This window comes from Eucalyptus grandis, chromosome 6 (genome assembly GCF_016545825.1).
Source record: "Eucalyptus grandis isolate ANBG69807.140 chromosome 6, ASM1654582v1, whole genome shotgun sequence".
Lineage (NCBI taxonomy): Eukaryota > Viridiplantae > Streptophyta > Magnoliopsida > Myrtales > Myrtaceae > Eucalyptus > Eucalyptus grandis.
Window position 1 is genome coordinate 39558803 of NC_052617.1, and position 127442 is coordinate 39686244.

The 127442-nt window shown below is 39.6% G+C and overlaps 9 protein-coding genes, 1 non-coding gene and 1 pseudogene across 11 annotated transcripts; 6 read left to right on the forward strand and 5 right to left on the reverse strand.

The window, feature by feature from the left end:
* Positions 1-12808: 12808 nt before the first annotated feature.
* On the reverse strand, positions 12809-17549 carry LOC104449677 (2-hydroxyacyl-CoA lyase). Of its 2 annotated transcripts, XM_039315341.1 has the most exons (3): positions 16063-17549; positions 13374-13696; positions 12809-13296 (listed from the first exon to the last, which is right to left on the reverse strand). In XM_039315341.1, exons 1-2 carry the CDS (start codon positions 17473-17475, stop codon positions 13382-13384), a joined length of 1728 nt encoding a protein of 575 aa, XP_039171275.1. In that variant the 5' UTR covers positions 17476-17549; the 3' UTR covers positions 12809-13296; positions 13374-13381. The 2 variants fall into 2 exon arrangements, with proteins under 2 accessions (XP_039171275.1, XP_010062216.2); XM_010063914.3 differs by having other exon boundaries at positions 12809-13696.
* A 2325-nt stretch (positions 17550-19874) lies between these two features.
* On the forward strand, positions 19875-23342 carry LOC104449678. Its single transcript, XM_010063915.3, has 7 exons — positions 19875-20032; positions 20146-20338; positions 20506-20556; positions 21651-21898; positions 22899-23024; positions 23108-23161; positions 23248-23342. The coding sequence occupies exons 2-7, from the start codon at positions 20146-20148 to the stop codon at positions 23323-23325; spliced, it is 750 nt and encodes a 249-aa protein (XP_010062217.2). The 5' UTR covers positions 19875-20032; the 3' UTR covers positions 23326-23342.
* A 746-nt stretch (positions 23343-24088) lies between these two features.
* LOC104449679 (histone chaperone ASF1B) lies at positions 24089-26709 on the reverse strand. Its single transcript, XM_010063916.3, has 3 exons — positions 26370-26709; positions 24914-25029; positions 24089-24812 (listed from the first exon to the last, which is right to left on the reverse strand). The coding sequence occupies exons 1-3, from the start codon at positions 26476-26478 to the stop codon at positions 24453-24455; spliced, it is 585 nt and encodes a 194-aa protein (XP_010062218.1). The 5' UTR covers positions 26479-26709; the 3' UTR covers positions 24089-24452.
* A 2850-nt stretch (positions 26710-29559) lies between these two features.
* Positions 29560-41815, reverse strand: LOC104449680 (DNA ligase 6; the record flags this gene model as incomplete). Its single annotated transcript, XM_010063917.3, is given in 21 exon segments — positions 29560-30196; positions 30341-30678; positions 31487-31586; positions 32719-32807; positions 32901-33062; positions 33133-33194; positions 33316-33350; positions 33683-33732; positions 34301-34408; positions 34522-34681; positions 35477-35542; positions 35641-35738; positions 36472-36519; positions 37219-37332; positions 37817-37919; positions 38198-38294; positions 38426-38528; positions 39084-39165; positions 39284-39401; positions 39539-40025; positions 40028-41815. Coding segments are annotated over 20 exon segments (4179 nt in total), but the record flags the coding sequence as incomplete, so codon positions are not given.
* A 5366-nt stretch (positions 41816-47181) lies between these two features.
* Positions 47182-51993, forward strand: LOC104449682 (6,7-dimethyl-8-ribityllumazine synthase, chloroplastic). The gene is made up of 8 exons (XM_010063920.3): positions 47182-47423; positions 47522-47637; positions 48596-48691; positions 48800-48895; positions 49028-49106; positions 49885-49931; positions 50038-50097; positions 51558-51993. The coding sequence occupies exons 1-8, from the start codon at positions 47249-47251 to the stop codon at positions 51594-51596; spliced, it is 708 nt and encodes a 235-aa protein (XP_010062222.2). The 5' UTR covers positions 47182-47248; the 3' UTR covers positions 51597-51993.
* An 8530-nt stretch (positions 51994-60523) lies between these two features.
* Positions 60524-61529, reverse strand: LOC120294472 (fasciclin-like arabinogalactan protein 8). The gene is made up of 2 exons (XM_039314561.1): positions 61516-61529; positions 60524-61178 (listed from the first exon to the last, which is right to left on the reverse strand). Exons 1-2 carry the CDS (start codon positions 61527-61529, stop codon positions 60524-60526), a joined length of 669 nt encoding a protein of 222 aa, XP_039170495.1.
* A 14651-nt stretch (positions 61530-76180) lies between these two features.
* On the forward strand, positions 76181-79054 carry LOC104451983 (LEAF RUST 10 DISEASE-RESISTANCE LOCUS RECEPTOR-LIKE PROTEIN KINASE-like 2.1). The gene is made up of 3 exons (XM_018875605.2): positions 76181-77028; positions 77632-77670; positions 77754-79054. The coding sequence occupies exons 1-3, from the start codon at positions 76263-76265 to the stop codon at positions 78893-78895; spliced, it is 1947 nt and encodes a 648-aa protein (XP_018731150.2). The 5' UTR covers positions 76181-76262; the 3' UTR covers positions 78896-79054.
* Positions 79055-106372: 27318 nt separating this feature from the next.
* On the forward strand, positions 106373-107355 carry LOC120294473 (annotated as a pseudogene).
* Positions 107356-107681: 326 nt separating this feature from the next.
* On the forward strand, positions 107682-109661 carry LOC104451986 (LEAF RUST 10 DISEASE-RESISTANCE LOCUS RECEPTOR-LIKE PROTEIN KINASE-like 2.1). The gene is made up of 2 exons (XM_039314562.1): positions 107682-107721; positions 108874-109661. Exons 1-2 carry the CDS (start codon positions 107682-107684, stop codon positions 109659-109661), a joined length of 828 nt encoding a protein of 275 aa, XP_039170496.1.
* Positions 109662-121219: 11558 nt separating this feature from the next.
* On the reverse strand, positions 121220-122212 carry LOC104449684. The gene has a single exon (XR_005552054.1). It is a non-coding gene; the product is annotated as an uncharacterized LOC104449684 (transcript).
* A 4502-nt stretch (positions 122213-126714) lies between these two features.
* LOC120294474 (loganic acid O-methyltransferase-like) lies at positions 126715-127410 on the forward strand. Its single transcript, XM_039314563.1, has 2 exons — positions 126715-126800; positions 126910-127410. The coding sequence occupies exons 1-2, from the start codon at positions 126726-126728 to the stop codon at positions 127408-127410; spliced, it is 576 nt and encodes a 191-aa protein (XP_039170497.1). The 5' UTR covers positions 126715-126725.
* The last annotated feature ends 32 nt before the right edge of the window (positions 127411-127442 follow it).

Below are 127442 nucleotides of genomic sequence, written 5' to 3' on the forward strand. Positions count from 1 at the left end.
ATTTCACCGACTAATTATCCTCAATGCTCGGCTGCCATTTCTACTGCCGTCGTCGTGGCGGCAGATCCTCATCGATGTAACTGCTGAATCCCACGCTCCAGACTCTTCTTTAGTGTCGGCAAGACTAGAACCATTCTTGGGTTAAATCGGACGTCGTCAATCACGATCGTCGAATTTCCAGGGATCCGCATGATTTGAAGCGATGAAAGTCGATCACGAAAGGACACTCGGCAGGACTTTTGAACCACCGCCTCTTGTTTGCGCGCGCCCGAATGGTTAGAACGTCGTATTCTCCGCCGTGTGTATAGATCGTGCAGAGATTCGCCCTTTGGCTCGGGGCGCAAGCGGGGTCCAGCTAAGGTGCCGGTAAATCCTCTCTGCTCAATACAAGATTCGGTACTGTCAGATTCCACTCGAGGTTAGTGACGATTGATGCCACGCCGGGCTCGCTTTCGCATCCTCGGCCTCGTTCCGTCAATGGTGTTTGTTGGGACGACGGCGTCTACGGCTGCCTGTCCATACGCGTGCGCGGTTAGATCTTCGTAGCCGGACGTTTGTTTTGTCTTTCAAGCAAGCGGCTATGACATGTTTTTTAAATTTCCTTTCTTTTTCTTCACGCACGCTACGGAAGTATGTCTTAAGAAACAGTTGGGAGAGCCATTTCAATTTGGTTGACAGAGATGTTTGCCTCTGAAAGTGACGTCTTAAATTGTGATCGTTTCTTCAGTATAAACAGCTATCTGATTAGAGTTTCGGTGACTACGGGAAAATGCCTAATCTAGTAGAATAATGTGATATAGGAAATAGGTGGGTCTGTTTACTCCATGGACATCCGATTTGAATCCTATAAAAATATTGACATCAATTGATTTACTTATGAAGTGAATATTCATAAATATGTTCCACGGTGACAATCCACTATCATGTGCTCAGCCATGATCAGCCATGACCTCAATCCATGATCCATGGCTTTGGCTATCCACGAGTACATCTTCATAGGGTAGGGAAAATGCATACCATTTGATTCCTTCACTTTTGCTTCGCTTGAAATTCCTTTCTCAATGAATGGAAAAGCTCTTCCATGTGGATGGAAAAGCTCGATTGCCAAAGCTAACCATAATTTATTTTCTTCCTCAAAACAGATTTTGATGATTAAATTGACATATTTCATGTGAACTAAAAAGTGGATTGGTTATTGAGATGCACGCTGATGTCGCAATCACCTTGACATCCTCTATCTGTCTTTATTGAGAGATGGTTGAATATAGGTTTTTTTTTTTTTTTTTTTTTTGGGGGGGGTCCGGTTCGGTGTTGGGGGTAAAATTCTCAAAAAGGCAATCAAACAAACCCTAAGTTTAAAGGATATATATCCTTCTCCTAATTGTAAGACAAATTTTATGGATTACTTCATCTTCATCTTCAAAGCTGAAGTATTTGAGTTGACAATTTGTTCCATATTAACGTGACTTGACCTTTTTTTCCTTAGTAACAACAAACGGGAAGCTTCTTTAACCTGAACTAATATGGAGAGAGAGTAAAAGAAGTTATCCAATAGAAAAATTACCCCCAAAAAAAAGCCATACACACACATATTGTACTAATATGAATTTAGTCATAAACATTTTAATTTAGTCAATTTAATATTGCATCTTTTAATAATTTGTCAATATAGTCATTTTGTCCAACTTTGATAAAAAAAAATCGTTGACATAGACACGGTGACTACTAACATAAACAATTCTTTTAATAATTTTTTTTTTTGAATTTTTGTACATATTTATATATCTTTTCCCTTTTTTTTTTTACTATAACCAGCACCATTTGGGCGAAGGTTGCCTCGTCCAAAGCCTCGTCAATAGTGAGCAAGGCAGCACTTCCCCTTGCCCAATAGTCAAAGAGTCAGCAATAGTGAGAAAAAGAAGAAAAGAACAAAAAATATATATAATTCAAATTATTTTGAAAAATTATAAAAATATTTATGCCAATGCCAATCGATCATATCACGTAAAACAACTATTGTGTATGTTAGTGATTTTGAGTCAAAATTGACCGAAATAATTACATTAGTAAATTGTCGAAACGTTTAGAATTAAATTGACAAAACTAAAAGGTTTATAACTAAATTATCATCTTCTATACAATAGGTTTAAGAATTTTTTAAAAATAAACCATTGAAAGAAAAACTTTTGAACTCGAATTGACTATAATCGACCCGAGTCACCCCATAAATATTATGATCTATCTCAAATGGTTTTGCATTTCAATGGAATCAAGTAAGAAAAGAAATGCAAGGTCAGTTCATTTTGCGGAAACTTATTTTTAGGAAAACATTATTTTCCTTATTTTTTGACATTTGGTTCGTTTAGGAAAATGAGCCAATGGAACATTAATGTTTTCTTAGTCAATGAAGAAGGTTTTCCTATCAAAATGTAAAAATCATGAAAATAATTTTCTCTTTGAAAGAACTAACAAATATTTTTCAAAACATGACTTAGTATCAACACGTGGACCCTTGAAACTCTATGCTTGAGCACGAAAACCCCAATATTGATCCTCGAGTCCTGAAGTTCAAGACCAGGTCTTCGACGATTGGGTCGCTTCCATCAAGGCTATGCCGGGACACTAGTGCTCGACCGTGGGCCCCTAGCACCCATCCCTAAGTCGATCAAGTTCGAACCCAAACCCCTGGTGCTCGAACCTGATACTCTCGCATCCAAACTCAAGTCCATAAAGGGCGTGGTCAGGTCTCTGATGCTCAAACTCTAGTCCGGACCCTTAGGCTCAAGTCTATAAAGACCGTCCAAGGGTCCTCAACATACTCAAGTCTTTGATTAATGATATGTTTGTTCTTAAAAAATAATTAAAAAAATTCAAACTTTAGATTATTTTGTATTATTTTTAGATTTTTCTCTTCTTCTCTTCTTTCTCTTTCTTTTCTCCTTCTTCCTCCTTCTTCCTCCATCAACCACATACTTCAGCAATGGCCAATAGCCTAACGACTGGCCATGACGCAAGCCAATGACCTCGAGGGCTCGCCAAATTCAATCAAGCTCACAACTCAACCAATTTTGGTGAGCTCACGGCTCGCTCAATCTTGGTGAGCTTGAGCTCGGCTGAGGGCAGCAAGCTAGCGGCGCACCCGATCTCAGCAAGGCAGAGCTCACCTTGGTTGTCGCTAAGACTCGGCAAAAGAAAAAATAATTCAAAATTCCAATTTCGCGTCAAACAAAGTAATAGGATTAAAATGATTTTCTTAATGATATCCAATCACCAGAAAGAAAAAATTTCCGGTCACTTATCACCAAATAAAAGAAAAATTAATCATTTTTCTGAAAAATAATTCTTCCACAATATGTTCTTTTATTATGAAGTTTCTCCCAAAGTAGATACATCCGCAGTCCAATCATATTTTCGAGTGGATTGAGACAACTTTTTTTTTTTTCCCACGCGACGTCACTTTGTGGTGAAAGAGGGCTGAAAATATCTCATGTTATTAATCTCGACTTTATTCCTGCCCTCCTATATAATATCCGTATATGCCCAACTTTATTATATATTCAACGAGTCTTATTCAGAGGAAACCCCATTCGATATTCTCTTTTCATTGATGGAGAGAGAGAGAGACAGAGAGAGAGAGACAACTTCGTCAGTCTGGCGTGCCCCTAACGCTGTCCAACGCGTTTCACGTTGCTCATTGGTAGTGAAAAAAGGGGGTTCGGGAGGCTTTATTCTTCTCTCTCATGTCAGGAGCCACAATGCCACATTTTGGAAATATCGCGTCCTTTTCCTTCCTCTAATCTTCGACATTGCACCCAATTTTCTTTTCATACAAAAAAAAGAGGAAAAAATCGACGTGAAATCGACGGCGAGCCATCATAGGAATTGAGGAGGCAAACCCCATCGACGTCGATGAAAACTAACCCCACATCTGGCGACCGCTGAAAAAGATAGAAACCAATATAATAGCAAGAAGAAAAGAGAGAAATCGTGGGTCCGCTTCGATTTATACTAGGGTCGTTCGAATTCAAATTGGGTTTGCTCTCTGTTAGATGGAGCCAAATAATGGGATCTAAAAGCTAAAGTGACCTAGATGATCGATGTTAAATTTGAATCCTTCCTCTCTTAACTTTAATCAAAATGGGAATTTCGTCACGCATCTTTTTCTTTGATTGGAGAATGGAGCAATCGAAAGAAGGTGCGCCTCCCAATTTCTGGAAGTTGCCTCGAACGGAGCTGAACATAATGATTTTTTTTCTCTTCCTCCTCTCTTTTGGTCTGCAGAGGCGCCGAGGGACAATGGGAATCTGATGCTGGAGAGCAACTTAAAAAAAAAAAAAAAAGGAGGGTAAGAAAGTAGGACTTTAGCTTCATTTCTAGGGAAAGATTCCCGAGCGTTTGGAAGCTTTTGGTAAGAAAGAAAGGTGCGAGAGACAAGAGAGCAGCAGGTCCAGTCCAGTTGTCCCCACTCGTGACGCCCGCGAAGCGTCTTTATCACTTCACTCCTCTCTGCGATTCTTCCGCATGCATTCCCCCCTCGCAAAACTCCTAATTCATCCTTTGAGTCCCCCCTCCCCCTAACTTGAATCAGGTAACTCCGTTCCCGATTTCGGCACGCAATATCGAGCCTTAGAGACGAGTATTGCGAATCGAGGGTTAACCTTTGCGGGACTTCCCGGGAGTGTCGTATGTTCTCGATTCGGTAATGACGGAATGGTTATACCTAACACGAACAGGAGAGGACTTAAGTAAGACTCAAATTATGGATCTCACTTGATGGTTGAGTTAGAAATTTCGGGCGTTTTTTCCGTCATCCATGACTCAATACGTCGGTGGCATAGATTAAAAGGCATGCTGACAGCGACTCTCCTCGAGTGAAATGGATTAACAATCTGGGAGTATATGGGTAAATATAGAAATTAGGGAGGGCATATCCGGAAAAAAAATGATGCCCTGAGTGGGTAGGTGGGCGAGTGGAGCGGATTGCATCGGGTATGGGTTCTATAAAAGGGCAAGGACACTCTTGTTCTCGACATGGTTGTGGTTAAGAGTCACATACGAAGTGGCCATACGAGAGTGATTGAGTGTAAGAGAGAAACGAAGTGAACGCGTGAGATGAGGGAAAGGGAGATTCGAGCTACCGGAAGTCGTGGGAATGGGCGGTTTGGGATAAACCGGAGAAAAGACGTCGTCGAGATCTCGGCACCATGAGTTCTTTCGATTAAGTTTTTCCCAAGGCCGCCCATTCCGATGATTTCCGACAGCTCCTCCCTTTCCCTTCCGTCTCTATGTCTACCGTCACCGACCGTCCCGGAGACGCAACCGTGTGACTCGAGAGGGAAAAAGGTAGTGTTTGTTCAATCCCCGAATGCCAAGGGTATGTATCATTAGGTGCTTTCTTGATTAGTTCGTGAAAGATCTTGGACGATCTCCTTATGAAACTATGCTTTCCTTACTCCTGGTATATGCCGAAACACACGTTCGTCTGCTTGGCTTGTTGTTTTCTGACAGATCGCTTGCGGAGGACTAATCGAAAGAGGAACAGAATCGCGGCTATACGAACCGCCGTAGCTGAGTATTGAGATGCAGAATTGGATCAGAAGATCTGTTCTTGAAGTTGTCACAAGGCCGCTGATACTGAGAGGGACCAGCAGATCTTGAGTTGAGGGGAGAAAAGACAGTACTTTCAACAAAAATTACCGTCCTGTATAGAGGATTTTGTATCAAAATTTCCTCTTCTTTCGCCCCCATTTAGTCTATAATACTTTCCAATGCACCCGTTTTGATCATTTCTATCATTTTGCTCTGCAAATGAATGCTATATTCATCATCCAGCGAACATACAAATTGATACCAATGCGTAAATCGGGAGGCCTCGAACATGCCGCTACTGGTCAGATGTTTGTTCCAAGGACAAATGAATTTTGCCCTCAATGATCGCATCTGTAGGGCCGATCCATCGTCCCTTGTCCTTCGTCCATGGATCTCTGCCTTATCCAGCGACGAAATCCTCGGCCTAAACCGGACCATTAGTCGATGACGAACCAACCGAGAATTCTAAATTAAGGGGGGAGTGAAAAAAATAAAAATTAATGTATATTATTTTAAATATTCCTTACATAAGGAGGAATATCAAAGTACAGAGGGCATGAAATTTTTTTTACTACTAAGGTACTTTGAATATTCTCTACATTCTATTCAAAGGCATCCGGGCCCTCCCAATAATTAGTTTTGCGCACAACAGGTCGATCTTCATTCTTTTAATCGATATGCAAGTTAATTATGAATTACAGAAAAGAATGAGTCTAATCACATTTTAGTCATATCCAAAAGTTGCAAAAAAAAATTAAAAAAATTTCCCCGTTGATATAGAAGAAGCCTCGGACGTCCTATTGGTATATAAAGAACACAAAATTTTTTATTTTATTTTTATTTTTATATTTTTTTTTTGTGTTCTTTTCTATTGGTATATAAAAGAACACAAAAATTTCTCTCACAAATTACTGAAAAATATAGAAGAAATAAAACCATTCCATTAATATTAGAGAAAATTCCAAATAACTATTTGAAGTGCTCTAGTTTTTTCAAACAATGGCCACAACAAATAAAAGTATGAAGTGATCAAATCATTTCAAATAATGACTTAAAGGGGCCAAATCGTTTCGAATAAGGGCATTTCTGGCCATCGAAGAAAGGGTATTTTGGTAAAAAAATTGTAATTATATTTTTAAAATTCTTTGATTTCTTTCCCTTTTCCTTTTTTTTTTGGCTCTTCTCCTCTTCGCTCCCCCAACCATAATTGTCGATGGTTGGTGGAGGTCGCCCACCTCCTCACCCTCGTCGACATCAAGCAAGGGCGGCCTTCACTAGATTCGGTGATGGCAACCCTTGCCAACCCATGCAAGGGCAAGGGTTGCCCTTGCCAATCTTGGGGCAACCTATGCGAGGCGAACCACACCCGATGCCAATGAGGGTTGCCCTCACCAAGCGGCCTCGCCGAACACCAACAAGGGCAATCCTCCTCAAGTCGGGAGAGGGTAGCCCTTGTCCTCGCCCTTGCCCATTATTGTCAAGGGTTACCCTTGCTTGAGTATGACAATTTCCACCATGGCCAGCGGAGAGAAGGGGAAAAAGAAAAAAGAAAAGGAAATAAAAAGAAAATTTTAAATTAAAAGGTGAAAATACCTTTCGATTTGAGACGTTAGGCCATTTTTGGAATTGATATGATCATTTTGAATCCTTATTTAAAATAGGTTCAACTTTAAACTTTTATTTGAAATGATTTTTGACTATTTGGAGTCTTTATTTGAAATTTTCCTTTAATATTACATGGACGAGGTAGAGTTATCGATTAGGCCAGAACAACGTGCCATTCATTTACGAATGCATGGTTGTATCTTGAAATTTAGGGCTCTTCCATTTATTTATTTTTTTAAGATTTCAAAACAATAATCAATGCGTAGATGCATAGCTTGTTAAATAACTCATACTCACCTTTGATATATATCTTCAAAACAATAATAATAAAAGGTATGTTTATTTTAAAGAGCTTTCAAATTAACTCCCGGATATTTATTTTGGCTGAAGGGGCTTTGGGGGTTGAATGGGCTTTCTAAATGCCCATCCAAACGCACCCTAAGTACTTGGTTCGTCAAAGATTAAGTCATGTCTGAACATCCGAAATTACCCAAATCCATGATTGTCGACTCAAGTTGAATGAGATTGAGTAAGACATGGCAAGATTAAAACTGACCGAGTCTTTTATTAAAAAGTGCTAAAAAAGTTCTAAACATTTTGTATTTGTGCCAATTTAGTCCTAAATCTTTTTTAAGTATCAATTTAGTCATAAACATTTTTACTTAGTGCCGATTCAATCATTTCCGACAAATTTTGGCCAAATTTTGCTAAGCGAACGCCGGTTGACTAACGTGGCCTAATTTTAGTAATATTTTAATATTTTTGAATATTTTCTTTTTTCTTATTCTTTTTCTTTTTTCCTTCCCCTCCTACAGCCGCATTTGGACCTCGACGACCGGCTAGAGGTGACGACCACACGAGGTCAACCTCACCGGACTTCGCGGCCCAAAGTGACAATGACCGTAAGGGCGAGCCTGACCAACACCACCTAGGCCGTGTTTGGCAAAGTCAAGCCTCACCGGCATCACTCAGGCCGCAATTTGGCGAGGTCGAGCCTTGCCAGCCATGGGTGAGGCTTGCCCCCACCGAATTTGGTGAGGCTCGACCTCGCCGCCCAACGCTAGGTCGCCCTTGTTGCTTGGGCGGCGGCGAGGCTTGCCCTTGTGGCCACTATCGCGCTGGGTGGCAAGGGCGAGGTGGCCGGTGAGATCCGGCGACTAGCTAGAGGAGGGGAGGGAAAAAAGAAAAAAGAAAATAAAAAATAAAAAATATTAAAATATTATTAAAATTTGTCTACGCCAGCATCAATTAAGCCACTTCAGCCGACCGGCGTCTAGTTAGTAAAATCCTGCCAAAATTGGCCGGAAATAACTGAGTCGGCACTAAGTAAAAATGTTTAAAACTAAATTGGCACAAAAAAAGATTTAGGACTAGATTGACACAAATAAAAAACATTTAGGATCGAGTCTATTTAGTTGGTAACCTTGACAATCGACAAGGCGATGGGAAGTTGCTGACAGACAACATGAAAGCACCACGAGGTGTCAATAAATGAAATTTGGTTCAATTGATGGGGAGTAAAAGTTAAAGCAGAGACCGGCTGGACATGAGCAAGTCCTTAAACAACTCCACCCTGAATCAGGCATCCCAAGTGCCCAGTTAGCCCAAATAAGGGGTTTAACTGGGATAACGGGATAACGTCCCCATTGGGCTTCCCTGCCAACCCCTCCAAAGGGAGGGGAGCCCACCTTGGATCCCCGTGAAGCCCTTCTCCTAATATACTAGGCTGGGTTCAGGGAAATGAAAAGGCCCGGGTAGCCCCCCACGCGAGAGGGCTACCCGGGGTGGCGCGGCGGCGAATCAAGAGCTGAGTACATGGTCAATCGTGAGGCCAACCATTTCGGCCAACCACTTTTAGTAGCTATGTTTATTAGGATTGTCATTTGAGCAAGACCCCACCAATCAATCAATCAATACCGATTATCCTATTTTATCTTTCCGTTATCTTATATATCAGTACTCTTTGAAATGGTTGGCCACTATGATCGCCAGTCTCCGTATCTTTAAATTTCTAATCAATTTACGTTTCCTGTCCAAAACTCAACAAAAGAACCTTTCATATCCTTTGTCGGTATCTATATCGATCCATATTTCAAAAGGTGCTTTGTCAACACTTTTCAATAAAAACAAGTCTACAAGTCTTCTACCACCAAAGTAAGAAAATGGATTTCCAGATGTGCATAGAGAAGATCATTTTTCCCAAGCATAACAAGCCTCTTACCACAAAAGCTTGTGACATCTTCACCTTCTATCTTGAGATAAGGCTCTAGTCTTCATCATTTTTCAAGTTATACCAAACAAAAGGAGGCTAATCATTTTCATTAAAACTGATTTTCACAGAAAGTATTTTCCTTCATCACGAAATCTTCTGTGAAAAAAACACACCCTAAATACCAAATGATATGCTAATAACGAGGAACAGATTAGTATTTGGCGATTCATTCCACAAATTCCCAACTAGAATCCAACTTTCACTCCCCGTCTTTTCTCCTATACGTTGTCCCCTTTGCTTGGCCCTTTGCTTGGCCCTTCCTCAAAAGGGGTTGTGGCGTAATAGGTGCATAACGTCCACCGGAACATCCGTGTATTTTTAATACAGCTTTGATTTGACCATACAATGCGAAGATGAAGCGAAGATAAACTTGATTGCAATTTGATCAAGAGAATCCTATCCTACATCATGATTGTGGATGAGAATGTGATGCTCCTTCGAATATCTATCGAACACTTCCCGACCGACGGAATGAGAATGGGGGGCTCAAGGGGTGATGACAGGTGGAGGGTATCGATCTCATTTCGACCCCCTTTGGCCCGTCATCTCTTGCGCCACTCTCCCTTTCAGTCATGCACATATAATTGGAAAATGACTTATTGTTAGATATCAAAACTCGTCCGTTGAATTGTAACTGAGTAGCAACGTGATAGATTTTTATTTGGTCTGGATCCACCAAATTTAAATAGTTACGTTCAATACAAAGTGCTGAGTAAAACAACTTACGATATGAGAGCATTGTTCGACAGAGTCATAATATTTTGTTATGGCATCCGCTATTTGGTCTCGCGGAATGCTCTTGGCCCCTTAAGATATCAAACAATTCTGTGAATTATTGTTGGTCAGAGGCCTTATTTATGAGATTCGATTAAGGGAAAGATTGGAACCGCATTAAATGAGAAGACCCTAGAAATGCGTGGAGATGACTTCATGATAGGACGGATGATCATGCATTGCTTTTGTAGTAATTATTCTTCTATCCTCATCGTCCATGAACACAACAGCATCTCATCATAGATTTTGGGGACAGGAATACGAAAGAAAACCATTACATAATGGGGTCAGAGCGTTGAAATCATGAGGCGATGAGACGGGAAAAGGCGGGGCTGCTTGAATCTTGACTCTTGTTGAGCACGATTTCAATCGATCCCGACGGAATATATGCGCACCCAAGGGAGACGGAGGCCATCTTGGAATCAGTTCCTTTCTATAAATGGAGTGTTTCCCTCATTGCTTAAGACGTGCACAGAACAAACTAGTTCTCTACGGCTGGTCTTGGAGAAGACAAACCCCCTCCCTTTCCCTCTCTCTCTCTCTCTCTCTCTCTCTGTGTCTGTGTGGTTAGGCACTGGGGAGGCAATGATGGTGATGTTGTTGACAGAAGATAGAGAGCACAGATGGTGAAATTGCAATAACTTGGGAGATTCTCTGCAATTTTCGATCCTTTGTGCTCTCTCATCTTCCGTCATCACCTTCGGCCCCTCATCTTTTTTCCCAAAGCACGCATTAACTCGCTGTTTTGCATGAAACTTGACGTGTGGTCCATGTACGACCATATTCTTGCATCTACGTAGCGGTGTTTGAGGCACCTCGCAACCAAGCATGCATGTGGACTTGCTGTTCCTTTACTTCGTAAATGCAATACATTTCCCCTCCTATTTGCTCGTAGTGTTTTTTTGTTATTTCGCCAGGCTAATGCTTTTGTGCGCGCGATCAAGTTCACTCTGTCGCAATTGCCGTGCGAGGTCGATCACTGACCACTTGATAAGGGTCATCGGGCTACCACCCAAGGTCAGCTATCCTCGCCTCATCGAGATGAAAGAGGAAGAAATCACCATCCTTCCCGTTCTTACATGACGATACTGATGAAGTGTTCACAAGGAAACTTGATTATACACAAATTGATTTGGTTAGAGGTTTTGATTGAGTATATACCGAAAGAAACAAAGCGTAATGTGCATTTGCCCCTTTCATTTATCTGAAAGGATCGATATTTTCATAGAAAGTGTCCTTGAGAAAATCATAAAGAAATAATGTGAGGCATGAGAGAGACAGAAAGTCCATTTAATAGAAGGCTTATCCCATATTGACATAACCGTAAGTCAATAATAATTTACTAAGATATGTTTTATAATCGCAATTTGAGAATAATTTACTGAGATATGTTTTATTTCTTTTTATCAAATTGACTAGCCAAGCCAAATTATTTGATGAGGTTAGTGGTGAGACATACTTTGCCTTACTTTATGTTTGATAAATTTTACTTAGGCATAAAGCTCAAAGCTTTCAGGGAGATTAAGTTCGTGGACTTTTGAGGGACAGAGCAGATATGTATACAAAGGTTCAAGGCACGCCAAGAGGAAAATCTAGACGGTTTCACCTTCCATGGAACCTGGCTACAACGCCCCTTGTGCACACCCAAGTGATAAAAGGCTGCTTCCCTGCCAAGAGGCGTCTCAGACAGGCTCCACAGAGGCGATGTGTATTCTGACAATGTACCATTTGAGTTGAGAAGTTCATTTCCTAATGATAGACGTGCAACCAAATCAGTTCTACCTAGAAATCAGATTGAGTCACCTGAAAAACAGGTTTGGAAATCGATTCCCTTTAGAACCAGTTGTAATTGGTTCGGAAACAGATTTCGAGTGAAGAATTAGACCCGACCACCCTCTTATGAAACTAGTTTTGAAGCCAGTTTCATTAGCTAAAAAGCCAAAATCTTTGTTGTTTCACTTAAATTCTAATCTCAACACTCCTTTGTCCTTTGTCTTTCCTTGGAACTCCTCCCTAGTCTTTCCTCTTCCCCTAAATTTTTATGGATAAATAGGTAATGGAGATTTATAATTTATGTCTTATATGGCGTGTTCGAACTTTTTATCGTCTATAATTATATATGTACAATGTATTCATCTTATGAATTGTTGCTTTCATTAGATTAGGATTTTTGTAATTCATATTTTATTTTGAATCGTTTTGTTATTCGTAGCTTCATATGATATTGCTATAAAAAATAATCGAAAAAAGGAAAAAAAAAATAAAGCAAGTTTGGGGAGAGTTTTGAACTAGAATAATATGATAAGTTCTAGAACCAGTTCCAAGCAAACGGGGGGAATTTGGAACCTACCCATCCTAAAGATCACTCCCAATTATGATAAATAAACTAAGTAGTATCCTAATCAAAAGAAAAGAATTTCACCCCCTTCGTTGACCGAACCTGATTGACCGCCACACTTGAGAGGCTCAGTGCGGCCAAACTGGTCGGGCCAGTCAGATTCCCACCGGATAGATTAACAACCAACAGAGAATCAAAGCAATCAGGAACGGGGTGATTACTCACGAGAGTGGACAAGCAAAAGAAAGCGCATGATCAATCTATAGATCAATTGATACACAAGAAGTTTGGGTATACGATAGCCACGTTTTCAACCCTACACATCACTACAGAATTATTAGACTCCTCGCTTATTGTTCAGATGAATGTTTCCACACAGTGTGAGGCTCCTCCAATAAACACCAACTAACATATTACATTTCTTACTGCCCAGATAAAAGCAAAACTCGTCACATCTCTTTAGGAGGCTGCCGGGCAGTCATGGCTATACAGAAACCTTTGGAAGTAGGACAGCACCAGAAAACAGTAGGGAGCAAGGATAGCCGGCCATCACTTTGCAATTGCAATTGCCGGTAGAGGTGAGAGAATAATGAATCACTTGACGTGTGCAGGAAGAATTGATCGATGAAGTATGGCCTCCTTTTCATATTTCCACGACAGCTGCGCTTGTGATGATTATCCATGAAAGATCATCATATCACACGATGCATTCTGCGCTCTGAATACACCACGCAAGGAAACGGTTTTTTATAGATACTTTCTCCCAAGCACAGCTCTAAGTAAAGGAGGACATACCACACTGATCAGTTCTTATGTTGTAGCCTGCCACTCTCCGAACCAGCATAAGGATCGATAATCACATTTACCACGGTTGGCTTACGAGCAGAAAAGGATTCTGAGAGAGCGTGCTTGAGCTCAGCAGGTGTAGTAACGAGATAACCGGTGCCGCCGAAGGCTTCAATTAGAGTATGATATCCAGCAGTGGGGACGAATGAGGTAGGTGCAGGGTCGTCCTTGTAGGGCCCAGTGATTTCTTCAGAGGTCCTCCGGTCACCGCCATATACACCACCATTGTTGAAAACAATCACAACCACCGGTAACTGATATCGAACTAAAGTCTGCAAGGGATACAAGAAGTGAGCATACACATGAAATTCCTTCATAGAAGAATAGGAGACTGAGATTTCTTTTTGCATATTATTGGAGTGAAGATTAAGATAAGGATAGTAAGTGATGTACACCCAGCACAATAGAAGTTCGTGTTTAGATCCTCCTATGCAGATTCATATAAATAAATATCTGCCTGCAAAGCTTGCCAAGAAGGGAATGCTAACTGACTGTTGTTCCGTTTAATACTGTGCAGCCAGGAGTAGACTAGATGAACAAATATGCAACATCACTCGTGAAATCCATATGCAATGTGTAGTCTGGCTAAACCCAGATATGCATTTTGATCTGCGCATCTATTCTTTTTATATTGTCTGATTATTCCTCCAAGCACTTACCGACATGAAACTCAGGACATAAGAACTTAAGAGATGATGGAAAATCACTCTTAATTTTTCTATGTTTTGGCATAAAGCAATCTCTACTTGTTCATCCCCTGTTTCTCTATAAGAGGAAATCTTCATTTTTCGGTATTCCAAGGACTACAGAAACAATTAGATTGAACCTCACAATGGCACTGTAAATGCTAACACCCTCATTCTTGTTCCAGTGCAGAAGGAATGGAAAGCAAAACACTTTGGTAGGCATCCGGAGAAAGTCCATGTTATACCTCAGTCTTTGCATAATGTAGATAAGCAAGCATAGAATGCAGCCTTCACATGTGCGCAACCATGTGTGGCATATGGAACAAGCGCATGAAGCTAATGAAATTATTCCTTCTTATGTAAAATGAATTAGGTCAAGAGGTCAAACAAAAGCACCGTCAATGAAGGAGAGCAGGCAGGTCCACTCAGACTGGGAGAGGAAGAATAGAAAAAATAAAATGACATCCATAAGAGACTGAAGTTTAAAGAAGATTTATTTGGATAAACATAAGACTGGCACATTCCCCAGTTCCTTCGATGCTGCCATTATAGATCAAGCTTATCCTCCAGGTGACTTAATTACACCCCATCAAGATATTAAACTCATGGAAATTTACCCAATATTTATTTTTTATTTTAAAAAAAACCTTCGGAAGAAAGGCTCATTTTCTTTTGTTATATCATATACCAGAGTTTGCCATGATTCTACCGCATATCTCTACCCAGTTAGCAAAAGCCATACTACAGATGTTGTAGAGAAAAGGCAAAAGATACATCTAAACACAAAACCTATTGACATATTCAAAATCTTTCTCTGCGTAAATTACAGCAGCCATATATGACTCAAACTAATGCAATGCGAGCACTATGGAATATAATTGAATACCCAACCCATCAAAAGTTCAGAATTCATATATACAGAATAAAACAGCATCCTGGATGCAGTCCTACTGTCCTAGTTGTATTAATCTGGTAGAAATTCCTGCTGTCTGATTTGCAAAATGTAACTTTAGTTCCCTATGGTGGTTCATTAAAATGTGTTCTTCAAGGGTATTTGTTTCTATTGTTGCTGCAAGCCTGCCACTACTTTAAGGGTATTGACTGCGGGCAGAAAATGGAAGATCTGCCCATCCAAAGTTCGCCACTGCCAGCAAAAGTGCTTTCTTTTGTAGGTAAAAAGATAAACTATACTGCACCAAGGGGGTGCATACCCATCCATATAAAGAGCTCACAAAGCTAGGAAGAGCTCACAAAAGCAGGCATCTGTAAGATCAACCTACGCATTACATGCAAATGTAAGTTTCCACTAATACTTAAATTGTAAACTTTAAGCCAGCAAAAGTTCTTTGCCACTAAGAATAGTCTAATTGCTGGGGCTTAGTCTCGCATGGTTTAACGTCCTGGTAGCTATGTGCTGTCACCAAAGTAGCTATGCTGCCTGAGTCAATTTTTATCAACACCAGTTTTAAGTTAAAGCAACTAGACCCTTTGTGTGGCTGGATGTCAATCTATGATCAACCCCTACTTGTGGATCTCCAAGGAAGGGTCCAAACATGACTACTGCTGCACTGTAGGTGCTCCTACAGCCAAATCTGAGAGGATTGCCATTAGTTGGTTGGCACTCCAACTATTTTTCGACACAAGACAATTATGCATGTCAAATTCCTCATGGAGCTAATGTGGCGATAGCATGCACAGTAAGCAGTCAGTGAGAAAAAAATGCTGATCATCAATCATCTACATTTGAACAAAACAGAACAATCTTACAGAATAGACAATATGAATGTTCCTATTAATTTCCTATTAATGGTGGTCTGCACAGGCACCTTAAACATGCATCTACCATCATTCGAGACAAGCAACTCATACGCTTCAAATCACAGAAATATCGATTGACAATAACAACATGAGGTAAATTGAGCACCATTCACCGGCCTATGAAGAAAGCATACCTCAACTTCCATCGCACTGAACCCAAACCCAGAATCACCTTCAACCGCGACCACAAGCCTATCAGGGGAAGCCACAGCAGCTGCAACGCAATAACCCAACCCGACTCCCATGGTGCCCCACGTCCCAGCATCCAATCGAGTCCTCGGCTCGGTCTGAACCAACACAGCCCTCCCAATGTCCATCGTATTCGCCCCTTCGGAAACCAATATCGGCGCGGGACTTCCCATTCCCAGAATCGCATCCCTTATGATCTTCATCGGTGTCAAGAAATTAAAGGGCACGACTTCCTTCGCCAACTGAGCCTCCATCCTCGACACATTCTCCTTCGACTTCTTCGAAATCGCCTCGACCCACGGATGAGACCTCCCCAAGCAAAACGGGTCGTCCTTGATCTCCTTGTTGATCAATTCCAACACCCTCTTAGCATCACCCACCAAACCCAAGAACGGCTTCCTCAACTCAATCTCCTCTTTGCTCACATCAACCAAAATGAACTTCACATCGCGAGACCACTTGGGCGGCTCCCCGAAATGCAACAGCCAATTGAGCCGCGCGCCGACGACGAGCGCAACGTCGCACTTCCCGATCGCGAGCGACCTCGCCGCGGTCGCCGCCAGCTCGTGCGTGTCGGGCAGAAGGCCCTTCCCCATCGGGGTCGGCAAGAACGGGATCCCGCTCACCTCCACCAGCTTCCTCAACTCGTCCTCCGCCCTCGCAAAGGCCGCGCCTTTCCCGAACACGATCAGCGGCCTCGCGGCGCCCCTCAGCAAAGCGACGGCCTCCTCAATTTGGGAACTCAACACGTTCGACATCTCCTCCTTCAACCGGCACTTCTCGGCCTCGTCCAGGAGGCTCTCGGCCTCCGACTCCGTCACCGTCTGGTGCAACACGTCCGTCGGGAGATCCAAGTAACACCCCCCGGGCCGACCCGAGACGGCGTGGTCGAGGACCCGGGCCACGCAGCCGGGGACTTCCCTAATGTCCCTGGCTTTCGCCGAGAACTTGGAGAAGGGCTTCACGGCTTCCACCTGATCGAGCTCCTGGAAGTCCCCCCGCCCGAAATCCTGCTGGTCGCACGAGCCGGAGATCATCACCATCGGCCAGGCGTTGGCCATGGCGTTGGACATCCCGGCGAGGCCGTGGACGCAGCCCGGGCCGGAGACGGTGAGGAGGACGCCGGGGCGGCCGGTGAGGTAGCCGTAGGAGGAGGCGGCGTAGCCGGCGGACTGCTCGTTGTGGAAGGCGATGAACCGGACGCCCAGGGCGACGGCCCGGTTGGCGAGGGAGGTGACGGGGATGCCCACGACGCCGAACATCCGGTCCACCCCGAACCGGGCCAGGGACTTGGCGGCGAGGACGTTGCCGTCGATGCGGGCCGGAGCTCCGGTCGGGTTCGGGTTGGGATCCGCCATGGGTGCGTAAGGTAGTCGAGGTGGGTGGGGTTGTGGCGATGTCAAGTGAAATAGACAGTGATGCGGAAGGAGTTCGACTGGAGCGTTTATATATAACTTAGATGACTTGTCGATTAGGCAGCCACGCTGTTACCAAATCCATGATTATCGGGGGAGGTGTTTTCTCCATAACTGCTTGAATTTACGTCTGTACCCTTCAAGGCTTTTTTTTTTTTTTTTTTTTTTTAAATGAACAAAATAGGGGATCCACGCCTCCTCCCTCACATCGACCCGTGTATTCTGAATTTTATTCCCGAATTGCTCCAGACGATTTTTAACTTTTTTCACCCGCGTCTACGTGGAAACGAACGAACTCTTTTTACCATTTGAGCCAGCGCGTTGTCGGTAGTGATGAGGTATTTTTAAATAGTTGGACAAAAAAAAAAAAATACATACCTTATGATGTTTTTGTGTCAAGAACCCAAAAAAAAAAAAAAAAAAAAACAGAGAGAGAAGTGCTTTGGGTTTTTTTTTTTTTTTTTTGATTTTCTATAGGAAACTTACTTTGAAAAGTGCTTAATTTATTAAAATTGGTCTTTTTTTTTTTTTTTTGTGCGGTATCTTATTACACTATTTCTTTTTTAACCCACTCGAAACTTACGCGTCCCTACCCCGATTTAAGGCGATGAACCCCTCACCTCCCCCTGACATCATTTAATAACCCAATTATGTAAAAATAGATTTTGTAAGTCGAGCATTGCACTATTTTACTTGTATTATGCAATCACCAAAGATTTCTCATTTATTTAGGAATATTGAGTAGCGATTTTTTTCCTTGTTTGCCCCAAAACAATCATATCAACAAATCAAACGTGATGGTAAATTTTGGTAGTTTCATTAATTTGGAGTAATCCCTACCTTGTAGGGATCTTGAATCCTCTTTTTGATTATTTATGAAGATTACAGTTCCAATAATTTAGCAAGTAAATGATAAGCTAACGTACAAGTCAATATATTTTGGAAAAGGACAATTAGATAGAAATTCAAATATCTTCTGCAACCACTCGATCTACAAGTGATGCATGTCCTACTGATATTATATGCTTAAGATTGCAAAAGATAAACCCAAAAATCTTATCAGTAATAGTCCATATTTCAATTTTGTCTTTCATTAACCTTATAATACGGGATGAGTTACTTTGAAGGCAGGGGCAGAATGGGGAAAGCAGTCCCAGAGATTTCGTTTTGACCCGGATTGCTGGGGCAGGAAGAAGCGAAGTCGCAAATTGATTTCGAGCAATAATGTCTACCTTGGCCTTTTGGCATCATCGGTGGGTCGTGCGCACAGCGAGAGAATTACATTCCAAGTTGATTTTTTTTCGTCTGCCTTGGCCTTTTGGCACCATCGTTGGGTCGTGCGCACAGCGAGAGAATTACGCTCCATAGTTGTTGTTTTTTTTTTTTTGGGTCTGCCTTGGCCTTCTGGTACCGTCGGTGGGTCGCGCGACACATCAAGAGAATTACATTCCAAGTTTGCTTGTCTGGCGACCACCTGTCCGAGGAAAATCCGGCCTTGGTTAATGCGGTGGCGGGACGCAAAGCACTACTACTTGATTCCTGACCCCAAGCAATCGTTATTTCGCTGTATGCATGCATGGATTTCAACTTTTAATAACATTTCGTTCGGCGGATCTGAACATCGTGCATTCGCTTAGATTTCGAATATCAATCCACCAATAATCAAATAGAGAAGAGCGTGATCGTGACTATGCAAAGGCTATATAACGGGAGATTTCGCCTATAGATCTAAGGGGTCATTCCTTTGCTCTTGATTTGCATTAATGGTAGTTAGCAAATGTGTTTGCTGCAAGAGTCTTGGTAAAAGAATATAACTAGCCATTAGTATTTGATGCTACTTGATGGAATTTATGAATCTGATCTTAAAATATGTTATAATGATATTCAATCCGCCTAATTAGTAGAAAATAGATTATCTGTTAGATTGGACCCTATCTTTCTAGTTGGGTCAAACTCAATTCCGACAAGCCTCTAAAGGCAACTTGGCCCTAGCTTCAATATGTAAATTGGGTTATCCAACTCAACAATGCGGATATAATAGAGGATCAAATTAGATAATGTCTTAAGAAATCAACGATGTAATCTTCGAGTTCTACCCATTTTCTTATCAAGAAAAAAAGAAGTAAAAATATAGTTTCCCCATCAAAGATGTGGTGAGACTATAGAAAACAATCACAACCTCAGATAAGCAGAAGAGCAGCACCGAGCAGAAATTAGAAAGACCTAATCTCGGATCAACGACGTTAAAACCGGTTTATCGGCCCAAATGAAGTCTCGGGTTGGACCCAAGGCCCATAATCATCCTCGAAGACGAGCAAACTCTCCTTCTCGCTCTCCAAACCCAAAACCCAAAACCCTCTCTCTCTCTCTCTCTCTCTCTCTCTCGGTGCGTGTAACTGGCCGTCATCCTCGCTCGTCCCCGTCGACCTCCACCGCGATTCGGAGCCGTCCGTTCCGCCGCCATCCGCCATTCGGCGACCGCTGAAGAACAGCGAGCGAGGTAATCCGTCGTCGGGTCGTGGATTTCGAGGATAACGTTTTTGTCATGTCAGGTGTATCATCGAACGTGAGATTCATGGTGGGCGTGAGCGAATGCCGGTTCCCTTTTTGCAGATGATCAAGCGCCGCTTCTTCAAGGTCGACCACGACGACAACGACGGCGGCTCCGACTCTTCCTCGTCGGATTCGGAGCCGGAGCTCCAGCCGGAAGTCGCGGGAGAATCGGACGGCGACGACGGCGACGATGAGGAGGATGTGGGAGAAGCGGAAGCGAAGGTCGATCCTGAATCTCCCTCCTCCTCATCCGGTTCGTTCCTTTTTTTCCTTTTTTAGCCTACATTGATTCCTTCATCGATTAGGTCGTTGTCGTGCTCAGTTTGCGCGAGAAGTGTGGTATGAGAACTGCTCTTAAGAATTCTTGCGAATCATCTCCTCTGGAGATGCTGAATTGAGCTTTTTCATCAAGTTTTGCAGGATATGAGAGCGAGGATAGCTCTGTCAATGAGGTCGGTGCCGACTCGTCAGGTATGGTCGTCCTGTCTAATTTATAATTGTTGGTTTCACTTGCTCTTGCACCCGGTGAATTCTGCGCTGTCCTGTTTCCATTTTCTCGGAGTTTGGACAGACTCCTAGATATGTTTTAGTCTGAACGGTGCTTTCTGGAGGGTATTGTTTATGGAAAGAAATGTGGCCTTTTTGCCTTTGTTGTTGGAGTTTCTTTCTTCTCTTTCTCATTCTTTGATGGAATTGGGTGCCACTTTTGATCTTGTTTGGTGAATGGCACGCTCAATATGCTCTCTCAGAGGTTCGAATGAAGTTGCTATTTTCTTATAGTGGGTTGTTTGAGCTCATATTTGCAAAAAAGAGAAGTTTGGTCTCCTTTTGTGATCCCTTGAAGCTCATTTGCTTGAATCGGTCGCCAAAGTTACCAAAAGAGCTGACAGTTTTCATTTGGAAGAATGAAATTCCTGGGAGAAGAAAATGTGTAGCTAGTTAGCCATTTCTGCTTTCATGAATGTGAAGTTCAAGAAAGGCATTCATATGGAATGTTTTGTGTAGTAGACAGTGCAAGTGCAACCTGCCTAATTCATTCTTTCGATTCAGGAACGTTATTGGAGAAGTTATTTGTTCATAATTAAAGACCATCATTTGTGGGAAGAGATTAGAGTCTGTAAACGTATTTGAGGAAGAACTTTTTTATGGAAGGTTTTGGCAGCTTTTATATTGAATTAAAAGTGGAGGTGGTGTTACTTACTGAAGCCAGGCACTGTCAGAGGTCTTTAATTCCTAGCTTCTTATGAGTAAAAGAATAACCTAAGTAAAAGAGAATTAGTTCTGTGTGAGTAAGACTGCAATCAGGAAGCGGATGGGAGAGTTATGTAAGTGGCAATGTCTTGTGTCTTTATGAATTTTTTGAAGCACTTGTCAACTAGATTGTTCTCTCTCCTTTTCAGGACATACATGTGTTGTTACACTGTATTCCTGCCCTGTTATTTTCTTTTGTGATCATCAATCCATATAGAATTCTTCATGAATTGAAAACATTGTCGGCTGCAATTTGAAAATATTGGTCTAGCCAGGAAAATGCATTTGTATCTGACATTGAGATGAAATTTCAGGGTTGTCAGTAAATGAAGAAGATGACGAAAGTGGAACTCATTTGCCACTAATCAATGACACTCAGCTGTCTTCTAGAGGACGTGAGGATAGTACAGATCCAAAGGGAGAGACCCTGGATGAAAAGGATCCAATACCTGCTGATGCTCTAGAATATATCTTGTGTTCCAAGTCTGTTTACAAGTGCAGGATATGCCCAAGAGTTGTCTGTCTGAAGGAAGAAACTTTGAAAACCCATCTTAAATCCCAGGTACGAGCTTTGCGATCGAATGTTCCATCCTCTCTAAATGTGGGATAAAACAGGATTTTGTTTAAATGTGATACATTCCTTTGTAATTGCTCTTCACATCCCACCTTCCCCCCTACCTGAATAAGGGACAGAATAAACCAAAACTGCCAGCAAAAGAAGGATGGGTTAAAAGAACTCCTCTCTTGTCTTCTTTTGTTTTTACATTTGCTTAAATGTTTTCTGGAATTAGGGCTTTATTATATTATGTGTAGAGAACATTTTTCACTCATTATTGCCTTTCATTAGATACTGCTTCCCTTTTATGTTTTCTGTATCATATAAAACTGGTTTGGGAGCCGGTTCTGTTGGTGTGGTCCCTTGGGCTTTGACTAATAACAAATTGATAGGCTGTCAGAGCTGAAATTATCACTAAGAGTTCATACTATCACTCAGTTCTGTGCATTTTGTTGCTTCCACATTTGAGGTCATGCTCATGCTTATATGCCTCCTGAACTCATTAAGTTTCTAGATTATCGGTGTGTTATTTGGTGAGGGACACTGGATGGCTATTAAAAGCTGCCAGATAAGAACCTTTCTTTACCAGTCAACATGATTTCCATCTAGTTGTCTCCCAGATTGAATGAATCTGATTGGCGGCTTTTACTGGATCCATTTTAGATTAATCCCCTTTCCTAACAGTCTTTTGTAATTTGTATATAGAGGTTAAAAATTCAAGTCTTCTGTCTTTCTGTTTCTGATTAAGATGCAACTGGGAAATTTTAAAAATTTGAAATCACATGTGTGCAAATATACATAAAACTTTTGATATCTCATTTCCAGCCTATAAAAAGTGTATATGACACCCCACACATCCCCCTCCCCCCAAAAAAAGGAGAAAAAAAAATTTCCTTATATAGCTCTATTTTTTTTTTTTTTTGGGAGTGAGGTAATCCTAAGTAAATATGTGCGGTCAGCTTGTGAGTGGATTTTGATTTCTGATTTTTGCCTTCAATGGATTCAGAAGCATGCTCGATCTGAAAAATTGCTTAAAGAAGGTCGGCTAAAAGCAATGCTCAACAGTGATGGGGAAATTGAGCATCAGGAGACAGCTGCAGAGATGCATGCCCGGGTTGTAGCTATGGCACAGGTTCATCTTAATTTCCTGACCCAAAATGAAGTGACGTGATAATTTTGCTACGAATTGCTGAAAGAATGTCATGTATGTTTCAGAATCTCGGCAAAAGGAAAAACAAAGGGCGCCAGAGGCAGAGATCGAGGAAAAAGGTAAGCTATTTTCTCCTGCTAATAGATGCTTGTTCCTTTAGCATGAAGATAAACTGATGGCTATCTGCTCCCCCATATCTGTACAGAAAATGGCGGATGACTCCAACCTTGGAAATGCAAGGGAGCCAACCAAATCTCCTGCCAAGAAACAGCGAAAGAAATGAGGAAATTGAGTATAGATGTTGCCGAGAAATTTTGTGCTTTTTTTGCCGGAAACGCTACAAATTATTTCGCCGGGCAGTATAGATGTTGCCGAGAAATTATTTGGGTGCTTTTTGTTTGTTTTCCGGTTTTCTTCGTCAGAGTATTCTTGCCTTTTGTTTGGATGTTACTGAGAAAATGAAGCCTTCCTGGATGACCAATCCATCGCTACAAATTATTTCGCCGGGCATGTCTCTGTTTTTATCTAGGAGACGTAATAAAACCCGCTGGTTAAATCGGCTACTGAAGAAGCTCAGGTGAATTCTATTTAATTGACCTCGCAGTTATTAATTCGATGGGATTTTTAAATTTGTAGTATTTCTTGCTTAACGAAGGTGAAGGTTCGAATCATTATACTTGCCTTCGTGGTCATCCTTACGAGCAGGGGCTAGCGTACACTAGTAATTATTCTGAATGAGTCTGAATAGAAAATATGATTACGGGGATCAAGTCCAGGGTAAAATGGATGGGGGAAATTGAGAAGGCCGATGAAGGAGATGATAAGAACAGATACGAGAGGGATAAATATTTGGTCCGTCTTTCTCGCTGCATTTTCTTCGCACTGGTGCTCCCTTTGAGAGGATCAAAAGCAAAATTGATCATGCGAATCCATCCCAAGGGGTTTTTTCAGCAAGAAACCGTTTTAAGTCTCAAGTGGCGATGATCACTGAACGTAAGAGCAATAACGCAATCATCCACATCTACACAAGCCAAAGGAGAATCAACTTGAATTGGTAACAAATGTAAAATTGCCACAAACATATCATTTCAAATTGTCAGAACACCACGAGCACAGGGCACGTTAGAGAAATCAAAATTTCTCCTACTAATCAACATCTGTAACAGGGGAGAAAAAAAAAATCAACTCATTAAAACGGGCTAAGAGAAGAGCTAGTGGTCGAGCAACCAACAGACTTTTAAGAATGAAACTTTGTCCGAACCACTACCCTCAAAACATCTTCACAAGCTGAAAAGCCTGGCATGATCGAAATTCTAGCGACGATCATCTCCTAACTTGGCACCATGGCGGGTCTTGAAATTAGAATACTCAAAAATCAAAGGTTAGGAATAGACTGTGTATTGTCGTCGCTTAAGATTCCTGCTCATCTGACGGATTTGTTGGCAAATCAGATGGTTGCTCCCCATCAACATCAGTTTCAGCAGGCTGCTGATCAAGTGAAGGGGATTGTTCTCCGCTTCCACCGTTCTCTGGGTGAAAGTTGATGGGAAATTTGGTGACCCGAGGTTTATCGGAGAGAATGTTTCTCTGGACCTTGTCAATTAGTACCTTTGGGGGTGGTTCCTCTCTCAACTGCTCGTCATCGTAATCATTATTCACATAATAGCCCACACGGACAAATTCTTGACCCAGATAAGAGCAAGTCAGTAGAAGTACAGTCACTCCAATAATATCTTCTTCCCGAATCTTTGATGGATCTGGTGGATCTGCCTGCAAAACATCTGTCATTTCTTAGATTTGTAACCGGTAACACAAGGATATATTACTAAAAGGGGACAAAAGGAATTGTACAAGAAGTTAATCAAGATTGCCTGTAACACAAAACGATAATTCCCAACGTTGACTGGTCCAACAAGTACACTCTCTAGCAATTGATCATACGTCTCATCCTCTGCAGATCCTACATATATAAGCTTCCATTCCAAATCTGCATAGTTATGGAAAAATCAGTATATAGCCAGCTTAACAAATGGGGAAGACAGGAGCTAGATAAACAAAGAGGACATGTACAAATTTAAATGCCAATTCACCAGGGCAAATTCATCCCATCCTCGACATTGTTTAACCGTGTGCTGGGAGTCAACATGGAGCAAACCATATGTTGCAACAAGAGAGCATGGGAATGAACAATAGCTCTAATCAAAAAGTGTGAACTAAGCCCAAATTGTTTGGCTTTAGGATCAAAAAGTCAATTTCCAAACACGACAAATGAACTTATCTCCCAATTTCCTCGATAACGTCAAGCATTAAGGCATCCAGATAATCCCAGATAGCACAAGCAGCACAGGCATTCCCTTTTATCTAACTGTCCATGTCAATCCTTAATTTGAGCTTATTACAAGCATAGGTAATTGAAAAGAACTTAAACTGACAAGGCATTCAGCATGTGAAAAATGTCCATAATACACATGCCGTGATGCAAATATATAAGAGACGATGATTCCATGGTGTGGTTCAACTTTCCAGTCCTAGATTGTCATCTATTTTTGCTTCTACAACATATCGTGATGCATGAACAAAGAGGAAGCTTGACAAGAAGTTTTATTATAATGACTACTATAAAAATTGAAGTCATTGATAAGATAATCTGGGAAAAAAAAAAGACATGTTTTGACTCGCATCTCGCGAAAATATTTCAGCATGCAGATACCTTTCCGTTATCTACACATCGACCATATGAACTGATGCAAGGATTGAATTAGTCAACTAAGAGAATAAAGAAGCAACCAAAAAAGCTTGCCGCGGGAATAAGGCTACAATACCCTCCTCTTTCACCTCTTTTCTCATATTCCTAGCCATCCAATCCAAACATCTTCTGCCATCATCTTCTTGTACCCTCAATGGCACCCAAAAGAAAGAGAATAAAAAACCTCTTCTCAGGATGCACATAATAACCCGATACCAAGTCACGCAAAGTCGCCCATTCGAGCTAAACCCAATCCTACGAACTTCAACCATAAATCCACAAGAGAAAGCAACTATCTAGTAACACACCCTGAAATTCCTTTTGGCCATTTTCGGCGTCCTACGCAGCCATCCTAATTCCCTATACCTCGAGAAGAAGAGGCAAATAGCACAGCGAGCCTAGCGCCAAGCCAATCCAATCATCCCAAGCAACAGGACCGGTAATCCTCCCCCTAATGAAATCGCAAAACCTAAAAACACAGCCGAGAAACGCAAACTGCGAAGCGCGGAGACCGCGCTGAACGAGGGAGGACGCGACAATTCCGAGGATTTCGAAACGGGAGCGGGGGGGAGGGGAAGTACCGTCTTTGAGAGGGGTGACGCACTCGTAGGAGATCTCGAACTGGAAGGGAGTGAGGAAGGAGGCGGGGTTGTCCAGCACCGTGACGTTGGTGATGTTCACAGCGCTCATCGCTCTTCGGAAATCTGGAAGCGGCGCCGCCCCCCCTCCGCGCGCATGAAACGGGGCCGACGACGACGGCGGCGACGGCGACGGCGACGGAGACGGAGACGGATCGGGGAGCGAAACCCTAGAAGCGGAGCCCCTTCATGGAGCTTGAAACAGCGCGCGAATACAGAGAGAGAGAGAGAGAGAGAGAGAGAGAGAGAGAAGCGAAAAATGTTACAGGAATCGAAAAGAGAAAACCTGGTGATTTTACGAGGGACAACGAACGACGAAATTTGATGTTTTTCTATTTATTTTTATTTTTATTACTTTTTATTATTTTTGATTTTGGGCGAATGGGATTTTGGGTGAAGGGAGGGGCTGGAGGGAAAGCGCGAGGGGCGACCGGCGATGGCCGGTTGAAAATATTTGGCGGGAGATTGGTGGAGGGCTTTTTTGGGGAAAAAAATAACTGGAGGAGACCGAGAAAAGGAGGCAAGCAAAGACAATAAAGGGGAACTGATAATAAAAGATGGAAAAGAAAACTATGTAACAAAAAAGGAAAAAAAAGAATTGTTGGGATTTTCCAAGGCCAAAATGGCTGCAGACTCATTTAATTTAGGCTAATACCACAAAAAAAAAACCTTCCCACACTAATATATTCATGCTGTACTCATCTAAAGTTGATTTTTGTATCACAAAAACTATCGAACTAATACACCCGTGCTGCATTTATCTCTAATTAATTTTTGTGTCACAAAAAATCACAACTAACACACTCGTGTTGCATTTTCTCTAAGCTAATATATTTCATATCAAATAGATCGCAAACTAATATACATGTGCTACATTTAGATTATTGGAGGTAAATGCAGTACGGTTGAACTAATTTGGGTAAGTGTGGCATGGGTGCACCAATTTGAAATTTTTTGTAATATAAAAATTAGTTTGGATAACCACGGGCTTTCTCCTCCACCGAGGAATGAGGGGTTCGAAACCTCGCATCCCCATTGCGCGACTCACCTACAGCTGGGTCTTTGGTGGCGACCCGGTTTGCCCCGAGTTTAACCCCACCGGCTATTGGGCGTGACGGGGAATTCCGGATCAAAAAAAAATAATTTGGATACATGTGACACATATGCAGTAGTTTGTGATAAACATAGTATACATGTATATCGATTTTAGAGTTTTTGTGACATAAAAATTAATTTGGGTTAAATATGATATGAATGTACCGGTTTAGGATTTTTTGTGGTATCAACCTTTTAATTTAAAAGTTGAAAGTAACCAAATTTGATTACTAACTTTTTATAGAAAAGTAAAGTACTATAAATAATCATAAAGCAACCTTTGGATTTCTATTCAGTAAGTCTCATACTGAAAAAATAAGATTTTACTCATTTCCAAGTTTCAATGAACAATTATCACAAATTACCAACTCTTTATGTGACTACCAACTTTATATACGAAAAGATAAGTCAGAACATACTTATTGACTTTGGTTAGGAACTCTTTATATAAAAGAGTAAGTTTCCGCGTGTCAATAATCACAATTCTTAGATGAATGCGTTGATCAGTCAAATATCCCTTCGAAATGAAAGCAAGAAAATAAATAATATGGAAGATAAATAAGAGTAACGATCTTGAAAAAACAAAAACTCAGGACCACCAACCGCATGACTGTTCGTCCTCCATTGCTGGTCATCGCAGACTCTTCGCATTTAAACTTCAAAGAACAAAGTAGAGAGTGTGGGGAAGGAATTCTCACATATCCTAGTGAGTGATTATCCCTCGTTTTCCTCTCTAAATCCTTACTTCTCTCGTCGTTGACTGTCGCCCATGCAGGATCGCTTCTCAAACATTACCTATTCAGTCACGCAAAGAAGACGCTCTATTTGCTCCTATATTCCGACCAGCATCTTCGAGGTACCCAAAGTTCATTCGATCCTCCCTCCTTCGCTGGCTCCGATCATCAGCATTGCCGCTTCCACGGCCTCTTCTCCAAAAGTTTTGCGTCGTGGTTGTTTATTATCATCGTCGGTGTTCTTGTCAATCCCTTTACCTTTTTCATCCAAACTAGCATTAGCCTTATCACTAACAAGATCCCTTTATCTAGTTGAGGAACCAAGAGAGTTCCTTTTCCATAGCTTCCAAATGTCTGCGTGGTGAAGAAAGTTTATTAGAGCCGTTCAAACCATATAAAACAGACTATAAATTTGCCCCAATTCTTAAATTTAGGGTTAAGGGGGTAATAAAGATTTCAAAAATAGCCCGATTTATTAATTTGAGGCAAACAAATGGCCAAAATGACATCATTCCTTTCTTTTTTTTGCCGACTTCATCTCGCCGGTGAGTCATGTTGGGCTATCTATATTAAAATATTGGCACGCAACATTTTCCAACATTGAAAACTTGTCACTTAAATGAGCACCGTATGAAAATTTTAATACTTCTCACATCCATGTCCCTATAAAATCAAAGTAAACTCTTTTTTAAAATTCAGTCAACACGCTTCTTGAATTGAAAAGATACATTTACTAGATAAGATATATGTACTGTGACCAGTATTTAATTCCAATCATTCTGCAACAATTCTTCTCAAAACGGCGAGGACCAATATTTTAGCACTTTCTCACAAGAAGCTGCTACAAATCACGCCACAAAATTACTAAGGGTGTAGTACTTTTGGAGGGAAAACAAAACATGATGTCCTTTACAAAAAAAAAATATTTGGATCAAGAAAGCCGAGGGAGATCACACCCATATAAAAATAAAAAAATAAAAAATAAAAACAGAGAGAGAGAGAGAGAGAGAGAGAGAGAGGAACACTGCTACCTATAAGAGCGTGTGAGAAGAAAAATGCACTTCAGATAAGTGAGTCGAATTTGCAACGAAAAGATCTATTGAAGTGACACGTCCATGGAGAATCAAACACACTATAGAAAGCATGAAAGAGAAAGCTATGGCCTAGAAGCAAGGGGAAAGTACAAATTTTCCATGACAAAAGAGGTCAAATTAAGATTCATCTTTAGTCCTCATGTCTCACATTGACGATGGACGAACACGCAATGAATGTTCTATATGAACGAAACCCATAGCACACCAAAGTCAAGTCAAAGCAAAGCTGATTTTAAGGGAAATCTTGGGATCTTTATCGTTAAGTTGGCCAATCCACAACTTGGGAAGTAAGAAATGTCATCAGTTATGAAGTAAGAGAGAGCAGGTCCAGAGGAGAATTTAGACAGAGATCTCGCCATTAGACACGAGCAAAATGGATAAAGTAGAGGAATGCATCTTGTATACCCAGTTGTACGCCTATACATCCATGGTTACAACCTCTCCAGGACACCAATCTGTACCAATTTTCTGCCATTACGACCTATCCATTTACCTAACTACTGCTTATATGTAAAAAGAAAGAGCCAAATGTAACACACTCGGCATTACAAAGAGCCAAATGTAACACACTTGGCATTACACTAACAAGCTGTATCCCGCACAACAGAGGCTGGGATGCTGCTAAAGGCTTGGCCGAAGTACTAATGGAGCACCCAGAAGTTACAAAGATTCCCTGTGACTCGTGAGCATCATATTTGAATTAGACACTCTGCTCACCTCTCTTTATCTTGAAGGGATGAGGTACTTCAGTATAATCTTCCTAAATTTCTTTTTTACAGAAACTATTTACACCATCTGCAAGTGAAATATCAACACGCTGCCGCTCAGCTACGACTTTCCGTACTTCCTATCCATGAACAAATGCCACAATAATCAGAAGCCACAAGATAGATGAAACCTATGGTAGCATGAAATAGGCAGCCTATTCCGAAAATAGCCATTAAAAGATGACGAAATGGATGAGGACACAAACACATGTATAATTCCTTACCCTCGAAACTGCAAAATGGTATTTCAGCTTCAAACTGTAGAGCTCATGTCCATCTTCCTACTCTGTGACTGAAACATCTCAGCTATATCAGCTGCTGTGCTGCAATCTTCTGGATTTCTATCTGACACACACCTAATAAATCTGGGAAATCGCATAGAGATGCCGCGAGAAGGATGAACTAAACCTACAGCGGCCTGGTGGACAGGTGACAGAGTTAAGTCTGCACCTCTAATTTCCCAGACTACTTCTGGAGAGAACCACATATCAGGCACCTCCGCTGTTTTGTAATAAGGTGGCTTCTTGGACAAGATCTTGTCCCCCGAAAAGAACTCTTTCATCTACAATAAGAATAATCAGCATTATAAAAACGGCTAGCCTGTCATCCGTCAGCAAGAAACTGGCTATAAACAGACAGGAAAAAGAAACCTATCTCACCAAACATTCCTATTCTTCCTTGACCAATTTATAATTATTTCATTGAAAAAAGTGCAAAATAAATATATCTCAGTGCAACACTTTCCAATTAGGAGTTATTGGACAAACACATTTTTCAAATATATTAACATAATGGCATTCGTACACAACAGTGGCCAGCCAGCCCTTCACTAGTGATTCAGTCATTCAAAATTCTCCCTCCATTGATAGTTGTCCGCTACTAATTCAAATTCGATGCATGAATAAAATTTGGATCTTATGAAGCCTATTACATGAAGCACTCAACTATAAGCAGCAAACAAGACTGAGGAAGAACTTGAGAATTATCCTCATTATGGAGTCTCTGTGGCCAAATCCACCCTACTTGCAACTGAACTTGGCAGGAAGATGGGCATCACAGTTAGCTTGTATCGTACCAATGTGGTTTTTCTCTAAAACTATTGTGCCTGCATTTTGCAGGATAGCCTTTGTGCAGGTTTTTGGGAAAACATAGTGCTAGATTCCTAAGCATGTGCAGTAACCAAGCAAAAGCAAAGTTGAGTTCATTTTTCCTTTTGTCCTCAATAACAATGGTGTAAAAAGATAACCATAAAAAGATCAAAGCAAATACACTTCTAATTTACCTCAATGTAAAATGAATCAGAAAATCCAGAGATTACATGACATACAAAATACCATAAAAAGATCAAAGTGAATACACTTCTCATTTACCTCAACGTAAAATGAATCAGAAAACCCAGACATTACACGACATACACTTTGAAACTCCTCTGTGTCAGGATTGTAACATGACATCAGGAATGGACTGTACCTGATAACACAACGTCAAATGTCAGCAAAGGAGATGCAATGCCACTTGGAAGTCAAATGCTAGTGATTAACAAACAAATCAGAAACCAAGGCTTGTCCGAAAGCTACTTTTTGTTTGCTGATACTGGGCATTCCAATCTAAATAGCTAATCATTAAATGAAGATCTCTCTGACATTCATAGGACACTAAGACTTCAGATCATCCATGATGAAGTACAAAATGTAAAAAGATTCAGTCAAAACAGTTAGTCTGATGAAGAGTAACTATATTTCAAATCTTAAGCTGACCACCACCAACCTAGACCAAGTGCTTTGATTACAATATTTGTGATGTAGCACAATGAGTCCCACAACAAAGAATAAATGTTTAGGCTCACACTGAAAGCTTCCTAAGCAACACATCTATGGTTTCTTAAGCATCACACCTAACAGAAGAATTTAAACACACAATTCCAAAAGCAAAGAACTGCAAAATTCAACTAATTCGGCCCAAAAAAAAGAAACTCAAACGAAAAGAAAGAATAACAACCACCTAAACAGACTCTCCAAAAGTTCTACTGCCAGTCGCAATAGAAAACTCTAAGCAAGAAACATGATAGAAGAAGGAAACTTAATATAATCATAACAAGATCAAATCCTAAAAGATGTGTTGCTACTACTTTTCCATGGAAAAATATCTTAATCCTCTAGCATGCTTATTTGTAGTGATTTGGTGCAATGAAATCTTCGCCACATATAGGTAGAAATGTTAACATTGGAAACAATATCATCTTGCATGATTTTGTCAGCTGCACCAATTTGTTGAGTGATCATCAACTTAAGAGACGATACTCTTATATTCATCCAGAAAATAATGAGACCAATGGTAACTCTGAGATGGGCATTAGTGCAAGTTTGCAAATTAAGAAGTCCATCTATTGGGATAGATATTACCTCTCCTTTCTCCCTTTCAAAAAAATTGAAATGATTGAAGTTTTTCTATTTGGAATTGTCTTAGGTCTAATTCCTATTACTTTAGCTGGATTATTTGTAACTGACAGTGATATAAGATTTACTACTATGTGCCATACGGCATCAGGAAAAGGATTAATAATTGTGAGAAGTAACAATAGGGAGCAAGAAATGATAATTACCATCCTGCTTTCCTCCCATTACCATGCCAAGCCCCAATTGGGACTAAATCTAGAGAGTCACCCAATCCGTCTACATAGTCCCGTTTTACCTATAAAGAGAATAGTACTATCAGTGAGAACAGTCTTTTCTCAGTTTCTTTAAATGAAATAAATGAGTTCATAGAAAGGGCATCTCATAAGACCTTCAACCATGTTTCAGCACGTTTTGATGGAGAATATCCAGCATCAATGTCCAATGATTTTACCATAATCCCTTCACATGAAGAACGGAGAGCATCCTCAAGAAACAAGTTCATCCTAGTCAATGTATCTTTTCTTTCCAAATGAGAATCCTCGGCATCCACCTACATTGGGATATCATGTTCAACTGATCTATGTAAATGCCTGGAAAATTCAATCAAACATGAAACTTACAGTCATTTCCTTAACATATTCAAAAAAGCCCTTCTTCTCATCATTGAAAAGCTCCCGCAAGACTGTTAAATGTTATGCAGATTTGCAGTACGTCAGAAACAAATGAATTCAGAGCATCTAAATCAGGATAACATTTCATGACTTAAGTTTCATGGCATGCTTAGAAGATTGGAAAGGGCAGACCTTTACGTCTTTCACGTAGGGGGAAACCCAGTACCCTGCAAAAGAGGATGAGTTCTGTTCAAAATTGAAGGACCTAATTCATATTTGCTTCACTTTGCCATTTGAAATTGGTTATAGTTCAAATGCACCTTCAGTTTGCAGCAAATTAACAGACTGAAAGTTAGCACTACGTCCCGAATTTGCGTCAAATTAACAGACTTAAAATTAGCTTGCATCATGCCATTAATATCCATTGCACTTGCACATTCCTGGGTTAACTAAGATGGACATGAGATGGTTCATCCTAACTTCCTAGAACTGAAAATGAAATCTTGGTAGAACTTAAAAGTATAGAGGTATGGGAGTGCATAAATTTGCTGATACTTACTGCTCTCCATTTGCAAACATAACGTCAAAGACAAATATGCAGATATCAACCTGCACGAGGAGAAAAAAACATGAGCATCATGTAAAAACCAATACTCATAAGCTGAACTTTAATTAAAAGGGAGGGTCAATACATCAATATACAATGACAGAACTTTTGCCTGGCAAAGGAGGAACTTGATCCACCCTTTCTGAAATTACTTTAGTACAACCAACAAAGTCGCTTCTCCTCAGAAGAACATCTAAACATGGTTTTCAAACTCTTGTAAACATACATACATATCCTCTGACATTTCACATAAAATTTGATAAATTGCTCAAAACACTTTTTCCTATATACAATGATTTTTGAGTAATAAGTGGACAGGATACACAATATGGTCACTCGGAAAAAATGCTCTTCCAAAACTGCCAAAGAATAAAAGGTTATGGCTGTAAGCTTTGTAGTCAGGACATCATTAGAAAGCTAAGGCTAAATAGAAGGTACATCTAATTTCAGAAGCCAAAAAGAGAACTACATTCCTTATGTGTGAAGCTAATAATCACATCCATAACGTGACTAAGACAGGAACATTTAGCAACGCAACTAAGCGAATGTTGAATTTTCAGCTGTACATACCTTAATGCTATCCAATGAAACCAAAGAATCTCTACCTCCTCTCTCTCGTGAAGATAGTTCCTGAAAAGACATGAGCTTGCTTCCTCTCTTCCGGTCAACAGCAACTACCTATATGACACCGAATCAAAGATAAGGTAGCAGAGCCCAGTCATATGAGATAAGTGATTCTTCAACCATATAAGTAATGCAATAACATGATTGACACAACAGTATAATCTTACCTCAGCATCCAATATGAAAGTCACGGCAGAAGGCTTACACGATTCATTAACTATGGCAATCAGATCTGGAAATCTAGAAGTTGTCTCATCTCCATTTCTTGAAAAAATTCGGATAGATCCATCAGCTAGCTTGTGAATCTGAGCACGTTGACCATCATATCTGACATTCAATCAAGGAGACAAGTTCAAGCCATATCATATGAAAGCATGAAACTTCAGAATACTAAATAGACAGGCAACTGCTTAAGAAAAAGTTGTCAATGCATTTCTCACTGGAAAATGCCACCACACAAGTGTTTCTTCAAAAAAGAAAAAAAGAAAAAAAAAAAAAAACCCAAAAAAACGACATCAAAATTAGTGCAACCAGCAATGTAAATTATTACTCATCTGCAAACAAATATAGAACTCCTAAAAGAATAGAACAACCAATTTTTGCAGTATATTATCAAAGCAGAGCCTTAAGCACCACATAACATACTGATTCATCCATTCAGCTTTTTGAGTCTACCCCATTTACAATGCTACAGTCCTATTTCAGTTTTCTCTATTACTAATTGAAAGGTTTCTGTCAAGATTCAAGAGTGGATATTCATTATTAATGATGGTGCAGTTTCAGATCAGATAATTTCCAAGAGCAGCGATCATCATCCAAGGTCTGAGATTTATTAAAATGACAAGTACGTGTTCAGAATGTATAGTTCCTTTTTTATGGCTGTTCAGAATAAACTGTTTGGATGTTATTGTTTCTGGTTCCAGTTTTTCCATGCTTTAAACAAGAAAGAACCAAGGAACAATACTCACAATTTTATGACCATTACGATGATGCGAGCAGATTTAGTTAAACAAATAGCTAAAAAAGAACCTTTCTAATATCAATTAATGTAAGCATTGAAATACAACAAGATGAAACCAAATTAGAAGAAAAAAAGGAGAAAAGATACAGAGTGGTACTTACTTATATTCACACGTGAAGGCCCTACTTTCAAAGAGTTTCAATACTGATGGACATCCATCGGTAATTCTGTCACCAATTAGAAAAAGAAATGTAAATTAATTGAATCACAACAAATTTCAAAGTGATAAAAGGCCAAATGAGAAGCTCAAGAAATGAGTCTATACTTAGCAAGCATTGGCTTTATAGGCAATCCAGGGATCATTGACAAATGCGATGAAGAAAATTCAATTCCTTCCTTCATTAAAGAAGGTATAATCAAATCCTGCCCACAAAACTCACAGGCTCAAGTTAATCATTTGCCAAAACATAATCTTCCAAGAAATTACCCAAAAGATTGATGGAAAGAAGTTAATGCCTATTATAAACAAAAGGTAGTAATTTCTTTTCGTATGCTCATATCTTGGTCTCTAATTACTGCGTAAATTAACTTGATCAGGGATATCTAAACTGAAAACTTTGTGAATGCTCCAGAGAAACAGAGCTCAGCTCATTATGATACTTTTAGGGGACAATGCTAAATGGCCTCTCCGACTTCTGTCCATGTACCCCTTCGTATCCCCTACCTTAATATATCCAACTTTTCACCTTCAAATTTTGTTACTAGACTGCAAATTGGACCGAGTTGCCAATTTTCTACCAAGAAAAATGTCCTTACTGTTTTTAACTTCAACACTAAATTTTGTTCGTTACATGAATGTTACTTGGTCTTTTAGGATAATCTAAGATGAAACTGGTATTTCTAGAGCTAAAGGATGTGAAGTGGCATGAGTGGATGCAATGTAAAGCGAGAATTTAGAATGTCCTTATGTTTTTGTAAACAAGGAAAGAAAATGGTGTCTGATCAGATATGACTTAAAGATATTACTTATTAAAAAAAAAAATCTACAAGAATTGCATTTTCCCTGATAAACTTAAGTATACTATGCATAAATTGCCAGAAAGCAGTAGAATGACATCAGAACCAAAAATTACTGCCACTTGAATGAAAGACTTACCAAACTAGGAAGTACATTATATGCTTCAAGTATGGAGGCAGATAGGCTCTGCCAAGCAACAAAGAACATCAATTAAGAAAAACTGGGATAAGCAATCAACTGTTTGCGAGTGCATATTCCCATTGCAAGTCCATTGCTCTTCCCTTTAGAATTATTCTAACTAATAACTGGACAATCACAGTGAAACTTCTTACCAGGGTAAAAGACAACAGTGACTAATCAATATGCCCCAAAAAATAAAAATAAAAATAAAAAGTGTGTGCTTCGCATAGCTGTGACTTTTAACCAAGGTAAGACTTTTGACGTTTGGGATCAGATTTTTGTTTATAATTCCATGACTAATCTACTATTAATTAAAGAGTTCATAACAATCTTTTCATGAAACTTGTCCATATTAGTCCAAAACCTACGTTTTTTTTGCAACTGCAATGAAAGGTAGATAATCCTTTTCTGCTGAACATTGTCGTATTTTAAGCTGGTAATATTATCCCATAGTCCTAGTTGTTTCTCCTGCAATTACTTCCCACTACTTTCATTTTTCCTGTTTCCACAGTACACACGCTCTGCTCTACATCATTAAAACTACATAAATATTTGCACTTAAAGTATTTTTTAATAACTGTACTAAATTAATATTTTCTTAATTAAAGGACATAAACAATCAAATTGGGGCCAAAAACCCCCAAGCACCTATTAATCATCCCACTTAACGAAGATAAAGTTGAGAATTGCAGAATTCATTTTGACCTTAATTTTCTCCGACTTTTGCGATGTGTCTTCTAGAGATGAGTTCATTACAACAGCTTGAGCAAATGCAGGCAGAACAGTTCTCATCATGGCTCCAATCCTTAGATTCCTAACCTGTAATGCAAATGTGGCAAGTATAACTTAGAAATTTTTTCCAAAAAAAAAAAAAAAAAAAAAAAGCATAACTACTTCTGCCAATTATATATGACAGCAATACGTGGTATTGAAGGAAGTACTTCACAATCAATCAGGAGAGCTTGTAATTAGTGACATGCACATGCACTTCCTCATCCCAAAGTTTTCGACCCAATCAAAAGTCCCACCCTCCTGTACTTCAGAATCAAACAGAAAAGCTTGCAATTTGTGACATGCACGTGCACTTACTCATCCCAAAGCTTTTGACCCAGTCAAAATTCCCTCCCTCCCTCTTGTGGTTGAGTACCTCAATGCATGTATTGGTAGGACTTAACCAATTACCATGAAAAATGAAACTCTCTCTCTCTCTCTCTCTCTCAAAAGTGAGAGGGTGCTTGTATTATTAAAAGTAAAACAATTATTAATAAGGATCCATTACTCTTAGAGTACAATGATCTCTTACCAAGGTTCGTACAATAAATTTCATCTCCATCTCCCTACAGGATCGCATGAGACTCACAATAAGGCTCTTTTTGCGGGCATTGCTTCCACTCCCTGTTTGGAAACTGTTAAACTTCACTTAAGAAAGAAGAGAAAGAATCTACCAAGTGGCCAAACTGAAATATCACTCATCAGATATAATTTTAAAAAGAAAGAAAAAGGAGCTACAAAATTACCTCATTTATGAATTAATTAACGACATTAAAAATAATTATAGAGGAATATCAAAACTCTCCCATGAGGACAATTTTGTGAAGAATGAGAATCTCTCATAACTTAACCATGCTTTCTCTCTTAAGATTTAAGCTGCCAAATTAAGATAAGAAGATAGAATATCTCATACCTTATTTTTTTTAGCACAGAGAATACATCTTTAATCAGCAGCACCGGAGGAGGGGCAAGAAAAGTTTGTGTTTGTCGGCATTCTTGGGCAACATCACCTGAAACATTCTAAACTTATTTAATAGGTCACAAAAACACATACACAGAAATAGAGGGTGGAGAAAGGTTGCAACATGTCAAACCAAGAAATACATTCTGAAAATAAACAAACCATTGATTTTTGCCATACCAAGATCACCCAATCTGTTGTACATATCCCTTATTTTAGACCTTTTCACACCACAGACATCTTCAATGGCTGCTGCAACCAGGCTTCCACCAATATTTAGCTCCTGCAGGATCATCACAAAAAATGGGAAAAACATGCTTTCAGTTTGCTATTTCCGTACACACGACAAATAAGTTGCAAACAGGATTACGTTTCTTAATCTTACCTCCATAAAAATAATTTATTTCCGAGCTAAAGTTGAATAAAGTAACAAACAAAAAAGTACCATGTACTAGGTTCATTGATGCTAGAAGCTAAACAATCTGGATTTATTGACAATCTAACGGAAGCTATTAATTTCACACCATATATCTAACTCGTCTTTCCAGTGATATTAAGTGATTCTCGCAAGTAAGACAATAACTCTACCCTATCCATCCTAATTCCCAAAGCCTCAGGAGGGTTATCATCCATATTGGTCATTTGGTCAGACACATTGCACAATTTAACATTATTGGAATGTCAGTACTAAGAAAAAGCCTTTTACAGACTAGTTATCATCCATATTCACAATTTCCAAAACAAATTTGTGGAAGTATAGAGTTCACAAGGCTCAAAGACACATCAACATCCTCCACGACCAAAGAAGATGACACGTTAAATAAGATAGTAAACTAACCATATTTTCGTGGTCAGGAGCAATCTTGTTTGTGCAGAGATACGTGGCAGGTAAAACATCCTCAGGTGACAAAGCCAACAAACTGTGCGTCAAGAAAATAGAATAGATATTACACCTGCCTCTGATAGCTAGCAAGAGTAACTCCATAAAAAGAAAGGGGAAAAAATGAAGAATCTGGATTTTTAATAGTTTCAGCACACCTTCTGAACATGTTGCAAAGCATGGATGTAACTTTTATCTTGCCTTTTTCCCTTTCAACAAGGTCAAAAGTCTGCGCAAGATGTATATAAGGAGCGGGATCTCCAAGTCTCCAGGAAGCTGCAAAAGTTCGAATGTCATCATTTGTTTGGTTTCAGGATCCCATGAAAAGTGAAAAGGCCAAATAGGAGTGTGCAGTGAGTTCGTTAAAAAAAAAAAGAAAAAAGAAACACAATTCACAAAAATAAAATGCCAACCATGCTCAACAGGATTATACTTTTCAAGTGGAACTGACACGAAATCTGTGCATATTTCAGCTAATGGACGCTCCAATGAAATAGCTGCCACACTTCCTGATTTCTCTGACAGCGTGATGTGGCCAGTGGTGAATTTACCGTCACTAGCAGTGACAGATTGACCTGATGCCAGAGACACAAATGAAATGTCATTATTGTCTACAGGTCTACTCTCTGTATCGCTATAATATACATCCAGAGCCTTGTCGATGTCTCCTTTTGTTTTTTCCAAGATGCTGGCAGCATAGCTTCTTAAGGAATCGTCACCATTTACAATTTGAACAAATTGATCTATTTTATCGTTATATGGGCTTGAAAACTTATCATCTTTAAAGCATGGCTGGAAGTTGGCTTCAAGTCCACCATCTTGAGCACTGTTGGCCACACTTTTAGTGAAAAACCTTGTTATTCTAGATTGTCCTGACCCACTTGACTCCATTTTTTTGGTGCGCTCTTCTGCTTCTTTTTAGGGCTATTACTAACATTTCTCTTCTTTTTTCCAGGAGACTTGCTGGTCATGGTTAATTGCACGGTCGGCAACTTGTAGTCTTTGCTAAACATACTTCTCGTTCCAGAGGCACTGCCCTTTACAGAATCTGGTGCTGAAGGTGATGAATGGACATCACTTGAACTCATAAAGGATGCCTGCAAAGAAGAAGCAGAAGCAGAAGCAGAAGCAGAAGCAGAAACTTGTTGGTAGAATTCAGTCTCCTTTTCATAGAAATTGGAAACTGCATCAACCAAATTCCTCCCTGAGCTGTTAATTAGGCCTGTCATCTGATCTCGAGTAACCCATGCAGGAAGACAATCCTGGAGGGCCTGTAAGATTTCTTTCTCACGCTCTTCTGAAACCAAATCTAACTCTTCAAAACCTCCTTTTTTAAGATCAGTCGTTTCACCTAAAAAAAATTTTGGATCCAAAGTTTCACTGTGATCTTCCTTCGATAACTTCTCCTCTTTTTCTTGCATCAAAGCATCATTTGAAGCAGTAGCAACTACTCCTGCAACTATGTTCTCTTTTTCAGAGGACCTTGGGAGGAAATTCATCAAGAAATCTTTCTTATTGGCTGTCTCATCAAGCAATCCTGCGAAAAGCTTCTGCACTCTATGAAAATGCTTGCCGTCAAGCTTCTCAATGTCCGAGCCAACTGTAGGAATAACACGCTTTGGTTTTAAGAACTTGACAAACTCCCTTAGCTCATTGTAGTTCGAATGCTCACTATAAGGTACGAGATGAATCTCGAATGAATCTTTCTTCCTGATAGCAAACTTGTCTCGCTTCACTTCATAAGTCCACCCAGTGGGCACAAAGCCCACAACCTTATTATATCCTTTCTCTACAATAAGCTCCTTCATCTGAACAAAATTAGGTCGAAAATAAGGCCATGTCTCCCCCAACACATTCCACCCGACAACATGAACAGCAGTTTCACTTTCATCCTCTGTAAATGCACCACTCTCGCTGTACCCCAAAGCACGCAAAACCGCCATCTTCCTACCATCCACGTACACCTTACAGCCACACCGCCTCGCTACCTCAAGCAAAATCCGCTCTTTCCCGATGACATAAGTCGCCACGAGAAACAAAATGTTCTTCGCCGAATCCCTATTTTCAACTCCAACTCTCTCTATGACACTAGCTACGTAATCAATACTCTCTTCCTGAGACGGGAACACGAATTTAGGATTACAATACGTGGTATCCAAGAAAATCGCGTCGCAAGCCACGAACTCTCCCAACCCCGGCTCTGATCTCATCGAATCCCGAAACCGAAAATCGCCCGTGTGTACGTACCTCCGGAACTCGCCGCCGCCGCCTCCCGGGACTTTGAAGAGGAACATGACCGCGCCGGGGCAATGGTTGGCGTCCACGAGCCTGACCTCGCAGCCATCGATCGAGAGCGCCTCTCCGACGGGCAAGCTCACGACGAGCCGCGCGGGCACGCCGAGGACGTCGATCAGGAGGCGGGAGGTGGTGGGGGAGCAGAAGACGACGCCCCGGGACCAGGCCGGGGAGAGGCCGGTGTAGTGGTCGGAGTGGAAGTGGGAGAGGAAGTAGGAGATGGAGTGGTCGCCGGCGAAGCGGAAGGCGTCGACGAGGAAGCGGGTGCCGGGGATGAGCTTCGAGGCGGGGAGGTCGGAGGGGGCGGCGACGGCGGAGGGAGGGGGAGGGAGGGCGTGCCGGTGGCGGCGAGGAAGAGGCGAGCGGAGTCGAAGGAGGAGGACGGGGTGGCGGTTTCAGAGGAGGCCATGGAGGGAAGCGGAAGGTCGAGGAGAGAGAGAAGGCGAGAGCGAGAGCATTCCTACTGCGGAGGAGAGAGAAGAGACGGTTCGGGTCCACGTTCGGCGGTTACGCGGCGGCGTGGGGGCCGGAGAAAACGGGGGCAAAATGGAAAGAAGGCGCCGGTGTACGATCACTCCGAGCGGAATGGTCGCGGGGGAGGGCGAGGAATGGTTGTCGGGAATCCGAGGCCAAGAGCCAGACTACGGCAGAGCACAGAGGTGATGAATGAAGTCAATTTCAATAAACTCCAATGTTGAGAAAATTACCTATAAAGTTTTAAATTTATTATACTTTTATAAAACTTTTAACTGTATCAATTCATCATTGAATTTTTTTACATTTTACCAATTAAATATATCATATTGGCCGAATAATGTGAACGCCCTACTTGGCAAAACTAGCATTTACAAGTAAATTTTTAATAATATTTTAATATTTATTTTTATTTTTCATTATTTTTATTTTTTTTTTCTATTTGTCCATTTTATCTTATTTTTTTCGTTTTTCCTTTGCCAAACATCGATGAGAGGCGGCTTAATCTAGTCCTCAACCTAAAATGCTTGTTGCCTAAGGCTAACAAAGGTCATCAGCCATCATTAGGCCTTAGAGTTGGCTCAAGAAGGAAAAAGGAAAAAAAGTAAAGAAGGAAGATAGAAGAAAATAAGTAAGAAAAATATAAATAAAAATATTTAAATGTTATTGAAAATTATCTATGTTAATGTCAATTGTGCCATTTAGTTAGCTAGCATCCAAATTGATGATTTTATATAACCTCAATAGTTGTAAGTAAATCTATGTAAATAGCGATTAGTTATTTACTTTTAGAGATAGTAAAGCTCTATTTATTTTACGGAATACATAATATTTTTTTGGAAAGTTTTTCTTTGAAAAAAAAAATTTCAGATATATTTTTTTTTCAGTGTTTAGCTAAACTAAAAAATATTTATCATTTGACAAGGTGATTTTCCTAAATAGAAATACACTATACAAGTGTTAGTGATTTGCATAGTAGCCAAGAAACTCAGCCTCGGCACTAAGATTTCAAACTTGAATCCTCAACTCTTGAGTATGAGTATAGGGACCTAAGCATGGGCATGGAGTCCAGGGTTTAGCTTCAATGGACTCGAGGGCTTGGGCATGAGTGCCAAGCTAGGGACTAGGCCTTAATGTTATTGACATTGGTGTCCCAAGCCTAACCTCTTTAGACCCTTGTGCAGTGGTTGAGGCGTTGGACAAGGCCCAAATTAATCTGATTGCTGGGGGCATTCGTGGCTAGGGCTCAACCTTGTTGCTAAGGGTCGGGAATGAGTATTGGGGTTCTAGTACCAAAGGGCAAAGTTGTCAGTCTAAGCACCAAAATTCAATCATATTTTAGAAAATGATTTTCGATTTTTTAAAGAAAAATATTTTTTGAATTTAAGCTACAGTGGGAAAATATTTTTTGTTGACAAATAAGATATTTTCCATCTCCTTATTTTCCTAAGCAATTCAAGCACCAAAATTTAAGAAAATTATTTTTTACAAAATAAATGAAATTTAAATTATTTTAAATTCTTGTAAGCTTGAAGGTCTTAACGACAATAACTTCCCTTGGCAAGCAACACAAAATTATGGCAACTCTATCTTTCCTTTTTCTTAGTAAATTTATATAAATAAAACGTAACATTTTTTTTTTCAAGTTCGTAAATCAGCTAATCCGGATTATATATTTTCTAGATTGATTTGACAGACGGGATTTTTTTTTTTTTTTTTTTGCAGTAGCAAATCATTTCACTGCTCCATGAAATTAGGCATGAAAAGAAGGAATAGCTTCTCTGGCACGAAGTTTCGAATCAGCAGAACCTGATTTATCATCCATTTTCTTCCGATTGGATCAATCATCTCTTTCGGTAGAAAAGGATCGCCTTTCTAGTAAGAACTTCGCAAATTCGCAGCTACGCCCTAATTTCAGTCTACGACAAGCAACGGCACGTGGCAACCTCCACGCGTGTGGTATCCCGCACGTGTAGTTGTGCCGCACGTCATATCTTTTATGGGCATTCAAAGCGCACATGACAACCATTTGTTGAAATAGTTTCCGGAACGAGAAATAACATTTTTCATTTCTATTTTAGAAAATTTTATAAGCAAAAATAATCATTTGATAACGACACAAAATTTCTACTCTAAAAATAGAAATTCGTTTGATAACAACACAAAATTTCTTTCTTTCGGACTGACGATAGACCGGCGGATAGCGGTGACGCACGGCGACGGTTGTGGCGGAAGCGGCGGCGACGGCTGGCGATCGGCGGCTGGCGGCGACCGGCGGCGACGGCGGCAGGGGCCGGTAGGCGGGCGGCGACAAACAAACGGTGGTCGGTGGAAGCGGATGAAGGACCGGTTGACATTTCTCATTTCGTACCAGAAATAAAGAAGTAGAAAATTTATACTTCGATTTCTATTCCAAACCTATTTATGAATTAGAAATATATTCAAGAAATAAAAAAAGGGAATAAGTTTATCAAACGGATTTCTATTCCGAAACAGTGTCTAGAATAGAAAAATTGTTTTTGGAACAGAAATAGTCAGTTGTCATGCACCCCCAAGTGAGCCGAAGTTGCTCCAACACGTCAATTCATAGTGGACTTTATAGATTATTATAGCCTTTAGGTTAGAGCGAGGGTTTTATTATTATATATTGGAAAAATCTCAAATAATGGCCTGAAGTGGGTTCATTTTTTCAAAAAAGAACCCAAAGTGGACACTGTATCAAATAAGGACTCAAAATGGCTAATTTTGTCTTAAATAAGGACCCAAATTTCAATCTTATTTATAGTTTGGGGTAGTTTTGTTCAAGAACATTTTTTCTTTAATTTTTTTTCTTTCTTCATCTTCCTCACACCTCCTCCTTCGCTCTACATTGTCTCCTTCTTCAACAACATAATCAAGGCCCCCACCAGTGACCTCGTGAGCTTCATGTCATCACGTAGTTGGTCCTAGTGACAAGAAGTCGGATTGGAGTTATTTGCTACTGGTCACCTTCTCGGATGCTAAAATCCTCAGTTTCTCAAGATGCATCAAATCTCGGCTCACTTGTGCTTAGCGTAAAGCTCGGATTGACCTCCATCTGACAACGACGATGTTGGATTTTCTATCAGGGGCAGCAATCGATGAGGTCGAGAGCTCGAATAAGAATTGTCAATGGCAGTAATGGGGCAACGAAGTACAAGAATTTCTACAATTAATGATGTCATATACAACTAATGATCAATCTCAAGATGGGGTATCGATTGAGGAGAAGAGTTGTGTCGATGAGAATGGCAAGAGCGTGAGTGGGTGTCTCCAGACTAGGGATTATTGAAAGGAGCCATTGGCATTGCAAAGGGGAAGGAGGATCTTTGAAAGATTGAATTTACGCAAGAGAGGCAAACCCAAATTTGAAATTGATGAGGCAAACTCTTGTTGAGGTTGAAATAGTTGCCAGCTGCAACAAAATTGTTCTTTGGCGTGAAATTGTTGATCACCAAGTGTTAATTGAATAGTAGCTTAAGTTAGTTAAACAAGATGATCGGCAATGTTTGGATATCACTATTTTGTTGTTGGCAAGCAGGACCAAAAACAGCACAAAAAATTGTAGTTGTTGGGTTAGTGGAAGGTCCGGAATAAGTGGAGTTTGATGCACTCTCGAGGTGAGAGAAATACGTCGCCAAAGGGATTAGTTGCATAGCTTGGGAGTTGGACAAGAAGTTGAGTCTTAGCAAAAACAAATTCATATTATGGCTTTGAGATCAGAATTTGCAATAAATGTTGGAATAAAAAGAACTTATTTTTGAAAGCTCATTTCGGCTTCGTGGAATTGTCTACAAACTATTTTGAGGAGCGAAATTTAAAATTTTCAATGAGTTAGACTACATTGTAATGGCTCGTGTTAAAGAAAACCCAATCTTGGTCATACAACAAAATGACACAAAGAGCGATGGGGGGCTGATAATGGAGGTGATGTAGAGAGTGAGAAAGATGAAGAAAGAAAAAGAAGAAAGAGGGACAAAAAATAAACAACAATGTTCTTGGACAAAAGTACCTCTAGCTGTGAATAAAATTAGAAATTCAGGTCCTTAATTAAGAGTAAGTTAACTACTTTGAGTCTTTATTTGAGATAGTGTCCACTTTAGGTCATTTTTTTGATAAAATAGCTCAACTTCAGATCTTTATTTGAGATTTTCCCTTATATGTTTTCCAGATGCAAAACCTTTTGCTTCCCCAACCAACCCCACCCACCTCCCCCCAAAAAAAAAAAAACGAATAAATTATATGTAAATTCATGTCATTTATTTACTTATATATCTAAAAAATTTCGGATTTTTCATATCAAGAGAAAATTCTGTCGTGCAAGATTTAAATTAAGTACAAATAAAAATTAATATTCTAATCCTTTTAATTTATATTGAAATCAATATCCTCATAAGAGTATGCGAAAATTTCAAATAAGAATCGGAGTGTACTTGTTTTCTTAGATAAATGTTTGAAATAAATATTATTTCAAATAAAGATTATTAGTCTTAGAGAATTGCGTAAAAGTTGTTATGGTTATTTCAAATAAGGGCTTAGCCTCGCGGATCGGCAAAATATTCCGATCAATCAATGATATTTTTGTCAAAATGTAAGTTAAATTAAGATTTAATTAGATTAATTTTTTAAAAACAAAACTTTAAAAAAATGAAGCTGCTTTATCGTCGGCCATCGCTGTTGCGTGTTGTTGTTGTTTTTGTTGTCATAGTCGCCGTCGTGGTTGTCATTATCGTTGCCATGGTCATGGTTGCCGTCATTGTCATCGTCGTTTTTTGTTTTTGTCTTTTTTTTTTTTTTAATTTTTAATTCCTTTTGTCTTTAAGTAAAAAAAGAAAAGAAAGAAAGGAAAAATTTAAAATTTTTAAAGGCAAAATTGCCCTTCATATTTAGTGAGTTTAGGCTTTTATTTGAGACTGATATAGGTATTGCAAGTCCTTAAGGTTAACTTCAGGTCCTTGTTTGAGAAAATCATGATACTTTAGGTATTTTTTTGAAATAATATCCAAACATTTATTTGAGATAGAAATGGTAGTTAGAGCTTTTATTTGAAATTTTGTTAAAGTATATTTTTTTGAAATTGACCTGTGATTATTCAAGAATAAGACCACCTGATCGGTTAAGAATTTGGAGACAAATATAAAATTAATAAGCTCCGCGACATTTTTAATTTTCCAATAAAAAACCCAAATTCTTGTCCTAGAGAAGCCGAATTAAGAAAAACAGAAAAGAAAAGCCCAAACCCTGAATGTCAACTAATATAACCCACGCACGACCCCGCCGGCCGATCCACTTCGTCAATTTCTCCGAGCAACGCGCAGACAACAACCACCTCCGGAATGGCGGCATTCACCCTCTCCCTCGACCCTTGCTCAGTTCCTCGGCACTTCCCTCCGTCGTCCTCGTCCCCATCTCCATCTCCATCTCCATCTCCGCTCACTCGCCAGCCTCATTTTCGCTTCCCTTGCGAGCGTCCGAAACCAGCCGCCGTCTCCTTCTCCTCTTCCCTGCAAGGTCCGGTTTCGTCGCCGCTTTGCACCTTCAGGATCCTTTATTTACTCTTTCTCTTCTTTGGGTCGCTTGCTTCAATTGCTCTTGCTCCTTTCGTTTAGGGGCGCCTGCCTACTTTCCGGTACAGAAGGGGAGGTCTTCTTCGTCGCTGCGGACGGCTGCGGTTCGGCACGTGGAGGGATCTCTCACCAGAACTGAGGGCCTTCGCTTTGGCGTGGTCAGTTTTGCTAATTTTCTTTTTTACTTCTTCTTTCGATTTGTTTATATTCATTCGGCGTGTATTTTCGCCGTGTCGATTTGATCCGAGGGACTATTGAGATTCATCACTGAATGTTCTCATGAAAAAACCAATTTATCTGAAGGTCATTCGTGGAATGGATGAATTTGAACGAATTTGCATTGGAGGGTCGTATATTAGATGAAAAAAAATTGAAAGGACTGTTCTGTGCGCTCATCTAATGAATGTACCTTTGTTGTTGGTAGGTGGAAGATAAGTACATCATCTAGTCAGCGTCCTTTTCCCTTTGGTGTTTCATTGGCAATTTCAAAATATCCTGAAGGTTTTGACAAGTTTGGTCGATCACATAAGCTTGTTCACTGTTATGCCGAAACTTTGCTTGTTTACCGTTGTCATGTGGCTTGCTATGTAGATGCTCACGGGTTCTCTTTAAAGCACATATTCAGTGGTATTTGCCATATGAAATGTACGTGATGCAGACTAATGGAGCATGTGATATAAGTTGCTACCTGGTGCTTATTGTTGTATTAATTTGTCTGGTAGATTGCAATTGCTTGATGTTTACATTAGTGTAGCTATTTCAGGATATTTCCCTTAGTTGATATGATATAAATCACACGAGATTGGACTTTTAAATTTGTCTTTCAGTGTGGATTTTATCATTACTGAGAGGTATTACACCTGGGGTTTTGAATAGCCTTTGTAATGTCATGATAAGATTATTCAAGTTTTAATAGTCTTTCTTGTATGAAAAAATGATTTTTTTTTCGTTTTCCTTTTGCTTTCACTTTGTATGTTCTGATTTAATTATTCTTCATCCAAGTTAGCATGACAAGAATCAACCGATTGGTGAATCTACCATATCTTTTTTTGATGATTTGGTTATTTCAACTTGAAGTGCATGTTCATAGTTTCTTCTCATTACTTCATTGCAAAGGTTGTAGCACGGTTCAATGAGATTGTGACAAAGCCCCTACTGGAGGGTGCCCTGACCACTTTCAGAAAATATTCAGTACGAGAAGAGGACATAGACGTGAGTAAAACTCCGTAGCTCCTACAATCCTCATGCCTACAGCTCTGGGACTTTACATGTTTCCCGTTTGTGGAGTTTGTAAAGATAATAATTTTCCATTGTCATCAGGTTGTATGGGTTCCTGGCAGTTTTGAAATAGGCATTGTTGCTGAAAAGCTAGGGAAGTCTGAAAAATATCATGCAATCTTGTGCATTGGGGCTGTGGTATGTTTTCCCTTCCTTTTGGTCATAGGAAATTATGCCAATGGATTCCTCCTGGCCCTGGTCCTTTCATCATGTTTAGCATGTGGATAACTTGCTGTTTAAGGCTAATTCATAGTCTTAAAATGTCAATAGGTAAGGGGCGACACTTCACACTATGATGCTGTTGCTAATTCGGCAGCCTCTGGGGTGCTTTCTGCTGGTCTTAATTCAGGTTGATACATCCTTTCTTTCTTTTACTTGCAGGGCTGCTTTCAAGTTTTAGTGTCACAAAATACATGAACTCATGAATTTGTTTATTATATGCAGACCATCATAACGATTCAAATAATAGAGCAGGATATAATTCCTTTATAAGCGTTTGATCAACTTGTTACATTTGTCATGATGGCTAGTAAAATGACCCCAAGTAGATATGGTGACGATAACAAAGGGAGGGAGATCACTTATCTGGAAAATGGCCAATATGGTTTCGACCACCTTAAGTTGTCACAGCTTGTTCTTTTTAAACATACAGCACATAATTTATAAAATACTGCGGATTGGATACTTACGTTCTGCTAGTTTTTTCCTTCGCCATGTAAAAGTGGCTTCCTTTTGCAATATGCATGTGTTTCTTCCCCATAAAATGTTGCTACACATTATGTTCTCAATTGCCGTTACAAAAGCGATTAGTAGTGTCTGTTATTTTGACTGTTTCATGACGATGTTAGTAAGGGCGCTTGCATCAAACTGGAGGTCAAAGCAACTTCATGGTGGGTAGAGGAACCTCATCTATGCAGGACCAATCTTCTAATTTTTATAAAACTGTCTGTATGGGTACACACTTTGGAAATCTTTGAATTGATCTGATATTCTTGAGTGGTCACAAAAGTTTGGCCAAAGCACCTGTAGTTGACGATATTCATTGCTCCTATTCTCATTTAATTGCTGATTTTCCAGTTAGATGTTAGCTTTTCAGAAACAATATAATCTTCTGGATGAATTTGTAGGTGTTCCGTGCATCTTTGGGGTCTTGACCTGTGATGACATGGATCAGGTGATCAATCATTCTGGGAATTTGATGGATTTTGGGTTTTGTGCTTGAGATATTGTGTTCTTCAGCATTAGATTCACCTATAAACAACTTTTCCTGCAATCTGCAGGCTTTGAACCGAGCTGGTGGAAAATCTGGGAACAAGGGATCTGAGGCTGCTTTAACTGCTGTAATTTGTTGTTAATTATTCTCTCAGTTGAGCGGCCATGTTTGTTTGCATGAAGTGTTGCTTTCTACTCTCTTTTCCGTTCTGACTTTGCTTCTCTTGCTCCTATTATTTACTGTACATTGGTTTTCCCCCAATTGTTAATACATGGAAAAAGAATAAAGTGTAAACTGTCCTCTTCATCCCATGATCCTTCAGTTTGGCTGGTTTTGTCTTTGAACATGATAAAGTGAGTTCATCAGAAACTGTAAAGGAGTATTTAATCGTGCTGGTACTGCATATAGCATATCCTGCAAAGGCAGGTTGGCATTTTCATCGGCTCCCTCAAACAAAGTTTAAGCTTAATACCTCTGGTCTTTTGTACCAACTCTCAGTGTGCCTGAATGAATGCTAGACAGAGTTTCTTAATATTAGGAAGTAGAGTTCTCCATTCAATTAAGTACATGCTAGTACCCATAGAGATCTCCTTGAACATAAAACTCACACTGCCCCTAGACTGACTTTATAGGGAGATATGGCTAAGCAAAGCCCCCTGAACATCTCTATCCAGAAAGTCCAATTATACTTTCAGTAAGATCCTGATTTGCTGCAGCCTCCACAGGGTTGAAGATTCCTTGAACATTCTAATTGAACTTGTCCTCGAAGAAGGTGTCCCCGGCGACATTTTGCCTGAAATTTCTAACTTCACTGTCATTAGGGCTCTATCTTCAATCTTTTCGCAAGTTTAGGGAGATGTCATATCTCTTAGTTTGACAGACAATTTACTTAATCTGCACAGATTGTGGCCGTCATCTTTGAATGTGTTCTCTTCTTGCCATTGGCCACAACGTTGTATGAGAAATCTTGTGGACTGGTGTTTGATCATGATGTAATGATGTGCTCCTAGTTCTGGGAAGCTTGAGAAAAACCATCATATCATGGGTTTTTTTTGTGCGACCACCTTCCTATGGACTGTTAGGGAATTGTCTTGTGCATCAGCAAATAACGTTCAGTATGATCTGCCTGTCTGTAAAAAGGAACTATGAGGAAAGGTAACCATAGCCTAATTTAAACAAACTATTAATAGCTCCATGTATTTTTCACTGGTTAATCTTTTGCTGTTCCCATTCCTGTACACTGGGTTTATTTATATACACACACGATGCATCTGCGTCATCGCCTGCTAGAGTTGGGTAGTTTGCCCCCTTGTCATGCAAGGGCCGTGCCTCCGTTATCGGTCTTGGGTGAGGGTCACCCGATCCTGCTTTTCTCTGAGACATAAGGAGGCTGAATGACCCTCACCACTGTGCTGGCCACCCTCTATGGACTTATATGTTAACTTAGTTTTTCCTATGGATGATCCTATGAGTTCAGCAACATAAATCTTAGTCTCTGCCTTTGCCCTTTCGAATTTATTTGTTTACCTGCTTTGTGAACTGTTGTCCTTATTTTGCCAGTTTTTAATATATTTATGTGCCTGGCAGATTGAGATGGCATCTCTGTTCCAGCACCACCTGCACTAGCGGTTTGAAGGGCAGAGTTGGGTGTAAACTTTCCGAGTCAGCAGTTGCAGCATGTATTTCATTAACTCGTGCGATTCACCCATGAAGGATTTTAAGGGCTTCTGGATCATGAGTACAATGATGCAGTAGAAAGTGCTTACACTTGTTAACATAAATGTTTCTTTACCTTTCGTCATTAGATCGTCATAGCCATAAAATGATCTGGTGCCTAAGCAACGCGCTCGGTTTTGCCCAAATGAAGCTCGTCAGCATCAAACTCTGGTTGTGGACTGTAGTGCAATGAATACGTGGGAATAATTCTCTCTTTATTTAACTGATCTTGCGTTGAAGAAAGCAGTTTTTGCCGTTTGATCCATGTAACTTGAGCAGGTTTTTATTAGGACGAGTTAGTTTACTTTATTAATGAATAATTTGATGGACAGTAATATAATGCGCGCATTTTAGTGAATATCTAGTGCTTCATATCGAATCCTCATTAATGCGTGTGTACATACGGTGTATTTTGACGAATCCTCATGCATGCGTGTGTACATACGGTGTATTTTGACGTCACAGACACAATATACATACATATATGTGTGCGCACGCATGCGCACGCGCATGAAGGTTTTTTTTTTTGCAATATCTATATATAATTAGATGAAAGTTATACTCTATGATTTTGGTACTAATTTTTTTTAAAATAATTTTTATCTGTGTATATAGATTATATTTTGAACTATCTGCATGAAAATATGGTTAAAACTTCTAATTCATGATTGCCTATAACATGAAGATTAGCAAATTAATGATAACTTACTCATTAATACAAATAGCTTACCAAGGAAAACGATTACTGCAAAAGGTTTCCATGACATGATAATGCACATATCATCGATATATGATGCTAGAGGATCATTTAAATACTTATACAATACGACACCCTCCATTGGATCAATAAATGATATTAGAGGATCAATGAAAAAAATTCATCATTAGACAATTATAGCTCATCTTTTACATGTAAATATCACAAAAACAATGAAATAATTATTGTTAAATAAATGAAAAGAACCCAGCATTACAAAAATTCTATAGTGTGTTTTTAACGAGGCATATTACGTGATTGTGTATATTTCGTGAATAAATATTACTAAAAGCATAATTAGTGGCAACCCTTATGATCAAACTTCGCCGGCCACCCCGGGAGGTTACCACCTTCCTGGAACCTTTCATTGGGGGTTTATCAGCCTAACATGCTAGGAGAAGGCAGTGACCTCCCTCCAGGCGGGATCCCAGCGTCAGAGACGTTGTGGCCGGAGAGCCCAGTGGGACCTTTATCCTGCGTTTCTTCCTTTCATTTGCCTGTAAATGGCTTGTGGGGGGAAGACACCCTGGGATGGCCTGTTCAGGGTGGAGCAGTTTAAAGACCTGCTTAGGTCTAAATTTGGATATATCCATGAACTAAGTTGAAAAGAACAAGGGCTCACTGATGCTTTTTGAAACAATATTAGGTCTGTGCCCTAAGAAACGGGGTGAATGAGAGAGGGAAAAGAAATTAAAAAAGAAAAAAATCCAATCACAAGGTACAAGAAACTTTCTATAGGGGCATTACATCGAAAAAATAAAGTGGCTCAGTGTATCCATACGAAAAGGGGGTTAATTTAACACTAAGATGTTGGCCCCAGACCCGATTATATATTATTAAGACACGACACACATTAAGCTCTCACAAGATCACTATTGCTATTTCCTGGATGATTAGAGCTATAAGGACTCGTTTATTTAAGAGAAAATGTTCAACAATTAGAAAATGTTTTTAAAAAATTATTTTTCAAGAAAATAATAATATTTTCCGATATTTAATTAAAATAAAAAAATAATTGAAAAATATTTTTGGTCATTTGAAAAAAATTGATTTGATTTTCCTAAATATAAATAACAAATATTTAGATTCTAGTGATTTGTGCATAAGTAAATCAAGGAATCAAGTATGAGCATTGGTATTTTGAGTCCACCCTTGATGGACCTTGATCCAGGTGCCAGGGAACAAGGCATGGGCATTGGTCCGGAATCAAGTATGAGCATTGGTATTTTGAGTCCACCCTTGATGGACCTTGATCCAAGTGCCAGGGAACAGGGCATGGGCATTGGTCCTGAGCAAGAGCACAAGCACAAGCACAAGCACGGGTCTTGTGTCCACATAAGCCAAAGTTCAGGACTTGATGCTTGTGCATAACTTCCCAAAGCCCCACCTCGAGTCCACAGAAGACAGACTCGAGGCCCCTATATTTGTGCCCGGATCCCACACAACTAAGCTAGGGTTGATCAAGGCCAATGCCTAAGCACCCATGCTCGAGGTTGTTAAGGCTAAGCTCAAGTCTATTGAGGCCAAGCCCAAGTCCTAGCGATCATGGGCTCGAGTATCGGGGACTCAGGCCTCGCCTTGGACCTAGGCACATGCATCGATCTTGGGCCTCAACCTTGATGAATCTAAGCTTGGGCATAGGGATTTTGAGCTCAAGTACTGGAGACCCAAGCACTAGCACTCGGTCCTAGGTCGGCCTTGATGGATTGGAGCATGGGCCTTGTTGTCCTGGGCTTTAGCCTTGGGTGTGGGGTATTTAGGCATGGGTAAAGGGGTTGTGAATACCTTGATGAACCCGGGTTAGGCCTTTGTGAACTTGGGCTTGGCCTCAATAGACTCGGATGCGAGTGTTGGAGACCCAAGCATGGGCATCGAGGTCTCGGGCCTCTACCTCAGTGAACCTAGGCTCAAGCGTGGGAGATATGAACCAGAGTGCCAAAGACTCGAACATGGCCTTTTTGGACTTAGGACTAAGTGCCAGAGATATAGGCATGGGTATCAGGGGTCCTACACTCGGCCTTTGTAGAGCCGGGCCCGAGTGCTAGGGCATCAAGCATGGGCAATGGGGCCTTGAGCCTATCCTCAATTGTCCCGGGTCTTGGCATTGATCTTGAATCCTCTATACATTCTGACCATATGCTTTGAGTTTATTTGCTATAGACATACTCAATGAGCTTATAGATGCCGGTCTAGCCGATTTTTTAGTGTGCATGCTATTACTAATTAATCTCCTTGAGATTGGAGATGACATTGTCAAAAAAGAAAAATGTTAAGGAATTCCTCTCCTTGCAAAATGATTGTTAAGATGTATATGTGAGTTGTGTTAGAGAATTTTCATATTGGATGATTGGTGTGGTGTGGAGGAATTAATATATCTAACTTAATCTATAGCTCATTGGCTTAAGTATTTTGGTGAAAGTGGGTTTAACTAGATATGTTGATAGACTCGAACATGAGTTTCCTCTTGGTACTCGCCCCGGATGAAGGTATTAGGCTTTTGCTGCATGTTCTCAACAAAACTGTTGAATTTAAGGGGTTCTTATTATGAGTTTGACAAAAGTTGTATTGAATTAGAGTTTGAGATAACAAGGAAATCTAGGTGGATATTTGAAGAAGGTGGTCAGAGCCGCAATAGTTTGTTAATTAGCCAAATCCGACGGAGGTAATGAAGGGATTCCATTGTACAAATTTAATAAGTTTTAAGATTTGATACACTTTTGAAAGTTTTAGGATTCCATTGCACTTTCAAGATAAGTTTTAGAATTTTTAGTGTGCCTATCCAAAAAATAAAAAAACATCATGGTCTATATATAGTTAAGCAAAAAAACAAATGAATTATGAAAAGAAATCTCACCAAATTATATTTTTCAATATAAAATATGATGTATAGTGAAAGGTTGAAAAACACTAGATAGATATCTATATAAATAACTTAACACAATGGTTGGAGTGTCACTAGCCATACTCCCGAATGAGCACCAGCTCCCTGCTTATTTAACAATGGCGCATCCTTTGGTGCGTGCTTATAGTTATAGGTTATACTCTTTTAGTTTATGTGTTTTGTTTTGTAGATCTTTTGGGATTTATTTTGCTTGAAAGCTTTTTATATTCCTCTCATGTTTGATTATGACAAATGAATGCAATTTTTTTTTTCAATAAATAAATAAAGAAGAAACAATGCTGCATCCCCACTCTTTACCACTATCCCTTTCTAGGGTCTGAAACTACACAGCGCAAGTCAAGTTTTTCGCTGAATTAATGTCACGACCTACTCTCGGGGGGAGGGAACAGGTTTAGGGGTATTGCCTAAGGGACGGGCCTAAAGCCCATGATTAGACACGGGCTCTCCCAAGCCCATACCCTGTGTGACATTTGAATATTTTCTATGAATTTTGTGCAAAAGGAGTCGCCACTAGCCTATTGGGGTCGACTAGAAACCAAGTGAGGCATGGGAGTGTGCCTCACTTCCTACGCAACCAGAGAATCTAGGGTCGGGGACTTAATTACACTAATTAACTAATTAGTGCCCTTTCGGTACCTAATCTTGTTCATTTTAACAAAATGATTTTTGGCAAGTAGTTTGGATTGATTTTATACTTATTCACTAACATGTGAGGTGATAATGTGGGCACGCAATCATTAAGGTGATAAATAGCAACCAAGCTCCTAATTGCAGTAAAATTAGTGCATACAACTTAGCAACCATAAATGTACTTAAACATGTAAATTAAACTCGTGACATAATCAAAGTGCAAGCAAATAAAGGTCTAATTACACTAAGAAGGCAAGACATGACAATTCCCAACCAAACCCTACAATTTTTAGATTTTCGAAAAAAAAAAAAAAATTTAATTCATTTAAAATTTTAAAATAAAAAATTAATTTTTTTATAATTTTATAATTTTTTTAAATTAAGAAAAAGGTCGAATTTTTTAATGCTTTCTGAGTTTTTGAATTTTAGGAGACTTTTGGAATTATTTTTTTCGAAACTTTTTGATTTTTGATTTTTTTTTGTTTTTGAAGATTTTTGAGTTTTTAATGTATTTTTAATATTTAATATTATTATACTTCAAGAAAATGGGTTCGGACCGAGTAAACCCAATCTGGCCCGTGGACCCAACCCAAACTCGGATCCAACACTTTTGGAAATTTTTTAAATCATTTTCGATTTAAATAAAAAAATTAAAACAAAAATTCCTTTCATTTGTCTTTTCTCACTGCGCATTCCCCCTCCTACGATTCCTCCTTCTTGATACCAGCTTTTCCTTTTTTTCAATATTTTTTTTTTTACTTTTTCACTTTTTCCATAATTTTCTTTTCTCTTGTTTTTTTTTTCTTTTTTTTTCTTTCTTTTGGTCTTCTTCTCCTTCGTGCTTGCCCCCCTGCACGCCTTCAACCCTCCCGAAGGCTGTCTTCTCCTTCCTCGCGACATTCCTCACCAATGTTTGTTTCTTTACCAAAACTAATTCGAACAGTAACAATAACCGAAGCACTTAGCATCCCTTCTAACACCAAACCACCCTGATCGGCGCAAATCAACGCCGGCCATCTAACTTCGACGGCCGCTAAACCATTTTTGGATGCAAACATCCCGGCTCAAACACACATGATTACTTCACAAATAAAAAAGCATGAAATCGCGATGAAAACATAAAAGACAGGCATGGTCCAACATATATATGAACAAGCGCAAATTAGACCGAGTTTGAATGTAGGTTGCTTCTCGGTTCTCCTTAAGACATTTTGTCAAACATTGGGTGTGCAGCAACTAAAAGGGGCATACGAGCTCACTCGACGCTCGGATTCGAGTAAAGATCAACATAATATGCACAGGCAACACTCACTATCCACTAAGGGACATATATTACACTCGAACAGATGTGAACACAGTAAGTATCTTCAGCCACAATATACTCACAAACTCAAATCTCTTTCAGGTATTTCATCAATCGGTTAGCACACACAAATGAACCAAAGGATTTTCGGCTTGATATGGACTCGACACAAACCTAGACGTCTATCAACATATACTAAGACATTGAAAAGCATTCATAGAAGACCAATGGGGCCGAAGCTCGCGCAAGTTGGTCGGCCGTGAGCTTCGGCTCGAGACCTCGAAAAGAAACACAAGGCTTAGAGAAGCCTACCTGGTTCGGATGGCGAGCAACAAGCGCACTTCAAGCGACGGCAAAACGCTCTCTCAGTCTCACTCTCTCCCTTTGGCTCGCCCTTTACTCTCTTTGCTCTCTCTCTATCCCAAAGACCAGCTAGGGGTGATCGGGTCCAGGGTGGGTAGGGTCTAGACCTAGACCTTGTACCCGACTTTGTTATAATCGATTCTCTTTTTTTGGACCATGTACCCTACCCTGTTTGCATTGGACCCTGTTCCCGACCCACCCTGTTTTTCCGATTCGGGAACAGGGTTAACCCTGTTTATATTGAAACCTGTTTTGCATAAAAATTATTGTACAACATTCATATGTAAGATAAAGCATTTATAATCTCGATCAACATAAGCACATCCACACTGATAAACAATCCCCAATTTTAGCCAACCGTCATTTAGATAATCGCATAAATTGCCCCACAAAATTTGCCAAATGCATTAGTTGTTCGTAGCCACAATACCTATAAAAGATGAGTTGCCAAACACGTGCTTTGATACAACACGGCATAGTATAACCACGACATAGCTATAGAACTACTCCAGCTGCACTAAACAACATCTAATAGCAAAGTAAAATTAGAATGGCACTCATGATCAAACTGAACTCTTGCAATTCACACCGAGCTGCAAAATATCCTTTTTCAACAATCTTCTTGCAAGAAACAAAAAGAGGTCCAACACCAAACATGTATTTCATCTCCAAATACAAAACCAGGTCATTCTAATGTCAGAAATAACAGGATTGTCCCAATTCGAACGAGAAATAGAAAGAAGCAAGTCCATAGTCATATGTATGGAAATCTGAACTTGGAGTTCTTCATCCTTTCAGAGAAAGGGGCTACCAGTAAGCAAGGCGTCCACGAAATCCTCATCCCATATCTGCAACCAACCAAGACCTTATGTTAATCCACCGACAGGCTCGAAAGAGATATCAAATTCAACAGTATATGCTTGTATATATATGCAGAAGAAAAGGTTGTACATTAGCAAACAGATCATTCGTCGAAGTAGTTGGCTCTAGTAAAGGTGTAGCACGTTTAATTTAAACAGATATATGAAGCGCATTTCTAATCTAGCCCTCATATGCCTAGACATATAAACTGAAAAGGATCTTATATGAAGGCCATTCGTCAAGAAATACATCTGCAGTCGTGGGTGAACGTCACAGCATCATTAGGACATAAACCGCATAACTACATATCTAGGGAACAAGCAAACATCGACTAGTGATTATCAAGAAAGTCCAGCCCCAAAAGGAGTAGTCATTAAGGCTGTGAATGACAAAATTTCTGAAACATAAATTGATTTCTGGCCAGAAATCAATTTCTTAATTTCTATTCCCCGGACAAGTTTCTGAGCAAAGAAACCCATTTGATAATGACTCAAAATTTCTATTTCTGAAATAGAAATCCGTTTGATAACGTAACAAAATTTCTATTTCTAGGAATAGAAATTAATTAGATAACAACATAGGAAATCCTCAAATACAAAATAATAGTCGAAATAATACTAAAATAATATAGGAAATCCTCAAATACAAAATAATAATCGAAATAATACTAATACATTACAAAAGTTGAAAATATAATTTCATGGAATTTCCGGCATATTATTATCCCTTGCCATTTTATTAGCAATTGTTTTCCTAAGCGTATTTATTTGGTTTCCCTCATCGGTCAATGTATCGTTTGCAAGCTCATCTTGCGTAGGTTCGACAAAGCGCAGAAGCATGAATATGGGTGCCATCAATGACGCCTATACAGCCTTGTCATTTTATCAAAAATTAGTATTATACAAGATTATCAACAAAATAAAATTAATGGTGTAAAGGAATATATAAGAATTCTACCTTAAAATAACGTTTATGGTTAGGAACCAATTGAGGGAAGATCGGTTTATTTTGATTCTCGAATTGAATTAGTCCAGTTGCTCATCCCTAATTTCTTATTGTTGCTCAATGAAACTTTAATGGCCCTTACATAGCAAAAGAGAGATTCTCTTGAATCTCTTTCCTTTGAATTAAAATTCAAGATTGTGTAACAATCTAATTATTTTGATTTTGCAAGAATTTTGAATCCGTAAAAAATAAGGTTAAATTTCTAGGCACGTTTTTTTTATTCATCTATTACGTAAGAACTTTCTTTTCAACTAGCCATGCGCGTGCCTTTTCTAGGAGGAAAGAGCTCCATTGTTTTTAAGTAAGCATTTAAGAACTTTGGTCATTTTTGAAAATTGGGGACCCATTCGATTACCTTTCATCCTAAAGAGGAAGTTATAAAAAAAATTGAAAAAAAATGCAAAAAAAAAAAAAAACACAAGCAAAATAAGAAAAAGAAAATTAGCAATAATTTGTGAAGTTGTGGTTATGAGTGAATTAAGTTAGCAAGAAAGCGCAATGTTCTTTTATATAGTTTGATTTCAGTTTCTAATTTCAGTTTGATTTCTATTTCGAAACGAGAAGTTAAAAATTTCAGCTTCTGATTTTTTCAATTTCTCTATTTCTGGAATAGAAATCTGTTTCAGAAATAGAGAAATCAAATTGCGTTACTAAATAGATTTCTGTTCCAAACCTGTTCTAGGGAATAGAGAAACAGAGAAATTGAGAAACAGAAATTGTCATGTGCGCCCCCTAAGTAGCCATTCAGATGTCGCTAACACCGGCACAATGCTGTGAGTTTTGCAAGTAAAACCGGTACATTTCCTATTTAAATTTCCTTGAACTCCTTACCTACTACATCATCGATTTATCATGCCTTGGCTTGACCGAACTAAAGACAGAGCAACACAACACCGTTAAAACGAGTGGCACAAATCCCGACCTTGCACTCAATATGCTTAGTAGGCTCCAAGAACTCTCCTCTTTCCCGCTTCTCCTCGAAACCCTTCAAGAATCACGCCCACAGGTCAACCGGTTCATGCATCAACCCACCGTAAATTCCCAATAACCCGCAAGGAGTCGACCCTGATGTCGAGCGCGACGGAGTCGCCGGTGGTCTTCACATTGAAATTGTACTTCCCGGCGCCATTCGTGGCGAGGGTGCTGATCGGGGTGTTGCTCGTCTTCAGGGACCCGATTGGGATGTAGTCCGCCACCACGTGGTACAGCAGGAGCGACACGAGCTCGGCCTTGGAGAGCTTGCTCACGTCGGGCACGCCCTTGGCCTTGAAGGACTCGTCGTTGGGCGCGAACACCGTTAGGCCCTTCTCCAGCGTTGACTGGTACGTCTTAATGACGCCGCTCGAGATGAGGAGGCCCGCAAACGTCTTGCACTTGGCCTTCTCGACCAGCGCCGTCACGTTCATGTCCGAGGCCGATGGCGCCGGGGTGACGAGGATGGCTGGGACTAGGATGGGGGCGCTGATCTGGAGGACAAAGATGTTGCAGGGGATCTGCTTCACCGACTTGGTGTACGATGAGTTGAGCTTGGACCCGGGGGTGGCGGCGCCGAATCCCACCTTGCCGCTCTGGAGGTCGGTGATGTTGACGAAGCTGGTGTTGCTGGGAGCGTTCCCGGCTGCGAGTGTTGTGGGAGGAAGGCGACAGTGGGCGAGCGGAAGAAAGCAAAACCTGCAATCTCAAATTAGGCGGAGGTCGCGAGCTCGGAGAGGGAGAGTAAAGAAAGAAACAAATTAGGGTTTTGGGCTGCCTTAAAAACCGGTTCTCAAACCGGTTCCCGAACCGGTCCGGTCGATCCGGTTCCCGGGTGGGTAATCCTTCGGAACTGGTTCCTGGATTGGTTCAAACAGGGTTTGAACTTTGGGAACCGGTTCCCGACCCTGTTTTTTAGGTGGGCTGATCCGGGAACCGGGTTGACCCGGTGCGGTTGCACACCCCTAAGACCAGCCTAGCACCCCCCTCTTCTCTTTGCTCTCTTCCTTTTAAGCTCAGCCAACGACAGGCGCACATGGCTTTTGCCATCGCTAGCTTGTCGCGATCGCTTGATCTCCAACCCTGGGATCACGCCGTCTTTTGCCTTCGCGATCCTCTAGCCTCGCAATTCTCCGCTCCTCGTTTGTACCCTCCTCTTTCTCCTTTTTGCGAAGCGTGACGCTGTGAGGGGAGGAAGATGATCTACGCACGGGCCGGGTTGAAATAAAAGGAGATGGGCCAGCCCAAGTGCGAAAAAAGGAAAAGGAAAAGAGATATGTGGACAAGCCCATGCATGAAGAAAGACCCATATACTCGGCTCATTCGATTTTTATACCTTTTAATGAATATGAATTTTTTAACTTTTTTTTTTTAATAATAACCTTTTTTTTTTTTTACTAATTCCTAACCTTTAACACTACTTTAAATTAATTAATTAAGGTGAAATTTAGGTGTCAATAGCTGCCATTCTTTGAATGTAGCCTCGGAAAGGTTGCAATCAAAGACAGAAAACACCTAAATTATTTTGGCTATAGAGAGACCCTAGGTGTATATGCACATATCAGGTCGATGGAAATGACTCATAACTATGAAAGCGTGTATTGTCAGTAAGAGGAAGAAAGACTCATAACAGAAGCCCATCGGGTCATAAGAATAATGAGAGGGATTCCGGGTTACGGAAAGCCTACCGGGTCATAAGAGGGGGATTGAAGGACTCCGGGCTAAGGAAAGCCCACCAGATCATAAGAAGGGGATTGAAAGATTCCGGGTTACGGAAAACCCACTGGGTCATAAGAAGGGGGTTGAAAGGCTTCGGGCTATGGAAAACCCACCGGGTCATAAGAAAGGGGTTGAAGGACTCCGGGCTACGGAAAGCCCACTGGGTCATAAGAATGGGGTTGAAGGACTCCGAGCTACGGAAAGCCTACCGAGTAATAAGAAGGGGATTGAAGGACTCCGGGTTACGGAAAGTCCACCGGGTCATAAGAAGGGGGTTGAAGGACTCCGAGTTACGGAAAGCCCACCGGGTCATAAGAATGGGGAGAAGGAAGACTCCGGGCTACAAAAGCCCACCGGGTCATAAGAAGATGACATGGTTTAAGGTTGACCATAAACCTTTGGAGATGGCATGGTTTAAGATTGACCATGAACCTTCGGAGATAACACGGTTTAAGGCTGACCATGAACTTTTGGTTTTTAGTGAGGCACTTGTTAACCCTTTGAAAACTGCATGGCTTCACTGAGGAATCTTGTCAAACTCAACTTGAGTGAATGTCATTAGAGACGTCATCAAGAGACGTATTGGCAATATTACAACATTAATTAAACAAGATAATCAAGCTAAGTTCGACTGCTTTTAAAAAACATTTGATGTCAATCAGCATCATGTGGTGCAAAACTGTCATCCTGTTCGGGAATGTATCATTAATTATCAAATTCTCTGGGAGTTAAGTTCTTATCAGAACGGCTACGACTTGTGAAAAAGGCTCATTAAACATGCCAAGCTAGAGCTTTTTAGCTAGAAAGGGTTTTTCACACACTCTTGATAAAATGGCTACTTGATCCCATCTATTCGTGTGGGAAGTAACTGATTGCTGAGGGTATCTCACATAACCCATCTCAAAGGCTTTCAGAAACATTCGCGATGAGCACAATCTGATTGATCACAAAGTTCTTTTGAAAGGACCGCAATATAGGCTTGGTTAGGGTTTACACAAAAGAATTATTGCTTTGAGGCTAATAAAGGAACATTTGTCGTTATCTTCAACGGGTTTACAAGTCGAGAACTTTGAAGATAAGACAAGATAGAATTACCTCAACTCCTTCAAGTGATAGCTTTCTTTGTGGCATTCTCATTTTCATTCAAACCATCCCAATCAGAAGAGACTTTGGAAGGGGGTTGTAATGTTGGCTTGGGAGAGGCTTAAAAGGTTAAAAATTTTCAAGAGGGTTTTTAAGAGTCGATGATCATCATGGCATCGTGACCGGGTCACTCGACCTTTCGAAAGCATTTGGCTTTTGAAACACATCACATCTCAAAAGTCCCTTGATTAATCATTTATGCACGGGAGCTTTGCTCCTTTCTCTAATGTCCTTTGCTCTTGCGATGATTTTTTTTTTTGCGCAAGCACTTGGACTTTGATAATTTTTCTTCCACATAAGATGTAGCTTTTTGGCTTTTTTTTTCTTAACGGGCATTGGCTTTGCTTTTACCAGGTATACTGCTTTTTCATGCCCCCTAGTTTGTCAAACTTTTTGCTCTTTGAACTTTTGTAACTCTTATGACTTTTGAGATGCTTTTCACATTTTCTTATGACTTGCCCTAGTGAAGGAAGATGATCACCGCTTGGGGTTCAGAAATGTATAATCAGGCCTAAATTGGTTAAAGTAATGGGTATCGGTGTTTGGGTAGAGAAGGAAATGTTCTTCTTCACCTTAGGATGAGTCAAGCTCCAATGAGAATTCCTCTGAAGCTATCACCAGAAGATTGATGCAAGTAAAAGTAATGGAATCTTTCTCAATCTTTCGCTATCTCGACCATAACCTCCTATGCTGCCCTAGTGTAGGGTTCTTCTTGGCAGGGATACTTTGAATGATTATCTTTATTCGGCCCAAAAGGTTAGCAAGAGATCAGTGCAACGCCTGGGATTGATGAATGAAATGCCTTTGTCATTTCGATCTTTGTGCTCAACGCCAATGAATCTTTCATCTTAAGAGAATGTCGCTTTTCACTCAACTCTCAAAAGTGTTTAAATGATGTGTTTGGAAATGGCTTGCCTTTCCTCATCCTAAGTATCCTCCACTTGGCATGATTAACATCCCCATTTCACTTTGCTGAGATCGTCTGAGTAGATTAATCTCCATAGGAAATTTTGATTCTCAATGAATAATACCCCAAAACGAGAAAACAATTTTGAGATAAAAATGATGTTCAAAAGCTTGTGAAAAGTTTTTTTTTTCAATTATTTATTTTTGTGCTTATCTCTAGGAAAGCACAAAAGGTTCTTTTGTAATGGAAATTCTTCATTTTTTTTTTTCTTTTCTTTTTTTTACTTTTAAAAAAAATGAGAAGAAGGGTATTTACTTGTGGCATGGCAACCCGGTAACCCTGTAAAGAATATGAAATAATATGTTAGTGTAAAAATCTTTAGGGATTGAAATGTTGGAAATGATACATTATTACCCTTCATTCGCTTTCATCTTTTGGACACTAACATCTCTTGGATTCACCTTCGTGGATATTTGGTAACTCGACAATACCCTTCTCTTGCATTCGCCTTTAAGTGCTTGATGTTTTCTTGATTCCTTGGTGGAGGGTGCTGCTTCTACAATCAATGCGCAACTTTTTCATTTATCACCCTGTAAGAAGAGGAGATGAAATGGGTTATCTCCATATTTATTTAGGTTCAACTAAGGAACAATACATCCTTCTTGATGAATTTGACAATATTGTTCCAGTACACTTCGTTGGTGAGAGATGAGAGATTTTTTTTCTAAATCCAACGTTGCTCTTCCACTCTTTATTTGACAAACCTTTGTTTTGTTCGATTCCGTCCTGTATCAAAGAAAAAGACATGTCATTTTTTATGCTAAAGAGAATCAAGCTTAAGAACGAAATATATCCTTTTCAAAGTTTGGCGATCAACATCCCAAGGTATCTCTCAAGGAGGAATAGACAATATTGCCCCTTTGTTTCATTTGAATCTTTTTTTTTGTTTAAGATGAACAGGACTTAAAAGTGCTCCATCGTGTTTGTTGGGAATGTTACAAAACTTGGCACTCTTGATATCTCCTTGACAATGAAAAGAAAATCATGTCAGAAACGATATTAGAAATGAATAACTGGAATTGATACAGTTTACTCTTCCTTTGCCCTTTTGGATACTTGGCAACTCCCTTCATTTGTCTCATCATGTAGAGTGAATGAAATTGATGGGCTATTTTGGTTCCTAAGGCATTTGCGAATAACAAAACTTCTCAAAATGGAATTCAACTTCGCTCCGCCTCTATGGAAAATTGGCACCGACGATGCCTCAACACATGTTTGCTTCTCGAGTTCGATGAGCCTAAGAAAATGACTACATGAAGAGAGGACTTTAAGCAAAGTTTTCTTGAAATTCGTTTTGGAAGGTAGACATAAAGGTTCGCTTGAAACATTTCTGAATTTGTTTTTTTTTTTTGGGATGATTTTCACGAAATTGAATTCCATCATTAAAAAATGAGTCACATGATATACCAAGGCATCAATTGGATTCACGATCAAAACCCAAAATAGAAAACAAAATTCTTAACAAGAATAAAAACAATGACAAAATGCAAGAAACTCTTGTATAGATGAGAGTAAAAATCAACTCTCGTTCTAGCCCTAGAATTCACTTCTCTATGTAGTCAAACACGAGAATGTCATAGAGCATCACGCGTAGCCTGCAAAAAGGCAACAATGTCAGATAACCTCTGAATGAGAAAATGATCTCTCAATAAGGTTGCTACTTACAGCAAAATCAAGGTGACGGTACATGCCCCATAGTCTTTATTACGAGGGTTTAGTATCTCACCAAGATTAGTCATAAGAGAAGGGACATCATTAAAAGATCAATCGACGGTTATCCATTGAATATCCATTCTATTCCAAAAAGTTTCGTATGCAAAAGTGTCATTAATTTTTGAAAGATTGATTTATAATTTTACTCCTAGAAAAATGAAGTGACTTCTATTTTGAGAAATTTGTACACAAAATGATTTGCACTTTAGCCCCAAAATGTGAGAATGAGAGAATTTGATAAAAAAAAAATGCATTTTCAATTTTTGTGCCACAATATAAAATCACAACTTGAAAGTTTTTTTTTTTCAAATGATTTTGAGTCCACAACTAGAAATTTAAATAAAACCACGTGTTCAATAGGGCCAAATCAAAGTGTTTAGAACTTGCCTTCAATGTTCACTTATCAAAAGTGACTACCAATTTTTTTTTTTTTTCAATCATAAGCCTACATTGCCAAGGGTATTCGATTGATTTTCGCGAATTTCAAGATGAAAATGCAATACAAAGTGGGCAAATAAAGAGGAAAATGATACTTACAATGGGTGCCAACCTTTGTCTCTGTTTTTTTTTTTTTCAATTAGATAGACATACACATGGAATGTGGTTCGATTTCTACTCTATACAGCTCAAAATGAAACCATAGAATCATTGGGCTGAACCAACAAGGTCATGGCTGGGTCGAGTTACCCATGACTTCGGCTTCGTCAAAGAACTGACTCGTGTCGCATGCTTGCAGACCGGGGTGGGTACCTTTGACATGAAGAAAGAAATTTCGGGGTAGAGGTAGGCGACTTGTATGACGCGGTTGTAGTCGGAGTGGTATCCACCTCAATAGCATCCTAAGTGATCCTATGTGGCCTAGGTTCGGCGGCAGGTTGTATGTGCCATGGTGTAGTGCAATGCAGAAAACACAGGCATGACAATTTATAAGCAATCAACACTTCATACATAAAAAATAAATCATACATTCTTACGCCTTACTGCAAGACAAATGTGAGCAAACACTTCCCCTTATATCTCTCACTCTGCAGAAACATTTAACACATTTAATGTTAGGGACGTACTTGAAATTCTCGCCGCTAAACAAAAATATTTTTTTGAACAAGATTAATTTTGGCCTAAGTCCTCTAAGATCTAAAATCAATTCCCCAGTGGAGTCGCCAAGCTGTCGCGACCTACCCTCGGGGGGAGGGAATAGGTTTAGGGGTATTGCCTAAGGAATGGGCATAAAGCTCATGATTAGGCACGGGCTCTCCCAAGCCCATACCCGTGTGACATTGGGATATTTTTTTTTATGAATTTTGTACAAAATGAGTCGCCACTAGCTTATTGGGGTCGGCTAGAAACCAAGTGAGGCATGAGAGTGTGCCTCACTTCCTACGCAACTAGAGAATCTAGGGTCGTGGACTTGATTACACTAATTAACCAATTAGTGCATTTTCAGTACCTAATCTTGTTCATTTTAACAAAATGATTTTTGGCAGGCAGTTTGGATTGATTTTATACTTATTCACTAACATGTGAGGTGATCATGTAGGTACGCAGTCATTAAGGTGATAAATAGCAACCAAGCTCCTAATTGCCCAGTAAAATTAGTGCATACAACTTAGCAACTATAAACATACTTAAACATGTAAATTAAACTCGTGACATAATCAAAGTGCAAGCAAATAAAGATCTAATTACACTAAGAAGGCAAGACATGACAATTCCCTACCAAACCCTACAATTTTTAGATTTTCGAAAAAAAAAATTAATTAATTCATTTAAAATTTTAAAATAAAAAATTAATTTTTTTATAATTTTTATAATTTTTTTAAATTAAGAAAAAGGTTAAATTTTTTAAAGCTTTCTGAGTTTTTGAATTTTAGGAGACTTTTGGAATTATTTTTTCAAACTGTTTCTTTACCAAAACTAATTCAAATGGTAACAATAATCAAAGCACCTAGCATCCCTTCTAACACCAATCCACCCCGACCGGCGCAAATCAACGGCGGCCATCTAACTTCGACGGCTGCTAAACCATTTTTGGATGCAAACATCCCTGGCTCAAACACACATGATTACTTCACAAATAAAAAAGCATGAAATCGCGATGAAAACATAAAAGACAGGCATGGTCCAACATATATATGAACAAGCGCAAATTAGACCGAGTTTGAATGTAGGTTGCTTCTCGGTTCTCCTTAAGACATTTTGTCAAACATTGGGTGTGCAGCAACTAAAAGGGGCATACGGGCTCACTCGACGCTCGGATTCGAGTAAAGATCAACATAATATGCACAGGCAACACTCACTATCCACTAAGGGACATATATTACACTCGAACATATGTGAACACAGTAAGTATCTTCAGCCACAACATACTCACAAACTCGAATCTCTTTCAGGTATTTCATCAACCGGTTAGCACACACAAATGAACCAAATGATTTTCGGCTTGATATGGACTCGACACAAACCTAGACGTCTATCAACATATACTAAGACATATACTAGGACATTGAAAAGCATTCATAGAAGACCAATGGGGCCGGAGCTCGCGCGAACTGATCAGCCGTGAGCTTCGGCCTGAGACCTCAAAAAGAAGCACAAGGCTTAGAGAAGCCTACCTGGTTCGGACGGCGAGTAATGAGCGCACTTCAAGCGATGACGAAACGCTCTCTCAGTCTCACTCTCTCCCTTTGGCTCGCCCTTTACTCTCTTTGCTCTCTCTCGACCCCAAAGACCAGCCCAGCACCCCCCTCTTCTCTTTGCTCTCTTCCTTTTAAGCTCGGCCAACGACAGGCGCGCATGTCTCCTGCCACCGCCAGCTTGTCGCGGCCGCTTGATCTCCGACCCTGGGATCACGCCGTCCTCTGCCTTCACGATCCTCTGGCCTCGCGATCCTCTGCTCCTCTGTTTGTACCCTCCTCTTTTCTCCTTTTTTGCAGAAGCGTGGATGTTGTGAGGGGAGGAAGATGATCTATGCACGGGCCGGGTTGAAATAAAAGGAGATGGGCCAGCCCAAGTGCAAAAAAGGAAAAGGAAAAGAGATATGTGGACAAGCCCATGCACGAAGAAAGACCCATATACTCGGCCTCATTCGATTTTTATACCTTTTAATGAATCTGAATTTTTTTTAACTCTTTTTTTGAATAATAACCTTTTTTTGTGTGACTAATTCCTAACCTTTAACACTACTTTAAATTAATTAATTTAGGTGAAATTTAGGTGTCAACAATTAACGAGCAAACTTCCATGAATTGAAGCTCTCTAAGCGTAGAGAGAGAGAGAGAGGGAGAGAGAGAGAGAGAGAGAGAGAGAGAGAGAGAGAGAGAGAGAGGCGCCAACGTCTCGATATGGGACTCTCGAATTGAGAATTGCTTTGATGTAGAAGGGATAGTGAGAAAATCAAGAGACGTGGTAACGTATTTATATACACGACGAAAGAGGTCTCTTAAAATTCCTTCCAGGGGTAGGCTTGCTAGGCAGATAAGGGAAGGACTCTTGTTAGAATTCAGGCATGTTTTGCTTTGAGAAGGTCTTCATCAACTGTGCATATAATAGATTTATTACGTGATATAGGGCATGTCATTGCAATGTACATTCTCCTTAATTTTTTCAAATATATGAAATAGTCTTTTAAGATAATTAATTTAATCACAACCAAAATCGCCCATTTTAGATTTTTGAATTGCAAGCTTCATTTTACAGTAAAGTTAACACAAGTGACTTTCCATAAAAAGGAAAAAAACAAGGTTTCTTGAAAGAGAAAATAATTGCGTGACAATTTTTAATCTATTGTGAGAATAATAATAAAATCAAATGATATATAATTATAAATTGTTGTAGGGTCAATTCCTTCAAGAATTTATGGTTCATAACAAGTTGTTATTTTCGCAGTAACTCGTTGGACTATTATGCGAGCAAAACTCTTTTTGAAGGGACTAAAATTTCCCTCCAAAAATAAATTAAAATCGGTCAAGCACCTTGATTTGTAAAGAATTAGCTATTAACGTGGCATTGGAAAAATCCATGGAACCATCTTTAACGGCAGCATGCAAACTTTCCAATGAGGTAATTGCTAGGAAATGATAAAAAAAGTCATAAATATATTACAATTATGTCAATTCAGTTCTAAACATTTTTTAGCCAATTCAGTCTTAAACGTTTTACAATTATGTCATTAGTTCATCTGCTCAAATTTGACTGGCTAGCGTTGACGTGAATGTTGGTCGGTCAGCTGACAATGATGGGGACAACTATTAATAATATTTTATTTTATTTTTTGATTTTTTATTAATTTTTTTTATTTTTCTTTCCTTTTTATTTTTCCTTTTCCTTTTATTATCTTCATTCTTTTTCCCTTTTTCCCCACAGTGGCCAATGAGGCTCCGGTAAGACTCGTCGGCCATTTGACGAGGGCCGCATCTTGTTGACCATAGTTGGTGAGGGTAGTGGCCCTTGCTCGGCCTCACCTAAATTTGGGCAAGGCCTAGGGGTTGTAGGCGAGGCTAGCCTAGCCATGTGCTAAGGCGATCTCGCCTATGGCTAGTGTGGAGATGGCCGCCTTCGTGAGGGCTTGGGTGATGGCCCTAATTGCATCTAATGAGAAGAAACCTGACGTGATGCCATCTTGATTAGCTGATTTAACTGTATGTTTGCCTATTTATGGCTTTATCTTTGGACATTAACATAATGCAATGCCACCTGCTCCTCGTCCTTTACTTGACGGCGGTGTCTCCTTTTGCCGGCAGCTCTCTCTCCAATTGCACCCATATTTTTTCCCTTTTGCATTTATCGTCGATAAATATTTTGTGAGAATAAAATTTATGAGTTTTTCTTGCCATGTTGTTAGTAGGCTTAACCATATGCCTATTTTGGACTTGAACAGGTCCTTAAGAGGCTCAAGAAAAAAACAAGGGAAAGAACCCTCGAGAGGTGAAATTTCTCACTGTCTTAAGTATTCATACTCACCCGGAAAGAAAAATCTGTATGGAAACTTGGGGTGCGAGGCGTCCAGACACTAGGCCATTAAAAATAAGGAACGTAGTTTGGCAAGACTCTCGGTAAACCAGACTACCTTGGAGGTGAAAACACCTTTGGAAGATAGGATGCTAACAAGGTTAACATGCAAATGACTATCAATCAGGATAAATGTTTTCCGGGAATAAAATTTATGGGCTTTTCTGCCATGTCGGCAGGAGGCATATCAAACGCACTGCTGATCCAACGACTAATAATCACTGTTAATAAATGACTTACAAGCATTGTCAATCATTCTACATCACGGAAAGAGGTCAATAGTTTTGAAAGCTAACTTTTCTGATTTCTTGATTTCCCATCTAACTTTAAAAACTCAGTAGACCTTGGCGTGTGACACACCGTCATATTTTTCTCTTTTAATATCAAACGCTCTGTTGATCCAACGACTAATAATTACTGTTAATAAATGACTTACAAGCATTGTCAATCATTCTACATCACGGAAAGAGTTCAATAGTTTTGAAAGCTAACTTTTCTGATTTCTTGATTTCCCATCTAACTTTAAAGACTCAGTAGACCTTTGCGTGTGACACACCATCATATTTTTTTCTTTTAAAATGGCATATGTCCTAAAGTAATATTAAATATCTCCCACCCATCCGTGGATAGCGTAGTTGATTGAGATCCCTCTTCTAATGACGGAGGTCAAGGATTTGAAACCCTGTGCTTGTTAGCGATTAAAGCGGGGACTTTGGCGATGGGTTGCTGGGCCAGTTTCCCTCGAGATATAATCGCTGTTGGGCCTCCATCGCGGAGGCCCGTGAGACCCAAAATCGGCATAAGCCGACAAGGGCGGCTTTGGCAGATCCTCGGTCACAAAAAAAAAAAAAACTCCCGAGTTTGAATTAAATTTTCGGGGTGTCAACTCCGAATCTTACGGAAATTGTTTCCCTGTTGACGCCGCTCAAGATAACAACGACAAACAAAAAGGAAAGTCTAAAGTGAGCTTTCTTCTTTGACTTGGTCAACACGAGTGCAAGAAAGAAATAAAAGACATGGATGTCTTCCTCGAGGGAAGGCGGTTCTACATTCCTATATTGGTGTCAGACTTGATTTCATGTCTCTGCGCATACGTTGAAATGTGGGTCAGGGACGCATTTTCATGCCTTCTGGATCGCGAGCTATTTTGGCCGTAATCCAAGACTTCCATAAATTACATCCCAATGAAACTGAAAAGTGTTTTTACAAAAAATTTATCGGTAAAATTAGCTAATTCCTTTATCACATCGAGAAATTATTTTGCGAGAAGTTATGGAGTTAAATATGCGTGAGTTATTAAATGTGATTGGGGATTGGAGAAAAATGAGAGTGTATGGGTGATTCGAGTATGGTTATAATTTCTATTGTATTACTTGATTTTTAAAAGAAGTCATTGCTACCAACGTTACTACGATTGAAGCATGAAAATCCGGTGTTCGATTGATTTTTTCTATCTATTATATTATTCAATCATTTGCTTTCATAATAAGTAGCCCAAAATTTATTAAATCCTTGATTTAAAATCAAATGACTATTTCTCGTATATATGAGCAATTCCGCAAGTGTTGCACCATATTTGATGTTTCCTTAAATGAAGAAGTGAAAGTCTAATTTTCTTATTATTTTAGAACATATTTGATTTGTGGAAAAGAAAAAAATTATTTAATGAGAATGAAAATATCAGAAATCATATTTTCATTTTAGGCAAAAAAAATAATGAAAAATGAAAAAAATTACATCATGTGAGCTTTAATGAAAGCTTGCTTCAGAAATTGTTTGCGATCATCTCCTTGTTTCATGGGGGTTTTTTTTTTTTTCCTTAGACAATAATGACGACGTAAATTTCCACAATTCTTACGAATTAAGTATATATATGCTTGATTTTTGTTCTATATACCAAATTTCGCTTGGATGAATATTTATTGGTAACAGAAGAATAGCTCTCTACAAGTAAATATTTTGTGAAAGTAAAATGTCCCCATGCCGACAACTCTAAGTCTCTTTCTTTCGAATTCGACATCCAACTTTAATAATTTCTCCTTTTCACATGGATAGGACCTTTTTTTTTTCCTTTTTGTCGAAGACTAAGACTTTTTTTTTTTTTTTTTGGTAAAGAGACTAAGACTTTTTGTCCGCAATCGAAGACTAAGACTTAGAAAGTTAGAAAAGCACACCCTGGCGGGGGCGCACCATCATCCTTTTTTGATCCCCTTTTAAAAATACTTATGTCCCAAAGTAGCACATAATCTATTAAATTCGTAATTTATAAGTAAGGGACTATTTTTTTTTTTTTTTTTGGTAAAGAAGTAAGGACTATTTTCATATATATAATTCCGCAAGTATTGCACTATACAACATTATATTTAGGGCATGTTTGGTAACGATTCTGTTCCCAAAATAGATTCGTTAAGAAATGATTTTTTTTATTTTGTTCGGGAACAATTTATAAACATTTTAAGCCATTTGGTAATTGTCCAAAATTTCTGATTCTGGAATAGAATTGCGTTTGGTACCGTGCTCATTGATTCTATTCCAAATCAATTTCTTTTAATTTTTAAATAATTATTTTACTTTTTTTCCTTTTTTTTTCCTATTCTTCTTCTTCTTCTTCTTCTTGTGGTCGGCGACCTCACCGGAGCGTTGTTGGTGAGCCTCGCCGAGGCCGGGCAAGGCCCGCTGGCCACCCGCGAGGCTCGGCCTCGCCGGTGGTCGGGCTTGCCTCCAGCGAGCTCGCCGGACCTTGCCTTGGCCTAGCGAGCCTCTAGCGAGCTTGCTGGAGCAATTCCGCAAGTGTTGCACCATATTTGATGTTTCCTTAAATGAAGAAGTGAAAGTCTAATTTTCTTATTATTTTAGAACATATTTGGTTTGTGGAAAAAAAAAAATTATTTAATGAGAATGAAAATATCAGAAATCATATTTTCATTTTAGGCAAAAAAATAATGAAAAAAGAAAAAAAATTACATCATGTGAGCTTTAATGAAAGCTTGCTTCTTTATCTTCATTCAGAAATTGTTTGCGATCATCTCCTTGTTTCATGGGGTTTTTTTTTTTTCCTTAGACAATAATGACGACGTAAATTTCCACAATTCTTACGAATTAAGTATATATATGCTTGATTTTTGTTCTATATACCAAATTCCGCTTGGATGAATATTTATTGGTAACAGAAGAATAGCTCTCTTCAAGTAAATATTTTGTGAAAGTAAAATGTCCCCATGCCGACAACCCTAAGTCTCTTTCTTTCGAATTCGACATCCAACTTTAATAATTTCTCCTTTTCACATGGATAGGACCTTTTTTTCTCCTTTTTGTCGAAGACTAAGACTTTTTTTTTTTGGGTAAAGAGATTAAGACTTTTTTGTCCGCAATCGAAGACTAAGACTTAGAAAGTTAGAAAAGCACACCCTGGCGGGGGCGCACCGTCATCCTTTTTGATCCCCTTTTAAAAATACTTATGTCCCAAAGTAGCACATAATCTATTAAATTCGTAATTTATAAGTAAGGGACTATTTTTTTTTTTTTTTTGATAAAGAAGTAAGGGACTATTTTCGTATATATATAATTCCGCAAGTGTTGCACTATACAACATTATATTTAGGGCGCGTTTGGTAATGATTCTATTCCCGATAATAGATTCTGCTAAGAAATGATTTTTTTTATTTTGTTCCAGGAACAATTTATAAACATTTTAAGTCATTTGGTAACTGTCAAAATTTCTGATTTTATAATAGAATTGCGTTTGGTACCGTGCTCACCGATTCTATTCCAAATCAATTTCTTTTAATTTTTAAATAATTATTTTACTTTTTTTTTCCTATTCTTCTTCTTCTTCTTCTTCTTCTTCTTGTGGCCGGCAACCTCATCGGAGCGTCATTGGTCGAGCCTCGTCAGGGCTGGGCAAGGCCCGCCTGACCACCGGCGAGGCTCGGCCTCGCCGGTGGTTGTGCTTGCCTCCAGCGAGCTCGCCGGACCTCGCCTTGGCCTAGCGAGCCTCTAGCGAGGTTGCTGGACCAATTGCTGGCGACCGGCGGACGGTGACAGCGGTGGCGGCGGAGGACAGCTGCGGCAGGGGCGGATAGCGGATGGTGGTGGCGGACGGCATTCGCGGGGTGGCGATAGATGAAGAAGAAGAAGAGAAAATTGAAGAAGACTTGATTCTCGGATTTGTTCCCAGAACAAAAATCAATTTTTATTTTTATTTTTGATTCCACTCCAAATCTGTTCTTAGGAACAAAATTTTTACTAAATGCGATTCTATTTACAAAGCTCCCGAGAACAAAAATCAGAATTAATCACTATTGGGATGGTTATCAAACAGCACCTTAGCATTGCCTTCAGATATTGATGCAATTTTGTATGTGCTTATCGTAGCTTTATGCAACCTCCTTTCGATTAAAAGTTCTCTCTAGTAACTCTTCTTGAGTGGTTGGATAAGATAGATGGATGAATTGGAGACGTGAGGAGAGCTTACGGAGCAAGCTCTTTCTACTACCAGTCATTGGAGGGGCTTCAATCATCAAGCTAGAGAATATGTTGTTTTTAAGATCATTTAGCTCACAAAGCAAGCTCTTTCTACCCTCCGTCGCTGGAGGGGCTTTAACCATCAAGCCCAAAAATATGTTATTTTTAAGATTAATTCTATAAAAATCCAAAATTGGTAGATTTGTAATTAATTTTTAACTATCAAAAAACCCCAACTTAAAATACTTGCAAAAATTTACTTAAAACTATCAAAAAGTTTCAAATCGATACATTTGTAACAATTTTATTTTTCATTAGTTTCCGTTAAATTTGATTGATACTACAAAAAAAGAAAAACCACAAATTTGTATACCGGTTATATATGGAGGGCAAAACCCTAAATTGGTATACTCATCAATTATCATATGTCATCAAACTCAGTAATTTAACAGATAAATTTAATGAAATCTAATAAATGTTAAATTTATTATGAATGTACAAATTTGAGATTTTTTATAATATTAGCATGTTGCCACGTCACCTTCCCAAAAAAAAGCTTAGTGGAACTAAGAGGGAAAACTATAGCCATTGTTCAGTACTCGCCAATCTTGCTATCGTGCATTATCATCTGCTGCTATTCTCGGTTCATTCTCGCTCTCGTCACCTATAAATCGAAACTACTCCTCACTGGACGCTGGTCTAGTTAACTGAGAGTAGTTACTTTTTCCATTCTCTCCCATCCACTCTCAATCTCCACCACCAACCCCCCAATGCACCGCCACCTGCTCCTCCTCTTCACGGCAGCGACCGTCCTCCTCCTCCTCCCGATGGCGTCGTCTCTCTCTGCCGGCGAATCTCTCTCCAACTGCAGCCGAACCTTCAGCTGCGGCAACGTCGTAAACGTCTCCTACCCCTTCACCGGCGGTGACCGCCCCTCCCATTGCGGCCCGCCGGAGTTCCGCCTCAGCTGCAACGGCTCCTACCCCGAGCTCACCGCCGACTCCCTCACATACAGCGTCCGGGAACTCAACCAGACTCGCCGATCGCTCATTCTCTCAAGAGCCGATCTTAATGCCAGCAACGGCTGCTTGCGGCAATACGCCAACACCACTCTCAACTCCACCATCTTCACCTTCGCTAGCGACGGCGAAGACCTCACCTTGTTTTATGAGTGTTCAAACTTGACGAACATCAATCCCGATAATCAGTTCACTTGCAAGATCAATGGGATCGATATGGACAGCTATTACTTGATCGGTGCTGTCCCCACTGACCTGATTCTTAATGGGAGCAAGTGTGAAGTGAGCGTCACGGTCCCAATTCAGCCGTTCATGGTGAAGACGGTTCCCTACACAATCCAGTGGAACGCCTGGCTCAAAGGGGTTCTGATGGAGGGTTTTGAGGTGAATTACACGAATCCGTACGAGGATCAGTGCGTGATGTGTGGTGGGATTGGGGGGGAGTGTGGGTTCGACTCTGATCAGGGGAAGCCCATTTGTATTTGTGGCGACCAAATTTGTCCCACATCCGCCGCAGGTACTTCAATTGACCCACTTTCTGTTCGTTCAAATGAATCGGATGACATGCTGCGGAATTGCTGATCTGAAACTGAGTCATTTTCTTATCATGCATGCTAGTTTCCCCCTTGCACCTTTTACTTTAGTGAAGGAACAGCAGAGAAGATTTTTGATGAGGCCCGAGGCTAGAACAGATAGCTCCCTTGTTATAGATAGATGGAAAAGGATGTGGCATTCCAATCCAATCGAAGGGCAGAGGAAGTCACTTGAAATAGATCAATATCACTTTATGGACAGTTTATGGATAATTTCCAACACTAAAAGGATTTCATGTCTTGAATATGATTTGAAAATGAGGACAAGGTTTTCACTCTTTGGGTGTTTACTATTAGCAATTCCTACACACTTAATTTGCACCGGATTCTTGTTAGGTTGATAAGATAATAGTTTTTGGACTACTTCGAGAGTAATATATATTGCTGTGAGTTATAAATTTTTAGGAGTGGATCCCATAATAATTTATAATTATTTATTATTTGATTTTTTGTGATTCAGAATAGACTGTTATTCTCACAGTAAATTAAAGACTGTCACTTAATCATTTCTCTTTCTGTAATTGTAGAGTACGAAGGATCCAGTTGGAGGAGAAAACTTATCATAGGTAAACATCTCTTTGATATTGCTGGATTTGTATCTCTTGCTTTGTTAGATCACTAATATCTTTTAAGGGATTCAAAATGATAGGTGGAGCATCTGCTACTGTTGCTTCGATATCTACAATTGCCATCTTTTTCACATTGAAGGTTCTACTCTTCAAGAACAAGAAAGATGGCGAAGTTGAGCAGTTGATAGGAATCCTTGGATCTCTTGTCCCAAGAAGATATCGATATACTGATTTGAAGAAAATGACAAAATCATTTTCAGAGAAACTTGGTCAAGGAGGATTTGGTGCAGTGTATAAAGGAAAGACTAGAGATGGTTGTCTTGTGGCAGTGAAAATTCTGACAGAGTTGAAAAGTAGCCCAAAAGAATTTATCAATGAAGTTGTGAGCATTAGTAGAACTTCTCACATTAATGTAATTACTCTCTTAGGTTTTTGTTACGAAGGGAAGAAGAGAGCTCTAGTATTCGAGTACATGCCTAATGGTTCGTTGGATAAGTTCATATATTCAGGAAGAGCTTTAAATATGAGTAGTTCCTTGGAATGGAAAATACTATATCAAATTGCAATTGGCATTGCTCGTGGGCTAGAGTATCTGCATCGAGGTTGTAATATCAGAATCTTGCATTTCGATATAAAACCTCAGAACATCTTGCTCGATAGAGATTTTACCCCCAAGATTTCGGATTTCGGCCTTGCTAAACTTTGTCATGGACGAGAGAGTGCTGTATCAACTCTCGGCATGAGAGGAACGGTTGGATTTATTGCACCAGAAGTTATTTGTCGAAACTTGGGAAGAGTCTCTCACAAGTTTGATGTTTACAGTTACGGAATGTTGGTTCTTGATATGGTAGGCATAAAAAATTTTGACATCAAAGTTTCCAATAACAATGAAATGTACTTTCCAGAATGGATTTATAGGAATTTAGAGCCCGACAAAGATCTGAAATTGCCGATGAATGTGACAGAGGAGGAGGAAGTGCTGGCGAGGAAGATGATCATTGTGAGTTTGTGGTGCATTCAAACCAGTCCATTTGATCGGCCACCAATTGTGAAGGTGATAGAGATGTTGGAAGGAAGCTTTGAATCACTGCAAATGCCGCCGAAGCCCATCATGTATTCTCCATCGCAAGAATTGTCACACCACTGGGAACTGTCGATGTCAAATTCTAATGGAAGCCACGAGGAGGACATGATAGTGGAGAATTTAGAGGAAAACAATTGATGATAAAGTTGTAGTGCACGATATAACTCCTCAAGGTAATTGTCATGCCTTAATTTAGATGGAATATGTTGTTCATAGAGTTGTGATGAAAGTAGAGAGGATGGTTTTGTTGTAATTGCCTGTATATCGTATTCTGGCAAACATTCATGTCGAGATCAATATTTAGAATAATATAACAAATATAGTTTTATATCCATGTGACTTCGGTGACATATTGCTAGCTTAACCGTAAATTTAGTGTGAATGGGACCATATTTTCTAGATGTGTGACACGTCAAAAGCATTTAATTCGTAAACAATCAGCCAGGGAAGATGATAAGAAGAGCACGCTCTTATAATTGATAATCCTACAGGAATAACAGGTTCACTAAAAAAATTCTATAATTAAAAGAATTAACCCCCAATAATATTTTCTGAAACAAAGCTGAGTCTTTGCCATCGGAATTTCTTGAATAATATACCGTCACCTTTTGACAATGCATTTTGGCTTTTTTACAAGCATTAAGCACTTAAAAACATTGCAGCCTGTTGAAAGGGCTGCCTACAATAAGAAATTAAGATCTCTAGGCACAATCAACTATATTTGGGCAAATATGCTGTTCAAAATAGGGAAAATTGTCCAAAAATCCAAAACCTATTGGCCATTTTAGTCTTAAATCTTTTGATGATTTGCCAATTCAATTCTTTTGACCAATGTTAGTCGGAAATTACTAACGTGGATGACGGCAGTCCTACATAACATGGCCGGATCTAAATCGGCTTATGGGCCTTGTAGGGTGTTTTATGCCCCTCAAGGTTTGTGTCATAAACAAGAAAACAGTATGTTTCATATAAAGTTAAGCAAATGAAGCAAATAAAGTATGAAAATAAATCTCATTGAATCATATCTTTACACATGCAACATGGCATTCGGTTGAAGATTGAAAAGCATATATATATACTTCAAATTTTCCTTATCTGGGAGAGTCTCGGGATGAAAGTACTTTTACCTGCCTCGGAGAATTCCCCGGATCAAACTGGCTATTAGCGTAGGCCAAAGGGGCCAAACCCAACTGGAGTAGACGAAAATGGAAGAACTAAAACAATTAGCCTTGCAGAGGCTGTTCCACCCTCCTCCTAAATGGTCCTCCATTTGCTGGCCCTGGCAGAGGAAAGCCAGAATCTCAAAAACACATTGTCGCCCTCCCGAACAAATTTCGGCACACGAGATGAAGAGACAATATTGCAGAAGGGAAAAAACCAAAGCGAAATGCTCAGGCTCACGGCCACAGCCCCTCTCCTTCGATGATGATTCCAAATCCTATCAAATCATGCTCGAGAGATAATTGCTGTAAGTCCTGGCCAGCAGTCTCTGCCCGGGAGTCGGCAAATCCCCTTGAAGAATCGACCCTGGAAGCTGAGGACGGTTATGAGTAGATGTTCCGGACAGCTCCTCTGAATCCATCATCCTTAACCCTGTCGAGAAACCACTATCGATAAATTTCAGGATGCGAGGTGGATCTGACAATGATGAAGATACGGGATCCCCAACTTCTAAACCATGTGCAGCAGGGTCAAACAAGAGGCAATCCCATATCTCAACGTCACGAAGGTTATCTTTTATACTCGATGATCTCCCATATCATAAGTGGCCAGAGAGATTGCAAGCGTTCTATGCTTTATTAGCCACCAAAGCCCTTAGCATCAGAGTTCGCCATTATTATATTCTTTCAACAGCTGTCAGTAAATTCATTGGAAGCCGTCAAGATTGGTGGACGTCTCTTTCTAAAGAGGACATGACAGCCTTTCTGGTCCTACAAGAATTCAATCAAGTGATCCAAATTCTCCATCAATTTTTCATCGACAATCCAGAAAATTTGAAAAAAAGAAATAATTTTTTCTTTTCCAACAAGAGAAGAAATCTCGACAAATACCCCAAAGAAATGCTGAAGCTTTCAGATGTGAGTCTTAAGCCAGTGTTCCTATCATCCATTCCGAAGTAGATAGCTAAATTAGTGAAAGATCTTTTCAAAATCGAAGGGGATAAGTATATTAAAAATTCTAAAACTTGTCACGAAAGTATAATTAAAACCCTAAAACTTTCAAAAAGAGTAATTCAGTCATAATAATTGTCATGAAAATGTAATTTAGTTCTTATATTTTCAAAATGTACAATTCACTCGTAAAAATTACCATGAAAGTATAATTGGGTCCTAAAATTTTCAAAAAGTACAATAAAGTCTTAAAAATTATTGAGTAGGTGCAATCAAGTTTTTTCATTAATTCCGTCTAAATTGACAAAAAAAAATGCCGACAAGTTTTAGAACTTGATTACATCAACTTGACTAGTTTTAAGACTTGATCGCACCAACTTGTCAAGATTTATGACTTGATTTTAATTTTTGAAAATTTTGAGACTCAATTGTACTTTCACGACAAATTTTATGATAAAGTTTTAGGTCTCAATTGTATTTCATGACAAATTTTAGGATTTTAAATGTACTTGTTCCAAATACAGTTTTTCCAAATTGAAATAGAAGAGTCGTTGATGCCACACTCGGCAAACTCCAGTTAGTAATCCATATTGCAATAGTAGAATCGTGTCTTGGAAGAAAAGCAATGAAGGATTACTTGCATGACAAAAGAGAGAATCCAACAAGGCCCATTTAAAGCCTGCTCGCTCAACGATTCCACTGTGACATGCCGCAGTAAATAATAAACGGCATTGACAGACGTTTCATCTGTGATCGAAAAGGACGCTTTGCAGAAAAAAAGAAGCCCTCAAGCCAAGAAAAAGAAATGCATATGTTGCAAACCATTGAGACGAAGACCGGAGTATCTTTCCAAGAAGATGATCCTGAATCAATTTTATACTTCTGGTCAATGATCCAGATCCTGATGATAGCTTTGCTCCTTTTCCCAAGATCCAAAAGCACCAAACATCCAAAGTTTTTGTCAGACCTCTCATGCTCCCAAACCATGCATTCCAATTCATATCTTTCTTTCCAAACATGGCAAGCCCATTTCAATTACTACCCTCGTAGACACCGGCACAGATGCACATATGTTTGATCTTAAAATTCTTCCACAAGAAATTTCGTAAATCCCAAAGTCACCACAAAGTAGGAAAAGTAAATTCTAAACTTATTGTATTTGTGTTAATTTAGTTATAAATCTTTTAATAATACCAATTTAATCATTTTTTTTATTTAGTATCGGTTCAATCTTTCGATTAACTTTGGCGGGATATTGCCGACGTAAACGTAGGTTGGCTTACATGGCACTATCGGTTTGACATGGATAATTTTTAATATTTTTCGATTATTTGCTATTTATTATTTATTCATGTCTTTCTTTTTCCTTTCTTCTTCCTATTCCATTACCGGCCACTAGTCATAGGCGATGGCTGAGCGGGTTGGCCTTGCTTGGGTGAGTATTGATACCTACATCCACATAGAGGGGTACATAAATAATTCACTATAATTGAAGAATCGTGTTATGACTCTAATATTTCCTACACTTAAGCTCTATTTATTTCGTAAAAAATAAATAATTTGGAAAATTTTTCTTTAAAAATGATCACTTGTATTGCTTACCAAAATGAACGAATAAAAATATTTGCATTGTCCAAAAAAACACTTAAACATATATTGTTGTTATAAAAATAATTTTCATTGACCAATTATATTGATGGAAACAGATGATAATCTTCACCAAAATATTTTTGAATTCAAATTATAACCAAAATTTAAAGTATTTATAAATAAACAAATTGGATGTAAAAACACACGACACGAATCACATGTGTAAGCTCAACGCAAAAACTTTTCCACGCGGCCGAACCAAGAAGTCACGTTCTTTATTTTTTTTGTTCTTCGAACGGCGGGTCCAGCAAGGTCACCCTGCGGCTCCTCACGCCTAGGAAAGCCCACGAACTTTATCATTTTCCTCTTATATACTTTGGCCCCACACGCGCGACTAATCCCTTGGTCAAACCGAGATGTTCTTCTCCAACAAAATGAAACAAATCCTTTGCCTATTGAGAGGGAAAACAAATAAAATAAAGAAAAACAAATCAGCAACTTCTTTATTTCAAACCACTTCTCACTCTCGATTTGGATTAAGGAAAGGTTCCCTCGAAGGCCTATTTATTCTACCGTACGAATCGGTGGACATCCTTCAATCCTATACTGAATTCGAGACACATTTTTTCCTGATCTACTTAGTTACATCCACTCTCACTCTCACTCTCACTCTCACCCTCCACCACCACCACCACCCACCGATGCACCGCCACCTGCTCTTCCTCATCACAGCGGCCACCGCCCTCCTCCTCCTCCCCCTGATGGCGTCGTCTCTCTCTGCCAGCAACTCTCTCTCCAACTGCAACCGAACCTTCAGCTGCGGCCCCCTCATAAACGTCTCCTACCCCTTCACCAGCGGCGACTGCCCCGCCCACTGTGGCCCGCCGGAGTTCCACCTCGGCTGGGTCGGCGACTCCCCTGAGCTCACCACCGACTCCCTCACTTACTGCGTCCTCGCACTCGACCAGACTCATCGATCGCTCACTCTCTCGAGAACCGATCTTTACGACAACACCTGCTTGTCGCAATACGCCAACACCACTCTCAACTACACCATCTTCATCTTCGCTAGCGACAACAAAGACCTCACCTTGTTTTATGAGTGTTGGGCCATAAGGACCTCTAATCCCAAGATTCTGTTCAGTTGCGAAATCACTGGGACCGAGACAGGCGGCTCTTACTCGATCGATGTTGTCCCCACTGGTCTGATTCTTAATGAGAGCAGCTGTGACGCAAGTGTCACGATCCCAATCCTGCAGTCCGCGGTGATCTTGCTCACCGCAAATGGGTCGAAGCTCGGGGAGGCTCTGATGGAGGGTTTTGAGGTGAATTACACGAATCCGTACGAGGATCGGTGCGTCATGTGTGGTGGGATTGGCGGGGAGTGAGGGTTTGATTCTGATCAGGGTTACCAAATTTGTCCCACATCGGCCATAGGTACTTCAAGTGACCCACTTTTTGTTCGTCCAAATGAAGCGGATGACCAGCTGCGGGGTTGCTAATCTGAAACTGAGTTGTTTTCTCATCACGCATGCTAGTTTTCTCCCTTGCGCCTTTTACTTTAGTAAGGGAGTAGCCCCAAAGCAGAAGCTGTTTTAAAAAGCTCGAGGTTAGAACAGATTGGTCCCTGTTTATAGGTAGATAGAAAAGCATGGGGCATTCCAATCCAATGGAAGGGTAGAGGAAGTTACTTGAACTAGATTAGTATCACTTTATGGATAGCTTACGGATGATTTCCTACACAGAAAAGACTTCCATGTCTCGAATATGATTGTGCAAATGCGGATATTCACCACACAGGCAAAGTTTTCACTCTTTGGGTGTTTGTTATCGGCAATTTTTGTAATTGTACTCAACCTTGGAAATAATAGATTTTCCTTTCGTAGGATCCACCAGAACATCTCTTTGACATCACTGAATTTGTATCTCTTGCTTTGGTAAAGCACTAATATCTTTTAAGTGATTGAAAATGACAAGTGGAGCATTTGTTGTTGGTGCTTCAATATCTGCAATTACCATCATTTTCACATGGAAGGTTCTACTCTTCAAGAACAAGAAAGATTGTGGAATTGAGCACCTAATGGGAATCCATGGATCTCTTGTTCCAAGAAGATACCGATTTATTGATTTGAAGAAAATGACAAAATCATTTTCAGAGAAACTTGGTCAAGAATGATTTGGTGTAGTGTATGAAGGAAAGATCAAAGATGATTGTCTTGTGGCGGTTAAAATTCTAATAGATTCGAAAAGTGGCCTAGAAGAATTTATCAATGAAGTCGTGAGCATTAGTAGAACTTGTCACATCAATGTAATCACTCTCTTAGATTTTTGTTACAAAAGGAAGAGAAGAGCTCTAACATTCGAATACATGCTTGATGGTTTGTTGGATAAGTTCATATATTTAGGAAGAGCTTTAAATATGAGTAATTCCTTGGAATGGAATATATTATATCAAATTGCAATTGGCGTTGCTCATGGGCTAGATTATCTATGCCGAGGCTGTAATACTAGAATATTGCATTTCGATGTAAAAGCTAAGAACATCTTACTCGATTGAGATTTTACCCCTAAGATTCCGAAGTTCAGACTTGCTGAACTTTGTCACGGGCGAGAAAGTGCCATATCAATACTTGGCATGAGAGGAACGGTTGGGTTTATTGCCCCAAAAGTTACCTATCAAAACTTGGGGGAAAGTCTCTCACAAGTTGGATGTTTATAATTACGGAATGTTGGTTCTTGATATGGCAGGTGTCAAAAATTCTGACGTTAAAGTTTCCAACAATAGTGAAATGTACTTTCAAGAATGGATTTATAGGAACTTAGAGCTCGACAAAGATCTGAAATTGCCGATGAATGTGACAAAGGAGGAGGAAGTGCTAGCAAGGAAGATGATTTTTGTGAGTTTGTGGTGTGTTGACACTTAAATTTTGGTGACCCGTTTAGTCATTCATTGCATTAAAAAATTAGGGGTTAATTTTATCTATGAAAAAATAGTTAATTGCATAGCATATAATTTTAGGTGCATTTATTTACATTGGGCCGGTGACGGATGGGCTCGAATTAATGCTTCAGAAACTTTAATTTGATGAGTCAGGCTAAGCCCACGGAGAGAGCAAATTAGCCTAAGCTCGTATCCTTGAGGAGATTTTACGGATTTATATTTGTGAGATTTCAATTCAAGAGCAAATATTGCGTTTGGAAAGTCAAATATTGCATTTGGAAAAGAAATTTTTGTGGATAATCTGTGGCCTATAAATAAATTAATACGCGTAGGGTTTTGAGGGGCCACACCTATTGACACATACGGCCACGCAATTGAGAAGACACGGCTGCAGAAAACATGAGAGAGGGTGAGGAGCGTTCAGCCAATCATCACATGTCGAGCCTCTTGTGGTTACGACCTTGCTGACCTTGCCACTGAGCTTCACATCGGCTGTCGCTGTTCGCCGTCACGAGACGGTAATCCATTGCCGCGCCTACCTCCCGACAACAAGGTGGCCTTGCCATGATATCTCCAGAAGGCTACGAGATCTACGTCAGCTCGTTGCTTCGTTCCTGTTGAGCCTACGTCATTGTCGCTGCTCCTCGTGTGGCCAGGGCTACCAATTCCACGGCAATCATCAAGGAGTCCAAGTGTTCAATAATTGCTCCAGTAGATCTTCGTGGTCTTTGGTCAACATCTTGCAGTAAAAAAAGAAGAGTAACAAGCGTCCATAAGCAAAGGGAGAAGAAGACAAAGGAGGAGTCTTTGCTTCGTCCAATAGGAGGGGGCTTTGTCTCTCTTCCCTGGTCAACACCGAGCACACAATAATCCAGAGAGAGAATAGAGGCTAGAGCGAGGTATTTTCTTCTTGCGGTCTCAGCTTCACGACTCCTCCCACTGCGACGCTGTGCTCCTGCTAGCTACAACGCTTCCCGTATTGGACCGAGTGAACGAGCCGCAGTCCTGATCTTCACCACCACCAACCGTGATCTACTCCAGCTACTTGTGAACAGCAGTCCAAGAGTCCCTCAGTTGGCCTTCTCAACATCGACGCCGATCCTTGCCTCGTTTCACTGAGTTGTTGTTTATTGCTGAACCGTTGCAATTTCGGCGAGTTCATCAGGATTAATATCCTAGACGATTCCTTGTGTTCTCGCTCTCTTTTGCAGGTTTACCGGTGCTTTTGTCCACGACCAGCAACAAAACCGCGGCGTCCCACGAATTCAAAAAGGGAACAAAGTTGAGAAAAACCACGGGTCTAAAAGATTGATGAGCTTGAAGAAAGTAATCCGTTCCGGTAGAAAAGGTCACAATTCGGCCAAATAAGGGCAGGCGGTGAATTTGTCTTCTCTTGAATTTTGTCTAGATTTGACAATTTGTGGGTTTTGTGATTTTACTTCATGCAATAAGAAGGATTACTTTTTGGCCAGGAGATCGTGAAGATGTTTACTCACTATCATATTCGACACAAGGTCCCAGGAACATGCTTCCTTCGAAATAGTGGATTTTGTCTCCACGTTCAATAACCTAGGCGGAGCTCCTGCACTCGTCCGAAGCCCCGATGCTGCCATTCCCGCTCGTGTCCGAACCGAGTTGATTTTACGAACTTTCTATTCTTGCAGGTTCATTGGTCGTGAGCCCGTCACCGTCCGTCTTGACGCAAACTGTTATTCATGAATCCTTCACGCTAGTCCCATTGCGGAAACTAATCATCTGCCCATGGCTGCCCGTCTCCACATCTAGCCGAACACAACCACGCACCGCCGTCACCCATTGAACGGATTCCGTTCGGTTCAAATTTGGTAGCATTATTTGTGGAATCAGGTAATTATCTTATCTAAATTTGATTTGGATATTTTATTGCCTAATGCGTGCTTTTCAATATCTTACGTGCACATTTGAATTATGAACGTATTTCCGGTTAGGATTTGTTGCCCAATTCGCAACCGCACACCGATTTTTTATTCCATCTATAAGGCTTTAGATGGAATAATTAACCACGCGGGAGTAAAATTGATATCTTGATCTTTAAGGCTTAAAGATTAATTTATCGATTTTATTAGCGAAATAATCAAGTTGGACTAGATATCGTTTTCAAATTCAAGCGATGGATAGTATCTTTGGTGATTGCGAATGATTTGGTGTTTTATCATTTAATTGCTTTATTTATCCCGAAAACACAAAAAGATTGCATATTTCATTTTAAGTTTAGATTGATTTAGATGAACTGCATCTTAGGTTAGAGACTGCTAAGTTAAGATAATATCTTGGTTTAAATTAAGATTTAGCTTGACCTAATCCTTAATATAAGTTGGATAGAATCTTAATCTAGCTAGATAATTTTCATATTTTCCTAATTTCGAATTTCATGAAAAAATGCCTTAGGATAAGTTAATTCCATAGATTGCACATTTATTAAGAAAACACAAAAAAAATGTCATATGCACGTCATACCACTTGTTGCGATAGGGTGAGCGATCGAACAAAATATAGACGGAAGAAGAAAAATAAATCGAACACCGGATTTACGTGGTTCAGTCGTAAAGACCTACGTCCACGAGGAGAGCAGCAGCGAATTTCACTATAGATCAAGCGATATAAGGAGATTACACACTCAAGTCACTCAAACACTCTCGGTGTTTCCCAAGCCCCAATTACACCCAATAACGCACCCAGTGTTTAGCCCTGAAATTCCTCGAAAATAATCTTTCAATCTCACGAAGGAATTACACACAAATCTTACCTCAAGATTTAATCGACTACAAACACTAAACTTCTTGGATGTAATTGCACGAACGAACCCACTTTCAAGCACTCGATATTTGGTGCTTCAAGTTTGCTTGCATCAACAACGGTGGAACAAGCACTCATGCGGTGCTTCAATATGTGGCTTAGCTGAAGAGAGTCCCACGAGCAAAAGTTATATATAGGGTTAGATTCATTGAATTGCATGTCATTTAGTATTTTTGCTAGGCCCATTTAATTAGAAATTGTATGCCATTAGAATTAGGTCATGTAGTTAATATCGCATTGCATATTGCATGATTTTCATTAATTAAGTGAAAAAAAAAAAGGAATTGCGTGTTAATTAGAAACCATATCTAGGGTTGTCGATGTGGATTTTGATTTAACATTGTAGATGATTTCGTTGCTTTGAGGTAAGTTTTTGCAATTTATTTATTATTTATCTAAGTGTTAAATTGGTGGATTGCGCACCTGATCACCTCACATGTTAGGGAAATAAATTTAAAATCACTCCAAACTGCTTGCCAAACATTTTTCAAAATAAAAAGAAAGGTACCGAAAGGGCGTTAGAGAAATCTAGCGTAACCAAGTCCCCGTACCCTTAGTCTCTGGTTCGTAGGAGTAAAATAATTCTTCAATTATTTTACTTAGGTGTCTAATCGACCTACCATAAACTGATTAGTGGCGACTCCTAGATAAAATCCACTTGCATGTTAAAAATTTGAACATTGAGTCGCGAATTGGTATGGGCTTGGGAGAGCCCGAGTTAAGTCTAGGCTTAACAATCCATTAGCCAAATCCTAGGTGGTTCACACCCGAAAAATTGGTCGTGACATGGTGCATTCAAACCAGTCCATCTGATCGACCTCCAATTGTGAAGATGATAGATATGTTGGAAGGAAGCTTCCAATCAAATGCCGCCGAAGCCCATCTTGCATTCTCCGTCGTGAGAATTGCTGCAACACTATGAAATTTCGATGTCAAATTCCAATGGGAGCCACAAGGAGGATGGAATACTAGAGAATTTGGATGAAGCAATAACTGATGGTAAAGTGGTAGGCATGATAAGACTTCTCGAGGGAATTATCATGCCTTTCTTTAGATTTTTTTTTTTTGAACGATTTCTTTAGATTGAATATGTTGTTCTTAGAGTTGCAAGGAAAGTAGATAGTACGGTTTTGTTATTATGTCTTGCAAACATCAGTGCTGACAACAACATTTAGAATAGTGTAATAAATATAGTTTTAGATCTTGACAGCTTAACAGTAAAATTAGTGTGAATGGGACCATATTTGCTAGATGTTTGACTCGTCCAAAGCATCTAATTCGTAAAGAGTCAGCAGGGGAAGATGGGCAAAAGAACGCTTCAAGTGCCATAACTTTGGCAAAGGGACACTTAAGTGCCATAACTTACGAAAGGTACACTTAAGTGCCAAATTCGAAAAAAAAACGGATCACTTGAGTGCCACTCCGCCAAAATCCGGCCAAAACGCCAACATGGCGTTTTTCCGTGAAGCGCCCAAAACGACGCCGTTTGCACGCCGACGTGGCCAAAACGGCGTCGTTTTAATGACGTGGCAAAAGAAAATTAATTAAATTAATTAAATTAATTTTAAAATTAAATTTAGTTAAAATATTTAAAAATAATAATTTTAAAATTAAATTTATTTAAAATATTTTAAAAAATAATAATTTAAAAAACTTTAAAAACCTTTAAAAATATTTTTAAAAAAAAAAAAGGGAATGGGGAGGCGGCCGAGGATCGCCCTCGCCGCCGCCGGAAGGGCCGGCGTCGGCGGGGAGGGTCGACCGGGGTCGCCGGGCCTCGGCCGGGGCCGGCGACCCCCGGCCGACCGGCATGGGCGAGGGCTCGCGAGCCCTCGCCCGATCGGGGCGAGGGTCGGCCCTCGCCCGGATCCGTGAGGGTCGGCGGCCCTCGCCCGGCCGGGCCAAGGGCCGCCGCCCGCCGGGGTCGCCCGAGTGGGCGGCGGCCTTGGTGGCCGGCCGGGCGAGGGCCGCCGACCCTCACCGGATCCGGGCGAGGGCCGCGCGCCCCCAGATCTAGCGGCGAGGGCTCGCGGCCCTCGCCGAGATCTAGCGGCGAGGGCTCGCGAGCCCCCCGCCGTCTGGCCGACCGGCGAGGGCCGCGACCCCGGCCGACCCTCCCCCGCCGTCGCCGGCTCTTCCGGGCGGCGGGGGGCGGCGGCGGCTGCTCGCCCGCCTCCCCCGTTCCTTTTTTTTTTTTTTTTTTAATTTTTTTTAATTTTTTAAAAGTTTTTTAAAATTTTAAATATTATTTTTTAAAATATTTTAACTAAATTTAATTTTAAATTAAATTAAATTATTTATTTATTTATTTTGTTCCACGCCAGTCGAAACGACGCCGTTTGGCCACGCCAACGCAAAACGGCGCCGTTTTGGCCGTGTCAGCCGGAAAACGCCACGTTGGCGTTTTGGCCGGATTTTGCCGGATTGGCACTCAAGTGATCTCTTTTACTCCGATTTTGGCACTTAAGTGTACCTTTCGTAAGTTATGGCACTTAAGTGTCCCTTTGGGCAAAGTTAAGGCACTTGAGAGGTCCGCACGTCGGGGAAGATGATAGGAAGAGAGTGCACGCTCTCCTAATTGATAATCCAACATTACGAAAATTCCATAGTTAAAAGAACCAACTCCCGATAATATTTTTCGAAACAATACTAAATCTTTGCCATTGAAATTTCTTGAATAATATACTGTCACCTTTTAACTATGCATTTTGGCTTTTTTACAAGCATTAAGCACTTAAAAACATTGTGGTTGTTGAAAGGGTTGCCTACATAATTGTTGACTATATTTGGGTGAATATGTTGCTCAAAATAGGAAAAATTGTTTAAAAATCATAAACCTATTATACATAAGTTAATCCAATTATAAACATTTCAATTTGGCCAATTTAATCTCATATGATTTGACAATTTGCCAATGGAGTGCTTCAAACCAATGTTGATTGAAATTCACTGACATGGACGTTGTCAGTTCTACGTGATATGGTTGGTGTTAGATTTGTCAAATGGGTGGGTCGAATCAAATTTAAGTCAGGTTCAAAATAGTCCGATCTATATTAACCTATCTAACCTATACCGACCCATTTTTATGTAACATAATTTTAACAGCTCAAACTCAACCTAGCCCATATTACTAAATATATATCCATATCCATACCAAAAAATTTAACTTACTTAAGATTCTTCATAAGAATATGTTACTTGAATAGATTATTTCATCAAATTAAAAAAAAAAATTAACTAAATAAGATTTGTTAGTAAATAAAAGAAAAACATTTTTTGGTAAGAAGAAAAAAACCTAAAGATTGAAATGCACATAAAGAAGTGGAAGAATATGCATGTATCGTTGTTGTCGGTCTTGATAAAATTTTGAAGTTGAAATGGCCTTTTCTAATCTCATGATTCACTTAAGTGGCAAAAAAATAATCCAAAATACAAATATAAAAACATGAAAGTTAAAAATCTAATTTCCTAAAAATAGGAAAAAAGGAAATTTTAAAAATACAAGAAGACAAAGCCATGCTCGGCTCTGCTGTCTCCTTGCGGAGAACGCACGGTGTCGTCTTCTTTCTCTACCAGCGTATGCACGCCTCTTCTTTCGCGTGGTCAGTGGTCACTTTGTCGCGCCAAGACTACCCTTGCCGCACTGCCACCCTCATCGGGCCGTCGCCTTTTTCTACCCGAATTCAAGGACCTTTGAAAAACCAAGCTCAGCGCCAAAGCCGAAGCAGGTGGAGATCCTCAGCCGCATATTCGAACCTCAAATTGGAGGTTGCGCTCTATCTTCGCTGATTTGGAGGTCCAAGACCTCTATTCCGAGGTCACGGATCTTTTGTCGGTATCAGATCTAAGAAATTATGAGTCTTGGAGAGAGATGGTGATCCAAAAGTGAGAACAGAGGATGGTCGCGGTGCCCAAAGACGAGCAATTTCAGTGACGAGCGATGGAGGAAGGTGATGGTAGCGCGATTGATGGGGAAGATGGCGATCCTCGAGGGATGAGCAACGGGGAGAGTCGTGCCCTTGCTCAGGGATTCGCAGATTACATTTTGGGTTTGAGTTGATAAGTTGAATATGGGCCAATCGTAGACTCATAAACTTGGGCTCTAACGTCTCAAATCCATCAGGACTATTTTTAAAATTTGAAGTGAGCCATATCCAATATGGGTCCATTCACCTTTGCTCGCGGTCGGCAAAGGAGTTGCGGTCCTTGCCAGCTGCTGACGAGGGCCTGGCGAACCACGCCGCCGGCCGGCTAGCGTCTGTAAACCCCTGTTGGCCACTTGGCACATAAAAAAAAAAAAAAAAAATGAAGAAGGAAAATAAAAAAAATTGAAAAAGTTACAGTACCATTAAGAATAATTTAAATCAGTGTTGACTATGTCACGTACAACGGTCGGCGTCCACATCAGTGAATTATGGATAAAATTGACCAAATTGACTTAATTAACAAAATGTGAAAATATTTACAACTCAATTAATATTTATGACTCAATTAATAAAAATTGAAAAGTTTATAACTGAATAGGTAAAAGTGTGATAGGTTTAAACTTTTTGGACAATTTTTCCCGGAAACGAAGTTGCAAGTGTGGAAGGATCCAACTTCAATAGTGGCCCCGGGTCTAAAAGGTGGCATGGTGAAGGAGCAACGCCAGCAGGTGTGGCGGTGGCTGCAGGGGTGTCGTTAGTGGTAGGTTTTCGCCGAGTGGAGGCAAAGGTATTGGGCTGTGTGGGGAGGTGAGTCATGGCTAGTTGTGGGGGTGGAATGAGATCAAAATGTTATTTATAGGATTGAAAATCATTTCCAAGTGAGATCCAAATATTTAAAAAAATGTCTTTAGTTGCATGTCATCAAATAAAGGAAAATAAACCAACAATTTTCTTGGAAAATGATTTTCCTTTATCGTGGAGTTTTCCAAAAATATATGTACCCTGGATTTTTATATATATATATATATATATATATATATATATATATATATATATATATATTCAAATGGATATTACTCCTTGAGAAAGAAGAAACCCAAATATTATTGAAACTGCATTTTAGTGGTGAACATGGAAATCGAGAATAACACTAGAAATGCAATGAAATATTGCAAATTCCAATTACAAAAATCTAAAGGAAATTTTAGAAGCACTTAGCATGTGTGTACTTGATATTTCATCCATCCTTAGTAAACTTGAGATTAGAAGGTAGCATATGATTCTTTGTCTAAGATGAGCACATACGATAAATATGATGATAGTACCTCAAGTAGGCTATATATATGAGTTGGATGGATAGTTGGTTCGGATGTTGTGAAATTTTTTGACTCAAGATAAAGATGTCATCCATTCAAATTTCGCTAATGGTGTGTGAGTTGTTACGTGTCAAGGCCGTCTTTGCAGGCTAAACCCTGATCTGAATTGGCTCATGGGCCTTGTATGGTATTTTATGGCTTTCAATGCTGGTGTCCATGTTAAGATTGAAAAGCTCAAAAAATTTTTAAAAAAATTTATATTGTGGATCGTCTGATTTTTCCCTTTCTAGGAGAGTCTTGGGATGAAGTACACTTTTTCGCCCCAGAGAATTCCCCGGATCAGCTGGTTATCAGCATGGGCCGAAGGGGCCAAAACCCAACCGGAGGGGCCGAAATGGAAGCCCCAAAACAATTAGCGGTTCTTCTCAATTGGCAGATAAAAATTTCTCTTGCCAAAATAGGGTTCTCATGGACCTAAACATATCATTAAACTGCTTCTGTTCTCGGAGTCAACCCCAACAGTAAAATGGGGTAATGATAACTGCAGGGGTCTGGACCATTCTTAATTCGGGTCCCCCGGTCTTGATTCCCATGAAGCTATTCTCCTAGCATACTAGGCTGGGTTCAGGAAAATGATAGGCACGGTGATATACTCAAAACAATTGAGTCCAAGCTATGCATTGCACAATCAGCGCACGCAAAAATAAGATCATACAGTCAACCAAACAGCAGTAGCCACTACTAATAAGCTACTTCAAACTCTACAAGATATGCTAAAAAGGATAGAAACCCGGGCCATCCGTCTGCTCCTGAGACTGAAAAAATGAAGAGACGAATTAAATCCCTTCCGGGAAGGTAGCTCGTTCCACCTTCCTCCTCCTTCGAAGAATCATTTTTTTTCCTTCCTGGAGACAGCCAAGAACTAGTAGTTCTCATAAATGGTCCTCCATTTGTTGGCCCTGACAAAGGATAGCCCAGAATCTCGAAAACACATATTGTCACCCTCCCAAACAAATTTCGACACATGAGCAGAAAAGGCGATATTGCAGAAGAGAGAAAACCAAAGCAAAGGCTCAGGCGCACGGCCACAGCCCCTCTGCTTCGCTGATGATTCCAAATCCTATCAAATCATCCTCGAGAGACCATCTCTGTAAGTCCTTACAAGCCGTCGCTGCCGCCCAGCACTCAGCAAATCCCATTGAAGAATCGAGTTTGGAAGCTGACGATAGTTATGAGAAGATGTTCCGGACAGCTCCTCTGAGTCCACCATCCTTAACCCTGTTGAGAAACCACTATCGGCAAATTTCAGGATGCATGGTGGATCTGACACTGATGAAGATATGGGATCCACAACTTCTAAGCCAGGTGCAACAGGGTGAAATAAGAGGCAATCCCATAACTCAACAACACTAAGAATATCTCTTATACTAAATGATCTCCCATATCATAAGTGGCCAGAAAGATTGCAAGACTTCTATGTTTAATTAACCACCAAAGCCTTGGCATCAGAATTCAGTATTATTATGTTCTTTCAACATTTGTTAGTAAATTCATTGGAAGCCGTCAAAATTGGTGGACGTCTCTTCCTAAATAGGAAAAGACAGCCTTCATGGTCCTTCAAGAATTCAATCGAGTGATCTGAATTGCCCATCAATTTTTATTGACAATCCAGAAAATTGGAGAATTAGAAGAGTTTTTCAAAAGAAAATGCTATTCCTACAACAGAAAGATCTAGACAAACACTCCAAAGAAATGCTGAATCTCTTCTCAGTAGAAGATGTGAGTCTCAAGCCAATCCCCATCATCCATTTTGAAGTAGATAGTTACATCAGTTGAAGGATATTTTCAAAATTGAAAGAGATAGGTGTACTGGAAGTCCTAAAACTCATTATGAAAGTCCAATTGAATATCATAACTTAAAAAAAGTATAATACAATTCTTAAAAAAAGTGCGATTGAGTCCTAAATTTTTAAAAAATACAATCAAATTCTAAAACTTATTAAGTTGGTGCAATCGAGTCCGTCTATTAACTCTTTATATTAACTCATTCCAACGGAAAATGCTAACAAGTTGTAGAACTTGATTGCATTAACTTAACAAGATTTAGGACTTGATTATATTTTCTGAAAGATTTAGGACTCAATTGCATCTTAATGTCAAATTTTAGGACTTTTAATGCACTTATCCAAATTGAAATAGAAGAGCTGTTGATGCCACACTTAGCGAATTTTAGTTAGCAATCTATAGTGCATAGTAGAATTGGGTCTTTGAAGAAAAGCAATAAAAGATTACTTGTATGACAAAAAGAGAGATCAATAAGGCTTGTTGAAAGCCCGGCTTGCAAATCAAGTGCTCGCAGAAGGATTCCTCTTGTACATGCCGCAGCAAGAAGAAACGACATTTCAGGAAAGTCTAGTTCAAATATCCCAGATGAAGAAAAAGAAGACATAGATTTCTTTGTGAAAGGAGATTCCCAAAGGGAAAAAAAAAAAACAAAAGACAGATGTTTAATCTGTATGATCGCCAAGGACATTTTGCGAAAAAAATGCCCTCAAGCCAAGAAAAAGGAACGCATATGTTGCAAACCATCGAGAAGATGACCGGAGTATTTTTCCAAGAAGATGATCTCGAATCAATTTTCTCTTTAAAGAATGAATCCTCAAACAAAATCGTATGTGCCATTCAAACATTCCAAGAAACCAATGATGCCGACTGGTCAATGATCGAGATCATCGTTTATCCTTCTTTCCCCAAGATCCAAAAACTCCAAACATCCAAAGTTTTTGTTAGACCTCTCATGCTCTAGACATACATTGCCATTCATTTCTTTCATTCCAAACATGACAAGCCCATTTAAGTTATTGCCCTCATAGACACTGGGGCAAGTGCTCATACCTTTGATTTTAAATGGGTTCCCAAATCTGTCTTGTAACTAACAGATCAAAACTCATTTAAGCCCTATTAAATTCAGCAAGACAAAGGGAAATACGATTAAACCCCATCTACTTTCATCGGTGTTCTCGAAATAAGTACTATAAACAACCGCATTGCCCCTTTAATGGCCACAGAGGATAAACTTGTAATGTATATAGCTCAAGGTAGGAACAATTTACAGTTACAATATATCAATTGCCATGTTTATATGTAGTGTTCCCCTATTTAGAATGGCTGATGTTGGGCATATACCATTTTAAGCACTTTGCATTTTGCACCTAGTGTGTTGCCTCTTGAATCTCATTGGTCAGTTAAAACCTTCTATTATGACGGTCAAGGGGTACTCGAACAAGTTTTTCCCCACAATGGCCAGCGAGGGTCGTGATCCCTCACTTAGCCTCGCCTAGATTTGGGCAAGGCCAGCCTTGTTGGCTGTGGGCTAAGATGGTCTTGTTTGTGGTTGGTGAGGACATGGCGGCCCTCACCAGTGATGGGCCTGGGTTATGGCCTTGGTTGCATCTAAGGAGCAAAAATCTAACATGATGCCATCTTGATCAATTGATTTAACTGCATGTTTATTTATGGCTTTATCTTTGGACACTAACATAATGCAATGCCACCTCCTCCACTCGACGGTGGTCTCCTTCTGCCGGTAGTTTTCTCTCCAACTGCACCCATACCTTTTACATTCATCCTCGATAAATGTTTTTTGAGAATAAAATTTATGGGCATTTTCTTTCAGTATGACCTGCCCGTCTGAAAAAAGAACTATGAGGAAAGGTAACGATAGCCTAATTTAAACAAACTATTCATAGCTCCATATATTTTTCACTGGTTAATCTCGCTGTTCCTTTTCCTGTACACTGGGTTTATTTATATACACACACGATGCATCTGTGTCACCGCCAGCTAGAGTTGGGTAGTTTGCCCCGTTATCACGCAAGGGCCGTGCCTCCGTCATCGGTCTTGGGCGAGGGTCGCCCAATCCTGCTTTTCTCTGAGGCATAAGGAGGGTGAATGACCCTGACCAATGTGCTGCCCACCCTCTCTGGACTTATATGTTAACTTGGTTTCTCCTACGGATGATCCGATGAGTTCAGCAACATAAATCTTAGTCTCTGCCTTCTCCCTTTCGAATTTATTTATTTACCTGATTTGTGAAGTGTTGTCCTTATTTTGCCAGTTTTTAATATATTTATGTGCCTGGCAGATTGAGATGGCATCTCTGTTCCAGCACCACCTGCACTAGTGGTTTGAAGGGCAGAGTTGGGCGTCAACTTTCTAAGTCGGCAGTTGCAGCATGTATTTCATTAACTTGTGCAATTCACCCATGAAGGATTGTAAGGGCTTCTGGATTATGAGTACAATGATGCGGTAGAAAGTGCTTGCACGACTTGTTAACATAGATGTTTCTATACCTTTCGTCATTGGATCGTTCTAGCCCTAAAATGATCTGGTGCCTAAGCAACGCGCTCGGACCTTTGGTTTTGCCTAAATGAAGCTCTTCAGCATCAAATTCTGGTTGTGGACTGTAGTCCAATGAACCCGTGGAAATAATTCTCTCTTTATTTAGCTGATCTTGCGTTGAAGAAAGCAGTTTTTGCTGTTTGATCCATGTAACTTGAGTAGGTGTTTATTAGGATGAGACAAGATTTGGTTTACTCTACTAATGAATAATTTGATGGACTATAGTGAATATCTAGTTCTGCATGTCGAATCCTCATGCGTGTGTGTATATGGTGTATTTTGACGTCACACACACAAAACACACACACACACACACACACACACACACACACACACACACACACACACAGAAGGTTGTATTTTGCAATATCCAGATATAATTAGATGAAAGTAATACATATATATGTGCACAACGGGTGTGTGTGTGAAGGTTGTATTTTGCATTATCCAGATATAATTAGATGAAAGTTATACTCCATGATTTTGGTACTAAATCTTTTAAAATAATTTTTTATGTGTGTGTATATATAGAATTTTTTTTTTGAAATATCTACATGAAAATAAGGTTAAAGGTTGTAATTCATGATTGCGTATATTTTATAATATGAAGATTAGCAAATTAATAATAACTTACTCATTAATACAAGCAGCTTGCCAAGGAAAACAATTACTGCAAAAGTTTTCCATGACATGATACTGCACATTTCCTCGATATATGGTGCTAGAGGATCATTTAAATACTTAAACAATACGACACCCTCCATTGGATAAATAAATGATATTGGAGGATCAATGAAAAAAATCATCATTAGAGAATTATATCTCATCTTTTACATGTAAATATCACCAAAACAATGAAATAATTATTGTTAAATAAATGAAAAGGACCCATCATTACAAAAATTCTATAGTGTGTTTTTAAAGAGTCATATTACGTGATTGTGCATATTTCGTGAATAAATATTACTAAAAGCATCTTACCAAAAAAATATTACTAAAAGCATAATTGGTGGCAACCCTTGTCATCAAACTTCAATTTGGATACATCCATGAACTAAGTTGAAAAGGACAAGGTCTCACTGACGCTTTTCGAAACAATATTAGGTCTGTGTCCTAGGAAACAGCGTGAATGAGAGGGGGAAAAGAATTTGAAATAAAAATAAAAATCCAATCACAAGGTACAATAAACTTTCTATAGGGGCATCACATCGAAAAAAATAAAGTGGCGCGGTGTATCCGGAAAAAGGGGGGTAATTTAACACTAAGACGCTGGCCTAGACCTAATTATATATTATTAAGACAAGACACAGATTAAGCTCTCACACGATCACTATTGCTATTTCCCGGATGATTAGAGCTATAAGGACTCGTTTATTTCAGAGAAAATGTTCCACGTTTATAAAATGATTTTTAAAAAGTCATTTTCAAGAAAATAATAATATTTTCCTATATTTAGTTAAAATATGAAAAAGAATTGAAAATATTTTTCATCATTTGAAAATGAAGGTTTGATTTGATTTTCCTAAATATAAATAACATTATTTAGACTCTAGTGAATTGTGCACAAACAGTCGAGGAATCAAGTATGAGCACCTATATTCAAAGTCTAGACTTGATGGACCTTGATCCGGGTGTCGAGGAACATGGCATGGGCATTGGTCCTGAGCAAGAGCACAAGCATGGGTCTCGTGTCCACATAAGCCAAAGTTGAGAACCTAATTCTCATGCACGACTTCCTAGCGACCCACCTTGAGTCCATAGAAGACAAGCTTGAGGCCCTTATATCTATGCCTGGATCCCACATAGCTGAGCTAGGCATTAAAGCCAAGGCCTAAGCACCCATTCTTGGGGTTGTCAAGGTTGAGCTCGAGTCCATCGAGGCTGAGCCCACATAAGCCAAAGTTGAGAACCTAATGCTCGTGCACAACTTCCTAGTGGCCTACCTTGAGTCCATGGAAGACAAGCTCAAGGCCCCTATGTTTGTGCCCACATCCCACACAGCTGAGCTAGGCATCAAGGCCAAGGCATAAGCACCCATGCTTGGGGTTGTCAAGGTTGACCTCGAGTCCATCGAGGTTGAACCCAAGTCCTAACGATCACGTGCTTGAGCGTTAGGGACTCGGGCCTCACCTTGATGGACCCAGGCACGGGCACTGATCCTAGGCTCAACATTAATGAATCTGAGCTTGGGCACTGGGTTCTCGAGCTTAGGTTTTGGAGATCCAAGCATCAGCACTCAAGTCCTAGGTCTACCTTGATGGATTCGAGCATGGTCCTTGTTGTCCTAGGCCTCGGGTGTGGGGGATTTAAGCACGAGTAAAGGGGTGGTGAAGTTAACCTCGATGAACTTGGGTTAGGCCTTTATGAAATCGGGCTTGGCCTCGATAGACTCAGACGAGAGTGTTGGAGACCCAAGCATGGCCATCGAGGTCTCGGGCCTCAACCTCAATGAACCTAGGCTCAAGCGTGGGAGATCTGAGCCAGAGTGCCAAGGACTCGAACATGGCATTTGTGGACTTAGGCCCATGAGCCGGGGATCTAGGCATGGGTATCGGGGGTCCTACACTTGGCCTTTGTAGACTCGGGCCCAAGTGCTAGGGCAACAAGCATGGGCAATGGGGCCTCAAGCTCGTCCTTAATGGTCTCAGTTCTTGGCATGGATCTCGAACCCTCTATACATTTTGGCCATATGCTTTGAGTTTATCTGCTATAGTCATAATAAAATGATTACGGTCTAGCCAATTTTTTTGTGCGCATGCTATTGCTAATCAATCTCCTTGAGATTGGAAATGACTTTTCCTTGCGAAAGGATTGTTAGGATGTATATGTGACTTGTGTTAGAGAATTCTCATATCGGATAATTGATGTGGTGTGGAGTAATTAATATATCTAACTTAGTCTATAACTCAAGTTTTTAAGTGAAAATAGGTCTAACTTTATATGTTGACAAGCTCGAACGTGGGCTTCCTCTTGGCGATCTCCAAGGATGAAGGTATTGAGTGTCCGCTGTGTGCTCCTACAAAACTGTTGAATTTGAGGGATTCTTATTATGAGTTTGACAAAGGTTGAATTTGAATTAGAGTTTGAGATAATGAGGAAATCTTTAGGTAGATATTTGAAGAAGGTGATGGTCAACGCTGCAATGGTTTCTCAATTAGCCAAATCTTATGGAGGTAACGAAAGGATTCCATTGCACCAATTTAATAAGTTTTAAGATTTGATACACTATTTGAAAGTTTTAAGACTCGAATATACTTTCAAGATAAGTTTTAGAATTTTCAGTGCACCTATAAAAAAAAATCATGGTTTATATATAGTTAAGGAAAAAAGCAAATGAATTATGAAAAGAAATCTCACTAAATTATATTTTTCAATATAAAATATGACGTATAGTGAAGGTTGAAAAATGCTAGATAGATATCTGTATAAATAACTTAACACAATGGTTGTAGACTTGTAGTGTTACTAGCCATACTCCTTACTCAACACCAACTCCTTGCTTATTTAAAAATGGCGCTTGCTTTGGAGCGTACTTATAGTTGCAGATTATACTCTTTTTAGTTTATGTGTTTTGTTTTGTATATCTTTTAAGATTTGTTTTGCTTGAAAGCTTTCTATATTCCTTCCATGTTTGATTATGACATATGAATGAAATTTTTCTTCAATTAAAAAAAAAAAAACAATGGTGCATCCTCTACCACCATCCCTTTCTAGGATCTGAAACTACACAACCCGAGTCAAGTTTCTTGTTGAATTATTATTATTATTTTGGGTCATAAGTTTCTTGCTGAATTAACAAGCAAACTTCCATGAACGGAAGCTCTCTATGCGAGCGAGAGAGAGAGAGAGAGAGAGAGAGAGAGAGAGAGAGAGAGAGAGAGAGGCTCCATGAACGGAAGCTCTCTATGCGAGCGAGCGAGAGAGAGAGAGAGAGAGAGAGAGAGAGAGAGAGAGAGAGAGAGAGAGAGAGAGAGAGAGGCGCCAATGTCTCGATAGCGGACTCTCGATTTGAGAATCACTCTGATGTAGAAGGGACAGTGAGAAAACCAAGAGACGTGGTGACATATTTATATATATGACTGAAGAGGTCTCTTAAGCACGCTTGCTAGGCAGATAAGGGGAGGACTTTTGTTAGAATTCAGGCATGTTTTGCTTTGAGAAGGTCTTCATCAATTGTGGTTATAAGAGATTTATTACTTGATATTGGGCGTGTTATTGCAATGTACATCCTCCTTAAAATTTTCAAATATATGAAATAGTCTTTTAAGATAATTAGTTTAACACAACCCAAATAGCCCATTTTAGATTTTTGAATCACAAGCTTTAATCTAAAAGGGGAGGTGAGGGGTTTGAATCCCTACTTTTTCAGAAAGGGTAGGGGTAGTGATGATTTAATTTTAGACGTGGATTTCGATTCCTACGCCCTAAGGCAAAAGTTTGATAATGCGAGATGTAGTAGGAATAGAATAGAATTGACCAAAAAAGCACATGTGACTTTCCAAAAAAAAAACAAAGTTTTTTGAAAAATAAATAATTAGGTGACATTATTTAATTTATTATGAAAATAACACTATGCTCTAGACAAAAAAAAATCAAATAACCTATACTTATAAATTGGTGTGGGGTTCACTCCTTTAATAATTCGTGGTTCACAACAAACCATTACTCTTACAATAACCCAACATCTCTTATGCTAGTAAAGTCATTTTTGAAGGGACTAGAACTTCCCACCAAAAAGAATCAATCAAGCTCCTTGATATGTAAAGAATTAGCTACTGACGTGGTGTTGGAAAAATCCATGGGACCGTCTTTAATGATAGCATGCAAACTTTCCATAGAGGTAACCGTTGCATAAATTACCAAAAAAAAGTCATAAATCTATTATAATTATGTAAATTCAGTCCATCTGGTCATATTTGGGTTGGGCAACGTCGACATGAATGATGGCTGGTTAGCTGATGCTAACATAGACAATTATTAATAGTATTGTGCTCTTTTTTTTTTTTTTTTTTTTTTTTTTTTTTTGCCTTTTTTTTTCTTTTCTTCCTTCTTGTTCCCCCACAATGCTCGGCGAGGGTTGTGATCCCTTTCTCAGCCTGGCCCAAATTTGGGCGAGGCCAGCCTTATCATAGCCTTGCCAACTGCTAGCTGAGGTGGCCTTGCCCACAGCTGGTGAGGACATGGCCACCTTCGCCAGGGCCTGGATGATGGCCCTGATTGCATATAAGGAGCAAAAACCTTACATGATGCCATCTTGATCAACTGATTTAATTGTATGCTTGTCTATTTATGGCTTTATCTTGGAACATTAACATAATGCAAGGCCACCTCTTCCTCCTCCTCCGCTTGACGGTGGCATCTCCTTTTGCGGGCAACTCTCTCTAACTAGACCCATGCCTTTTATATTTATCGTCGATAAATGTTTTGCCTGAAAAAATCTATGGACATTTCTGCCATGTTGTCACTAGGCTTGATCAAATGGCTAATTATCAACGAATGCTGATCCAACGACTAATAATGATTGTTAATAAATGACTTACGACTTGCCGGCATTGTCAGTCATTCAACAGCAACGAAGGTGTTCAATAGTTTTGAAAGCTAAATTTTCTGATTTCTCTTTTTCTCATCCAACTTTAAAGACTTAGAAAGTAGACCTTGGCGTATGTGACACACCATATGCATCCGAAAGTCATGTTAAAATATCTCCAGTTTGAATTAAATTTTCGGGTACGTAAAGGTTCAAGGCGGAATATCTCATCACATATTGTTCAAAGCCGAAACTTACGGAAATTGTTTCCGTGTTGACACCGGTCAAGATGATAACAACAAACAAAAAGGAAAAGTCCAAAGTGAGCTTTCTTCTTTGACTTGGTCAACACGGGTGCAAGGAATAAATAAAAGATGAGGACGTCTTTCCTAGGGGAAGTCGATTTGATATTGCCATATTGGAGTAGGCTCGATTTCATATCCCTGCATGTATATTGGAGTACAGGTCTGGGACATATTTTCACGCCTTTGTTGAGATCGCGAGCTATTTTGGTCGCAATCCAAGGCGGGAGCTTCTTCCATGAATTACATCCCAATGGAACTGAAGAGTGTTTTGGCAAAAAAAATTATGAGAAAATTTGTCAATTCATTTATGAGATTGAGAGATTATTACAATAAATAATAAGATTAAACATTGTGTGAGTTTTTGGATATAATTAGGATCCGAGAAAGATTGAAAATATTTGAGTGACTTGAATGTGGTTGTAATCTCTATTATATTAATTGATTTATAGTGGAATTCGTTGTTATTCTTCGCATATACATAGATCACTATGATCGAATTACGTAAATTCGATATCCAATCTATTACATTAGATGAGCTTTAATGAAAGCTTTTTTTTTTTTTATTTGGAAATTATTTGCAATTGTCTCCTTGTTTCATGGGGTTTTTTCCCTTTAGATAACAACAATGACGTAAACTTCCATAATTCTCACTAACTAAATATATCAGTGCCAAATAGAGAGCAAAATTCTAAACTGATATATCTATTAGTTGTCACATGTGATCAAACTCAATAATTTGACGGTGAATTTTAATGGAAACTAACAAACATTAAATTTATCACTGGTGTATGAAATTGATATTTTTCATGATATTAGCCATTCTTTTTAAAGAGTGTAGCGACGTTTCCTTCCCAGAAAAAGGCTTAGTGGAACTCCTCATTGGACGCTCGTCTAGTTAACTGAGAGTAGTATTTCTTTCTATTCTCCCCATCCACTCTCAATCTCCACCCCCCGTCACCCCAATGCGCCGCCAACTGCTCCTCCTCTTCACGGAAGCCACCGCCCTCCTTCTCCTCCCGACGGTGTCGTCTCTCTCGGCTGGCGACTCTCTCTCCAACTGCAGCCAAACCTTCAGCTGCGGCCCCCTCGTAAACATCTCCTACCCCTTCACTGGCGGCAACCGCCCCACCCACTGCGGTCCGCCGGAGTTTCGCCTCAGCTGCAACGGCCACTACCCCAGCTCACCGCCGGCACCCTCACATTCCGTGTCCAGGCACTCGACCAGACTCGCCGATTGCTCAATCTCTTAACAACCGATCTTTACGACGGCACCACCTGCTTGCCGCCATACGCCAACACCACTCTCAACTCCACTATCTTCACCTTCGCTAGGGACGGCGAAGACCTCACCTTGTTTTATGAGTGTTCAAACTTGACTAACATCTATCCCGATAATCAGTTCAGTTGCAAGATCAATGGGACCAAGACGGACAACTACTTCTTAATCGGTGCTGTCCCCACTGACCCGATTCTTAACGGGAGCAAGTGTGAAGTGAGCGTCACGGTCCCAACCCAGCGGTCCTTGGCGTTTATGCTTACCTATTCCCCGTCGACGTTCTGGCTCATGAGGGCTCTGTCGATGGGTTTTAAGGTGAATTACACGAATCCGTACGAGGATCAGTGCGTGATGTGTGGTGGGATTGGGGGGGAGTGTGGGTTCGACTCTGATCAGGGGAAGCCCATTTGTATTTGTGGTGACCAAATTTGTCCCACGTCCCCTAGCAAGCCTATTCCGACCCCAGGTACTTCAATTGACCCACTTTCTTTCGTTCAAATGAATCGGATGATATGCTGCGAAATTGCTGATCTGAAACTGAGTTATTTTCTTATCATGCATGCTAGTTTCCCCCTTGCACCTTTTACTTTAGTCAAGGAAAAGCCCCATAGCAGAGAAGCTTTATGATAAAGCTCGAGGCTAGAACAGATAGCTCCCTTGTTATAGATAGATGGAAAAGGATATGGCATTCCAATCCAATCAAGGGGAGAGGAAGTTACTTGAAATAGATCAATATCACTTTAAGGATAGTTTACTGATGATTTCCAACACAGAAAGGACTACATGTCTTGAATATGATTTGAAAATGCAGACAAGGTTTTCACTCTGTGGGTGTTTGGTATCGGCAATTCCTGCATGTACTCAATTTGTACCAAATTCTTGTAAGGTTGATAACATAACGGTTTTTGGGCTACTACGAGAATAATATATTATTGTGAGCTACAAATTTTAATAGGAGCGAATATCATAACAATTTATAATTATTTATTATTTGATTTTTTGTGATCCAAAACAGATTGTTATTCTCACAATAGATTATAGACCGTCACTCAATAATTTCTTTTTCTATAATTGTAGACAACCCTGGAAATTATAAACCTTTCCATGTCCATGGATTCAACAGGTGGAGAAAACTTATCATAGGTAAACATCTCTTTGACATAGTTAGATTTGTATCTCTTGCTTTGGTAAATCGATGATATCTTTTAAGGGATTGAAAATGACAGGTGGAGCGTCTGCTATTAGTGCTTCAATATTTGCAATTGCCATCATTCTCATATGGAAGGTTCTACTCTTCAAGAACAAGAAAGATGGCAAAGTTGAGCAATTGATGGGAATCATTGGATCTCTTGCTCCAAGAAGATACCGACATACTGAATTGAAGAAAATGACAAAATCATTTTCAAAGAAACTTGGTCAAGGAGGATTTGGTGCAGTGTATAAGGGAAAGACCAGAGATGGTTGTCTTGTAGCAGTGAAAATGTTGACAGAGTTGAAAAGTAGCCCAAAAGAATTTATCAATGAAGTTGTGAGCATTAGTAGAACTTCTCACATTAATGTCATCACTCTCTTAGGCTTTTGTTATGAAGGGAAGAAGAGAGCTCTAATATTCGAGTACATGCCTAATGGTTCGTTGGATAAGTTCATATATTCAGGAAAAGCTTTAAATATGAGAAGTTCTTGGAATGGAAGATCCTATATCAAATTGCAATTGGCATTGCTCGTGGGCTAGAGTATCTCGCACCGAGGCGCAATACCAAAATCTTGCATTTCGATATAAAACCTCATAACATCTTGCTCGATAGAGATTTTACCCCCAAGATTTCGGATTTTGGCCTTGCTAAACTATGTCATGGACGAGAGAGTGCTGTATCAACTCTCGACATGAGAGGAACAATTGGATTTATTGCACCAGAAGTTGTTTGTCGAAACTTAGGGAGAGTCTCTCACAAGTCTGATGTTTATAGTTATGGAATGTTGGTTTTTGATATGGTTGGCATAAAAAATTCTAATATCAATGTTTCCAACGGCAGTGAAGTGTACTTTCCAGAATGGATTTATAGGAATGTAGAGCCCGGCAAAGATATGAAATTGCCGATGAATGTGACTGAGGAGGAGGAAGTGTTGGTGAGGAAGATGATCATTGTGAGTTTGTGGTGCATTCAAACTAGTCCATTTGATCGACCACCAATTGTGAAGGTGATAGAAATGTTAGAAGGAAGCATTGAATCACTACAAATGCCACCGAAGCCCAACTTGTTTTCTCCATTGCAAGAATTGTCGCAACACTGGGAAACGTCATTGTCAAACTCTAATGGTAGCCACAAGGAGGACAAGATACCAGAGAATTTAGAGGAAAACAACAACTGACGATAAAGTTGTAGTGCATGATATAACTCCTTGGGGGTAATTGTCATGCCTTAATTTATAGGTTGAATGTGTCGTTCATAGAGTTGTGATGAAAGTAGAGAGGATGGTTTTGTTATAATTGTCTGCATATCGTATTCTTCCAAACATTCATGTTGAAATCAATATTTAGAATTATATAACAAATATAGTTTTATATTTATGTGATCCGGTGACATCTTGCTAGCTTAACCATAAAATTAGTGTGAATGGGACCATATTTTCTAGGTGTGTGACATGTCAAAAGCATCTATTCATAAATAATCAGCTAAGGGAGATGATAGGAAGAGATGCATGCTCTCACAATTGATAATCCCATAGGAATAACAGGTTCATTACAAAAATTCCATAATTAAAGCAAACAACCACCTAATAATATTTTTCGAAACAATATTGAGTCTTTGCCATTAAATCCCTAAGCCATCACAAATGGGGGAAAAGTGTTAAAAAATTCCTAAATCTATTGCATCAGTATCAATTTTTTAACAGTGCCAATTTAGTCTTAAATATTTTGATTTAGTGCCAATTCATTCTTTCTAGCTAACTTTGTTGGGATATTGCTGACGTGGACACCAATAGGCTTAGGTGGCACTGCTTGAACTAATGTGAATAATTTTTAATAATATTTTAATAGTTTTTTAATTATTTATTATTTATTTATGTCTTTCTTTTCTTTTTCCTTTCTTCTTCCTTTTTTGATGTCGGCTACTAGTGATGGCCAAGCGGGCTAGCCTTGCCTAGGTGAGTGTCAATACCTACATTTATAGAGGGAGGTAACATCAAATAATCTATTATAATTGGAGAATTGGAGTTACGGCTCTAATGTTTCCCACACTTAAGCTCTGTTTATTTCATGGAAAATTAATAATTTGGAGACCATTTCTCTAAGAATGATCACTCGTATAGTTTACAAAAATGAATTAATAAATTATTTTTTGTATTGTTCAAAAATATTTAAACATATATTGTTGTTATAAATGTATTTTTCATTGACTAATAATTTCGATTGAAAGAAGCGTCGTTTTCAGGAATTTTTTAAAATTTATATTACACTCAAAATCTAAAGTATTTATAAATAAACAAATCAATTGGATGTAAAACTCATGACATGAATCACTTGTTTAAGCTCAAAGCAAAAGCTTTTCCACAAGCTTAGGGAGGCCAACGAACTTTTTATTTTCCTCTTATATGCTTTGGCCCCAGACTTACGACTAATCCATTGGTCAAACCGAGATGTTCATCTTCTCCAACAAAAAGAAACAAATCCTTTGCCCATTGAGAGGAAAAAAAAAGAAAAAAGAGAAACAAATCAGCAACTTCTTTATTTCAAACCACTTCTCATTCTCAATTTGGATTGAGGAAAGGTTCCCTCGAAGGCCCAATTATTTCTACCGTACGAATCGGTCGACATCCTTTCTCCAAATCTATCTTGAATTCGAGACATTTTTCGCAAATAGAAATTACTATTCCTCCTTGATCTAGTTAGTCACGCCCACTGTAACTCTCACCTTCCACCACCACCACCTTCACCCACCGATGCACCGCCACCTGCACCTCCTCCTCTGGCGGCCACCGCCCTCCTCCTCGTCCTCCTCCTAACGGCGTCGTCTCTCTCCGCTGGCAGCTCTCTCACCAACTGCAACCGAACCTTCAACTGTGGCCTGCTCGTAGAAGTCTTCTACCCCTTCACTGGCAGCGACCGGCCCGCCCACTGCGGCCAGCCAGAATTCCTCCTCAGCTGCGACGGCTGCTACCCTGAGCTCACTGCCGACTCCCTCACTTACCACGTCCTCGCACTCGACCAAACTCGTCAATCGCTCACTCTCTTGAGAACCGATCTTTACAACACCATCGCCCGCTTGCAGCAATACGCCAATACCACTCTCAACTCCACCATCTTCACCTTCGCTAGCGACAACGACGGGCTCACCTTGTTTTGTAAGTGTTCGAACTCGACGAACGTCAATCCCGATAATCTGTTCAGTTGCGAGATCAATGGGACCGAGACGGACAACTATCACTTGATCGGCGCTGTCCCCACTGACCCGATTCTTAACGGAAGCGGGTGTAATGTGAGCGTCACGGTCCCAATCCTGCGGCCCGCGGTGACCATGCTCACCGCATACGGGTCGACGCTCAGAGAGGCTCTGATGGGGGGTTTCGAGGTGAATTACACGAATCCGTACGAGGATAAGTGCGTGATGTGTGGTGGGATTGGCGGGGAGCGTGGGTTCGACTTGATCAGGGAAGCCCATTTGTATTTGTGCTGACCAAATTTGTCCCACATTCACCGTAGGTACTTTCAAAACGCGTTTGTTAAATATTTTGTTTTTAAAAATAATTTTTAATCAGAAATGATTTTTTATTTTATTCTGTTACCATAAACAATTTTAAGTAAAAGAATGTATTTGATAACTGGTGACAAAAATTTCTATTCTTGAAATAGAAATGCATTCGGTAGGATTCTTAATTTTTTTGTTTCTTTTAATTCTTTAATACTTTTATTATATTTTTCTTACTTTTCTCTTTCTTCTTTTTCCTTTTCTCTTCTTCTCCCTTCCTCTTTACGGCCGATCACCGGTGATGGGTTGGGGGAGGTCCAGTGAGCTCTTGAGCCTCGCCAGGCCAAGGAGACCATCGGTGAGCTCACTTGGCTACTGCAAGGCTCAACCTTGCTTAGGTGGCACGAGGTTGACCTCACCCTACCTTGACGAGCTCGAGCCTCCCACTAGTCAACGGCCCGAGCCTTGTTGTGGCTCAATGTTGCGCAGGCCGGCGATGCTCCGACAAGGTCGCTAGCCCTTGTCAGCTAGTCGTTGGCCATGGCCGAGGTCCGCGACCAACCTAGAGAAAGAAGAAGAAAAGGAAAGAGAAGAAAAAAAAAAGACTTGATTCTAAAAATTGTTCCCGAAGCAAGAAGTAACTTTTTTTTACTTCTTGATTTTGTTACAAATCTACTCTTGGAAACAAAAAAAAAAAAAAAAATAGATTTTTGTTTCTAGAAATAAAAATTTTACCAAAAAGGGTTTCTATTCTTTTTTTTGTTCCATGAAACAAAAGAATAGAATCGATTATTCTGGGGATGGTTACCAAACAGGGCCAATTGACCCACTTTTTGTTCGTTCAAGTGAATCCGATGACATGCTGGAATTGCTGATCTGAAACTGAGTTCTTATTTTTAATCATGCATGCTGGTTTCCCCCTTGCACTTTTTACTTTGGTCAAGGAACAGCCCCATAGTAGAGGAGCTTTTTCAAAAAGCTCGAGGTTAGAACAGATAGCTCCATTGTTATAGATAGATGGAAAAAGGTCGTGGCATTCCAATCCAATAGAAGGGAGAGGAAGTTACTTGAAGTAGATTAGTATCACTTTATGGAGAGTTTACGGATGATTTCCTACACAGAAAGGACTTCATGTCTTGAATATGATTTGAAAATGCACAAAAGGTTTTCACAATTTGGGTGATTGCCATCGGCAATTCCTGCATAGACTCAATTTTCACCAGATTTCTATAATTGTAGTCAATCATGGAAATAATAGATTTTCCTTTTCTAAGATGCAACCGGTGGAGAAAACTTATCATAGGTAAACATATTTGACATCGCTGAATTTATATCTCTTGCTTTGGTAAATCGCCAATATCTTTTAGGGGATTGAAAATGATAGGTGGAGCATATGTTATTGATGCGTCAATATATGCAATTGCCATCATTTTTACGTGGAAGGTTCTACTCTTCAAGAACAAGAAAGATCTTGAAATTGAGCAATTGATGAAAATCCTTGGATCTCTTGCTCCAAGAATATATTATATATCACTTTGAAGAAAATGACAAAATCATTTTCAAATATGGGTCAATAGGCTTTAATGTCTCAAATCCATGCTGACCCGTTTTTAAAGTTTAAGTGACCCATATTTATTATGGGTCAATTGCCCACAGTTAGCAAGGGTGTTATAGCCGTTGCCAATCGCCGGTGAAGGCTTGGCAATCCTTGCCCAGTGGCCTATCAAGGCCTGGCAACTCTTGTTGGCTACTACTAATTAAAAAAATAAAAATAAAAAATAAATAAAATAAAAAATTTAAAGATTATTAAAAATTATCAATGTTGACAAATTATGGCCAAAATTGGTTAGATGGACTTAATTGGCAAAACATGAAAATGTTTAGTTTTAAATCGACACAATTAAAAAGTTTAAAATTCAATTAGTAAAAGTGCAATAAGTTTAGGATTTTTTAAATAATTTTTCCGTGTTGGTGTTGATGAAGCTACAAGTGTGAAGGGATCCAGCTTTGTTGCTTCTTCATTGTCTTTTTTTTTTTTTTTTTTTTCACTTAAAAGTTGCTTTACTCTAAACCCTAAGGCTTGGGAGGCCGCTTGGCCTTCTGAGCGAAAAGGCAACATGATGAAGGAGAAGCACCGGGAGGTGACGCGGTGGTAGTGGGCTGGGGTGAAGGGATTGGGCTGAGTGGAAAGGCGAGTCATGGCTAGCCGAGGAGTGGAATGAGATTGAAATTTTATTCATAAAATTGAAAATCATTTTTCAAATAAGATCCATATATGATAAAACATTTTCTGTCACATGCCAATAAAAGAAAACTAACAATTTTCCTAAAAAATAATTTCTCAGAAAGTATTTTCCTTTTTCATGGAGTTTTCCCAAAGAAATGCACTCCGCATTTTTTTATTCAAATGGATATTATGCCTTGAGAAAGAAGAAACAAAATATAATTGAAATTACATTATAGTTGTGAACATGGAAATCAAGAATTACACTTGAAATGCAATGAAATTTTGCAAATTCCAAGTACACAAATCTAAAGGAAATTTCAGATGCGCTTCAACATGTGCGTGCCTGATATTTCATCCACGTTCAGTAAACTTCGAGATTAGACGGAAGCATATTTTATTTGTCTGAGATGAGTACATATGATGACTATGATAATAGTAACCCAAGTAGGATACATATATAGTCTGATGGATAGTTGGTTGGGAGGTTGTGGAAACTTTTAACTCAGGATTAAGAGGTCATTTATTCGAATCTCATTAACCGCATGAAAGTTGCTTCGCATAAGGGCCATTTATACAGGCCAAAGCCTGATCCAAATTGGTTCATCGGCCTTGTAGGCTGTTTTATGGCTCTCAACGCGGTTGTCCTTGTGTTATAAACAAGGAAACAGTATGTGTCATATATACTTAAGCCAAAAAAAGCAAATCAATTACGAAAAGAAATCTCATTGAATCATATCTTTATTTTTTCCTTCCTGCAGAGAGCCAAGAACTAGTAGTTCTCCAAAATGGTCCTCCAGTCCTGACAGAGGAAAAAGGCCCAGAATCTGGAAAACACATTGTTACCCTCCGAAACAAATTTTGACACGAGAAGAAGAGACTATATTGCAGAAGGGAAAAAACCAGAGCAAAGGCTCAGGCTCACGGCCACAGCACCTCTCCTTCGATGATGAATCCAAATCCTATCAAATCATCCTTGAGAGCCCGTCACTGCAAGTCCTTGCCAGCCGTCGCTGCCCTGGACTCCAGCAAATCACATTGAAGAATCAAGTTTGGAAGCTGAGGACAATCACGAGAAGATGTTCTGGACAGCTCCTCTAATTATATCATCCTTAACCTCGTTGAAAAACAACTATCAGCTAATTTCAGGATGCATGGTGGATCTGACACCGATGAAGATATATGGGATCTACAACTTATAAACAATTTGCAGCACGGTGAAATAAGAGGCAATCCCATAGTTCAACATCACGAAGGGTATCTTTTATACTTGATATGATCTCCCATATCGTAAGTGGCCAGAAAGATTGCAAGCATTCTATGCTTAATTAACCACCAAAGCCTTAGCATCAGAATTCGCCATTATTTATATCCTTTCAACATTTGTTAGTAAATTCATTGGAAGCCGTCGAGATTGGTGGACGTCTCTTTCTAAAGAAGACAAGACAGCCTTTCTGGTCCTACAAGAATTCAATCAAGTGATCCGAATTCTTTATCAATTTGTCATCGACAATCCAGAAAATTTGAAATTTTTTTTTTCCAACAAGAGAAGAAAGAAATGCTGAAGCTCTCAGACGTGAGTCTTAAGTTAGTGTTCCTATCATCCATTCCAAAGTAGATAGCTCTATTAGTTGAAAGACCTTTTCAAAATTGAAGAAGATAAGTGCATTGAAAAATCTAAAACTTATCACGAAAGTTCCAAAACTTTCAAAAAGAGCTATTCAGTTCTAAAAATTGTCACCAAAGTATCATTGAGTTGGCCATAAAAATTGTTAGGAAAGTACTTGTGAGTCTTAAAATTTTAAAAAAATGCAATCAAGTCCTAAAATTTATTAAGTTGGTATAATCAAGTTATTCCATTAACTTTGTCCAATTTGACAAGGAAAATGTCAACAAGTTTTAAAATTTGATTACATCCACTTGACTAGTTTCAAGACTTAATTGCACCAATTTGATAAGATTTAGGATTTGATTGTAATTTTGAAAATTTTAAGACTCAATTGTATTTTATGAAAATTTTAGGATACAGTTTTAGAGCTCAATTGTACTTTCATGATACTTTCATGACAAAGTTTGAAGATTTCAAGTGCACTTGTTCCAAATTGAAATGGAAGAGTTGTTGATGCCACACTTGGCAAACTCCAGTTAATCCATATTGCAATAGTAGAACTGTGTCCGTGAAGAAAAGTAATGAAGGATTACTTGCATGACAAAAGAGAGAATTCGACAAGGCCGGTTTAAAGTCCGGCTTGCAAATCAAGTGCTTGACATGCTGCAGCAAAAGAATAAACGGCATTTCTGGAAAGTCTAGTTCTCAAATCTCCCAGATGAATAGAAGGAAGATATAGACTTCTTTATGAAAAGATATTCCTAAGAAAAAAAAAAATACATGTTTCATCTGTGATCGCAAAGGACGCTTTGCAAAAAAATTGCCCTCAAGCCAAGAAAAAGGAACGCATATGTTGCAAACCATTGAGAAGAAGACCGGAGTACTTTTCCAAGGAGATGATTTTGAATCAATTTTATACTTCTGGTCAATGACCCAGATCAAGATGATAGCTTTACTTCTTTTCCCAAGATCCAAAAACACCAAACATCCAAAGTTTTTGTCAGACCTCTCATGCTCCCAAACCATGCATTCTCGTTCATATCTTTCCTTCCAAACATGACAAGCCTATTTTAGTTATTGCCCTCATAGACATTGAGGCAAATGCTCATACCTTTGATCTTAAAATTCTTCCACAAGAAATTTGGTAAATCCCAAAGGCATCACAAATTGAGGAAAATTATCGAAAAGTCCTAAATCTATTACATTTGTATCGGTTTAGCCCTAAACATTTTAATAGTTCCAATTATAGTCCTAAATCTTTGATTTAATGCCAATTCAGTCTTTCCAACTAATTTTGATAGGATATTGCGACATGAAGCCAACTTGGCTTACATGGCAATGTCAGGCGTAGACATGAATAATTTTTAATAATTTTAATAATTTTTTGATTATTTATCTTTTATTATTTATTTATGTATTTTTTTCCTTTGTTCTTTTTATTAAATCGTGTTGGCCACCGGTCACAGGCGATGACTAAGCAAGTAAACATTAATTTCTCTTTTCTCTTCTTCTTTTTCTTCTTGTTCTTCTTCCTTCTATCTTATTCTTCCATGCAGCCATTGTTGGCCACCACCGTTCCGCCGTCCACCAACATCGCCGCCGGCAACCAATTGGGCGAGGTCCAACAAGCTTGTCGGAGGCTCGCCTAGCCATTAGTGAGTCTCGTCCAACTACCAACAAGGCTTGGCCAATGAGGCACGGCCTCGCCGAGGCCGTGACACTCCAACGAAGTTGTGAACCCTCGTCTAGTAAGTTGTCAATCATCCCGAGGTTGGCAACCGGCCAAAGCTGGAAAAAAGAAGAGAAAGAAAAGAAAAAGGTAACAAAATTATTTAAAAATTAAAAGAGATCAGTTTGGATTAGAAGCTTTGAGGACGTTGCCAAAAGTAATTTTTATTTTGGGAATAACATTTTTTGATAGTTACTAAACATCTTCAAATATTTAGAAATTGTTTATGAGAACAAAATAAAATAAAAAAATAATAATTTCTGATCAGAAATTATTTGAGAACAAAATGATTATTAAACACATTTATAAATGGGAGAACTAGAACAAATTAGCCTTGCAGAGGCTCTTCTCAATTGGTAGACAGAAATTTCTTTGGCCCAAAATAGTGTTCTCTAGTCCCGCAGCAATATACTCAAATCAATTGATTCCAAGTTATCCGTTGTACGATCAATGGATGCAGAAAACATTAATAGTACAGCCCCGACTTGACCATGCAGAGCACACGGTTGACCAAACAGCAGTAGCCCCTAATGAGCTACTTGGAACTCTGTCCTAGATATGCTCTACAGGATAGAACCGGGGCCACCCGTTTCCTGAGATTGAAAAAACTGAAGGGACGAATTCAATCTCTTCCGGAAAAGTAGCTTGTTCCAGCCTCCTCTTCCTTCGAAGCATTATTTTTCCTTCCTGGAGACAGCCAAGAACTAGTAGTTCTCCTCCTAAATGGTCCTTTGTTGGTGTCCTAGGCATAGATGAACCACACCAATCCATCCCGAACTTGATGATTAAACTCTACTACAGTGACGATATTGTAGGAGAGGTCCTGCGGAAAAATAACTCAATGCCAGGATGATAAAAAGCCATTGGCTTTGGCAGAGGAAAGCCCAGAATCTCAAAAACACATTGTCACCCTCGGAAACAAATTTCAACACATGAAAAGAAGAAATAATAGTATTGCAAAAGGGAAAAAAAACCAGAGCAAAGGCTCAGGCTCACGGCCACAGCCTCTCCTTCAATGATGATAACAAATCCTATCAAATCATCCTTGAGAGACCATCATTGTAAGTCCTTGCCAGCCGTGCCCTGGACTCATCAAATCCCTCTGAAGACTCGAGTTTGGAAGCTGAGGACGGTTATGAGAAGTTGTTCCAGACAGCTCCTTTGAATCCCTCATCCTTAATCCCGTGGAAAAACCACCATCAACAAATTTCAGGAGGCATGGTGGATTTGACACTGACGAAGATACAAGATCTGCAACTTCTAAGCCATGTGCAACGGGGTGAAATAAGGAGTGCCAAACACATGTAGTGTCGGAACACTCAAAATGGAACTAAAGAAAACAAAAAAAAAAATTGTGGGGGTCAAACTATCTTTTTTGAATAACAAACTTCTTTAAATTTAAATTAAGAAATGAAAATAATAATTAAATAATATAAATAAATTAAAAATAAATAATATTGAAATTCTAATTAAAAAATTAAAATAACAACAATTTTCATTTTTATTTTTTCCTATTTTTTATTTCTATATTTTCATTAAGTGTTAAAAGTTATGAAAGTAACACTTAAGTACCAAAATTGAAGCAAAAGAAATCACTTAAGTGCCAACGGCAAGAAAATGTCTTCAAAATACCGACGTGGCGATTTTCGGTAAGATAAGTGCAAAATGACATTATTTTGCACTGATGTGGCTAGAGAAATACAAAAACGATGTTGTTTTGTCTTTGATGTGATAAATAATTAATATAAAATTAATTAAATTAAATTTAAAACTAAATTTATTTAAAACATTTATAAAAAAAATTAAAAAGGAGAGAGAAGGCACACGACTAAGGGTGAGCCCGCCGCTACCGCCTCCTTGTCGTCATTGGGAAGGGCCGGCATCGGTGGGAGCAGCATCAACCGAAGTCACCGAGCTCTAGCCGGGGCTAGTGGCCCGGCCAACCGACGGTGAGGGCCCGCGAGCCCTTGCCCAAATTTAGGGCACCGGCGCCAACCCTCGTCGGATTTGGGAGAGGGTCGCGACCCTCACCCCGGATCTAGGCGAGGGCTCATAGGCCCTCGTCGCCGATCGGGCCGAGGCCACCACCCTTGGCCGTGGCCCAACAACCCCGGTCGACCCTCCCTCCATCTTTGCTGACCCTTCCCAATGATGGCGGGCGACGAGACGAGGGTTCAGCCCTCAACCACCTTCTTCCTCCCCCTCCTTTTTTTTTTTTGTTTTTAATAAAAAATTTAATTTTAAATTTCAAATTTCAAATTTATTTATTTATTTATTTTATAATTTAATTTAATTAATTTTATATTCAAATTCAAATCCAAAAGACGTCATTTTTGCATTTCTTTGCTGAGTTATTTCTCCGGCAAGCCATGTAGGTGAGAAAATAATAAAAAATTCCACATAAGATTTCCGACGGGGTTCGCCGGAGATGACACTTAAGTTTTTTTTTTTTTTAAAGTGACATTTAAGTGTCACTTTCCTAACTTTTGCACTTAAGTATCCTTTCGTGTCAAATTTTGGCACATGGAGTGTACATCTTCCATGAAATAAGAGACAATCCTATAATTCAACATCATCAAGATTATCTTTTATACTTGATGAACTCCCTTATCATAACTGGCCAGAGAGATTGCAAGAGTTCTATGCTTAATTGACCACCAAAGCCTTGGCATCATAATTCGCCATCATTGTATTCTTTCAATGTTTGTTACTAAATTCGCTGGAAGCCGTTGAGATTGGTGGACTCTCTTTCTAAATAAGAACAAGACAGCCTTTCTGGTCCTGCCGTTCGAATTCTCCATCAATTTTTCATTGACAATCCAGAAAATTTGAAAAAAAAAAATGAAAACAGAGTTCTTCGGAAGAACCTATTATTCCTACAAGATAAGAGATCCTGACAAACACCCCAACGAAATATTGAAGCTCTTCTCTACTACAGGAGCAGATGTGAGTCTTAAGCCAGTGTTCTTATCATCTATTCCGAAGTAGATAGCTATATTAGTTGAAAGATCTTTTCAAAATTGAAAGGGATAAATGCACTAGAAGTTTAAAAACTTGTTAAAAAAATATAGCTAAAGTATAATCCAACTCTAAGAATTGTAATGAAAGTGCAATTAGGTTCCGATACTTTCAAAACTGCAATCAAGTACTAAAAATTGTCATGAAAGTGTAATTGAATTCTAGATCTTTCAAAAAAAATGCAATGAAATTTTAAAATTTATGAAGGTGGTGCAATCAATTTTTTTAATTAACTCCATCCAACTTGACAAACGGAAAATGCTAATAAGTTTTTAAAATTTGATTATATCAACCTGACAAATTTTAGTATTTGATTGCACCAAGTTGATAAGATTTAAGAATTAATTATAATTTTTGAAAATTTTAAGACTTAATTGCACTATCGTAATAATTTTTAAAACTTAATTGCACTTTTGAAAGTTTTATGACTCAATTGTACTTTCGTGACAAGTTTTAGAACTTCAAGTACATTTGTTCCAAATTGAAATAAAATAGTTGTTGGTGCTACACTTGGTGAACTCCAGTTAGCAATCCATGTTGCAACAGTAGAATTGTGTCTTCGAAGAAAAGCAATAAAGGAGTACTTGCATGACAAAAGAGAGAATTCGATAAGGCTTGTTTAAAGCCCGGCATGCAAATCAGGTGCTCGCACAAGGATTCCTCTTGCCCATGCTGCAGCAAGAAATAACGGCATTTCAGGAAAGTCTAGTTCAAATCTCCCAAATGAGGAAAAGGAAAATAAAGATTTCTTCGTGAAAGGAGATTCGGATTCCCAAGAAAAAACAAAAGACATGTTTCATCCAGAAAAATGTCCCCAAGCCAAGAAAAAGGAACGCGTATGTTGCAAACCGTTGAGGAGATGATCTTGAATCAATTTTCTCTTTAGATGATGAACCCTCTAGCAAAACTATATGTGCCATTCAAACATTCCAGTGACACCGACCGGTGAATGATCTAGATCCAGAAAATAGTTTTATACTTCTTTCCCCAAGATCCAAAAACACCAAACATCCAAAGTTTTTAAGATCTCTCATGCTCCTACACCATACATTCCCATTATATCTTTCCTTCCAAACATGGAGCCCATTTCAGTTATTGCCCTCATAGACGCTGGGGCAAGTGCTCATATTTTTATCTTAAAAATTCTTCCACAAGAAATTAGGTAAATCCCAAAGCCATCACAAATTGCGAAGGGTTTTAAATGGGTTCCCAAATCTGTCTCACAATTGACAAATTAAAACTCATTTAACTCCTATTAAAGTCAGCACGACACGGGGAAATATGATTAAACCCAATCTACTTTCATCACTGTTTTCGATACAAAAATACTATAAACAATCGCATTGCCTCTTTAATGGCCGCAGAGGATAAACTCGTAATGTATATAGCTAAAGGTACGAAAACAATTTACAATTACAGTACATCAATTGCCACGTTTATATGTAATTTTTTCCCTATTTAGAATTTCGGATGTTAAGCATATTCCATTTTAAGCTCTTTACATTTTGCATCCAGTGCGTAGGCTCCTGAATCTCATTGTACAGTTAAAACCTTCTATTATGACAATCAAGTGGTATTTAAATCAGTTTTTTATGGAAGCTGTTTCGATTTTTTCCATCACATAACGCATGTGCAGCAAATGAGAGAATTCTAGTTTTTGATCAAATGAACTCAATTGACAAAATGTGAAAAATGTTTATGACTCAATTGGCATAATTAAAAGATTTCTAATTAAATTAGCAAAAGTGCAATAAGTTCAAAACTTTTTTTGTAATTTTCCCCTTTATCATTCACTTACTACATTAATAAGACATCATAGGGCAAGATAACCAGAAGAGAGTTCAGGCTCTCATAATTCCAAGTGAATGAAACATCTCCATGACCAAACTTCGAAAAAAAACCAGCTCGCAATGACACCGAAAGACAATGAATAGGGAGGGAAAAGAATTTGAAGAAACACCGAGCATAAAGCAGCAGAAACTTACTAAAGGGGCATCACATCGAAAAGATGAAAATGGCTATGTGGATATTGGATACAGAGAAAAAGGTGGTTGCTTTAGCACTAAAGACGTTGGCCCCAGACCTAATTATATCTTTCCAAGATCTGGTAAAAATCTCGATTTTACACAGATTAAGCTCTCACAAGAGCACTATTACTATTTCCTTGGATGATGAGAACTAGAAGTCTAAATACTTTTCTTCTGAGATAGAAAGACAATTATGTAAAATAAATAAACTCGAACCATTAGATCAAAGTTTTTTTTTTAATCGAATTACCGTGAAGAAAAGACTAAAAAGTAAATTAATCCAAGAAAAGCGTTGACACTCTTTCACTGATCTCTAGCGTTGGAGTTCTCTTATGCATCACCTATTGGCGTTTCGTTCCTTTGTATTATGATCGAACTGTCATTGAATAAATAAATGGACAGATATGGGCTTGGCATTTTCTTCACCTGAAATGAAACTATATTCAAAATGTTCTTTTGAGGGACTAAGATTAAAGAATCACATTACTTAAGAAATTATAATTTACTTTATCATTATATTTGCCCACAGGAAGAGAGTACTATCGTATTAGAATCAATCACCTTTGTTGGTGTACACAAGAATTGTCGAAGTCCTTTCACTAACCATATATATATGTATGTATGTATGTATGTATGTATGTATATCTTTGACATTCCCATACATACATATATACATATATAGACACACGTATATATTTTATATATATATATATATATATATATATATATATATATATATATATATATATATATATATATGATCATATTGAATGTAAGATTCATAGACAAAGCGATAAACTTTCAATGATATCTGACAAAATTACTTGATTAAATAAATTTTAGAATTTATCGTCTGCTTTTGACTTTTCCCTGTAAAGCATTCCCCATCTCACAATCTCGCAATAACACAGGACGGAAAAGAGAGAAAAAGGGGCGATATTACCTTTAAATTGAAATTTTTTATACACGGATCCTTTCAACAAAAATACAAACATTTTCTTTCCATTTTTCTTACACGTCTAAGCTAATTTGACGGGATCAGAGAGAGACTTCTACACGGCCCCAATCATGCCGCGGCTACCAACTACCTCGGCTCTCAGTCTTCGGTTATGGTCTCCAGCAAAGGCTTCTTTGACTTCGACATGGAGAGTCTATGCATGAACTCCTGCGTCGAGAACCCTTCGATCTCCTCCAGGTTCAGCTTCGGCACGGCGGCGGCTGCGGCGGCCTCGGCCTCGGCCTCCCCCTCCGCTTCTCGCCCGCCTCCGGCAGGGCCCCCACCCGGCTCCCCGGAGGCCCGCCTTTCTTGGCGGCGGAGCTCGCGGCGAGGAACAGCGCGCCCATGTCGGCCGCGGTCACGAAGGAGTTGAGCCGCCGCATCGGGAACATGACGTAGACGTTCGCCATCTCGAGGTCCTCGTCCGCGTTGAGAGCCGAGAACCGCCGCCCGGCGCGGAGGGACCGCGTGTTGACGAGGAAGTAGCTCGGGGTCTCGAGCATGAGCTCCGCGGCCTTGGTGGGCGCGTGGAACTGCTGGACCTCGCCGCCTGGGAAGATCACCTTGGCGGCCCTCGACTGCCGCCCGGCGGGGCCAGATAGGGCACAGGACGCGTAGTTCCCCATCGCATGAACAGCTGCCAAATGCAGCACGGCTTCTTCCGGCGACGAAAAGACTCGTACCAACTGCCAAGCGCTCAGGAATTATAAGGGATGAAGAGGAGAACAGGGACAAAGATCGGGAGAATCGTGATGTGGGTTTTTAAGGCGTGAATGGAGGAGAGACGACGAACTTTATCTAGAAAGAAAAGAGAGAGAGAGAGAAGACCTTGTCCTGAAAGTGAGAGGTCTCAGTGATGGAGAGATATATACGAGGAGTTAAGACAATGTTGACGAAGGGGGGAGTTGAGGGGAATTATGGAAAAGGTCCGATCTTTTGAACAGCAGCGGAAGATTCTGCAGTGGGACAGTTGTTCATTACAGGTTTAAATCCGCGTCGGGGCCTGAATAATTGATATAAAAATAATATGTACGAAGACACGAAATTGGAACAGAGAATTACACGGAATCGCAGCTGTTTACTCGGAATTTTTGTTTTTTTATTTTGGTTTGTTCCTGACAACCTGCCTGGCACGGGGCCTGATGGGACCGCCCAGGATTCACGGGGCGGTTCGTGGATGGATGGTTGGTCCAGTCAGAAATCGCGGTGGTGCTCCTCCCGGATTCTCGACGTGGGGCCTTGGGTACTCGTTCTCCACAGAAACGACCGCGTTCATGACACGTTCGAGGACTAATCGAGTTCGGAAATTTCGTCCACACGGGGAATATCGGACATATGGTAACAAATGTCTGCGTGCTCCGTCGAGGGATATATCCCCAAAAATTCTTTATATATTCTCCATATCTTTTATGATTATGCATATAAATACCATATAGATTATGTTATCTTATCACCTCGAAAAGTTTATATAAGTAATTTATATCATTCTCTCGCATATCTTTATCTTCCTCGAAAAGTTTTTATTAGAATCAAAACTTTTTTTTTTTGTGTGTAAATGTTTTTTCATAATGAGGAAAGCATGTAGAAACTGCCTTTTGGAATGATTTGATGACATGGTTAGTGGTCTAAAAATGGGCCAGCCGTCCACTAAACAAGGGGGACTTCAGGGAGTTGCTCGGTCGCTAAGATGAATGATGAGGAATTTGTGGAAGTTTAAATTTGACATAGTGGAGCGAGCATTGATAAACTTAGATAATGCGGTTGGGGAGTTGTCGCCTCATTATGGAAAAAGTACTCAATGGCTAAGTAAAAAAATACTGAATTTCGCACATAGTGATTGACTAGAGTAGATAAAAGATTCGATAATATCATAAGAACAGTTAGTGCATTGAAAACTGTATAACAATGACGCATTTAACACTATGTTAGGCATGTTCAATGAGTGTCCGTGAAGCACATGTTAGATAACTATAAAGGGAAGTTTACGATAGTGCATTAAAAAAAAAGAAACATATTCCTGCTAAGTGTAGTTAATAAGGGTGGTAATCTATATATAATAATTAAAATACTCATTTGGCTCATGGGTATTCAATCTTTCGAACATTAACATAAGCCGACAACACCATCACAAATCTACAACGAGGCTACGTATGGTTCAAAAGATGGAATGTTGTGTATAATATGGGATAATAATGTATGATTGATCATATCGACAAGTCCAACTACATTTTAAAGTTTGGAATACTTATTCAAACTTTCAACTTATTTCTTATCTGATTCACGAGTTCTTTACAATATTTTAATGAGCATACAAGGTAATTTTCTGTTCATTAAAAAGGTGCAAAGCACCTTGCCGCTTCCTTACATCCTCATCCACTTCTTTAGTTTTGTGACAGCTGAGATTTGACCTGGGGATGATGCACATCTGAGAAGACTTTGTTCTTTCTCTCTAAGCAAGAAAATAGCAAAACTAGAACGCCCCCTTTCTGGAAACTACTTCAATCCTACGTAGACGCCTTATCCTTCTCCATGGAAAATGTTAGTCGAACTTAGATTTTGCTAAATATGGATTGGAACACAATCTCTGCTGGTTACCATGTCCTTTCCATTTCTCATGCGCTAGTCGATTTTGCTTCATCGGAGCTTAATTACAGCTGATATGTATTGCTTCTAGACTTCATTAGGGTACATAGAACGAACTCTCAGAGTTATGATTACTATCAATACATGCTTCCTCCTAACATAGATGTGTACTAAACTACCGATCTGGGCCAAACCCTTCGCCTCATTCTTCTGAGCTACTCGACGATATCCAAAATCTCTCTATTCATTCCTTTTTGTCGCCTAAATGTTTGACTTTCACCTCCTAGAAACAAGGCAAACGAAATTGTGCAAGCCTCATCGGTGGTTGCTTGCTTGCTTTCAATACCAACCCCCCAAAGAATTGCTGGAGTCTCGTTTCTTGCACAAGCACTATGCGTGCACTGCATGTGAGGGCAATAGGTTGACCTCCGGTTCGTGGTCGGCTTTACTTGAAGATATATATCCATTTATTTATGTTATTATAATGTTAACTTGAAGAAGGGCGTGAGCTGGGTGACGGTGTCGGTTACTTTGCCACGCTGAAATGCAGCTCATCATTCAATACTTTTCCACTGTCAACCTATCATGGTTTCATACCCACATTCTCCTTGACCTTATTATCTACTTTATTCATTATTCTAACAAGTTGTTCTACAATCAGAGTCAAAGCTCAATGAATTTCTCAGAAGCCAGCACCGCGAACTGAGAATCACCCTCCCTCCCACCAGAAATTATTCCGTCGGATGATCTATTCGATCCGTACTCCTCCGGAGTACAACTATCAAAAAGAGGTGCATTAATTTCCTGTTTCGGAGCTGTGGTCGAATTGTATCCCCACCTAACTTCTCGGATCAGTAAACTTATTATATGTGAAGGACGTCTCTGGTACTGTCCTTGAGAGTAGATGAGTAGCTGTGGATGATCGGGTGTCGTTTTGACATCCTTGTCAGGAGTTGCAACTGCAGACAACTCACTAGCTCTTAGTGACCCGAGCTCTCGGGGTAGCTCGACCCACAAACTACTCATGCCTCACTGTGGGTTTTGAGATGTTAATTGCCGATTATATTAGGCGTAGGATGATGTTACTTCCATTTGAACTTTTTTTTCTGGATTTTTTTCCCCTAATAAGGAGTTCGCGCTTCCATACGTTAGGCTTCATACACAAGCAAGAGTACTGACGTTAACAATACCAACAATACCGAGCTATGCCAACAAGCATTCCCCGAGCACCTTCCACATTCAACTCATCGAATGTCAAGTTCAACTTCTCAAGAGCTTCACCGCAAGACTACGCAATAGTAAACGTATTAAAATTCTCAGATATGCTCCAAGACCGACAGTTTCAAGTAATATGACTCCCATCAATTCTCTGGTTCCCACACAGAGTTTGCACTTCAGCTGGAAGAGTTCTTTCCCCATTCTGAAGCAAAGTTTCAATTGCAACTACAGCAGCAAATCGAAATTTCAGCCACAGCTCATCTAGGATGAGAAATTTTGTCCTGGACAACTCTTATATTTCACTCTCCAGATATTATATATGGAAGCTTTCCGTGCTAACTTGATCAATTTAACTTTGATGCGAGAACCCTCCACATTCTGGAGAGACCAAGAGAACTCTCGATGCCAATCTGCGGCAGGTCGATGATGGCCTAGCAAACCCAGATAACCTAGTGTACAAAAGATGTCTTGAGAAGTAATAATACAGACGCTTTTCAGGAACATGCAGGGGATAAGAATATGTGAATTTCAGAGATGCACACTCGCTCTCACCTATCAAGGACCTCTTTCGCAATGAATGAAGATTGGAGTTGCAGTTTGAGGATGCTTTTAGTATCAGCAATAGGATGACTTGGGAAGATGACATTGTACGATTCGTTGCACTGGGTAAATGCGAGCCCAGCCCAATACATATGCTACTCAGCCCATGAGATTTTAGATGTTTAAGGGCCCCTAGATGCGAGTCTATCACCTATCGATCTTTTTTGGTTTTCTCTTGGCTGACCAGAACAGCCAAAAAAATTAAAATAATCCCGAAATGGGAGTTGATTCGCTCAGGCGTCCGATAGCGATGGGAAGACGATTGTAGATCAATGCTACAAATAGCAAGGTTATCGAATTAATGGTCAACACAACAACATAGGAATCCCACGTAGATTCGGTTGGTTCAATTACTATTCGATAGGCAAGCTCTTGGGATCAAGTCTAAGGAAGTTAATCGTCGTGAATCCCATAGTCCAGTCCAGGTGCGGGTAATATGCTTTTGATGGGTCGAGAGAGGTAAAAATTGTCTTATTGTGCGAAAGCTAATTCGAGACATTGCTCAGATCGTACTACCAGAAATGAACAGTCTCTTCGGTATCAGTTTCAATGCCGTATGCAATCAAAGTTCGGTATCCTTTGTCTTTTGTAATGAAATTAGAATGGACTTTGTGTTTGACTTCAATGCAAAAAGTCCCGTTGATGCTCTTGAGTCAAGCAGACAGAAACAAAGAACCAGGAGCCACAATTAAGTAAAGCTGGCACCTTTTCGGATGCTTCCTGAGATCATCCAGACAAAACATCACACTGTTTTACTTTCACGCTTACTGATTGTTTTGGAGCCTTCCGTTTGAACTAGCTATCCCTCTTGCGGCCATGAGAGACCTTCGCTTCATCGAGCATGCCGTGCTTTTGCACTCGATCTTCCCTAAGTTCCATCTTTCTCTCTAGAATCCAACGTCGACAGTCTACTCAAATTGGACATATGCGGTCCGACTGACTTGACAATCTCCTCCCATTTATACAAACTCCAGATGAGTCATTTTGTGTGCCTTTGTTGACAGAAATTGAGGCAATTCGTGCAGAACACCTCCACAGAAGAAGGAGATGACCAGTGTCGAGTCCTTCCCCATGAATGATGGCGACGGCGTCTACAGTTACCTTCACAATTCTTGCATGCAGGTAAGTTCGAGAAGACCCACTTTCTATGATGCCTCGATTGACATAATTAGTCTAACCTGTATGTTCTGTTTCCTTCATAATTAGTCTAAATTGCATGTCTTGTTTGCAGAGGAGAGGCATAGATGTTGCCGTGAAAATGATTGTTGAGGCGATCACTGAGAAGCTCGATGTGGAATTGTTACTCTCATCTTCGTCAATATTCAGGATCGTGGACTCGGGATGTTCCGTTGGTCCAAACACGTGCTTTGTCGTGGAAAGAGTTACAGAATCTATCAAGCTCAAGTACCAATGTCAGGGCCTTGATTTGAAGAACCTCGAGTTCCAAGCATTCCTCAACGACCAAGTCACCAACGACTTCAACATGCTATTCAAGTCCCTTCCCATGGAAAAAACTTACCATGTTTCCGTTGTGCCAGGCTCTTTTCATGGTCGCTTATCCCCAAAGGCTTCTCTTCAATTCATCCATTCATCTTATGCCCTTCAGTGGCTATTGAGAGTGCCGCCACAAGTAACAGAAAGAAAGATCTTCCACTTGGAACAAGGGGAGGATTCACACAGCAGACACGCCACAAGACATCGTGGAGGCTTACCACGAGCAATTTGTGAATGACAAGGAGATTTTTTCTGAATGCTAGAGCTGCA

What these genes read in the sequence shown, in the direction of transcription:
- LOC104449677 (XM_039315341.1), bottom strand. Translation starts at nt 17,475, where the DNA reads ATGGCGGATCCCAACCCGAACCCGACCGGAGCTCCGGCCCGCATCGAC. An exon ending in TCAGTGCGATGGAAGTTGAG is followed by an intron (nt 13,697 to 16,062) that starts GTATGCTTTCTT and finishes TATCCCTTGCAG; the next exon opens with ACTTTAGTTCGATATCAGTT.
- LOC104449678 (XM_010063915.3), top strand. Translation starts at nt 20,146, where the DNA reads ATGATCAAGCGCCGCTTCTTCAAGGTCGACCACGACGACAACGACGGC. An exon ending in GGTCGGTGCCGACTCGTCAG is followed by an intron (nt 20,557 to 21,650) that starts GTATGGTCGTCC and finishes ATGAAATTTCAG; the next exon opens with GGTTGTCAGTAAATGAAGAA. An exon ending in GGCAGAGATCGAGGAAAAAG is followed by an intron (nt 23,162 to 23,247) that starts GTAAGCTATTTT and finishes ATATCTGTACAG; the next exon opens with AAAATGGCGGATGACTCCAA.
- LOC104449679 (XM_010063916.3), bottom strand. Translation starts at nt 26,478, where the DNA reads ATGAGCGCTGTGAACATCACCAACGTCACGGTGCTGGACAACCCCGCC. An exon ending in CGTCACCCCTCTCAAAGACG is followed by an intron (nt 25,030 to 26,369) that starts GTACTTCCCCTC and finishes ATAACTATGCAG; the next exon opens with ATTTGGAATGGAAGCTTATA. An exon ending in ATTATCGTTTTGTGTTACAG is followed by an intron (nt 24,813 to 24,913) that starts GCAATCTTGATT and finishes GATGTTTTGCAG; the next exon opens with GCAGATCCACCAGATCCATC.
- LOC104449682 (XM_010063920.3), top strand. Translation starts at nt 47,249, where the DNA reads ATGGCGGCATTCACCCTCTCCCTCGACCCTTGCTCAGTTCCTCGGCAC. An exon ending in TCTTGTGCATTGGGGCTGTG is followed by an intron (nt 48,896 to 49,027) that starts GTATGTTTTCCC and finishes AAATGTCAATAG; the next exon opens with GTAAGGGGCGACACTTCACA. An exon ending in CTGAGGCTGCTTTAACTGCT is followed by an intron (nt 50,098 to 51,557) that starts GTAATTTGTTGT and finishes TGTGCCTGGCAG; the next exon opens with ATTGAGATGGCATCTCTGTT.
- LOC104451983 (XM_018875605.2), top strand. Translation starts at nt 76,263, where the DNA reads ATGCACCGCCACCTGCTCCTCCTCTTCACGGCAGCGACCGTCCTCCTC. An exon ending in TTGTCCCACATCCGCCGCAG is followed by an intron (nt 77,029 to 77,631) that starts GTACTTCAATTG and finishes CTGTAATTGTAG; the next exon opens with AGTACGAAGGATCCAGTTGG. An exon ending in GAGGAGAAAACTTATCATAG is followed by an intron (nt 77,671 to 77,753) that starts GTAAACATCTCT and finishes TCAAAATGATAG; the next exon opens with GTGGAGCATCTGCTACTGTT.
- LOC104451986 (XM_039314562.1), top strand. Translation starts at nt 107,682, where the DNA reads ATGCATGCTCTCACAATTGATAATCCCATAGGAATAACAG. An exon ending in TAATCCCATAGGAATAACAG is followed by an intron (nt 107,722 to 108,873) that starts GTTCATTACAAA and finishes TCCTTGATCTAG; the next exon opens with TTAGTCACGCCCACTGTAAC.
- LOC120294474 (XM_039314563.1), top strand. Translation starts at nt 126,726, where the DNA reads ATGACCAGTGTCGAGTCCTTCCCCATGAATGATGGCGACGGCGTCTAC. An exon ending in TTCACAATTCTTGCATGCAG is followed by an intron (nt 126,801 to 126,909) that starts GTAAGTTCGAGA and finishes TCTTGTTTGCAG; the next exon opens with AGGAGAGGCATAGATGTTGC.